This window comes from Musa acuminata, chromosome BXJ3-3, assembly GCF_036884655.1.
Source record: "Musa acuminata AAA Group cultivar baxijiao chromosome BXJ3-3, Cavendish_Baxijiao_AAA, whole genome shotgun sequence".
Taxonomy (NCBI): Eukaryota; Viridiplantae; Streptophyta; class Magnoliopsida; order Zingiberales; family Musaceae; genus Musa; species Musa acuminata.
In genome coordinates, this window is record NC_088351.1 from 11613296 (window position 1) to 11755109 (window position 141814).

The 141814-nt window shown below is 39.4% G+C and overlaps 13 protein-coding genes and 2 pseudogenes across 22 annotated transcripts; 10 read left to right on the top strand and 5 right to left on the bottom strand.

The window, feature by feature from the left end:
• The first annotated feature begins 2312 nt into the window (after positions 1 to 2312).
• LOC135633509 (protein NLP1-like) lies at positions 2313 to 8370 on the top strand. The gene is made up of 4 exons (XM_065143041.1): positions 2313 to 3989; positions 4253 to 4300; positions 4376 to 5402; positions 6702 to 8370. The coding sequence occupies exons 1-4, from the start codon at positions 3018 to 3020 to the stop codon at positions 7577 to 7579; spliced, it is 2925 nt and encodes a 974-aa protein (XP_064999113.1). The 5' UTR covers positions 2313 to 3017; the 3' UTR covers positions 7580 to 8370.
• A 7446-nt stretch (positions 8371 to 15816) lies between these two features.
• On the top strand, positions 15817 to 18150 carry LOC103978319 (probable flavin-containing monooxygenase 1). The gene is made up of 5 exons (XM_009394079.2): positions 15817 to 16263; positions 16373 to 16610; positions 16672 to 16850; positions 17288 to 17646; positions 17790 to 18150. Exons 1-5 carry the CDS (start codon positions 15817 to 15819, stop codon positions 18148 to 18150), a joined length of 1584 nt encoding a protein of 527 aa, XP_009392354.2.
• A 512-nt stretch (positions 18151 to 18662) lies between these two features.
• LOC103978306 (O-fucosyltransferase 16) lies at positions 18663 to 25407 on the top strand. 4 transcript variants are annotated; one of them, XM_009394062.3, is made up of 10 exons: positions 18663 to 19041; positions 19142 to 19213; positions 19329 to 19419; positions 19582 to 19658; positions 22137 to 22225; positions 22339 to 22525; positions 22990 to 23171; positions 24002 to 24104; positions 24186 to 24517; positions 24605 to 25407. In XM_009394062.3, the coding sequence occupies exons 1-10, from the start codon at positions 18841 to 18843 to the stop codon at positions 25059 to 25061; spliced, it is 1791 nt and encodes a 596-aa protein (XP_009392337.2). In that variant the 5' UTR covers positions 18663 to 18840; the 3' UTR covers positions 25062 to 25407. The 4 variants fall into 4 exon arrangements, with proteins under 4 accessions (XP_009392337.2, XP_018678386.2, XP_064996924.1 ...); XM_018822841.2 differs by having other exon boundaries at positions 19585 to 19658; positions 24605 to 25277; XM_065140852.1 differs by having other exon boundaries at positions 19142 to 19207; positions 19585 to 19658; positions 24605 to 25277.
• A 663-nt stretch (positions 25408 to 26070) lies between these two features.
• LOC135632492 (uncharacterized) lies at positions 26071 to 26685 on the bottom strand. The gene has a single exon (XM_065141100.1). The coding sequence runs from the start codon at positions 26683 to 26685 to the stop codon at positions 26071 to 26073; it is 615 nt and encodes a 204-aa protein (XP_064997172.1).
• Positions 26686 to 27750: 1065 nt separating this feature from the next.
• On the bottom strand, positions 27751 to 28781 carry LOC103978307 (uncharacterized). Its single transcript, XM_009394064.3, has one exon. It carries the CDS (start codon positions 28752 to 28754, stop codon positions 27876 to 27878), a length of 879 nt encoding a protein of 292 aa, XP_009392339.2. The 5' UTR covers positions 28755 to 28781; the 3' UTR covers positions 27751 to 27875.
• Positions 28782 to 36924: 8143 nt separating this feature from the next.
• Positions 36925 to 38370, top strand: LOC135632844 (NAC domain-containing protein 22-like). The gene is made up of 3 exons (XM_065141665.1): positions 36925 to 37140; positions 37236 to 37519; positions 37620 to 38370. Exons 1-3 carry the CDS (start codon positions 36972 to 36974, stop codon positions 38034 to 38036), a joined length of 870 nt encoding a protein of 289 aa, XP_064997737.1. The 5' UTR covers positions 36925 to 36971; the 3' UTR covers positions 38037 to 38370.
• A 748-nt stretch (positions 38371 to 39118) lies between these two features.
• On the bottom strand, positions 39119 to 45644 carry LOC135632493 (endochitinase-like; annotated as a pseudogene).
• Positions 45645 to 46113: 469 nt separating this feature from the next.
• On the bottom strand, positions 46114 to 52339 carry LOC135633996 (protein ALTERED PHOSPHATE STARVATION RESPONSE 1-like). Its single transcript, XM_065144097.1, has 4 exons — positions 50688 to 52339; positions 50419 to 50576; positions 48738 to 48961; positions 46114 to 47965 (listed from the first exon to the last, which is right to left on the bottom strand). The coding sequence occupies exons 1-4, from the start codon at positions 51955 to 51957 to the stop codon at positions 47233 to 47235; spliced, it is 2385 nt and encodes a 794-aa protein (XP_065000169.1). The 5' UTR covers positions 51958 to 52339; the 3' UTR covers positions 46114 to 47232.
• Positions 52340 to 59556: 7217 nt separating this feature from the next.
• Positions 59557 to 69256, bottom strand: LOC135634304 (protein S-acyltransferase 10-like). 5 transcript variants are annotated; one of them, XM_065144680.1, is made up of 11 exons: positions 69023 to 69255; positions 68811 to 68925; positions 66954 to 67028; positions 66802 to 66871; positions 66522 to 66631; positions 65380 to 65413; positions 64037 to 64146; positions 61687 to 61773; positions 61437 to 61520; positions 59997 to 60062; positions 59557 to 59894 (listed from the first exon to the last, which is right to left on the bottom strand). In XM_065144680.1, exons 1-11 carry the CDS (start codon positions 69117 to 69119, stop codon positions 59720 to 59722), a joined length of 1023 nt encoding a protein of 340 aa, XP_065000752.1. In that variant the 5' UTR covers positions 69120 to 69255; the 3' UTR covers positions 59557 to 59719. The 5 variants fall into 5 exon arrangements, with proteins under 5 accessions (XP_065000752.1, XP_065000753.1, XP_065000754.1 ...); XM_065144684.1 differs by having other exon boundaries at positions 59763 to 59894; positions 59970 to 60062; XM_065144681.1 differs by lacking the exon at positions 66954 to 67028 and having other exon boundaries at positions 69023 to 69256.
• A 2302-nt stretch (positions 69257 to 71558) lies between these two features.
• LOC108952365 (ribosomal protein L20 pseudogene) lies at positions 71559 to 74232 on the top strand (annotated as a pseudogene).
• Positions 74233 to 74320: 88 nt separating this feature from the next.
• LOC103978312 (uncharacterized) lies at positions 74321 to 75019 on the top strand. Its single transcript, XM_009394068.3, has one exon. The coding sequence runs from the start codon at positions 74369 to 74371 to the stop codon at positions 74705 to 74707; it is 339 nt and encodes a 112-aa protein (XP_009392343.1). The 5' UTR covers positions 74321 to 74368; the 3' UTR covers positions 74708 to 75019.
• A 2707-nt stretch (positions 75020 to 77726) lies between these two features.
• LOC135633617 (choline/ethanolaminephosphotransferase 1-like) lies at positions 77727 to 101113 on the top strand. Of its 2 annotated transcripts, XM_065143288.1 has the most exons (19): positions 77742 to 78128; positions 78587 to 78726; positions 79287 to 79302; positions 86569 to 86727; positions 90022 to 90099; positions 90473 to 90548; positions 90633 to 90655; positions 90738 to 90838; positions 92795 to 92889; positions 93032 to 93100; positions 96892 to 96961; positions 97728 to 97791; positions 97864 to 97904; positions 97995 to 98079; positions 99699 to 99761; positions 99960 to 100018; positions 100118 to 100170; positions 100537 to 100609; positions 100702 to 101113. In XM_065143288.1, exons 2-19 carry the CDS (start codon positions 78590 to 78592, stop codon positions 100721 to 100723), a joined length of 1284 nt encoding a protein of 427 aa, XP_064999360.1. In that variant the 5' UTR covers positions 77742 to 78128; positions 78587 to 78589; the 3' UTR covers positions 100724 to 101113. The 2 variants fall into 2 exon arrangements, with proteins under 2 accessions (XP_064999359.1, XP_064999360.1); XM_065143287.1 differs by having other exon boundaries at positions 77727 to 78128; positions 97728 to 97904.
• Positions 101114 to 102655: 1542 nt separating this feature from the next.
• On the top strand, positions 102656 to 108436 carry LOC135634358 (rop guanine nucleotide exchange factor 1-like). The gene is made up of 5 exons (XM_065144768.1): positions 102656 to 103285; positions 103402 to 103518; positions 103601 to 104136; positions 107258 to 107608; positions 107801 to 108436. The coding sequence occupies exons 1-5, from the start codon at positions 103021 to 103023 to the stop codon at positions 108224 to 108226; spliced, it is 1695 nt and encodes a 564-aa protein (XP_065000840.1). The 5' UTR covers positions 102656 to 103020; the 3' UTR covers positions 108227 to 108436.
• Positions 108437 to 110246: 1810 nt separating this feature from the next.
• LOC103978315 (cytochrome P450 71A1) lies at positions 110247 to 111998 on the top strand. The gene is made up of 2 exons (XM_009394073.3): positions 110247 to 111226; positions 111311 to 111998. The coding sequence occupies exons 1-2, from the start codon at positions 110300 to 110302 to the stop codon at positions 111920 to 111922; spliced, it is 1539 nt and encodes a 512-aa protein (XP_009392348.2). The 5' UTR covers positions 110247 to 110299; the 3' UTR covers positions 111923 to 111998.
• A 17539-nt stretch (positions 111999 to 129537) lies between these two features.
• Positions 129538 to 134350, top strand: LOC103978316 (two-component response regulator ORR26). 2 transcript variants are annotated; one of them, XM_009394075.3, is made up of 5 exons: positions 129538 to 129816; positions 131944 to 132096; positions 132185 to 132577; positions 132709 to 132785; positions 133064 to 134350. In XM_009394075.3, the coding sequence occupies exons 1-5, from the start codon at positions 129690 to 129692 to the stop codon at positions 134090 to 134092; spliced, it is 1779 nt and encodes a 592-aa protein (XP_009392350.2). In that variant the 5' UTR covers positions 129538 to 129689; the 3' UTR covers positions 134093 to 134350. The 2 variants fall into 2 exon arrangements, with proteins under 2 accessions (XP_009392350.2, XP_009392349.2); XM_009394074.3 differs by having other exon boundaries at positions 133061 to 134348.
• Positions 134351 to 141814: the final 7464 nt, after the last annotated feature.

Below are 141814 nucleotides of genomic sequence, written 5' to 3' on the forward strand. Positions count from 1 at the left end.
TTTACGAAAGACTTACATGTCATTAAGGTGATTATAACAATTTTATGATGTCATCAAGGTAATTAAAATCATCTAACTAAATTAAGCTGGATGAGTTAACAATCAAATAGTAACAAAATAATCATATTAGATTCAGGTCTTCTTGCACTATAACAATGAACCTCCTATATCCCAAACATTAACCCCATGTTTATAGGGTTTGTATATGTGAATAAGCATTTTCGACCGTGTGATTATAGTTTTATTCTTAATTATTAATAGGATAATGACGAATAGTCTTATAGTAAATTTAGAGGCATATGGCTTATAATGTGTATGTATTGATATGGTCATTATTTTCAATAAATCAGTATTGTAAAATTCAATGACATGTCACAATGAACTTTGGAGATGAAAAATATAAATGATATATTCTCTTGTTAAGCGGATGATTATAAGAATAATATTTTATAAAGCGATCTTCTAAAATATAATTTCGTTCAAGATTTACTAAACAAATATTTACGAGTCTTTGATGTCTACATATACATGCTAACTTGATGAAAAAAAATGGTTTTACTCAATAAATCATGATGTTATCCTTTATATGAAGCAAGATATGAACATCTTCTATCCTTGAGCCGAAGTAAAGTATTGGACATAGACTTTTAAACGCATACTAACTTAAACGGGCATGCGATATATATTTTCTTCACTTTCAAAATAATAACTACCCTATCTGAATTTCGAATATTCAACAATCTCCTTTTTTTTTCTTCTGGATGTGATAGTACTCAAGTGCTGAGCTAGTTTATACATTAGAATAAGCATATTACTATCAATGTCCATCTATAGCCACATCAGATCGAATCGTAATAGAGTAGAGTAGAGTAGTCCAGCTCAACAATGTTCATGTTTCGTATATCATCCACCTCATTTATTCATGTGTGATCCAACTCCATACATTCAAGAGTTGAAATATAGTAGTTTATGGTCCATCCTATACAAGAGAAATTGGAATTTAACTCTATGCTAGGTGGCTGTTGTGATTTCTAGCCATCCTTGGGCACATCAATTGGGATCGGTTGCAGAGCAACTATCCTCCTATCCTGAATTTGCTCATAATTTTCATGAACAACATTTCGTTTCTTGAAGCATCCAAAGAGTCGATAATCGCATGCAATTAATAGATGATAAATGGTGTCAGTCCCTTTTAAAATCATCAGATCTCAGATGCATTTGGATGTGGGTATGAATCAGACATCATAATATACTTCTGCTAGCTGCATCTGAAGTCATAATATTGGGAAACCATTGGCTCGGAGCCACAGTCATGCTAGTGAGCTCCAAAAGGCTGTTCACAGTTGGTGATGACTACCGGACAAGCCTCGGATAGTGCTCAGCATGATGCTCTCCCCTTTCCGCTCTCTGGAATCTGGTCTCCGTTTAATAAGCCGTAGCCGACGTTTGGATCAAGTGACAGTGGAGCTGTAGCAGGATATGTAATCCGTACTGTGGGTTTCAGATTTAGATCCTGAATCCCTGAGACGAACGGTTCCAACTTAGCGTAGGGGGGGGGAGTATGAACACCGAGGAACAGACAAGAAATGTTACACAGAATCACATACAGCTCAGTATTCTTCAAATTGCATTTTAATTCCCAGGTCAAATAGTTCCATGCAAGCAGTGGTGTTTGTATTGGAGGGTAGGTAGGTTCGTGGTTGATGGAAAGACAGGGAGGCTCCAAAGTGAGTGCCTGTGGATGAACAAAGATGTCGTGAAGGAATTCTCTTCCTTTTGGTTTTCTTCTCATTCATGCAGATGTCAACTATGTATTTTGGTTGATTCAATTAAATAGGAGGCGGAAGAAAAGGTTTGCCGTACCAATCTATCAGCTTACGTGTGCTGTGGTGTGATGCTTTCGATACGGGTCGTACGTCCGACGCTGCATCAGATTCTGGCGAATGCAATCGCAGCGCGTGAATCTCGAGATGCGAGCAGCCGCTCAACAAATCCATCCGTGTACGCTTCACCCGCGTCGGTCGAAGGTGAAATGGAGAGGGGTTCCATGGCAGATTGACTCCGCGTCTTCGACCGAATCAGAGCCTTGGGATGTGGGGAGGAAGCCACATGCCCTGGACGCAGGAATCACCTTCCTGGTCCACAGCATTTGGCTGCCCGTCACCGTCTCGATGACAGCATGCATCTCAGGTTCCTCGTCTGCACGCCCCCCATATCGCTTGCCAGTTTCAAACCCTCCCCCCCCCCCTTGCAAGCCCACAAGCTTATGTCAACTTTGCTTGGGTTTATTTTATGGAGAGTTGCTGATGGTTGGAGAGCCCAATGGTGGTGGGGACCAATATGGAAAGATTCCAAGAGCACAGAGCCAAGCTTGATGACAACAAAACTTGTGTCAATCATGCATTCATCCATCGGGATTCACTTGAGATCCTTTGGGGAGAATCAGGGCATGGAAGGGGAGGTCAGGGCCTGTGTGCAAGGTGATCTGGGGTTTGTGGCAGGGAAGAGGAGGAGTTCATGGTGAGCCCTTCTTCTTGAACCACATCAACCGGGCTTCCGAGCAGAAAGCCCCTCTTGGATTTATCTGAACGGGAAAAGGTGCGTCTTTTTCTTCTCTTGGGGGGATGTGTGGCTCAGAGGGGAAAGGAAACCCCTTGTTGGAATAAGTCCCCTAAAGATTAGCTTTTGCTCCACCAGCTGCTCTCTTTTCTCCAAGGTGTGCTTGCATCTGTAGTTAGTGGTTTTTATTCTTTCCTTGGATTCTTGCGTTGAGCTTGAGGGGAGGGGGGGGATTGATATCTGCTTTTCCACAACGAGAATCTCTTGTTGTGCCTGCAATCTTGACCAGCACAGTGAGTGAAATGCTCGTCGTTCATGTGCCAGTTTGCAGTTAGGAAGTCATTGAGTGTTGATTGTTTCTGCTTGGCTGGAATTTCTGGTATCTCTTGATGACGATGATGATGATGCAGTTCTTGGGGTATGGTTTTAGTAGGTTCATGTGGTGAGAGATTTCAGTGATGGAAGCTGTTCCTCAGCCTGATAATTCGCGTCTGGTTGGTATTGAAGAGATCTCGGTGATGGAAGCTGTTCCTCAGGCTGATACTTCGCTGGGGCGCAATCTCGCAGATGGTGCTGCTGATTTGGATTTGCTGGATCAGCTGCTCTCAGGAGATGGCTGGATGGAATTTCCTGATTGCCCTGATGCCTTGCAAGCTGGTACTCCTGACTCCATGAGCCCCTTCAATTCTTTGAGCTTTTCGCCTCTCTTTGAGGTCAGCAATAGTAGTCCCAATCCAGATCGACTGGATGGTTGGAACCAGGATGATATAGGAAGGTCAGTTGTATCTACATGTCCTCCTCCGGATGAAACCCGGGCTGAAAACATCGACAAAAAGCAATCCCTCAATCCAAGTTCTGTTAGACGGATCGTGCTTTCAGTCGACTCTGGTGATCTATGTTCAACAAGCCCGAGCTCTGCACCAGGAACAAGCTGGTGGATTCAACCAAGGGAGTCTAATTTTTCTGTAAAAGAGAAATTCATGCAGGCACTTAATTACATCAAGGAGAATCAAAGGGAAGGCGATGCCCTAGTTCAGTTATGGGTGCCTGTTAAGAGAGGAGACCAATTGATTCTTACAACCTACAGTCAACCTTTCTTACTAAACCGAAAATGTGAGAAACTCGTGAATTATCGAGAGGTCTCCGTAAACTACCAGTTCTCAACTGAGGAGAACTCTGGCAAGGCATTAGGCTTGCCTGGCCGGGTGTTTCTAGGAGGATTGCCGGAATGGACCCCGGATGTTCGGTTATTTAGCAGCTATGAGTATCCACGTGTAGATTATGCCCAGCGGCTTGATATTCGTGGCAGTATAGCACTTCCTGTGTTTGATCAGGGTAATCGATCTTGCTTGGGTGTTGTGGAGGTTGTCATGACGACACAAAAGATAAATTACACTTATGAACTCCAGAATATTTGCAGTGCTCTTCAGGTTAGGTTTTTTTTCTCCTCTCTATATCATTCTTAAGCTTCTATATATGAACTTTCCCTACTGACTCTATTTTTTACTCCGAGCTTCTATTTTCTTGATATAAATTTTATTTAAGCACTAGAGTACAGCTATGTAAGGTATTTGTGATCCATTTCCTTTAGGAAGCCCTTGAGCTATTTGTGGTAGATATGACGAAATGACAATTTAAGAGCATCAGCTAGCTACTATTTCAAATTTTGCTAAAAGACACCTGGTATTTGCAGGCAGTTGATCTTAGGAGCTCGGAAGTTGCGAGTGTTCCACGCTTTAAGGTGAGCCAGTAGACTACCCTATAGTATTATTGTTGAAGTATCCTACTGATTGCAGCACATGATGCTCTTTTCCAGGTAAGTAGTGGTTCATACCAAGCTGCTTTACCTGAGATTCTAGAGGTTCTAAAAGCTGTTTGCAGGATGCACATGTTACCATTAGCTCAAACTTGGATTCCGTGCATTCAACAAGGTAAAAAGGGCATCCGCCATTCCGATGAAAACTATGGGTATTGTGTCTCCACTTGTGATGATGTTTGTTGTGTGAATGACCCTTCTATGACTGGATTTCATGAGGCCTGTTCTGAGCATCACTTGCTAAGGGGACAAGGTGTAGCTGGTAGAGCTTTCACTACCAATCAACCATGCTTTGTGTCAGATGTTACTGCTTCCAGTAAGACAGAGTATCCGCTTTCTCACTATGCCAAGATGTTTGGTTTAAGAGGTGCAGTTGCAATACGACTGCGAAGTATTCTAACTGGAAATGCTGACTTTGTATTGGAATTCTTTCTACCTGCTAATTGCATACTGATCGAAGAGCAGAAACGGATGCTAAATTCATTGTCAGGCACTATACAACAAGTTTGCCAAACTTTACGGGTTGTCACATCTAAGGAGCTGGCAGATGAGGCTATGTTACAAGTGAGTGAAACAATTCCTAATTTTTGGTTGGCAAAATCTTCTTCTGAAGCAGAACCAGGACAAAAATGTGACACTGACACTTCACTGGAAGCTCATAAGACGGGAGTGTATGAGAATACACCACCTTGGTTCACAAGTGCAATGGGAGACTCAAATAAGAAAATAAGCCATGTTTTTGAATTTAAGAAGCATGGAGTTGAACGATTTAGTATTATGACTGACAGAGATCACACTGAGGTGGTATTGCCTGCAGAAAAGATATCCTCAAAGCTTAGGCAGCATGAACAAGGCTTTGCAAAAGATATAAGTGATACTGAGAATTCTTTCAATTTTGATAGTAGCTGTTCTGAGGCTACAAGAACAACAGAAAAGAGGCGCAGAAAAACAGAGAAGACTGTCAGTTTGGAAGTTCTTCGTAAATATTTTGCTGGTAGCTTGAAAGATGCTGCAAAGGGCATTGGTGGTAAGATTCATTCTTTATTGGAAAAAAATCAACTTGCATCAGATAATTAATATTTTTTCCGTTTCATTTGTGCTATTGTTTTTCTCATTTCTTCTTTTTTTCTCAAAAGAAACTGCCTCCACCAAATGTAGAGATACTAACTTGTTCTTCATTTTGTTCTTGCAAAAGTTTTCCATGTTTTTGTTGTATGAGAAATCCTAGCTTCTAGAGCCCCCAATACAAACTTCCTTAAATTCGACTAGGATGAAATATTTTATATTAAATAAAAGCATGTAACAGAAAGAACCTTTTTTCTTGTTAAAGCCCGCCTCTTCTGATGCAAAGTGTTGTTTTATTATCGTTGGTTTAATGAAGTTTTATTATCTGCTTCTGGACGACAAGAGTAGAATTATCAAGCCTTCCACATATCAAAACACTAAATTGTATCAGGCACCTCTTTAGAATCTGATAATTACAAGCAGATATACGAGTTGAGTATGACACTTTCTTTTGATGTCCATATTAATATTCTGATGGGCTGCTATATTCAAGGGATGATTTGTATTCATGGATTCATCATGTCAGTTATTTGGAAAATTTTATCTTTAAAAATCTAAAAATTTCCATACATTGCCTAGATGTAAAAACCATGAATCAAATTCTAAATCTCATTAACTTAAACATCACCATTTTTTGTAAACAAATATAATGCTGCATATATTATAAAAATGACCAAATATTTGATAGATTATATGGCCGGATTAGGTCTTACTGAGATTAGCAAGTATAGTTAAACAATCAGATTATTGGACCAAAACCCTAGTCCATAGCTGGCTTAAGTTGGATTGGATCAAAATCGTAAGATTTTATTTGACTTGTTGACAAGCCTAATCTTTAACTAAGTCTTCCCGTTCTGTTAGGATTTTGTATGGGACCTGAGCAATATGGATCACAATTGATCAATCGTGTAAACGATGACTAGGAATCTTCATTAGTGTTATTCTTCTTGTTTGTTAAGTGGGGTAAGGAACAAGCTCTGGGCATCTTTGGTGGTTATGATGCAAGTTCTTTTACTTCTTAAGATGATAAAGATGCGAGTGAAATAAAGAACTCAAGCTAACTTTTCTATGCTAAATAGTAAATATGAAGTATGTGAACTTTGTTGCGAACTTGTTGGTATATTATGAACTTTGTAACTTCAATTGCCCACATGATTTAGATTTTCTTGTTTTGGCTGTAGTAGTGATAATGGATTATTAGTTTAATGTACAATCATATATGACTGATAATGCTGTCGTCTATCAACATTCCATGTTTCAGTGTGCCCTACTACTCTGAAAAGAATATGTAGGCAGCACGGGATAACTCGCTGGCCTTCACGAAAGATCAAAAAAGTGGACCACTCCTTGAGGAAACTGCAAGTGGTTATTGATTCAGTTCATGGTGCAGATAAAGCCATTCAACTCAGTTCCCTTTATAAGGATTTCACAACAGCACCTGTCTCAGATAAGAATTCATCAGGAGACTTCCCAGTTTCCAGACCAAATCAAAATGATCATCCAAATGCTGACCATCAAGACCTAGATGCTAAAATAATCCAACCCAATTTGTCATCTTCTCACTCATCATCATCATGCAGTCCAACATCCACCTCAAGTCTCTCTTCTTCAAGTGGCGAAAAACAGTGTAATCAGAGTGCTGAACCAAGAATGAAGCAAGAAGTTAACATGGAGGAAAAGATTATTGACATTCTTCATGGAACAAATGGTCAGATGGATTTGCATCTTCCAACTAAAAGCACACAGTTATCTCCTAATAGATTTCAACATCCAAAGTCACTCAGTGAGCATTGTTCTTCTGGAAGTTTGTCTCCTTCAGATAGTAATAGAAGCAGTTGGATCAGAGTAAAAGCCACATATGGTGCAGAAAAGGTTAGGATGCGGCTACATCCTGCTTGGGGCTTCGAAGACTTGAGACAAGAGATCTTAAAGCGGTTCAATATAGGCATTGAGCATTCAGTAAATCTCAGGTACTTCGATGATGAGTCAGAGTGGATTTTACTAGCATGTGATGCGGATCTTCAGGAATGCATCCATATCTACAGATTATCAGGTGCTCAGACAATAAATATTTCTGTCCATCCAGTCGCTAGTACTCTGATCAGAACATCGTCATGCGGCACAGGATTGAGTTCATGATTAAGAGCCTCTAATCTCAACCAAAATTGGTCTTTCAAAAATGGAATTTCAAAGTTAACATAATCTTTGCAATGATCTATGGCCAAAAAGAAGGAGCCTGGATTTTTCAGCAATTGACTGAGGAACATGCTAAAGCTGCACGGAGAGACACAAAAAAAATGTGTGATAGCCTGATTATCCGCCTTGAGTCCATAGTTTGACGGTACCAGAATTGCTTGAAATTGGTAGAAGTTGAGGACGGACTTGGGATTTGGGACTAAGTTTTTCTTTTGTTGCTCGAGTGTCTACTGAAGCTTGGAGGGTTCGGAGATCTGCAAGGGCTTGAAGATGTTATTTCGATGCATCGAGTATCAGCCCGACGGTGAGTGATTACCTAAAGGAACTTCGATCGTGAACAAAGTGAGCTACTTGTAAAATAGCCACTCAATGGCTCCTTTGAGTGATGGAATAAACATTTGATGTTCCTACTGGCAGCAGGCAAGTTAAAGAAATTGATGCCACAGAAGCTATACCATCAATCACAACAGTTATATCGGCCCCAAGAAGCCTAAAAACAGATTGACGAAAGCCCCTTGGAATCAGAACGGTTCCAGAGCTATAGAAATCCCAACCGTAAGGCAATTGGAGCAGTATTCTTTTGTGATCATTAGGTCTCATGTCATAGTTTGACCATTTCGACTTCATGTCTCCATCTTTAAGCCATATATTGATAGCATCATGACTTAAAGTCTTGAGATGTTTGACGTGGAATGCTTATATTACATTGGAATGCTTAGATTACATTCCATGCAGCTGTCTTTCAGTCTGTCCTCTCTCCTCATTTTGCTCATCTAGAATTGGTATTTGGTTTTACCAGTTGAGCTTAAGCTCTAAATTGTTTGGGGAATTAGCATTGCTTCATAGTGAGAAGAATCTGAATTAAATTATGTTTTATTCGGTATCATAAGCTTTTAGATGAAATGATAATGATAAAAAAAAAATGTAAGACTGTGTTGTCTGATCAATTCAAAACTCGCATATCGTTTGAAAACAATCACCTCGATAATTTATCTCATCCCAATATATCATTCCTAAAACTTTATTCTCAGTCATATCGTTGATCACACAGTTTGAAAATAGTCTTTATAATATTAAAGTTTCTTTGTTGGAGGGAATCACACAGTTTGAAAATAGTCACCCCAATGATTTTTCTTGTCCCAATATATCATCCCCGAAACTTTCTCCGAAGTCACAAACAAAGTGTGAGGTAGCTCAGTCCAATTTAAACATTTTAGCAAGCGATAAATCATCCTAAAAATTTTATATAGCAACAGGGTGAGCACATAGAGCTTGGCAAGCGACTAATATGTCTATGACGAAAGATAACAGTTTCAAAACAAATAAGGTACCAAATAAAATGTAGGGATACAAGAGTTCATAGATAGCCACTTATCGAATGCAGATTTACAATGTTATTTCGTTCGAAGCATGTTTTATTCATAACAATTGAGTAAAGATTAGTTGGAGTAAATCATTGACATAATGAGCATTTCGAGGCATATCAATAGCGTATAAAATATTACGGAGCATATTAATTGCATATGAAGCATTTCGGAGCATATCAAGGGCGTATGAAATGTTTCGGAACATATCAATGGCGAATGAAACATTTTGGAATATATCAATGATGGATGAAATATCTCGAAACATATCAATGGCGGATGAAACATTTAATAACATATCAATGGCGTATGAAATGTTTCGGAGCATATCAATAACAAATGAAATATTTTGGAGTATATCAATGACATAGGAAGTATTTCGGAGCATATCAAATAACAAATATGAAATAGAAATTCAAACATCGCATTTGATGTTGTATACATTTCATTCTTATCCAAAGTATATATAGAAACACACAACCAAAGCTCTGGATATCATATCAAACACATAGATGGAGAAGTAGGATTATAACATAATATAGTCCATCGAATGACCACCAAACATAATCTAGAGCGTCGCGAGCTCTAAGCACATACCTTTTATCATTTCTGTCAAAGGTCCAAATAATCTCTTTACCATTTCTGGCAAAGTTTCATATTATCCCACAAACACCAGAGTATAAAAGGGCATTGTGAACAATAAATTAAGACATATCGGAAACACATGCAGAACAACCAACTGCATGTGCCTATACGAAACATTACGATACAAACATGAACTTTATATAATAGATTCAGATAAATAAATAATTAAAGGACAAAAGTATGCAGGGACTCAAAGCAGTAATGTAAAGCTCAACTGAAGTAAGGATGTTAGCTTAAAACAATTTCCAAAGAAATGAAACAAGAATAGGCAGAAGGGGGGGGGGGGGAGGGGAGCAATTGAAGTTCAAGAGGGTGGCTTCTCTTTTTAGTTAGGGGGAGATTGAAGTTCCGGGGAGGGTAGGTCAAAACAACTACCTCAATAATTTTTGTCATCCCAATATGTCATCCCCAAAACTTCTCCTCTTTTTGGTATTATTCTCTTTTTGGTTTAGGGGGAAGGTTTCTTTTTTTAGTAGGGGGCAAGTTTCCATATTTAATATTAAAACATTGTTGTTGATTATATTATTTGAAAATAGCCATCTCATTGTCCCAATATATCATCTCAAAACTTTTTCTTGGTCATAAACAAGATATAAGATATCCACATTTAATATTAAAACCTTATCGTTGATCATATTGTTTGAAAAGAACCACTTTATAGTCCTAATATGTTATCCCAAAACTCTCTTCTGGGTCAAAAATAAGATATGAGATATTCTCTTTTTGATTTTAGGAGGGTTGAATTTCAAGGGGTGAGTTCTTTTTTTGGTAAGGGGTGGTTGAAGTCCGAGAGGTGTATGGGTCCCACTTCTAATATTAAAATTATGTCATCTATCATTTAATAATAGTCATCTAAAAAAACAAATTTGTTTTGGAGGGGAGGGGGGTGGGGGTCGGTGGGTTAGTCCTACTTAATATTAAAATCTTACCATTTAGGGAGAGGGGAGGGGAGGAGGTCCGTAGGTCAGTTCCACTTCTAATATTAAAATCTTATCATTGATCATATCATTTAAAAATAGTCACCCTAATAATTTTTCTTATATCAATATGTTATTCTTAAAACTTTCTTCTTATCACAAATAAGGTAGTAGAAGTGGGATCATCATGTCATTTAAAAATAGTAATCTCGATAATTTTTCTTGTCATCTTTAAAACTTTCTTTTCAGTCTCAAACAAGATGTGAAGTGTTCTTTTTTTTATTGTGTAATATCCCTAACTTTTAAAAATTATTAATAAATATTTAGTTATAAATCAGAGGACCTATATGTAAATATAAAAATTTCAAGGACTAAACTGTTAAGTTATAAAAAAAAAACCAAAAATTTCGGTTTTATCCCACCGCCTCCCACGCTCTCTATTTCTCGAGAAACAGAGAGAGGAGCGGTGGGGCATGGGGAGAAGAAGAGAGGAAGAAGAGGGAGAAGAGAAGAAAAGAAATGAAGATGAGAGGGAAGAAGGAGAGGAAAGAGAGATAGATGCTGCAGCTAGGGCTGCAACACCTCTGTTTCGTGTAGGAGGAAACAGAGGAGTTCATGTGTGGGGCGTCGGGGAGGAGAAGGGAAGAAGAAGAGAAGAAGAGAAGAAGAGAAGAAGAGAAGCATAAGAAGAAGAAGGAGAAAAGAGGAGGTGACTACGGAAAGGGCTGCAACGAGGAGCTGTGGGGCGTTGGGGAGGAGAAAGGAAGAAGAGGAGAAGAAGAAAAGAAGAAGAAGAGGAAAAAGAAGACGAGAAAAAGAAGGATGGCTGCAGCATGGGCTGCAGTGAGAAGGTGTGGGGTGTCGGGTAGAAGGGAAGAAGAGGAGGAGAAGAAGGAGAAGAAGGAGAAGAAGAAGAAGAGGAAGAGAAGAAGTAGAAGCGGGTGAAGTGGCGGCACCTTTGTTTTCTGTAGGAGGAAACAGAGGAGAGGAGGTGTTGTGCGTCGGGGAGAAGAAGGGGAGGAAGGAGAAGAAGAGAATAAGTAGAAAGGAAGGAGAAGGGAAAGAAGTAGCAGCGGCTGTGGTAGCTGCAGCTGTGGTAGGGAAAGAGGGAGAGGAAGGAAGAAGGGAAGGATAGAAAGAAGAGAAGGGGAAGAAGGGGCTGTGGCTGCGACGATGGCAGCTGCAGCTAGAAGAGAAGGAGAGGAAGATGAGCAGGGGAGGAAGAAGAGGTTGCGACCGTGGTTGAGGCCGCGACTGCAGTAGTGCAGCTAGGAAGGAAGAGAAGGAAAGGAAGAAGAAGAGAAAGGGAAAGGGAAGAAGAGAGGAAGAGGAGAAGGGGAGGCAGCAGTGGCAGTGGCAGCTTCAGCTGGAAGAGAAGGAGAGGAAACAATGCAGGGGAGGAAGAAGAGACTGCAACTATGGCTGCGGTAGCTGCGGTAGCGATTGTGGCTGCAGAAGCTGCTTTTGGGAAAGAGAAAAAAAAGGAAAGGGAAAAAAAAAAAGGGTTGTGGCCGTGATTGCGGCTGCAGTGGTGGTGGCTGCATCTGCGGCAACTGTGTTTGGGAAAGAAAAAGTAGGAACAAAAGAAGGAAGGAAGGAAGTAGTACAGTGGAAGGGGTTGCAGTTGTGACAGCAACTGCGATCGTGGCTACGACTATGGTAATGGCAGTGGCGATGGCTGCGACAACTGCGTTTGAAAAAGAAAATGAAGGAATAAGAGTAAGAGAGAGTAGGTGACTATGCCTCTATGTTCTGCATGAGCTGCAGTTGTGGAGGAAAAAGAGAAGACATATGTAGAACACGAAACAGGGAGAGGACACGGAGGAAAAGTAGAAGGATTTGGGCTGACACCTTCTTTGGATCTTTGGATCAAAATCTTTGAAAGGCAAGTGTTCTAAACCTTCCTATTGCAAGCTTTCTAATCTTTTCTCTTGCAAGTGTTCTGATCATTCCTATTGCAAGCTTTCTAATCTTTTCTATTGTAAGTGTCCTGATCTTTTCTTACTGCAATTTTATCTCTACATTTGCTTTGAATATGAGGAACTTCGAATTGTTCTAGCCTTGCATTTGATATATCTCCTGTTTAGACGTAACGATTCGAATCTGTACAATTTCTGAGATTATGATCTTTCTACCTTGTTATGGTTATAACTTCATGTATTGATCTCTGATTTGGACAAAACTTATTTGATCAAAATATAGACTCATAAACCTTTCTTTTGATAGCTTATTTGAAGAATTCAGAGTAAGTTTGTTTGCCCAAACTTCTGTTTCAAATGAGCCTATAGATTCTGTAAAATAGTAATTTTATTTTTGACCTTTGGTTACTAAATCAATGGTAACTCCTTGTTGGAAATCTTGATTCGTACGAAATTTCATCAGAAACTAGATTGAAATATCTTTTTAATGATATATTTTCTAAGTAAAATTGGAGCACGATTGATAGTTTGAATCATTTGTTCAATGTGCCTCTTGAATTCTGTCAGAAATTGAGCTTTGGTCGATTTCGCATATTCTGGTTTCATTCCTTTGGAAATTGATATCCTTTAGCTTTATTATTCAATTGAGCTTTATATTACTGCTTTAAATTCTTGTATGCTCTTGTCCTTAAAATTATTTGCATTCTTAAAAATTATTGTGTAACACTTATGCTATATCGTATTGACTCATATAGGTACATGTATATCCCATTGTTCCGCATTTGCTTTCGATATGCGCCAATTCTAGTTTCATTCCTTTGGACATTAAATTCATCTAACCTTCCTATTTGAATTGAGTTATATATGATTGCTTGGAATCCTTGAATGGTCTTGCTTTCATTTCCTTTCAAATCTGAATACAATTGTGAAAGATTATTGCTTACTTCGTATTGACTCGTAAAGGCACATATACGTTTTGTTGTTCCGCGTGTGCTTCTGAGATGTGCTATTCATTGTTCATACTATCCTTTTGTACTATGGTGTTTGTGAGATATTGTGAACCTTTACCAGAAATGGTGAAGGGAGTTATGCATAGAGCCTGTGATGCTCTGTCGGCCCTTATGACTTTACTCAGATGTAGGTGGATGGAGCTCCCAAACGTGGGAGACTTATGTTTGGTGGTTATTCAAAAATAGATGTACCATATTATGTTATAGTCCCACTTCACCTTCTGTATGTTTGATATGGTATCCAAAGCTTTGGTTATGTGTTTCTATACATGCTTTGGATAAGAATAAAATGAATGCAACGTCAATTTGATGTTTGAGCTTATGTTTCATATTTGTTCTTTGAAATGCTCCGAAATGATCCATATGCCATTGATATGTTCCGAAATGTTTCATTTATCATTGATATGCTCCGAAACATTTCATACACCTTTGATATGCTCCGAAATGTTTCATTTGCTATTGTTATGTATTCTATATATAGTTGATATGCTCCGAAACATTTCATACGTTATTGATATGCTCCAATTACTCTATGCTCCATCTGTTATGAACCTAATAGGTTTTGAATGACATGACACATGATTTTGTATCTAATGATATGATATCTTGAAAATTCTTGTATTTTGCCTTGCATTATGATATCTTACTTGTTTGAAATCATTCCTTTTGTTCTGAATATGCTTTGTCACTTGCTGAGCTGTTTTTAGCTCACTCTGTTGTTATATAAAATCTTTCAGGTCAAGTAGTCACTCTTTGAGATGTTTTGAATTGGGTTGAGGTAGTGAAGAGCTATTCAGAATTATGGGTCAGTCTTGTTGGTTATTATGTTATTGTTGTATAAGCATATTTTGTATGTAATGAAATGTTATTGATGAATCGAAATGGATATACTGTGTAAAAGTGTTAGAAGATTTCTCTTATTTGGAATTTCAGAATGTTAAGTCTAGTTTATGATGATATAAACTTGTGGTGAATAGTTGAAGTTCTGATTGTATAATTTATTTAGCTTGTGGATTTATAAATGTTGTTCATGTTTGTCAAGTTGGCTTGGGCTGTCAAAAATGTGAATTATCGAGTGACGTGATATACGATTATAAACTGCACAGGTTTTATAGATGTGAATTTGATAGAATGTTTTTTAGTGTCCTCAAATGTTAGTTTGAATCCTGGATTAGTTTGTGATGAAAATTTTAAAATCATCGATATTATTTGAGGGGCGTGACAGGTTGGGGGGTGGTTGAAGTCAAGGGAGGGCACGGTAGGTTAGTCTCACTTCTAATATTAAAATCTTATTATTTATTATATCGTTTAAAAATAGTCATCATAATATTTTTTTATCTTAATATGCGGGGAAGCCAGAGGATGGGTGAATCTCAATTTTAATATTAAAATTTTATCATTGATGGTGATGTTTGAAAATAATTTTTATGATAATTATATCCATATTTAATATTAGATGTGAAGTGTTCGCTTTTTGGTTGGGGGGTGGTTGAAGTCAGGGGAGAGCACGGTGGGTTAGTCTCACTTCTAATATAAAAATCTTATTGAATCTCAATTTTAATATTAAAATTTTATCATAGATAATGATGTTTGAAATTAATCTTTATGATAATTATATTCATATTTGATATTAAAACTTTATCGTTGATCACATCGTTTGAAAACAGTCATCTCATGGTCTAAATATATCATATCAAAACTTTATTTTTGATCAAAAATAAGATATGAGATATTCTCTTTTTAGTTTTAGGAGGGTCGAAATTGGAGGGGTGTGTTTTCTTTTTTTGTCGTGGGATGATTGAAATCCGAGGGAGTATCTGGATCCCACTTCTAATATTAGTTTTATCGGTGATGTTTGAAAATAGTCTTCATGATAATTATATTCATATTTAATATTAAAATTTTATCGTTGATCACATCATTTGAAAATAATCATCTGGTAGTCTTTCATCCCAAAACTTTCTTCTCAATCAAAAACAAAATATAAGATATTTAGGTGGATTGAAATTAGGGGGGGATGAGTTCTCTTTTTCATCATCGAAGGGTGGGTGATTGAAATGAGAGCGTGCGGGTCCCATTTCTAGTATTAAAATCATATTATCACGTGGTTTAAAAACAGTCGTCGATTATTATTATTATTTTTTTAATTTTAGAGAGGAAGGGGGGTTGAATTTTGAGATGTCAAAATATGGGATCATTTTCTAATATTAAAATCGTATCATTCAACCCGCCGTAAGCCTCGATCTTTCCCTGTTATATAGCGTGTCTTGGACACGAGCAAGTCCTCCAAATCCTTCCTTCCGTCCTCGAGATCGCGCGAGAGGGATGGAGAAGAAGCGGGTGGTTATCGTGGGGGCGGGCATCAGCGGCCTGGCGGCCTGCAAGCACGTGTTGGAGCGCGGCTTCTGCCCCGTCGTCTTCGAGGCCGAGGCTGGCGTCGGCGGCCTCTGGGCGCACACCCTGGCCTCCACCAGGCTCCAGTCCCCCACCTGGGAATACCGGTTCACCGACTTCCCGTGGCCGGCGGGCGTCACGGAGACGTGCCCCCGGCACGAGCAGGTGCTGGGGTACCTGGAGTCGTACGCGCGCCACTTCGATCTCCTCCGCTGGATCAAGTTCGAGTCCAGGGTGGTCGCGGTCGAGTACGTGGGCGCGTCCGAGGAGGAGATGGCGGCATGGGAGCTATGGGCCGGCAACGGCGCGGCCTTCGGTGGCGCCGCCAAAGGCGAGTGGCACGTCGCCGTGCAGCACAAGGGCCATGACTCCACCGAGGTAACCAACTCAGTATTCAGACCAAATTGTGCACTTCAAGTACATCGTAGCATCCATTGGAGTCCTCATATCACCACAATTCTAAGAGCATTCCTCGTATGTATGCTAGATTTATCGAGCGGATTTCCTGATCCTATGCATTGGGAGATTTAGCGGCGTCCCAAATTTCCCAAGTTTCCCACCAGACAAGGGACCTGAAGTGTTCGACGGAGAGGTCATGCACTCAATGGACTACTTCAACTTGGCGAACCCCACTGCTGCTGCTCTTATCAAGGGAAAGCGAATCATAGTCTTCGGTTCAGGGAAATCAGCATTTGACATCGCATCAGAGTGCGCAGATGCCAATGGTGAGAGGTTTAGAATTTCGACCACTGATATTATTTCGCTCACTCTGTTTCTTGTGTCCAGGCGTTGACATGCCATGCACGATGATGCTTCGAACCAAGCGTTGGATGGTTTATGAATCTGCTATCGAAAGGTTTCCTCTCTACGAATATTTCTACCGCAGTCGCTTCTCAGAACTTCTCCTTCACAAGCCCGGGGAAGGAGTTCTGCTGAGTCTCCTGGCCACCTTCTTGGCACCTCTGGTAACATTAATTTCCACTGGTTGACATTAATTAAGATCACTCTTTCTTTTGCATCAAACTGATGAAAAAGTGAAGAAGATGATTTAGCATGATTTTTTAGTCGCTATTAAAATCTATTTTTTTTTACACTGCAAAGTTCAGCTATTGGATGATGACATTGAGATTTACGTATATTATGCATTGATGTGATCAAAAAAGCAAAGAAGATAATGTTCTTGCATTGCTAATTGTTACACTGCATAGTTCAGCTGTCAGTGCATGCTTCTATTTCTTCTTTCTACTGCTGTGTGCGCTTTGCGGGCTATGGGAGGTTGGTTCTGAAAGTAACTCCCTTTGTTTGCTCTCTGAAAAGTACTATGGAGGTATATTATGAATTGCTTGTAGCGCAACAATTCGTTTGGAACTAAAATTCAACTCTGTTGATTCTCGTGCTTCAGAGATGGCTGTTCTCAAAAATCGCAGAAATGTACTTCAAATGGAAAATGCCATTGCAAAAACATGGAATGGTACCAGAACATAGCTTCTTCCAATCAGTCACTTCTTGTTTGATTACATTAATGCCTGAAAAGTTCTACGATAAAGTGGAAGAAGGGAGCATCGTTCTGAAGAGACCACAGACTTTTAGCTTCTGTAAGAATGGGTTATCCATAGACGGCGAAGGTGAACTAGTGGAGTCGGACTTGGCGATATTTGCTACTGGATTCAAAGGAGACCAGAAGCTCAGAGACATCTTCACATCCAAATGGTTTCAACAGATTGTGGCAGGCTCATCAAACACCACTATTCCTCTCTACAGGTCTGTCTCTCCTTTCTTCGCCTTCCATTACTTATATCACGATTGCTAAGCAAAAAGATGCATTTTTTGTAAGCATATGAACTCGACAAGTGTTTTCGGCGATTTGGACGACCGATAATTCTTGGAATCTTATTTTGTGACAGAGAATGCATCCATCCGCGAATTCCCCAACTAGCAATTATCGGGTACTCGGAGAGTTTGGCAAATCTTCATGCTTCGGATATGAGAAGTAAATGGATAAGCCATTTCCTGGATGGTCGTTTCAGGCTCCCAAGCATACGATGCATGGAGAAGAACGTGCTGGAGTGGGAGAAGTACATGAAACGATACAATCACAAGCATTTTAGAGGATCATGCATCGGCGGCATTAACATCTGGTATAATGATCTGCTTTGTCGAGACATGGGATTTAACCCGAGGAGGAAGAAGAAGAAGTTTATAGCTGAATGGTTTCTTCCTCATGTGCCTGTTGATTATGCTGACCTTGATTGTAGCGACAAGTGAAACATGTTGCCAAGCTCAACTACAGTGGTTGCGTAAATCAACCCGAAAACCAAAAGATTTGTGTTTTGAAGACAGACAGACATGTTCTTTTTCTTCTCCTCTGTTACTTGCAGCTGTCATACTTGTTTTCAGCGGGTAGGGTAGGGTAGGGGTAGGGGAGAAGAAATTGTTGACCACGTTTGACTTAGTGGGTTCCACATGCCTTTATGTTCTGGCTTGTCACGTGAGCCGAAACGCCGAGGAGATAACTAATTTTGATGTTCTGGGTCTAGCCCATGGGCTTATTAATCTAGGCTGGTAAATGACCAAGAAATAATAATTTGATATCGGATTTATTTTTATTATTATTATTATTATTATTATTATTATTATTATTATAAAATATTTTTATTTTTTTCTCTTACCAAAAGCCACCGACAACATAATGACCGAAAGAAGAATAAAATAAATTAAAAAAGAGAAAGGAAAAGAAAAAAGAAAGGGTAAAAAGAAGGATAAGCCACAGACACTCCGGTCATTTAACTACTACCGCTTCCGGCCGATGCATCCGCCCGCCGTGTCTCCGAATGCTGTCCTCCACACTCGCGATTTCGACACAGGGACCTGGCGATAGATAGATAGATAGATAGATAGATTAGAGGAGGTCGCAAGCACGGGAGGAGAAGGGAGCAACGAAGTCGGCGGCGGGCGATGCGTCTCCCGCGGCGGCGCCACCACCCCCTCCGATGCCCGATCCCGGCGGCCTCTGCCGTCTCCTTCCTCTCCACCGCCGTTGCGGTCCTCCTCCTCGCTCTCGCCCTCCTCTCCTACCTCGCCCCTCCGCCCTTCCTCGACCACCCTTCCGTCTCCGGCCACCGACTACGCCACTCGGATCCCTCCCCGGTTCGCAAGGTTTACCTGCAACCCTCCCCTTCCTCTTCCCTTTTGACATTTTATTAGGATCAAAATCTCTTCCTCTAACTCCGTCCTCTCCGATTTTTCCCAATCGTAGCCCAAGATTTCTCGTGATGCAGCAGTACGGAGGGATGCTACCACCGGCGAATCCTTTCGTGTTCCGGTTCGTGTAGGTTTACGTTTCCTCATTTGCATGGAAATTTGTTAACTGGAAAGAATATTTGACAACCCATATGATATTTCTGTCTTCCTTTCTTTCTTTGTCTCTCATTCGGTTCGTTAAGCATGGCGGAGGGAGCTCTAAGAACGATCTCTGGGGTTCGAAGCTGTCCAAGAACTACGTCGGATGTAGCAACGCCAGCATTAAGTTTCCAGGTGTGCAAACTATATGTACCTAGCGTTGTTCCATATACGTAAATAGTAATAGGACAAATTCTATCTTGTCAAGAAAATTTTATGTTGTTGTGATGCCTTTATGAATGTTGCAAGCTAAACAAAGTTCCAAGTTATGTAGAATTTTCTCCTTGGATCTTGCAGCAGCTGAAGCTGTCATTCGTCGAGATAGGTATTTGATGATTGGAACTAGTGGAGGCTTAAATCAACAGAGAACAGGGGTGAGTTGTTTGCCCTATTTTTCACTACAATTTTTTTTTCAGAGGCAGCAAATTTTGTTTGCATATAGGGTTTCATTTTTGGTATGAAATAGAAACTGTCCAGGTCTGAGAAAGTTCTACATGTGGTTGTCATACTTGAAACTAAATGAATTCTGACTTATCAGTTAAGGAATCATAGGAAGGACATTCTCTTGGTAAGTGAATTTTTTATTCATCAAAAGCAATTTTGGTGTATCGTTTTCTCTCAACAATTCTTTTTGGCATCACCTTTTCTGTAGACTAATATCACCTGGTATTAGTTGTTGCAATTTCAGTCCCTACTGTTATGTGATGATTTTTAATTTGAAAACTTAGTTCAGTTCTAATGGTCGATCTTAGAATAACCAGAAATTTGTCTTAGATCTGTTCGAGCTAATTTGAGCAAGCCATTGATCCAAAAAAAGAGCATTTAAGGGAGTCTTGGTTCAAATGTCAGCTTCAATTTTGTCTAGCATGACAGCTTGCTTGTTGGCAATAGAGTGCCTAGCAACAAAAGAAAATAACCCATGGACTTATACATAGCACAATTTGCTTGTTTATGAGCTAACATGATTGTTTTCTTGTTTAAACTGTTAAGTCTGGTCATCATGAGTTATTAAAGGAATGCTATTTGTATACTTATCCCAAAATAATAATCACAATAGCATCACTAGATTTCGTGAACTTGAAAAGGATAGAAGTCCCAAGTCTTTCTGTTGCTTTAGTTATATTTTTTTCTGAAACAAAATCAAATAATTTCCACAATTTCGAGACAAGTTATGGTAGATACCATATTTCTTTCCTAGTGTGCTCCTTTTCGTGAATTCCAAAGGCAGTAGTGCTGTTTAATTATCTATCTGATGTTTCTAATTTACTAGCATGTGATGTATGAAATATCTGTTCATCATAGGAAAAATTTACAAAGCTGAAGTGGAGAACTAATATGTTGCATTAGACAGATTGATTATTATGCTTATGTATTGTTTTTGAATATTCTGACTTCAAGATGGGTCAATACAGGCACTAAAGTAACCTGCTAGTTCCTGAATGATGCAAATGCTTTTGGAAGTAAAAATATGTTGATATTTGGCATGTATAGGGTATTTTGTTTATATTTCCCTGATGATTTATTCTGTTTCCGTTTTAGATAGGGCAGATGTGTTAGGAATTGCATCAGTGAAAAGACCGAAGTTCACAGTGCCTTTATTTGTATCATCATATGCAAAGCACTGGATAACTCATTACCAGGAGTAGCATTTCTAATGATAAATCAGGTTCCCCTTTTAGATAGAGCAGATGTGTTAGGAATTGCATCAGTGAAATGACCAAAGTTCACAGTGCCTTTATTTGTATCATCGTATGCAAAGCATTGGATAGCTCATACCAGGAGTAGCATTTCTAATGTTGCTAGGGTGGGAGCTTAAGACTGTTTCAAATTTGACATTAACTAAATGAGCATGCTTAATGTTCAAATCTGCAAACACAAAACTTAGTATATGGACATCGATGATATGGCTAAAAAAAAGCAAAAAGCTTGAACGAGAGCTATTTGATGAATATCTGGAGAAGTTTGGCTTTGATTTGGCATATATCTTGCACTTTTTGAGTGATAAAACAGCATTCATGAAAGACTTACCTTAAGCAAACAAATTTAACGGACAAACTGGAAATTTTGCAACACAATTTTAGATCTTGGCTCTGATGTCTCTCTTATAAATATGAGATGAGCAGGGTAAAGGGATCTTTTATTTCTCTTTTCAGAACATAATTGGAAATTATGTTTGTTTGGCTCTTTGGCTTAATTTATTTATTGAGAAGATTATGTATTATGTTCCATATATGATCGTAAACTAACATGTTGTTTATGTTTATTTCCCTTGTCAACAAATAGCAATATCTTCCTTTTCTTTTTTTACTTTAGTTTTGTTTTTCATTGTCTGTTACTTTGAAGGCTTGTAATAGTTGCCTATAGATGATTCTGCTGCAAGTGATGGTCATGACTTGGCACCCGACAATTTCTCATTTTTCTCCCTTCTTATAACAGAAATTGCAGTAGGTATTTTAACACAGGATGTGCTATTTTGGGAAGTTATTGGATTGGGCAGTCGCAAAGAATCTTTTGAGTGACAACAGTAATTAAATGCCCAAATAGCAAGATTCATTTTGCAGCTATTTGAAAAACCTCGATTGTCTTATTATGGTTTCTTCCTTGATTTATAATACTTCTAGAAATGTTTTCACTGCAGAGCGGTAATTTTGTATTGGAGATTTTAATGAATGCAAAACTGCAAATGCTACTTGTATAAACAACTTGTTTTGCTTTTCTGCTGTTATCAAGGTGCAGATCAGCTTGATTAAAATGATGACTTGGAATAACTTGTGGCACATTTAGCAGCATGCTGCTTTAATTAATTAGGCTGTAACACTAGATCATTGATGGAAAACTGTGACTCGTTCCAGATAACAGATGCTGTGGTTGCAGCTAGGATTCTTAATGCCACCCTTGTTGTTCCGAAGCTGGACCAGAGATCTTTCTGGAAGGATGCCAGGTTCTCTTCAAAACCCTAGGTTGAATTTTCAAGAGAATTTTAGTTAATGTAATATTGTCTTGCTAACTTAAATGGAAAAATATTGTGATTGTTTGTGATGCTACATCCAACAGCAATTTCGGCGACATTTTTGATGTTAACTGGTTCATCTCATTTCTATCAAAAGATGTTAAAATTATAAAAGAACTCCCAAAAAAGGGAGGGAAGCCTTTCAGGGGTCCATACACTATGCGTGTTCCGCGGAAGTGTACTCCAAGATGTTACCAAAACCGGGTCTTACCTGTTCTTCTGAAGAAGCATGTAAGTCACGAGCATTGATATTGGCTTACTCTATTAATGATAGCTTCTCAAGGTAGCAGCTGACTCCATTGGTCAACTATTTAGATTGTGATATCTATAACTTCAAGATTGACACAGTAAAAAAAATTCTATTTTAAGAAACTATCATACATTATCCATAGAAAATCTTACCTTGTCACACAAGCACTCGAGCAATTATTGCTTGACTAATGTCATATATTTAAATAAAAGCCTCAAGTTTTTATTAGTTTTATTCTTCTGCTTATAGGAAAAGATGCAGAATTACACCTGGGGAGCTCTATACATTATGAATACTAACATTAAATTTTCAAATTAACTCAATGCAGAAAACATGGAAATGAGCTATTATAGACACAAGTAGGCAATTTTGTAGGTATTGAGATGGCAAATAGCATGGATGTTTATTGCAATCCTGAAGTGAAATTATTGTCCATGATATGCAGGTTGTTCAGCTGACAAAGTTCGATTACAGGCTTGCCAACAAGTTGGAAACTGATTTGCAGAAGCTGAGATGTAGAGTTAATTATCATGCTCTGAAATTTACTCACCCAATACAAGACATGGGTGACAAGTTGATTCATCGAATGAAGGAAAAAGGCAAGCATTTCATTGCCCTCCATCTAAGGTAAAGCTTGAACTTGATCATGTTTATTTTGGTCATACGTTTAGCTTAGAGAAAAATTGTTTCTTGTCTTTGTGCATGGTGCTTTGTTAGAATGATAATTGTATGCCACAATCACTTTGAGCAAGTTGTATCAACAAGCATCCACAATTTGATGCTATCTATGTTGATTAATGAAGTTGGTGTGGTATATTACCGAGCTCAATTTATATTAATCAATGCTGTGGAGAAAGTTTGGATTTGTGGATTTTTTTTATTTTTTATTAATTACATTTTGAGGTTATTACTACAAGTGGCATTGTTACTATATATATGGTTTCAAGGCCTCAATGCTGTGGAGACAAGTTTGGATTTGTGGATTTTTTTAAAAAAATTTATTAATTATATTTTGAGGTTATTACTACAAATATAATTGTTACTATACCATTGCTTAATATATGGTTTCAAGGCCTCAAAAGATATGGATGGGAATGATGATTTGAACCTATCAGGTGAACTTGGTTCAAAATGGACCTGTGTTGTTGGGTCTGTAAGTTGGGTCTATCTTTAGAGGTCTTGGCCTGCTGGGAGGTTGGGTTGGTTTTATGTCAAATATACATTTCCTTTAGGGTACAGTTCAACCCAACCTGAATTCCCCGAACCAACTTTCTTTTTTGCTATAAGATAACATAAAACATGTCTTGTCCTGCCATCCCAACCTAGCATGTTTTGACCCAACCCAACCTTTTTTTCCCCAGTTGAAGATTTGTCTGTTGTACATTGTTGCATGAATGAAGGCTTGTGGGGTGCTGGAAGTTGAGACAGTGACTCGTATCTCTGTTGGTTTATTGCAGATATGAACCAGATATGCTTGCCTTCTCAGGATGCTATTACGGTGGAGGGGAGAAGGAAAGGAAAGAACTTGGTGCAATACGCAAGAGGTGGAAAACTTTACATGTAAGTGAAACAATAATTCCTGATCTTTTAAAAACATGGCTGCCCTTTTGGTGCCTGAGTGTCATTCTAAACCATGAGTAGATAAGTAACCCTGACAAGGCACGGAGGCAAGGAAGATGCCCACTAACACCTGAAGAGGTAGGACTCATGCTGAGGGCATTGGGCTATGGAAGTGATGTTCACATATATGTTGCGTCTGGTGAAATATATGGTGGTGATGAATCATTGGCACCTCTGAAAGCACTCTTTCCCAATTTTCATTCCAAAGAGACGTTAGCCAGCAAGGAGGAATTGGAACCATTCTCCTTATTCTCATCACGCATGGCTGCTCTTGATTTTATTGTATGTGATGGAAGTGATGCATTTGTGGCAAACAACAATGGTAACATGGCTCGCATGCTGACTGGTCGAAGGTAAGCTTTGCTTCTATATGATTGACTAATTTTTGTTGTATTGTATATTCAGAGTATTTCCGTTTCTTTTGCCGGTATGTTCACCAGGAGATACTTTGGGCACAAGCGGACCCTAAGACCAAATGCTAAGAAGCTGTACTCATTGTTTCTAAACCGTGCAAACATGACTTGGGAGCAATTTTCTTTGAAGGTGTACAGTTATCAGAGAGGATTTCTGGGGGAGCCAAAAGAGGTTAGACCAGGTAGAGGTGAATTTCATGAAAATCCATCAGCTTGCATATGTGAGACCACTAAGGCAATGAGAGGTAAACATTCCGGTTCACTAAGTCAGACCAATGGTGATGATCAACATCGAAAAAGCAATAGAGGCCACAGTATCAGCGAGCCTACATACGATCACACTGATGAGGAGCCGGACTGGTCTGACATGGACTATGGAGAGTATACACCATTTAGTAAAAGTTTGTCTAATAGTACGGACATGGACTATAATCCATTCACAAGGCCAGAGGATTCAGAGCTTGAGGATTTTCTCTCAGATTAAGAAGATGATCTGATTTTCTGTCCACTGAGCAGTTTATAATGCTTAACCAATTCTTTCATCAAATTCTTTTATTTGGGCCATTGAATCGGGTTTCCTATGAGAGAACTTGTAACTTGTTCTCTGTTGCACCTTGTGTATACTCTTCTATGATGGGACGATGGTGTCTTCCTTTTCTAGTATATTCTGGTAAACCATGTTGATAGGGTCTTTTGTTTCTTTGCAAGTACGATCCACCTTGCCGAATTATAGTTTTCGTATTTCATCATGCGGCAACCTGTTGTCGACTTCGAAATTTTGTTGTAAGGTATATATTGTGATTATTCCCCTTGTTAAAGTTTTTCCCGTCTATTAGATTTCTATAACAAATTTGGCATCAAGAATTGTTTAAAGGTGAGACACCTCATGGCACAGTTTTGTTTTAAGATTTTTAATGATCTGACATGACAGGGAAGTTTAGGTTACATTTTTACTAATAATCTTTTTTATTACTGACATGCTCGATGATAACACCTGCAGTTTAGTTAGATGGAAAGACACCGAGAATCTTGGCAACAGACGCGAGGGCAATATAGATGATGGTTTGCCATGTGATTCTTGCATTGGTACGCATGACACAGCAGGTCAGCCATCATTTCCTACTACTATTACTGCTTCAGGTGAAATCAGTTTCACTTCCAGCATTTCCATTGTTTCAGCCTTATGATTGAAGTGGAACTCATTGCCAAAACCGTACTAGAAATCTTTGCATTCAGATGAGTTAATTATAACTGTGTTTTTCGTGTGTAATCCGTATACAAAAATTGGATTTACATTGGACTGCAGGGCACGAGATAGGATGAGTTCTTCATGAGCTAAGCATGTTGAGCAGAGAGACTCGACTTTGGATCGGCTGCCTGAAGAGGCATTCCAATCCGCTCTCAAACCCCTCGATGCTGACTTCCAACCTCTGCAGTTGACTTTGCGCCCGCCCTTGCCCTCTCACCATCAACATCCTTGCAGCAAATGCAATCTAGACTTCCTTCCTCTTGGTCAACGCCTTGGAGACAAACGACCACCTGCTTGACCTTGGCCGCCTTGTCTGCATCGACAAGAAAGACGACACCAGCCGGAGGAGAGCAATGGTGATCACCTTCGCTTCCATCAAGACCCTAATCGCCGTCGGCAGGTGGTCATGTTCATCCATCCGTTTGTCCTCCGTGCGCTTCAATGACCTGACCTGAAGCAATTCCACAACTCCTGCTCCGCGTTCCTCCCGCACGATCGCTGCCTCGTCCTTCTTTCTAAGAGCCAGCTGAAGATCTCGGATGTGCTCTCTCATGGCAGTCAAGCGATCCTTCACTGCGCTGCACACGTCCAACAATCTGATACACCCATCCGTTTCTCCTTCCGCCCATCTCCTTTGCGGTGGATGGATGAGGATCTGCCGGTTGACGGACTCGTACACGCCTTCGAGCCTCCTCAACCCGTCACACATCTTCTCCGGCGTCGAAGAGGGTGAAGCCATAGAAGATGTTAACTTGTGCAGCTCTTCTTCTACCCTGAGTGCAGCAGGGTGAGATCTCGAGGGCAAGCTGATGGAGCGGGTATGGCAAGGCTGGTTTGCTGCTGAAGCGGATTCAGCCATTGTTTCTCTTGAGTTCCGAGAAGATCATTCGATTGTGTGGCAACTGATGAAGAGGGATGGAAGGATAACAGGTTTGGTGTCAACCTTTGGTTCACAGGAGACACCAAGAATCCAAGCTACCATCCCCAGCTTGTCATGTTTCAGTAGCTAACAGCAAATTACTTGTGCGGGAGAATCTTACCACGACACTCGAGAGCGTATGCCTGCTCGTCTCCTATCAGCACACACCAAACTCCAACATCATCTTTACCAACCCGGTTGATGTCGGTGATCTCTAAATCAAACTTGGATCCGCATGTGTAAGTAAGCCTCCATGATCGAACGAGAAGCTCGAGTGTTCGTTTGGTGGTCTACCTGCATGAAAAGCGACATCAAGTGTGGTTTTCGATAGAGATTTCTTCGACGCTCTAGTTAATTAAAAAAATAAAAATAAAAATTTTAAATAGATAACTAACCTCGATTATAGTGACATGGTGGGCTTAACACGAAAGAAAGAAAGAAAAAAATTCTATAATATGGACAAAATATTAAACTAATAAATATGTGGATAAATTGTTGATCGAGATCCGGTTTTACTTGTTGATTGGGATTGCTATGTGTTAGCCATGATTGGTGATTTGGGCCTGTCGGCAAGCAACAAATCGAAGCAGCAAACGCTGCATCACCAAAGGAAAATAAATTGCAACCCCAACAAAGCAACGGTTACCAAAAGCATGCGCGGTGTTGTGATGGTGTGAGAAGCAGCGTTCATGTGTCTCTACTGTAGCCAGCATGTATAAATGATGCCATGTGCTGCGAGAAGCAATGTATCATTCTCAGTAATACCGAGAGTTAGAACAGAAGATGATGAGGAGACACTAAGGAATCGAATCGTCGCTACCTAAACTGAGCCCCCATGTGATGTGGAATGTGGATCTTTGGTGGAACTTTGATGCTTGTATTGGCATTCATCATGGATATTCTCAATACGAAGTAGATGGATGACATTTCGTCGTGTCTCAGCATATAATTAGTTGTCATTGTTTCAGTAGCCAATCAGATTTTGGATGCCATGGAAGAAGGAGATTGATCTGAACTGTAATTGTATTTTACTCGTGTGTAAATCTTGTACAATTGCTGGGTTTACGTTCACCAGCAGATCGCCTAAAATGTGGATGCTGCTTACAGGGTACAGAGTTTGATGCGAATGTTCATGAGCTGAGTATGTTGAGCAGAGAAACTCTGCTTTGGATCAGTTGCCTGAAGAGGCATTCCAATCCACTCTCGATCCCTTCAATGCTGACTTCTAATGTCTGCAGTTGGCTTTGCGCCTGCAATAGCCTGTCATCGTCACCACCCTTGCAGGGATTGCAATCACAAGAAGCATGCCATGAGAAGATGCGTAGACTTTCCACTCCATGTTCTTCCTCCTCGGATGCTGCCACCTTCCGCTTGCTCAATGCCTTGGAAACGAAAGACCACCTCCTTGACTTGGGTCTTCTCGTTTGCGTCGACAAGAAAGACGAGACCAGTCGGAGGAGAGAGACGGTGGCCACCTTCGCTTCCATCAAAAGCCTAATCGGCAGTTCGTCATCGTCATCGATGCGTTTGTCCTCCATGTGCTTCAACGATCTGAAGCAACTCTTCATATCCTTCTCTGCCTTCCTCCCAAAGCGAACGTAATCACTCACTTTGCTGACGATTGCTGCGTCTTCTCTCTTTCTGAGAGCCAGCTGAAGACCATGGATGCGCTCCTTCATTGCAGCCAAGCTCGAGATCACTGCGCTGCACAGGTCCAACAATCTGATAGACCCATCCAACTCTTCCTCCACCCACTTCTTCTGCAGTGGATGATTGAGGGTCTGCTGGTTGCTCGTTAAGCGAATAAGCTCCTCCATGGAATCGTACAGCCCGCCGAGTCCTCTCAGTCCGTCGCACAACGCCTGTGGTGCTGTGGAGGATGAAGCCAGGGAAGACCTCAGCTGGTTCAGCTCTTCCTCAACCCTGAGTGCAGCAGGGTGAGATCTCGACGGCAAGCTGACGGACCGGACATGGCATGGCTGGCTTGGTGCAGAAGCTGATGCAGCCATCTTTGTTTCGAGTTGGTATGACAGCGAAGGAAGAAGGCACATTGGACTTCCGTGTTTGGCTCCCTCTCCTTATAAACCACCACCCAACGCCATGATTGGAAACACCAAGCATCTCAGCTACCTAAACTAATCATCTCTCTCTCTCTCTCTCTCTCTCTCCATGTGATGCCAAATTGGATCTCGAGTTCCTTCAGAACAAGATCAGAAGAAAAGAAATAGCAGATCTTGGATCCCGAGCTACAGAGTGATTCATGATCTGGTCGTGTCGTTCTTTAAGGGCTTTCCACAGCGTGTCATGTGTCCATAACCAACAGCAGGTCTGTAATTATGACTCCTAATAATAGTATTTAATGTAACACACGAGTGGCTTATGTTTCATTGCCTCCCCAGCAACCTCTATCACTTCACCGACAAGTCTCCTGCGATGATCCGATCACTCTGTTTCCTCACAGCTTAACACAGGAATAGCTTGTGGAAGCAGCATCCCATGTTAGGAGCCCGGCAACAAGCATCTTTGCGTTGATCTTGAGGCTGCATCACTGGGCATAGAACGCATGATTGGGAAGCTGTGGGAGACAGTTGCCTTGGGCAACATCGTAGTCATTTTGCTTGAGGTGAGCCTCAGGTGGACAGCGTACTAATGATAGGAAGTCTTCTACGAATGAGCATAATGGATCAGTGAAATGTTGAATCCGTCAAATACGAAAGGGAATCGAAATGATGGAATGAGAAAACTGGCATTCGAATTGCTCATTGACAGTCTTGATCATGACCATATTGACTGATTCCAAAGGGAATGTCACGGTTTCTAAAGGCATCACGTGGACTGTTCATAGTCAGTCAAGAAGGCTATTTGTATCGAGGAGTTGCAGCAAATGGGAGCTCCACGCCATGGAAGTAAAGGACCGAGCCAAAACCGCGTGATCACAGAGTCCTCCCCTGCTCCTCCGTTTCTTTGCCTCTCGCCAGCCTCTTAGAGCCGAACTGCTGCCCTGTGAAAACAGGAACTCATTAAGCCTCCGACACCGGGAATGTTACGATTAGTTTGGAACTCAAATCATTGTTTTCTTATTGTAACTATAAATAAGGGTCTGGACTTTAAAGTTAGACGTATCACAACAAAAACCTAATTGTTTGCTATGGACTTTTTTTGTTTAGGAATATTTTCTTAAAGTATTTGTAATTGTCCTTTTTATAGTAGTGATTTGCTCCTCCTTTGTTCGTGATGTAGGTCAATTGATCGAACCATATAAATCTGGAGTCCTTGTCTCTTTTATTTTTCTGCTTTATTATCTTTATTGGGTTACCAAATTACCTTTTGATAAATTTTCTGGGTCAATTTTAACAAACTGATATCAAAGCCTGGTTTCGGGATCTTTTGGCAATGATGATAATAACAAAAATCGTTGTTGAGAAATTCGACAGAAATGTCAACTTCGACATGTGGCAGCTCAAGATGGAGACCATTCTAGCTCAAGATAGAGACCATTTTAGTTCAAGACGAAGTTGATTTGGCACTACAAGGAGTTGAGAACATTTCAGATGATACATTAAAGGAAGATCTTACGATTATGGATAAGAAGGCACGATCAAGCATTATTCTAAATCTCTCTGACGATGTTTTACGGGAGGTAGCTACGGAGACTACGGCTAAGAGCATGTGAAACAAGCTTAAAGCCTTGTATATAAAGAAGATAGTGGAGAATCGTCTCTACTTGAAGCAGAGTTTATATATGCTTCGGATGATTGAAGGTACATCTATACTCTCACATATTGATTAATTTGATTCCTTAGTTATGGATTTGGAGAATATAGATGCGAAAATTGATGATAAGGATAAAGCTCTGTTACTTTACTTTTGTGTTCTCTTCTCCAATCCTTTAAATATTTCCGTGATACTATGATTTATGGAAAAGAAACAATTTCGTATCAGGAAACTAAATCTGCACTAAAATCTAAGAAGCAAATAGACAAGGATATCACTAGGGAAAGTAGAGGGAATCAGGTTGAGGGTCTGGTTGTTAGGGGTAGAACGGATAAAAGGGAATTTGACAGTAGTAGATCTAAATCTAGATCTAAATTCAAACATAGAAATTTAGAGTACAGATATTGTTATAAAATAAGGCACATTAAGGCTGATTGCTTTAAATTGAAAAATAAATTAAAGCAAAAAGGAAAAATTATTGAGAAAACTACTAAGTTCGTTAAAGCTAGTGTAGCAGCCGATGAAAATATTGGAAATATTTTCTTTGCTACTGATGATAGGATGAGGTCTAAAAATGAATGGATTTTAGATTCAGATTGTTTTTATCACATGTGTCCCAATAGAGATTTGTTTTTTACATATGAATCTTGTAATTGTGAAATTATTTTGATGGGCAATAATGCCGCGTGTGATGTTATTGGTAGAGGCACAATCCGAATTAAAATGCATGATAGTATTATGAGGACGTTCACTAATGTTAGACATGTTCCTGATTTTAAAAAAAATCTCATCTCTTTAGGCACCCTAGAGGCTCTTGGGTGTAAATACGTAATTGAAGGTGGAGTTATGAAAGTTTCTAGAAGTGTCCTTATTGTTATGAAAGCTTGTAGGTCTGGTAGCTTATATATTTTGCAAGAAACTACTGTCACAGGCTTAGTTGCAGTCTCGTCATCATCATTGTCTGATTCTGACATCACCAAATTATGGCATATGCGTTTGGGTCATATGAGCGAAAAAGATTTGAGCATATAGAGCAAAAGGGATCTTCTTTACGGATAGAGTACTGGGCCATTGGATTTCTATGAATACTATATTTTTGGAAAGCAAAAAAGAGTCAACTTCAATTCTCCAATAGTTCACAAAAAGAAAGGTACTCTTGACTATATTCATTCAGACCTTTGGGGTCCAGCTCGTGTTCAGTCTAAGGGTGGTGCCAAGTATATGTTGACTTTCATTGATGATTATTCTAGGAAAGTTTGGGTTTATTTTCTGAAGCATAAAAATGATATTTTTCTAACCTTTAAATAATAGAAGGCTTTGATTGAGAAGCAAACAAGTAAACAAATTAAGCGGCTTCGAACAGATAATGGCATGGAATTTTGTGAAGGTGACTTTAATTGTAGGAATTGTTCGACATTGCACTGTTAGGATGACGCCTCAGCAAAATAGTATGGCCGAACGCATGAACAAAACACTCTTGGAGAGAGCAAGGTGTTTGATCTCAAGGTTGACAAAAGACTTTTGGGCAGAGGCGATTAATATGTCCTATTACGTTGTCAATCGTGCTCCTTCTGCAATACTTAATTCCTGCTGATTATTCTGATTTAAAATTTTTTGGGTATCCAGCATACATGCATGTAAATGAAGGAAAATTATAGCCTCGAGCTAAAATGTGCATTTTCCTTGGGTATGCTTCTGGGGTGAAAGGATACATATTATGATGTTCTGATCACAAATCCCCAAAATTTGTAATTAATAGAGATGTTAGTTTTGATGAATTATCTATGTTATCTTCCAAAGAGGAATCTACTAGTTGTACAAATGATAGTGCGCAGAAGCAGGTGGAGCTTGAGATTGATAGTTCTGATTCTTTTCAGTCGAACTCTTATACTCAAAGAATGCTAGTAGATGGTCCCGAGTCTACTGATGAAGATGATCCAGAGGAAGAACAATATTCCATAGCCAAGGATAGACCACGGAGAGATATTCAACCACACAAAGATATGTAAATTTGGTTGCATATGCTTTATTTGTTGCAGAAGAAACAAGTGAAGTTGGTGAGCCTACTACCTACTCAGATGCAATTTCTTATGATAATTCCGCTAAGTGGTTGATTGCAATGAATGAAGAAATTAAATCTCTCCATCATAATAGAACTTGGGATCTTGTGAAGCCGCCTTCAGGTAAGAAAATTGTTGGATGCAAATGAGTCTTCAAAAGGAAGGAAGGTATTCCAAGGGTTGAAGATGAAAGGTACAAAGTACGATTAGTTGCAAAGGGCTATAGTCAGGTATATGGTGTTAATTTTAATGACGTATTTTCACATATTGTTAAACATAGCTCTATTCGTGTTTTGCTTGCTTTAGTTGCCATGTATGATTTGGAATTGGAGCAACTTGATGTCAAGACAGCTTTCTTATATGGTGAACTTGAAGAACAAATTTATATAAAGCAACCTCATGGATTTGAAGTTGACGGTAAGGAAGACCATGTTTGCTTGTTAAAGAAATCATTGTACGGATTGAAGTAGTCTCTAAGACAGTGGTATAAGATGTTTGATTTTTTTTATGTTGGGTCATTGTTACATGAGGAGTATGTATGATAGTTGTGTCTACTTTCGGAAGTTAACTGATGGCTCTTTTATGTATTTGTTGCTTTATGTTGATGATATGCTAATTATAACTAAGAATTTGTCAGAAATTCACACTTTGAAAATATAGCTGAGTAGTGAATTTGAAATGAAAGATTTGGAAGCAACTAAGAAAATTCTTGGCATGGAGATCAAAAGAGAATGAGGAGTTGAAAAATTATTTCTGTTCCAGAAAAATTACATCGAGAAAGTCTTAGAGAGGTTTGGCATGAAAATTGCTAAGCCAATGAGTACTCCTCTTGATAGCCATTTTTGGCTATCTATTGCTTAGTCACCATAATCAGTTGAAGAGGAAGAATATATGGTGCAAGTTCCATATTCCAGTGTCATCGATAGCATTATGTATGCAATGGTTTGTACTCGTCCAAATATTTCACAAGCAGTCAATGTGGTTAGCAAATATATGTCTAACCCGGGTAAAACACATTAGCAGGCTGTGAAGTAGATTTTCATATACTTGCAAGGGACTTCAGATGCTTATTTGGAGTTTGAAAAAAATCGTGACACTTTGGTTGGTTTTGTCGACTTTGATTATGCTACGGATCTTGATAAATGAAGATCTTTGACAAGCTATATTTTTTGCGTTGATAGTTATGCAGTTAGTTGGAAAGCTTCCTTACACCTATCGTGGTTTTATCTACTACAAAGGTAGAATATATGGCAGTGACAGAGGCAATTAAAAAAGTTTTATGGTTAAGAGATTTGTTCGGTGAATTATGTCTGCATCAAGGTATTATTATAATTTACTATGATAGTTAAAGTGCTATTCATTTGACTAAAGACCAGATGTATCATGAGAGGACGAAACACATCGATGTGAAGTTTCATTTTATTCGGGATGTCATTACTAAGGGAAATGTCCTTGTTCAGAAAATTCATACGAAGGACAATCCGGTTGATATACTTACGAAGCCTCTTCTAGTTTATAAGTTCAAGCAGTGCTTGGACTTGGTTGGTGTTCATTGTTGGTGATTGTCCGTTGGGGCTTTTGTGAAGAAAGTGGAACAAGTTTTGTTAATTATTAATGTTGGGACATGCCAAGGTGAAGATTTGTTAGTTTGACAAGTCCAACATCGGAAAAATCAAGCTTGTTATCTCCTATTGCAACTATAAATAAGGGTCTGAGCTTTGAATTCAGATGCATCATAAGAAAACATAATTGTTTACTTTGGGCTTTTCTTGTTTAGTAGTTTTATGTATTTTATGGCTTAGGAATATTTTCTTAAGACATTTATAATTGTCCATTTTATAGTAGTGATTTGCTCTTCTTTCGTCCGTGGATGTAGGTCAATTGATCGAACCACGTAAATCTGGTGTCTTTGTCTCTTTTATTTATTTTTTTTATTGTCTTACAAATTATATTAATGAAACTGGAACGATTGATCTTGATCACTATCATCAATCTCGTTATTAACTAATCGACAATATAAGCACTCGCAGATGCCATAGACGGGTGTTGAGAGAGAATAAGGAAGAATAGACTAGTGTTGAGAGAGAAGAAAGAAGAAGAAGAAGCTCGGTATAGATCAAGAGAAGAATGCGCCATAGACGGGTGTTGAGAGAGAATAAGGAAGAATAGACTGGTGTTGAGAGAGAAGGAAGAAGAAGAAGAAGAAGAAGAAGAAGAAGAAGCTCGGTATAGATCAAGAGAAGAATGCAGCTCAACCTCCCTGCCTTCAGATTCCATCCTACGGAGGAGGAGCTTCTTGACTTCTACCTCAAGCGCATGATCCAGGGCAAGAAGCTTCAGTTCGAAGTCATCACCAGCATTAACATTTATCGCCATGACCCGTGGGAGCTCCCAGGTACTGTACTGTCTGTTACTCTCTCTCTCTCTCTCTCTTCCCGAGTTGGAGGTTCGGAGGTACGAGGGGTTGGAGTGGCTGCAGTACCCGTTCTCGTCTCGGCTGAGGAGGCCATGGATGGTGGATCTCTGGTCTCCTTTGATCCCAGCATACTCTAACTTGTGAGCTTTGACATCAACAACGACAATGAAGAAGAAGAAGAAGAAGAAGAAGAAGAAGAAGAAGAAGAAGAAGAAGAAGAAAGAATAAAACTGAGGAATCGGTGATGCACACCAATCGGTGGAACACTGATTCAAATGCCCAAAGTCAAGAATTGCTGATTTCTACTAGCTGAAGTCAACGAGAAGAGCGAGCGGCGGAGTAAAAGCGGCCTCACAACTGTGAATAAATAGACAGATCGTCCGCATGTGTAATAGTGTATCTCTATGTACGATGACTCCATCAACTGTAAAAAAAGAAATTTATCTTATATGGGATCGGCACTCACTGCCCCTCTTTGTTTGTTATTGACATTTGTCCTTTAATACATGTAAACAAATAGTGTGGATAACAAAATAAAATAGTATTATTGAATTGCTTATGATTTATTGTTCGATGTGTACAGTAAACTACCCAATTATTACATGTTTAATTGGCTCACTTTGATCCCAAACGACGAAGATATCTTTCTCCAGCCATTAATGGCTTGCTTGACTTGCAATAAATAGACGGAGGAGCACAGAATTGGTCGGGTGTTTGTTGTCGAACCCACAACAGTGTGATCCGACCAATGATGATGGAGTTATTTATTATCGTATGAAGCTTAAAAATTGGCGACAAGGAGAGGGAGGAATAGGTTGTCAACTCTGGACTTGTTGACCAATTCAATAGATCCATCTCGTTCAATTCCTGTACCACATTTCACTTGGTCAACCAGTGATCGTTATCAAATTGAGTTCTATGTGCAGCGATGATGGATCACAAGTGTCAATGTCAACGAGTCCACATGGGGCTGCTATAGGATAAATTTCTTAAAAAATCTCTTATTTTTATTTCTTCCCTATTAGTGTCTTTTCTTATTTATTTATTTAATTTCTGTATAGCATCTTTTATTTTCTAAGGGACCAAATTACGTGAGACAATTCCTCCTCGTCGCTTGGTTACCTTTGCCTTGTTCATTATCTTTGCCTTGTTGTGAGGTCTTATTGCTTCGTCTCATCTCCTTTTTTTCTTCTAACCTCTTCTTTGTTATCATCCCTCTTTATTGTCTTTGCTCCGTCATCCTTTCACTTTTCTTCCTCTCATTTTCCTCTATAGCCTTTGTCTCCCCTTTGGTTGCCGAGGCCATATCGAGGGCATCGATAAAACTCAACTTACATGTTAACTATATATTAGTCGATGTGATTGAATGAATAACTACCTTTCATCGACATCTTAAAGATCATGTAAAGATGAGAGAAGTGGCAAAGAGCGATGGAGTCTCCTGATGGACGAGAGGTAGCAAGGAAGTTAAGGGATAATTTCATCTTTTTATGAAATAAAAAATATTTACATGAATAAATAAAAAAAGTTTTTTTTTAAAAAAAATTGCCCTTAATTATGTGGGGGCCACCCCTCCCACTTAGGTAGCGTGGAACTGATCAAATCGCAGATTGTGAGCGTGACCGGATCTGAATCCTCATACTGACCGGTTCAAATCGCATGAATCACACAACACATTTTAAGTCCATCCACGCAAGTAAAATGGTCAAAGCTAGCATGTCAGGCCAAAACTTAGTCAACCAACCCTGATGAAGCCACAAAAAGTCAGCGTCATCGGTAGCTGAGAGAACACTAATACTTTAATCAAACCAGGTAGTAATTAGTTTAGGGATGTTGATTAGTTGAGACGAAAAGGACTTAAGCTTAGTCAACGCATTCCATTCATTCCACATGCTTTGCCAGTCGTGGGCGGTGGAAGTCAGCCGTTCCATCGACCATTTAAGCACTCGCGTGTTCCCCCCCCCTCTCCCCCTCCTCCTCTTCAACAGCAGCAAGGCCGGTGAAACAGTGGCGCCATAACCACAAGGAAGACACGCATGGAGATCAGAAGCACCTTGGAGATGTATCTCCCCGGGTTCAGGTTCCATCCCACTGAGGAGGAGCTTCTCGACTTCTACCTCAGGCGCAAGGTCCAGGGAAAGAGTCTACAGCTTGAAATCATTGCTACAGTCAATCTCTATCGCCATGATCCCTGGGAGCTTCCAGGTATTGTCAATGTTAGATCTGATTTCTAGTCCGAGAGGAAGTCGAGCAGAGATTGCAGACGTTGACAAGACTGCGTGTTATTATGATTTGCGCAGGGTTGGCCAAGATGGGGGAGACGGAGTGGTACTTCTACGTGCCGAGGGACCGGAGACAAACCAGCGGCGGGCGGCCGAGCAGGACCACGGAGCGGGGTTTCTGGAAGGCCACCGGTTGCGACCGGCCGGTGCGCAGCGCGGCCGACCCCAAGCGGCTCATCGGCCTCAAGAAGACGCTGGTCTTCTACGAGGGCCGCGCGCCTCGGGGCACCAAGACCGACTGGGTCATGAACGAGTACCGCCTCCCCGACCCGTCCGCCACCTCCTCCGACGGTCCACCAAAGGTATCTATCACCCACTTGCACCACCAAGCACCAGTGATAGTAGCAGCATGATCTCAGCTTCAGAAGATTGATGTGGCCCTTGGATTTATTCTGTGCTCAGGAGGAGAGCATGGTGTTGTGCAAGATACACCGGAAGGCGACCTCGATGAAGGTGCTGGAGCAGCGGGCGGCGGCCATGGAAGAGGATACGACGATGTCACAGAATTCTAGCTCGACCGCGGAGTCCGCGTCAGGCTACGATCAGGAGAGCTTCTTGAAATCCATGGTCAAGGAGGATGTTGTAATCGTCATCGAGGATGCAACGGAGGAGGAGGTGACGACCGTGGTGGTGGTGGAGGAGGAGAAAGAGGAAGCGGATGTTGCCGCCGTGTCGACTCGGCAAAGGCCGAGTCTGCCCGAGTTGGAGGTCCCGAAGAAGGAGGGGTTAGAATGGCTACAGGACCCGTTCTGGACTCAGCTACGAAGCCCATGGATGGATCTCTGGTCTCCATATTTGGCCACCATGCTCAACTGCTAAACCTCATCATTATTTCTTCCGCGTGTTTGTTTGTGTATATCTTTTAAGTTCCGGACCGCCGGCGATGGCGATGGCGACGATGGGTGATGTACCAAATCCAGTTACGAAAGGTCAAGCTCGATAGAAAAAGTCCAAGAATCATCATTTATGATTTGCAAAAAGAAAAAAAAGCGTTTCGGATTTTAAGCTCCATGACATTGGAAACTTCATCAAGTAGCTTCGGCTTGTCTTTTTTTTTTTTTCCTTTAATCTTAATCTTAATCTTATTTTGAAGATTTCCATGATCGAATTTGAACTTAAACAAGTCAAAGCCATGAAAGCCAAGACTGATGATCGTCTTCTTGTGATAAAAATATTAGGCGCGTGAATTGCTTGCTCCACTACAAGAAATCAACCTGATGCAAAAGTCTTTGTTGCTGAAGCGGGTTTGACTTTGCTTTCCTTGAGTTTGAGCAATTAGGGATCAGAATCTAACTGACTTCCTCGATATAAGTTTCATGATTCTCGGTCAAACTTTCATCTGTCACACTATATTGTCTTGCAATATCACATCTTATCGAGGAATCTCAGAATAAACTATAAACATATTCATATCGATAACTCTTTTTGCTATTTATAATTTTATTTAAATATTTTCATATTCCTAAGATTATTTTTTCTATAAATGAATGTAAATATCCTTTCCCTTTTTTTATTATTTTTCATCAGTGAAACAATATTGAGTGATATTCTTATTTGAGTCACTGAGGGGTATTCATCAAGCGACATCCAACGATATAAGAAGACACAGTGACATCTAGTAATGTTGGATCATCTTCGTTAAGCGATGTCGAGTGTGGAGTAACGAGTTATAGCATTATCGAGCGATGTTCGAGATGAACGGTAACTTCTATTCTAACAATGAAGTCTAAGGCGTCAAGCGACATCGATGTAGTTGAGACTCCGACAAATAAAATAATGGGTTGTGAAAAAAAAAGAAGTGATTATTGAAGGATTATGAATAATAAAATTATATATATATATATATATATATATATATATATATATATATATATATATATATATATATATATATATCATCATCACCGATAGCAATAGAGATGATCTCCATAGCTCACGCCGAGTATGTCGCAATACCTCTTGTAGAACCTAATCCTATCTGTGCCATTGGCATCGGACCCCTTCCCGCACTCCACCCCTCCGTTGATGATGTTGGTGATGGTCCCGTATCTCGGAACCCGTCCCGCCAACCGATCGGCATCCGATGGCGTCCTCTTCCCGATAATGACCTCATGGCACGATGGCTTGGGGGACTGAGGCATCATCCAGAACCATATGGCTGTCTTAAACGAGATGACTCCGTCGGTGGTCACGAGCTCCGGGATGCTTAGTAGGTCCATGCCAATGGCTTCTCCGACACTCCCGTAGTTGTAGTTACTATAAGAATTCACATCAAGCTATAGCTAGAATTGCTGAAATTGATAGCAGACTCTTCGTTCTCAGTGTTAGGGAGAGCTTCCTAGATCTAGAAAGGCCCTCGACCATAGTACTTCTTGCCGGCGACGCATGGGTACTAAGTGATAGCAAATAAGATTTCCCTAACTGTACGAGGAAATCTCTTACTCTGTCGAGGAAAATCCTCCCTCTTAACCTGTATAAATAGAAGGGAAACAACTTCAATGTAAAACATCTTCTTTAATAATTATTCATGTCTTTTATCTTTTCCAACATGGTATCAGAGGATTGCTTTTGATTTCCTACTCGGCGACAGCACCAGCTCTACTGTATCTCTGTGTTGGCCAAGCGACCGTAGCAGCACGCTACTTCAAGTGGAGCCATTGAAGAAGCTTCTCGGGACACAATGACGAATGACGCATCGGGATGCGGATTCGAAGCCAGCGCTAACGAGCATCGTCTTAGCTCTGCTCATCCACTTCTTCTCTTCAGTGCCGGCCTATTGCTTGCTCTCCTACTTTGCTGCCTACAATAGACACTCTCTGCCATCGTTACGCAAGGAGAGAAATATTCTCCCATTGCCTCCTCAATGGTGGTGTCTTCCTCCTCAACGGCGGTGTCCTCTCCATCGGTGAATAGTGGATGTAACGACGGTGTCTTCCTCGCTTAACTGCGGCTGCTGCGTCTTCCTCCTTCGCTTACGCAGCCTCTAAAATCCTAAGGATGCTGCAACATCTTCCGCAGCTACTTCCCGACCTGCAATAGTTGCTTCCCTCTGTAACAATAGTAGCAGCTGCTTCCCTTTGCCGCAGCCGCTTCCCTCTACCGTAGCCATAACATCTTGCTTCCTCATCTACCGCAGCCGCAGCCGCTTCTCTCTGCATTGAGGCTGATGGAGCTCTTCCTCTTTATGCCTAATCACTGTAGATTTCTCACAGGTTTCTCCCGCTACAGCTTCCTTGAGCATTACTGTAGATTTTCCCACCTAATCATTGCATATTTCTTTAGCATCGCTATAGCTTCCTCATCTGCTGCAGCTTCCGTAGCAGCCGCAACCACAACATCGCTACAGCTTCCTCATCTGCTGTAGCCTCCTTATCTGCTGTAGTTTCCTCAACTGCTGCCGCGACAGCAGCGATCTGCTCTTGCTCTTCTCATAAGCTCTTATTTCCTCAAATCCCACTGCTCTCCAAACCCTCAACTTCTCTTCACTGTGATACCGCCACTACTCTTCAGCAAAAAAAAACAAGAGAATGTTTGGGATGTCTTCATTATCTTCTTCTGATATTCTAGTTACTATATCTGTGGGACTCCTAGTCCTTCTCCTATAGGGCTTATCCCCATCAATGCTACCACGCTAATCCCTTTCAAGTTATCAAAGGGTGGCAACTATACATCCTGGCGGGCTCAATTTTTTAATCTCTTATTTGGTTACGACTTGCTAGGCTATGTTGACGGCTCCTTTAGTTATCCGCCAGCCATGATCCACATCCTCAGCGAACCCAGCCCAGTACCAAATCTAACTCACAAACTGTGATTGCGTCAAGATCGTCTCATCCTCCAAGCTATTCAAGCCTCAGTTACTGGTTCCATTGCTCCACTAATATCTTCTTACGGGACTGCTATTAAAGCATGGTCTAAACTGCAAACAACCTTGGTGAATCATTCGCGTACTCGCAAGCTCAGTCTTCTATCCAAGCTGATGGTGACCAAACAAGAGGGAAGTACTATCACTGATTATCTACAAAATATCAAAGTTATCATCGATAATTTAGCTTTGATAGGTCATTCCCTATGTGACGAAGAGATCATCATTTATACCCTTAATGGTCTCGGAGATGATTACAAGGAGTTGGCAGCTGCAATTCGGGCACGCGACACACTAGTATCATTTGAAGACCTTTATGACAAGTTGACTGATTATGAGACGTATTTGAAGCGTGAGGACAAGCTACTCGAACCAACTATCATAGCTCAAGTCAATCACAAGTCTAAGTGGAATGACACTTGGTACCCTCCGAACATCTCCAAAGGTTTGACTCAGACACATCTTGATCCTATGGATCCCATGCGAAACCCCCCTTATCCTCTTAATCATAACTTATTATAAACTGGCAACTCCAATAATCGTCCATCTTGGCGTCCTGCCCCAGCAAGCTAACAAAGTCGGACACTCAGCTAAAGTTTGTCGGTCTCAACCCCACCTCCTTGCTCTATCACACTGGCCTCAAATAAATCTTCTAACTACTCCGACGACTAGTTAGCCCAACTGGATTGTCGACTCTGGCATCTTACATCACATTACCACTGATCTTCAGAATTTGTCTCATCACAACACCTATAGTGGCGATGAAGATATCATCATCGGTGACAGTAAAGGACTTCCTATAACTCATACTAGTTCCACGATGCTTACTTATGATAATATTATATTTACACTTGATGATGATTTATGTGCCCCTCGTATTAAACGCAACCACATTTTTGTTTCTCAATTTTGCAAACATAACAATACTTCAATTGAATTCTTTCCTGATTCCTTTCTTGTTAAGGAGTTGAGCACGGGGGCATCCTTGGTTTAAGGCCCGAATTGAGGCAACATTTACGAATGATCGTCAACTCCACAAATAACCCAACCCACTGTTCATTCTTCTGTTGCGACTCTAGTTGATGTATGGCATCGTCGTCTTGGTCATCCCTCGTCCTTTATTCAGCAAAAATTACTTTCTCGTTACTCTCTTCCTATTTTTAAATCATATAGTTCTATAATGCATTGTGATGCATGTCTTAGTAATAAAAGTCATCGACAGCCCTTTGTTTCATCTTTCATTTCCTCCTCTAAACCATTTGTAATTATTTATGCAGATATTTGGGCCCTAATCCAATCTTGTCTTTTGATAAATTCAGATTTTATGTTATTTTTGTAGATTATTTTACTAAGTACATATAGTTATATCCTCTTCACCATAAATCTAACATGTCTACCATCTTTCCCACCTTTCGAAAGTTGGTTGAAAACCACTTTCAGTCTACAATCAAAACGGTTTACTCTGATGGTGGCGGCGAATATCAAGCCCTGACATCTTATCTCTCCGCTTGTGGTATTCAACACCTCAAATCTCCCCCGCATACTCCTCAAATTGTTGGCTCCGCCGAATGCAAACATCGACATATAGTAGAAACTAGGCTTACACTTCTACATCAGGCCTCTGTGCCTTTCAACTTTTGGACATCAGCCTTTCAAACTGTCGTCTATCTTATTAATAGGATGCTTATGTTAGTCCTACATTACTAGTCCCCCTTTGACACACTATTTCACAAACCCCCAAACCTTCGTAAACTCAGAGTATTCGGTTGTCTATATTATCCATGGTTACGTCTCTATGCCTCTCATAAGTTAACATTATGATCTAATCCTTGCGTTTTTATAGGTTACTCTCTTGAACATAATGCTTTCTGTTGCTATAATCTCCACACTCACAAAGTCTTTATATCACATCACATTATTTTTGTTGAGTTAGTCTTTCCTTTCCAAAACCATACCTTTTCTACCATGCAGACCACTTCATTAACCATTCCTCACTGGAATATACCTCCGATCCAATCGGACGAGCCTCCCGTGACATCATCACATTCCTCCCCTCATGATCCTCACTATATCACTCATCCAATTCAGCAATTGTCCATTCTCTCCATTTCTACTCTACCTCTTTTTTCTCCGAATGTTAGGGTAATTAGTTATAAAACACACCCATTTTCTTTATCTCCTTATCGGTTAGATGACACTGACGTACCTACACCTGACCCGGCCTGTGTTAGTGACTCTCAACCACTTATTCCACCAACACAACCTTACGATCCCGTAGTCCCAAACCATCCTATGACCATATGCTCTAAGAGTGGTATTTTCAAACCATGTCAAGTCCTTGACCTCCATGCTATCATGGATTCATCATCTACCACAATTGAACCTACCACCTTCACTCAAGTCCAAAAATCTCTACATTGGCGTATCGCCATGTGTAAGGAATATAATGCCCTCATCCATAACTCAACATGGGATCTAGTATCCTCTCATCATACATAAAACATCATCAGGTGTAAGTGGGCCTTTCGAATTAAGCGTAACTCAAATGACTCCGTTGCCCGATATAAGGCACTCCTCGTCGCTAAAGGGTTTCATCAAAGACCTGGAGTTGATTTCACTGAGACATTTAGTCCCGTTGTTAAGCCGACTACAATCCAACTTATCCTGAGTTTGGCCACTATTAAGGGCTAGCAATTACGATAATTGGATATTAATAATGCCTTTTTACATGGGACTCTAACCGAAGCTATTTTTATGCAACAACCTCCTGGTTTCACTCATCCTCAATATCCAAGGCATGTTTGCAAACTGCGAAAAGCTATTTATGGACTTCGTCAGACTCCAAGAGCTTAGTACATAGAACTTGGCTCTTTTCTGACTTTAGTTGGCTTTCTCAACTCCAAATCTGATACCTCGTTATTTCTCCGACAACATCATGGTGACGTAATATATATTTTAGTATATGTGGATGACATTATTGTCACAGGCAATAACCCTATAGAAATCCAAGCATTCATCAAATAGTTGGCAGATCGGTTTTTGCTTAAAGATCTAGGACCCTTGAACTACTTTATGGGCGTAGAAGCTATATTCACATCTTCCGGTCTCTTTCTCTCACAAAGAAAGTACTTTCAAGATTTATTATAAAAAATAAAAATGCAGGACGCAAATGCAATTACAACTCCTCTCTCTACTAGTGGCTCTCTCAAATTGTCTGATGGCAGTCCTGTTATGGAGCCCACTCGATACCAACAAGTCATTGGCTCCGTACAGTACTTAGCACTCACCCGTCTAGACATCTCCTTTGCAGTCAACAAATTATCACAGTTTATGCAGAGGCCATCTACTATGCACTAGTCTACGGTCAAACGAATCCTACGATATCATAAGGGGACCCTCAATCATAGTCTATTTCTTCATAAACACTCTCCACTTCATCTTCATGCCTTTGCTTATGCTGATTGGGCATGAAACGTTGATGATCGAACGTCCACATCATGGTACATTGTGTTTCTTGGCGCTAATTCAATCAGTTGGAGTTCTAAGAAGTAAAAGACAATCGCACGGTCTACAACTGAAGCTAAATATCGTATCATCGCCACTGCCACTACTACTGAAGAACTCAATTTGGTTACAAATATACTCAAGGAACTCAACATCAGTTCCTCTCCTACAATATATTGTGATAATGTCGGAGCTACCTATCTGTGCGCTAATCCGGTGTTCACTCTCGCATGAAACATATTACTATCAACTTCTACTTTGTGCGAGATCAAGTTGTCTGTCGTCAACTTCGTATTTTTCATGTACATATAACTGATCAATTAGCCGACTCATTAACCTCTCACTCATAAACTGTTTGTATTACATCGATCCTTAGTATCCTTGACGGGAGCAATCCCTCTTAACTATAAATAAGAGAAAGATAGTAATCGCTTGGATCGCCTTGTTCTTTGAGATAACAGTAGCCCCAGGCGAACGGACCATCGGGTGCTGTCGCCCACCCACCTGTGCAGAACAACACCGGCGTCAAACGGCTGCTGCTGTCATAGCCAACCAAACCTAAACACAGACCAGTGGTTTCGTGGGAGGTCTGTGCCAGGAAAGCGGCGACCTCCCGCTTGCGAGTGTCGGCGTCGCCCGTGGTGGCGAACCCGCGAAACGCGGCCGCCGCGGCTACGAAGGCGTCGTAGGTGTAGAATCCTTTGGCGGGGCAGGCCGCGTCGTCCCGATGCTTCAGCATCCGGTCGAAGAGCGAGGAGGTGATGAGGGATGCCAGGCTGCCGTTGCCGGGGACGAAACCACCGTCTCGGAGGGTTCCGCATCGCTGGTCGAGCGTGCCCGACAAGGAGGTCACGATGGACAAGCACAAGACGGCCTCCATTGCTGCGGTCCCTTTGCTTGGTCCGGTGTACAGGGAAGAGATATTGTCATTCGATGGGAGGTGGCGAAAAGGATTGCCATTGACGCATCTGCAGGAAGTTTCCTTTGAGCCATCGCCGCTGATCGACTGGAAAACGCAAATTAGACCATTCGGTGGAAAGTCGTCGACATTGTGAGCCTATTGAAATCGCCCTTCTAAGCTTACTAACCACCCAAATCGAGAGAATTGCATTATAAAGATTTCGTCGGTGTAAAATTGTTATCTTATTTAATTAAAAAATAATAATTAATATAATTTTTAAGTAATATAATTCAGATCAATAAATTAATAATCTAATTCATGATCGAACATATATATATATATATATATATATATATATATATATATATATATATATAAAAGCTGATCCTCGATACCATATTTCATCACAAATCTTTTTAAAATTAATTTGAGCATCATACTAATCTTTTTTCATCACAAATCTTTTTAAAGTTAATTAGAACCAGAACTCGACCCAATCTCAGGCTTACCGTCAATGGCCTTTTTAAGTTCGGATCGAACCAGTACGATCCCACACCATACGGAATTTAGAAACAAATAACAATAGGGTCGCACATGATAAATCTCAAATGTTGGATGCACGCATAAAATGCCATAAGACACTTAGAAGACGAACCATATAAAAGATTTCAAGAAGTTACAGCTGTGGCGTTCGTAGTGAAGCCGGCAAATCATAACCAGACTGCCTTGACCGTATCAACATAAGAACATTAGATAACTAGGTTAAAAAGACAGCGAGGTGTCATGTAGAGGCACATTCCATGCAACCTTGGCAACCCTGTTTCAGATGCTACCCAGTGAAGCCAAGTGGAACAAGCAAGTCTGAGGTATGCCACAGCACGATCAGCACAGAATCACAAATGGTATGGATGGATACACTGTTCTCTATGCATATAACATCTATACAGCAAAAATAATGAAATCATCATCACCTGTCCAGATTCCTCTGCAAATGCTCATTGTTCGCAATTGCTTTATGCTTACCATGATAGGAACGAGAACGCAGCTCAGGGGTGGAGTGGAGTGGTGGGGCGACAATGATAGCAAATGCCCATATGCACTTACTGCTTCAATTTTACAGTAATACTCCATGGTGGTTACTAGTTTCCACCTCGGACGTAGACATGGAGCAGCATTTTCCATGAAGACTGAGAACATGAAGATCTTCAGGCATCGACTTTGAACCATTTTGTTGTGTCGAAATCGACATCGTGTGTCTTGTTGACATAATAAAATGCCAACACAAAAAACAAAACTAAGCGCCACGTAGTACCATCTCAACTTCATCTTCCACATTTTCCATTGAATGGAGACTTCGTAAGTGTTTCCCCGCTCAGTTCAGTCTACCTTCCGTAGCAACAGCACAGTGCACAAGATTGAGGCCATGCTTCTCAGATCTTGCTAGGGATAAAGCCGAGCGATTTAGATCCCACTTACAACTACAAATGACACTTCTTTCAACCTCAGAAGCTCATTTCCAGACTTTCTTAAGAGATCACTGAATGGTTGTTCCAGGCTCTCCATAAATGCTTTTAGCCAAATTGATGAGAGCCAATTTCTTCCACTGGAGACAGACATATCGACGGGGATGCCTCTTTAGCTCAACTCAATGAAGACGATGATAAATAGCTAGCCACTTCCCAAGCATCAGGTGTAATATGTTCTCACATGAATGCATGAGTCTCAGCAAAGTCTAATCCATGTAAATCCTATGAAACTCCTGCTTTCTCTCTCAACCGCCTCTGTTTCTCTTCTTCAGAACGTGTGTGGAGTACCTCGTATGACTTCATGAAATTAGCACTAAAGTTTTCCATAGCTTCAAAGATCTGTTTTAGACTTAACTGCAAACTGTTGACAGTGGATCCCTGATGCTCCACAGGTTCAGATATCGATATCCTGTTCTCACTGGAAACTAACATCAATTTCTTTCTCTGCTTGAGCATTAGTTGTTCATCCCTTTCCATTAACTTTAGCTTGCTATCCATATTTCTGTTTGCCAACAACCTCTGCTGCTGCTCAAAGTTTTGCTTTTGCCAGATGTTAAAAACATTTTCAGCAAAAGCCTGGAGAGCATCAACAACATCCCTTTCGGATATCAGATCCATACTATGAGACCAGTAATTACAAATGACAAATACAGGAGGTGCACCTAATCTCCCAGGAGAAAAGGGAACAACTCCATCATCTGTAATTTCAGGCACATAATGTATAGATTTCATAAGCCAACCGTTCAAGCATTTGACGTAGCTCCTTTGAGCAGCCACCCAAGCAGAAAAATTACTGATCCAATCCACCAACTTGAATTCTAACTGCTTTACTGCATCCATGTAAGCATCACTAAGCTTTACTCCAGATAAAATAGAATCTAGATTTTTAGCCTCAGATATTGCTTGACACTGAATATGATGGCATTCTGACATTACACGCCACATCCCCATAAATCTGCAATGTATCATTGATCACATAAAACCCATCATATTCTAGAACAGAGATTAAAGAAAACGGAATAAGCTTGGTTTAAACAACAACATCCTAAGGTATTCAATTAAGGAGGGAAAAGGTTAGCACTACAGATTAGAGTTTCAAACCTATGGCAAATCAACTAAGACAAAGTTGACCACAATATAAGTATCAAATTATAATTCAATGTAGTCATAAAGATCAGCTATCAGTGTAGACAGCAGGTGGCAGCTATCTACTTATTTTATATGTCATGTTAATGGTTTAACTGTTATCAGCTCAATTCAAGAAAAAGACATACAACAATGTACAAATTTGACAACATCACACAAAAGCTTTTCTAGATTAACTTAGAGTAAAAACCATGATGAAAATCATTTTACAATTATTTATCTTGTCTTATTAAAAATGGAGAGCCAAATCTTATTTTATACTTAGAATTTGATTTTTCATATAAGGAAAAAAGACTACAAATATACATACGAGTATATAACAATTTTGCTGTTAGGACAATGCTTTTAAATTACCAAGAGTACTCTACCAATGAGAAGAAAAGAATAATTGAGAAACCAGCTTATGAAATGAATGCTGAAGTTCTCTTTTTTATACTTAGAAAGCTGCCAATATATTGGGTCATGTCGTATCCGAGGTCAAATCCAGGTGTTATGCTGCTACTTTATTTTCAGGAGTACATGTGCAAACCCAGACACTACAACACGATTAAAACAAAGAAATACCACAAGCAGTTACATACCCATGGATAAGTTCATTAACTTGTGGCCATAACTCTTCATCCCTCAGCTGACTGATTTTACTAGAAATTGTGCCCACAACCTGAATGGCTATTCTTATCTTCGTAGATAACTTCCTGATAAAAATTTCCACTGCCTCAATTTTTTCTGCCTCTGCACCCCTCTCGCTCAAGTGCCTCAGGTGCTCATGTTTTCTTTCGTATAATACCCTCATCTTTTCCTCAGCCTACATAAGTAGAATTTAAATATGTAAGCTAAACAATCACACATGTCTTTACTACTTGAGTTCTAGCAGTTGTGCAATGCATAATTTTCTCAATCAATTAGTCAGAAATCCTATATCTGAGGGAAAAAAAGATAAAAATTATGATACTAAAGAAACCTTCGCGGTTGCTCATAATAATGTCTTTTAGAAGAGAATATGTGCACAGTCAAGGTACCACAGCATACGCAGTATGTGGGACATGTGTTCCATATCAAGATGTTCAATGAAATATAATCAAGTAGAAGTTATATATATATATATATATATTCAGAAAATAAGTAGATAATGTATTCTGTGACCAAATTAGACCTTTGGAAAGATATACTCATCTGTTATCAGAAATCTGTAACAGTCATTAGAGTTACGTTATCAATTGACCACACTTTATAGTAACAGAACTATAATGTGGTAAAAAACATAACAAGGAAACCTAAACATATGCAAAGGGTGTATCACATTTAAGCAGCTGCACAAGTATATGTGGTTGCATATGTGGCAGCTTTTTCACGTACTTGCAGAACATGGAAGTGGCTACATTGATGAATGCAGCGGCATATGTGACACATATGCTTCATGCAATGTGACCATATGACCACATATGCAAATGTGGCCACAGTAAATGCTTTTTAGAATATTGGCTCTTTATCAAGCATTTCATTTGAAAACTTGAAGCAAAAATAAGAACTTGATTAGTAGGATTAATTGAATCATATATGTACGTATAACAATGAGCAATGAGGAATACATATACATATATATGTATTAAGAAATAACTGGATTGTGTTCACTGAAGATTCCTAATGGATTCTTAAGATCATTTAAGTTTAAAGATGATTCCTGTGTCAGGCTATGGACCAAATAATAATAAATACTAAGATTATTTTTCTAAATGAAAAAGATCCTGTGAATTTAAGATGAGAAGACAAAAGTGTATAAAGTCAAGCAAGGCAGCGTCAACTACCTGAAATAGATTTGGATCAAAAAAATAGAATGCCTACCATATTTTCTTGCTCAGACTTGATGGAAGACAAGCCTTCGAGAAAGAAAATAAATTTTAAAAAGATTCACACAAATGATGTTAGATCATCGTAGAATGTTTTATGGAAGAAATATGATTTATTAGTATGCCACCTCATTTTAGGAAGGAAATGTTCAAAGAAACATGTCCATATATGAATTATCAATACACTTTAGGAAGGAAATGTTTGAAGAAAAGTCCTCCGATTTCTATCTACCATACTTTCTTTTTTAGGATTTAGCCACAGGCTCAACACTGTAAATTTGTACAAATCAATAGCTGCCCTAATCTACTTATTTTATTTCCTTGTGCTCACCTCTCCCAGAAATACAATACTCATGTCAAAACAACATCAAAATGAGATAACTATAAACTTAGAAAAGATAATTGTTGCACCAACCATGACTTCCTCAAGAAGCTTTTTTTCCCAATTGTACAGCTTCTGCAATGTCGACGAAAGATTACCGCAGTCCATCGCTTTATCTTCCTCAAATACCAAAAGATCTTCATTTTTAGAGCTCGAAAGTGGAGGTAACCCACATATCATCCTGACAGAAACTGCTTAGAGAAAACAACGTGCAGGAAAAACGAAAAATAATCAGATTTTGCTCCATATGTTCTTCCAAATACAAAAGCCCAGAGAAGAAATTGCAAGACTCGGTTCTTTACCTTTATATACAGAATTCTTCTGGTGATATAAAAGCTTTCCGACTTCCAGCATCTTGGACACCTGATTAGCCGACTCAGACGCCCTATCGAACTGAGTCCTTATCTCCTGCACAACCTCAGAAATATCCTGATAACTCCGAGAGAATGTATATCCCACGGCACTCCGTCGCTCTGCTGGCTCAGTCACTACGCTTTTCTCCACCACACGAACCTCATGCTCCAAGCTACTTCCTGCTTCCACTGACCTCGACTTTCGATTGGGATCCTCCCCAGCACTGCCTGTCACACCCTCTTTCGACCCCGTGGCAACCTTACCAGCATACTCTCCATTCGCAGCAGCCGACGTAGAGGCCATGAACTTTGGGTCGCCATAGGCTTCCTTGACGACCTCCTGGTCTTCATCCTCCAGATCAGGGATCCCTTCCTCCTCTCTTAGCTCCTTTGAGCTTCGGCTTGGCGTATATGGAGCATAATAATTATCGTACGCTTCGAAAGGATTTAGAAAGTCCCACGCCGAAGCCTTAGGAGAAGGCGGTGGTGGGGGCTCCCGAGAAGTAGAACTTTCAGCTGCCACGGCTGGCGGTGGAATGTTTGTAGGCGGCGAAGACGAGCCGAAGAAGCCGCCGCTGCCACCGCCGTAGCTCGCATACGGGTAAGAAGGATAAGGGTCAAAGTTCGAACTTTGAGGGGAATACGGGTAGCCGTAGTAAGGGTAAGACACGGGAGCCGGTTCGTCGACGGAGCCGACGCGTATCGACTCAGAATTAGGCGGTTGCTGCTGATAGGCGACTGAGGGCTCCGCCGGGCGGCTCCGGGCGTAGTTAAGGTTGACATAGGTCGGCCCAACGGGGGCGTCATCCGCGTGGAGATGGTGAATCGGAGACGCTCCGTCCGAGTGAAGGGGGGAATCTTCGTCGGAGTCGGAATCAGTCGGGTGAAATTGAATGTGTGAACCGGAGTGGGAGTGGGAGTGGCCGCCGGAAGCGGACGGGACGGAGACGGCGGCCGCCACCGCGGCAGTGGGGGGAAGCGGGTCGCCCTTCCTCTGGGCGGGGAGGGGGAGGACAGGTGAACCCGGCTGCGGCAGCGCGGTGGCGCCGTGGAGTAACCCCTGGAGGGCGTCACCGACGGAGCGGAGGGACCGTGCGTAGGCATCGTGCGTGTCGGCGAGGGCGTAGCGGTAGCGGATGGCGTCGGCGAGGAGCTGCGAACGGTCTCGGCAGAGCCGCACCGCGCCCTCCTCCTCCATCTTCGATCCGCCGCAGCCCATTCCAAAGCAGCAACAAGAACCCCCCGAAAAACAGAGGGAGGGAGGGAGGGAGGGATATATGAAGGGAACCCTAGGCGCAGGAGATCACATCACTAGGGTTTCCTCGGGGGTGTACGAGTCGGATCGGGAACGGATCGGAGAGCATAGGGTTCGGGAAACGGGGAGATGGGAAAGGGAAAGGGAACGGGCGAGGGCGGCGTCGGGAGCCAGAGGAGGACGCGGTGGGAGTACGCGACGGAAGTAGGGGATACGATATCATCGACGGCGGAGCGGAGTCCGGAACGGGAAGTCGCAACAAAAGCGAAGACGGCTTTTGAGGGAGGGCGGTCCGAATCGCTTAGCTCGGACAAAGATAAAAGGCCACAGAGCAACGAAAGACAATAGCGACTTGGGATACGGCAACACCGAGACGTACATTTGACGTTTGTCTCCGCCGTGTGCGCTTTTTGTTTATTATTATACTTAGTTATTTATAATGAAGTGACCAAAATACCCTCGAAGGGCCGCGATCGTTCCTAGTCGCCTGTCGGATCGGCGCGGTCCGCGACTCGTTCCTCGTGCGATCGGTTAGGAAAGAGGAGGAGGACCGAGTTCGAGCGGGCACAGGGAAGGAAGGAGGAAAACGACTCACCATATATTAAGACTGCTACAGGATTATAACACGTTGACGGTTTGACGAGGCATGCACGAGTCGGAGACTAAGAGAGACGTAAACCGATGGAAGTCTTCCGAATCAAAGCGATTTAAGGTGGACGAGTCAAAACGAAGTCAAACCTTCCGCGGAATTGGCAATGCTTATTTTAGCAGTATTATTATTGTTACTTGTGGCGATGGGTTAGAAGATCGGAGCAGATGAAACCTAATGGCAAGTATTCCTCCGATCCCTCGTCGATAATGATGGCTGCGCTGCGTAAAAGAATTTATATGTTATTGGGTGGTGTGGAGATTAATTTTGACTTTTGTGAGGAGGTGTTGGAATCTTCGTAGCTGCAGGACTTGGACCGTATGGAAAAAATGAATTGTGATGGTCAAACATTGGAATTGGAATTGGAATTGGAGATTAGTGATCGCACGCTGATTTGGAGGGATTAATATTTCAATAGTCCATGGGAAATATAACTGGTCAGCATCTTTTCTTAGGTTGAATCACTTTTACGATGAGAATTTCTAATGGTTTGTGGTCGCCACTCATAATACAAATGCACATTTGTGTTACATGCGATGAAGTAATTATGATCAGAAATAACCCAACTGAGACACTTTTAATCTCGTGTGTGCCAATGAGTGGATGGCTATGTGGGATCCATCTACGAGAACCTTTTGTACAAGACAATCGGCGATCGAGGTTTCTTGTGGTTGTTTGCTCGTGTTCGATGAAGCGGGATTAATCTAGTCAGATTATATACTCATAGTAGTAAATAAAGAATCATACTTTTAATATCATGTTATTTTTTATATTGATGCCACCGATGTCAATAATGATCGGATTAGTCTAATTTGATTCGAGCTTATAGCTGTGTGTAGACAGATTTGAGAAGGAAAGAGAGGAACAAATGCTTGCTCGATGGTCGAGAGATGTTTGGAAATCAAGATCGAATGAGTTTTTCAAGATGATGCTCAGGTTAGTGACGTAACGAAAAGAGATAAAATTTTAATACACCGATTAATATGTATAATTGAAAAATATTTTACAATACGTATGGAATATATTAGGATTTATAAATACTTTAAGATTCATTAAATCAATATCAATATTTTAATATAAAAAAGAGACATCGAAGAGGAGGAATGAGGAATCCTCGTACGAGAATGAAATATCACGAAGGAAGGAAACCGTTTCAATTATGATTTGATTTTTCTATAAATATCATATATATATATATATATATATATATATATATATATATATATATATATATATATATATATTTGATATTCTTAATTTCTATCTCTAGAGTATATACTCTCTGTATACTACGGATAGTTTGGCAAGTCCCATAGTCCCACATCGGGAAAACCAGACTTTTATCTCCTATTGGAACTATAAATAAGGGTTTGAGCTTTGAAGTTAGATGCACCACAAGTGACACCACAAGTGGCACCACAAGTGGCACCACAAGAAAACCTAAGTGTTTATTTTGGGTTTAAGTCCACACTTAGTTAAATAGTTTGGGCTTATAGTTAGGTTTTTCTTGTTTAGTATTTTTGGGTGTTTTATGGCCTAAGAACATCTTGGATTTGGCACTTCAGAAAAATGAATGGATTTTAGATTCGGGTTGTTCTTATCACATGTGTCCCAATAGGGATTTGTTTTCCACATATGAATCTTGTAATGGTGGAATTATTTTGATGGGTAATAATGTCGCATGTGATGTTGTTGGTAGAGGCACAATCCGAATTAAAATGCATGATGGTATTGTGAGGATGCTCACTAATGTTAGACATGTTCCTGATTTAAAAAATAATCTCATCTCTTTAGGCACCCTAGAGGCCCTTGGGTGTAAATACACAGTTGGAGGTGGAGTTATGAAAGTTTCTAGAAGTGCTCTTGTTGTTATGAAAGCTTGTAGGTCTGGTAGCTTATATATTCTGCAGGGAACTACTATCATAGGTTCGGTTGTAGTTTCGTCATCATCATTGTCTGATTCTAACATCACCAAATTATGGCATATGCGTTTGGGTCATATGAGCGAAAAATGTTTGAGCATATTGAGCAAAAGAGGTCTACTTTGTGGACAGAGTACTGGGCCACTGGACTTTTGTGAACACTGCATTTTTGGAAAGCAGAAAAGAGTTAGCTTCACTTCTCCGACAGTTCACAAAATGAAAGGTACTCTTGACTATATTCATTCAGACCTTTGGGGTCCAGCTCATATTCAGTCTAAAGGTGGTGCTAGGTATATGTTGACTTTCATTGATGATTATTCTAGAAAAGTTTGGGTTTATTTTTTGAAGCATAAAAATGATATTTTTCTAACCTTTAAACAATGGAAGACTTTAATTGAGAAGCAAACAGGTAAAAAGATTAAGCTGCTTCGAACAGATAATGGCATGGAATTTTGTGAAGGTGACTTTGAAGAATTCTGCAAAAATGAAGGAATCGTTCGACATCGCACTGTTAGGATGACGCCTCAACAAAATGGTGTGGCCGAACGTATGAACAGAACACTCTTGGAGAGAGCAAGGTGTATGATCTCAAATACAGGGTTGACAAAGGACTTTTGGGCAGAGGCGATTAATATGGCCTGTTACGTTGTCAACCGCGCTCCTTCTGCAGCACTTAACTTTAAAACTCCGGAGGAAGTTTGGTCAGGTACTCCTGCTGATTACTCTGATTTAAAATTTTTTGGGTGTCCAGCATACATGCATGTAAATGAAGGAAAATTAGAGCCTCGAGCTAAAAAGTGCATTTTCCTTGGGTATGTTTCTGGGGTGAAAGGATACAGATTATGGTGTTCTGATCCCAAATCCCCAAAAATTGTAATCAGTAGATATGTTACTTTTAATGAATTGTTTATGTTATCTTCTAAAGAGGATTCTACTAGTTGTATAAATGATAGTGTGCAGAAGCAGGTGGAGCTTAAGATTGGTAGTTCAGATTCTTTTAAGTCGAACTCTTCTACTCAAAGAATGCTAGTAGGTGGTCCCGAGTCTACTGACGCAGATGATCCAGAGGAAGAGCAATATTCCATAGCCAAGGATAGACCACGGAGAGATATTCGACCACCACAAAGATATGCAAATTTGGTTGCATATGCTTTGTCTGTTGCAGAAGAGACAAGTGAAGTTGGTGAGCCTACTTCCTATTCAGATACAGTTTCTTGTGATAATTCTGCTAAGTGGTTGATTGCGATGAATGAAGAAATAGAATCTCTCTATCAGAATAGAACTTGGGATCTTATGAAGCCGCCTTCGGGTAAGAAAATTATTGGATGCAAATGGGATACCATTGCCGAGGGAAAGGTCCTTGTTCAGAAAATTCGTACGAAGGACAATCTAGTTGATATGCTTACGAAGCCTTTTCCGGTTTACAAGTTCAAGCAGTGCTTAGACTTGGTTGGTGTTCATTGTTGGTGATTGCCCGTTGGGGCTGTTATGATGAAGGTAAAGTAAGTTTTGTTGGGACATGCCAAGATGAAGATTTGTTAGTTTGGCAAGTTCTATAATCCCACATCGGGAAAACCAGACTTGTTATCTCCTATTGAAACTATAAATAAGGACATGAGCTTTGAAGTCAGATGCACCATAAGTGGCACTACAAGTGGCACCACAAGAATACCTAAGTGTTTACTTTATGTTTAAGTCCACACTCAATTAAATAGTTTGGGCTTATAGTTAAGGTTTTTTTTGTTTAGTATTTTTGGGTGTTTTATTGGGCTTATAGTTGAGGTTTTTCTTGTTTAGTATTTTCGGGTGTTTTATTACCTAGAAACATCTTCCTAAGGCATTTGTAATTGTCCGTTTTCATAGTAGTGATTTGCTTCTCTTTCGTTAGGTCAAAGTCAATTGACCGAACCATGTAAATACGGTGTTCTTGTTGCTTTTGCTTTAAGAATTGATATACGATGGAGGTTTACTTGGTTACGATGCAAATGACACTACCCTACTTTCTTATCCTCAGGCAGTCACATACGATCGAGCGATCATGCTTCGTATGAAACCATGAAGACGGTTTTCCTTGCAACAAGGACGCTAATTGTACTATTTGCATGACTAGAAAATACAGCAGCTGAGAGAGAGAGAAGGCGGGAATCAAGTTAATGATTGACGCCAGGGCGAGAGGGACCGTAGCGAGCAGATCGCATGTGCTCGCTCAACACATGATCGATCCTCAATAGGGCTGCTGACCCAGCCCTGCTTGCTCCAACTTTTTTCCTTCGTTCGGTGGTGGTGATGTGGAGAGGAAGAGATTCCCATTTCATCGAGCACCTTTCATGCATTCCACCGACTTCCAAATGGCTCTCGACGGGAGTCACGGAGGAGGAGGGAAAAATGAATACCGGTGATAAACGAAGGAAGAGAGCTACGAGTCTCGGAAGACTGGCGTTGCATGGTTGCTGGAGCAAGATTGCAGGCACCACACGCGATGCTTTCCGGTGGATTTGGTGAGACTTCCGACCCCTTGTGTCAGAGGTAGCCAACGCAGGACACACATGGCGGTCACTTTTGTCTTTCTCTTTCAGCACCACACCACAGAATTGAGTTGTTCTGTCATTGGTTGGAGTGGTTAAATTACTCCCCATCAAAATGGACGCAAATTTGCCTCAAAAGAAGATACCAACGCAAGGGAGATATAACAAAAAAAAAAAAAAAGGGATGGTGAGTCACCCTCCCCCACTGAAAAGTAATCATGGCAGGAAGAGGGAAACCTCCTCTCCCTCCATTGGCTCTCTGCAGAGAATGCAGGCTCCGAAGCTTTTTGTGGTTTGGTGGTTCAGCTGCCACTCTCGTTTCCACGAGGGATTGCTTGTGACATGCATTTTTCTTTACGGTAGAATGGACAGCCCAGCCATTATTTCTTGGTTTCCTCATTCCCTTGTAGTACCATTGTTGAGAGGACGATTCCCCAAATCATTCATTCACTGGTCTTTAAGATCGGCAGAAGAAGTTGAAGCCAAACCATTTAGGTTTGACTGGTACGATAACAGGATGTAACGAAGCTGCAGAAACAAGATGAATCTGGAACAAGTGAGTACAAAACAAGGAGGAATTGGAGACTCACAGACATCAGGTCATGGGGCCAATGCTATCTGGATTGCTCTCTTGGTGTAACTGTACCACCACTCAACGCTGGGGGAGAGAGAGAGAGAGAGAGAGAAGCTGCTGACGGTTCCACACACACGCATTGTTGCACATCATCCTGACGGAAACTGCGCCGAGTGAAGTCGGTCTTCATCTTAATACATCATTTCGATCCTGACAAGACTATATATATATATATATATATATATATACACACACAATGGGTAATCTTTAGTCTCTCATGCGTTACAGATGTCAAACCAATTCATCACGCCTCCAAAATCCTCTTCCCCTTGCACCCAACACCAGAGCTGAGCTCTCGCGATCCCTGTGGGACACTGCAGCAACAGCTCTTCCGTTCCGGAGAGTAGAACGAGGAGAAAGGTGAAGGGGAAGAAGGAAACAAGCGTACAAGCTTAATTAGCTAGCTGTGTGAGGCCAGTGGAGCACATGAGACCCGACAGCATATGGGACGCCATTGCTGCCCACCTTAACTTCTTCTTGCTTCTCTCCCAGTTGCGTCACATGGCCTCCGATACGTACCCTCTTCAGTGGTGTACGCAGTGCCGTCCGACTCTCGCACTAAACTGGCCTTTTGGAAACGCCTCTTCGATCGTCGTCGATCAAGAGAGATAAATAAAGAACATGATCTCTAAAACATCAACGGGAACAAGATCACGTGGCATCATTCTCTGCTTCCGCTCATCCGTACTGCTCGACCACTGTCATCAAGCGTGGTCAGATAAATCTTCACGAAGGTGGTAATTGACTTCCTACTATTTTTATTTGATGTACTAATTCACGACGTTTGAGATCGACAAGCGAGCGACGGGGTACCTGAATTGATTGAACGCGGATGAATTCCACAGGCACTGTTGGACATGAATTGATTGTTGCATGGAACGGTCAACTCACCGTGGTGTAGGTAGGTAGGTAGGTAGGTAGGCTGTCCGGGACAACATGGATTTGCTTTCGTTGCCGTCTAAAGAGCAGACCGATGTATCACAATGCTGGGTAACCAATAGGATGAAGATTTCTTGATCCTTGATGGATAATTTCATAAGGGAATAAATTACGAGAGAATTAGATGAACAAAACTATACATTATTAGCTCTAATATATAAATTCTAGAAATATATAAAATTAGATCTAATAAATCGGGGTTAAAACTTTAATATGGAGAACGCATTCATTCCCCTTAATTACAAACGTGCGGTTGACAAAGTTAAGTTAGATTCAGAATTGTCAACTCATAGGAGCGCAATTTTTTTTTTTTTCTTTTGTCTTGTTGAAAATTCGTGTCTATTGCCCTTCATCAACAACTACCGTCGATGGTTTCGCTCTTTCAAACTTTTGACTCGATATTTTTTTGTGCTGCTTCTACGCCTGAAACATCAATCCATGCCACCCGTAAAAAAGAAATTGTATGACCTCAAGATTTATTTAAGTGCGTCCAGCGTAATATGTGCCCATGTAGATTTTTTTGAGTAGTCCATAAAAACCAGGAGGTGAAAAATTAAAAAGAATAGAAATCTAAAAAACAACAAATTGTTATTATTATTTCTTATTCTTTTTTTTAGCGTAGATGATTGGGCATCAAAAAGACATTACTGTAGGGCAAATATTGGATCCCTATAATAGGAATATTATATCATAATCCGATCTAATAGGATAACTGACCCGTAAACTTTTAAAACTCCTTCCTGGTATGTAATTCCGGAAACAAATGCACTTGTGCTCTGCTGCATGAATGATCCTGTAATTACAATAAAATGGGGGATTCAAAAGCATACCACGCGTGGATGTTTCAGTGAATCTAAAATATGGAGAAGTGAACTCAACCCTGATGATCACACATGAGAAATTGTTTTGCATTTTATATGGCTGGAAACCTAGACATGAATTCTAATTGGGAGGATGACAGAAACCGATGCAAGATAGTTGACTAGTGAGATAGCGGTGCACACAAAAATCTACAACCTCCTGGCACAGAAAAAAAATAGACAAATAAGTCGAGATATCAACAGCATCGACAAGAAATAACATCAATGCATGTGTATGGCTGTGCTCTGGCTTCAATATCTCCAACCGGCGGAACTGCTTCCAGTGTATGCTTATCGTCACAGGAGCAGCAGAACGCAATCAAGTTCCTATAAATGCCTTTACTAAATGGATGAACCTTGCTTGGGAATCCCCTGGACATCACAAGATTGACATGATTAGCATGTAACTCACAGTGGGACATCAGCACGGATGTAGCAGTACTCAACATGAACTAGTTCCTTTAGTTCTTCTACCTCAAGTACAGTATCCGTCGCCTCCTCATGATTTCATGTGTAGTTTGATTTGTTAATGCAAGATAACTACAGAAGAACCACACAGATTAGCTCACAAATATGCATTCTAGTTCGTATAAGCAGCTAACTTGTAAAGAGTAATACAAATTCCAAAAGAAAACTATTATGTAAACAAAAATGGTGAAAGAAACGACACAATTCAGTCAGCATATGAATAACTCAATCGTCCGTATATGTTATACAACTCATTAAGAACAAAGTGTGTTGTGAAAGTGAAATAATAGGAGATATCCTGCAGGAATGATGGAGCTAACAAAGCACCATATGATAATTGATATCCACTGTCTGCTTCATGATGGAACATCATATTCTGTTTGCAAATAAGCTATTCTTATTTAACTTCATCATGTAACCTATATGAAATAATCTGGAGTATGTTACTTTTGTTTCTTTAAGCTATTCTTATTTAACTTCATCATGTAAGCTATTCTTATTTTTCCTTTTCCTTTTCTTTAAGTGCTTCTTTTGTTTCCCCTTTAACCTTCATTTCTGTGTTGTCTAGTTACTTGCTATCTGACACTACTAGCCCTATGGATTAATTGGAGAACTGGATTGAGTGTTTGCATGTCATTCATCGATGACTTGATCACTAATATTCATCCATCATGATTAAGTGTATGTGAAATCAATAAAGTCACCATCAACTAGTATAAAAAGTTTATCCTCATTGTCTAAACATGCCAAAAAGCATCCAGAACATGAGAGCAAAGTTTCCTTAATGCATCCACAGAATATTTTATTAACTGCTTATACTTAAGCTCGTTCTATAATTCCTGATGGCTAACCACTATGAACTAAGTCTATAAACTGTGTCTACTTTTTATGCCATGTGGATAGCTTGTAATCCCACACACAGATTATAATGATTAGGACTTTGTTCAGAATATACACAGAAAAGGGTGGCCCACTGCATGAATATTTTGGGAGTTTCAAATGCATGTAGCTATATCCCTAGATGCAAAGAGGTTATTTTCATGACCAGAACCCTTACCTTCCAATTCATAATGGAGCAACCTCACCATGGTGCCAATGTTCCCTATATAAAATTTTGAATTGTGCGCATTTGTTTCTTAGACCTTAACTCATAGAAGAATGAGCTTGTATTAGTTTGAAATTTTCCATCAAGATGGAGTATCAACTTTGACAACCTAAACACAAAGTGAAACATAATTTACTCACCCCCTAGTTTAAAGTGGTATCATGTAAACAGCATATAGCCAAGACAAGTCGTTTTATATTGTGATGACATTTAGTCAAGTCACACACAATTCAAGCAGTAGAGAAGAAAAAATTATCTCATGCAAACACTTGGGTATATCTCAAATGAGAAAAGAATCTTATAAGAGGTAAGCATTGTATACAATGTAGAACATCTCTTACCTGTGAAAAAGTAGCAGCAAAATTAGAAAGATGAAACAAAAAACCAATATCACGATTAATATTATTGCAATGAGATCCTTCCACCTGATAACGTATACAACACAAGTATTTGGTTCAGTTACACTTGCATATAAGGAACAGACACTAGAATTGTTAAAACATTCCAATATATCTTGATTTTAGCATTAAGATAAACAGTGCCTTTTCACAATTTCAAGGTATAACTGATTGCAGAGGAAAGATTCTATACCAAGCTTTCATGGCTTTTGACACTAAGAGATCAATGTACAATGTGCCAGTCCAGATGCAGAGCATTGTTTCTTCAAAAATATACCACCTATGACAAATTTCAGAGACGAACATATTAGAAACAATGCAAAATGAATAAATGAAAAAATTGTGATGTTCCAGTGTTAGTGCAACGTAGGACTTCCAGACCACAAATAACAAATGATTTAAAGGGATGATATAGCTAAGTAATAAGCTTCTCACAACTAGGTATGTAGTACCAGGTTCAGTAAGTGTACGACACCAAAAAAAAAATTTGAAGCTTTAGACTAATTTCTTAGTTCGACTACAAGTAATACAATTCATAGTCAAGAGGTAACCAATAATCTTCAATCTGATCAGAGCAAAATCAGAAACACTTGATGGAAGGATAACAAATCCCCATGAAGAATCTGACATCACTGGAACTGTCTGTCATAGCAACCCTCGATTAACATGAATCATTAAAAATAATGTGCCTTTAACTGCCTCGTAGTTTAGTAATTATAAATTCCAGAATATGTTTCCAGATCAGCTATTTGCATGGTTCAGATTGTATCGCTAAGCACTTAGGAAATAAGCAAGCTACACAGAATTACAAAATGCTTGGTAATGATCACGAATTACATGATCTTTCTTGAAGAAAGATGTACTTGCATGGAGTATCATCATAATTTAAGAAGAAGCTTATATATTATAATTAATACTCATTTGCCAACAGATAACCATTGGAAGGTCTGTACAAATATCCAATAAATCATTCTTCTAATATTAAGGGCGTATATTAGTGCTGTTGAACCTTACAGAAGCTGAACATATGTATGCCATTTGTGAAAGACATATTTCATAGATGTCAAGACTGAATATATTATGGCTAGAAACAAAATTATGTGGTGCACAGGAAATAACTAAAAACAATGTCATAGTTTTAAACATGCTGTTAGTAAAAGAATTGATTAATCAATTGGTTTTCATAATCAATTAATATTTATGTTCTCCAAATCAATTAATACAATCTTGATTGAAAAATTAACTAATTATTGGCTTTAATTTTAGATCAAATAATCATTTTTAAACCTTCTAATTAATGCTTTAGATTTAATAAAATATCATTGTTTAATTTATAGCAGGGTTTGCCTTTTCGGGTATCAGACCTGTTTTGACAATCTATTGGAATGGTACGTGCCGGTCTATACTAGTGTACTGACACAATATGCCGGTGCATACTGGTGATTCGACAAGGAAGAAAAAAAAGAGAGAAGTAGAAAGGGTGGTGGAGGAACAGAGGAAGGAGAAAGGAAGAAAGAGGGAAGAAGAGAAAGAAGTGGAGGACGAAGAAGGAAGAAGAAGAAAGATGAGGAAAGGAGCAGTGGCGATGGTGAGGCAGCAGCATCTTGCCGGAGAAGAGGGCTCGCAAATCTCTTTTTTTTAATGTTGATTTGGATAGGGGCCCCACCATTTCTTTGATTTTTTTATTAATTTAACTGGATCGCCCAAAACAGAGTGGTCCACGTATCAGCCCACACCCGGACTGGTACATACTGCCTGTACCATACCGTTTTAGGCGGTGCAGCAAATGTTGATTTATAGCACAATCCACTATTAATGATTTACAACGAAGTTCGTGTACACATACGATGCATGTTCAACCTTGCTCAAGGTAACTGCATCATCAAAATACAAAATCAAGACTGATATATTTGAATCGAGGTGAAGTGCACTTTTCTTTCGATTGTCGATTTTAATCTTTAAGTCATTAAAACAATATTATAATAAATGCCCAACTATTCTAACTTTACCAAAAAGGAAAAAAAACAATATAAGCTCTCTGAAGGTAATGCATTCGAGCTATTTCTTGTTAAATCATCTTGAGAATAAAATGTATACTAGGATCATATGATTAGATAATGTTCTTGTAAATTTTATAACCAACATATTCTGATTCAACGGATGGCTGTGACTGCTTTCTTCCTGTCTTGATCCAAGATATTAGCCTTTAACTAAGGTCAGCTTGCAGCTGAGCTTATTAAGTTGAAACATGAAAAGATAATTGCAGGAGCAAAAATAGAATACAGCAGAATAAAAATAAGATGAGAAAGTTAGAACAAGAAAAGAAGCCAAGAATAAGTTGAAGAAAGGGAAATATGAGGCCAGCAGCAATTTTTTTTAACTGCAGAGATATGACCAATATCAGGGTCAATGGTAGATCTATGTTATCAACTATTTAACTCACACTATAACAAACTAATGAATAAAAAAAAATCAGAAATAGTATTTTAGATTTGACCAAATAACAATCTATGAATCATCCAATAAATACTCGATCCACTCACCAAAATCGGCAGTGGTTCCTTTTTCCAATGCAGGTTCCTAGCCATGCACAATGATGATCAAATTGGAGGACACACTTGTCACAATCATGGCAATGCTTCGAACGTGGAGGCTGCAAGAGTAGAAAACAATTACAACTTAAACATAGTTCATCCATATGTACTCTTGAAAATTAATATTTGCTGAACATTTAATTAGCATCTGAACAAAAGGCCTCTTTTACAAAGAAATGCATGTGGGACTAAGGAAATTCAGATTTCAATCATACAGCAAATTACAGAAAACTATCTTTTCAGGATTTCATTAGTGTCCTTCATAATACAGTTCAGATAAGAAAATGAAGCTTCATGTAATAATTAACCTAAGCAGGCCATCTGGTTGGCAGTTGTTAATTGTCCAACTAACAAAAACAGATACTAAAAAGCAACTGACATGGAAGATTTGGCTAATTTTCTGTTTCTATTTAATTACATTTAAATAGCCAACTGTTTAGACCCTTTTGAGGTAATGGACCCAGCAAGACAATGATCTAACATAATTAAAATCAATGCCATCACAAGAACAGAATAAATTGCAAAATGCAAAATGTTATATGCAACAACTTCAATGAAATGAATGGTGGGTCACACCTTCTCTTCCCTTAGAAAAAAGCTCTAGTGTAGCCTGGCAAATGAAGTGAAAGATACACTTCCCTTTGTTCTTCAAGCATACATCTTATTTACCAAATGATAAGCAGTGTAGTTCTAGAAGTGGCTACAGAATGATGCTGAGAGATCTTGGCTTTCTGCAATAAATATCATCTTGTTACTGCCAGCTGTAACATGGCAGACTAGGGAAAGGATTATTCCACAAAGCAACTCAGCAGAAAATGACTCATGATTATCTGATAAGAACAAGCACGATAAAATGTTCAGCAGAATGTTCGCTGCTAAACCTAATTTAATCAAACTCCATTTTCAAATTGAATCTCACATATTAACCATAATTCGTTTACGTCCAATAAATTTATTACCAATGGATAACCTAGCATGCAAAGTGATTGTCTACTGGACCAATCTATAAAGCCCAATGTTCAGTTGCACGGTTGTAGAAACCAATCATTTACTTAAAAGTACAACTATCCAAACACACAAAAATTAGAAAATAATTATAGATATCTGCCCATTAAGAACATCTAAAACATAAAATAGCATATACGAATTTTGGCTCCAAAAAGTAAACTGCAAAAAATATATAACAACAAATATTTCGGCATCAAAAGTCACCTATGTAGCTTCAACCTCAGATTAACAAAATATAGAGCTTGATACAAGCATACACTTAAATTAGGTCAGATAGATATTACCTGAATAATGTGGCAATAACTGCACGTCCAAGTCCTACAACAATAGAAAGAAAAAACAGGTAATAAAATTGGAGTGAGACAATTGACTGTAGATACTATTATTGTTAAGTAAGCAGATGCATAGAGAACATGCAAAACAAAAATTCCAGTATGTCAGTTGCTAATCTAAGGTACACGATATGAATTTTCTGTACCTAAAACCCTTATTACAATTTTCTTTCCTGATTTGAAGACAAAATATTTGGTCTTTTATGGTGGAGACAGTTGCAAGCTTGGACTCTTCAACTATGTTGACAACCATTATCCTGAAGGTTTGCAGAATCAGAGAGGAATAAGACTCACTCAACCTAGCACAACAACCTACACCTTACCTCTGAACATTAGCCCCACATATTTCCTGCTTTGTGACACTGTTAACTTAAACTGCCATTTTCCCCAAAGGCCCGAACCTTCATAGATTTTCTCTTTGTTCATCTCGGTAATGCAACTACTACCATGAGAAGACAAGACGACTTATGAAACAGAAACACACTTCATATCCATACCAAGTACACGACGGACATAATACTGGTATAGTGCCTGTTGGTTATATGCTGGATAATTCCTCAAATTATCTATTTTTTCACATAATTATCAAAATGATCAGGTAGTCATAGCTTTTATGATCCTTAAGTGATACTACGTGAATACTTACTGGAAAACTTCCTCTTGAATATAGATGAACAAAATAGCTATATAACTGAACAGATTATTTATATGCTATTTGTATGGTACATCAGACTACAATTAATGCATTAAATAATCTTCATTTATCATATGTTCATGTTTCCTTCTGTACATTATTAGAGAATAATATTATTAGGAATATTTACTTTTTATGATGAAGAGGTAGTTTGATGCTAGCATGTTATTGTTCACCATGATATATGGCTAGAATTTTAATACATCAAAGGATGTCAAGTTTATCATATATACGTAAGATATTTCTAATTGCCATACCCATGCCATATCAAATCCTTCTTTCAAAATTGCATCAAGATGCCATGTCATATCCATGCTTCAAAGTAGACAAGGTATTATTACACCATCATGGGTTGATAATTGATTCTTTCTTATAAATTGTATGGAATGCTAAAGCTTACCTGCTGGAAAATCCAGGAGGGTAGAGATCCATCACTTGCCTCAACCATACTGAAGAAACGATTTGAGTGGACGGACTTGGGTTCTTGTTTCTTGTAGTAATTTGCCTTTGCTTGATCATGACATTATTGTACATATTAGTCAGATAAGCAAAGCATTGTTTAGATTGTTGTGTTCATTCACTATATATATATATATATATATATATATATATATATATATATATATATATATATATATATATATATATATATTCATTGTAAAACTAAAAAATTGCCTTACATCGAAGCTTGACAAGTTTGCAAAGGTAGCATGTGTTCCACTTCCAGCCATCATTACATCAATAACATACCTAAGGGGACACTGTTAGCACACAAACTGGCACCAAAATACCACAAAGACCCACACTGTCAGTCATGAAAAAAGAGTGTTACCCTGGAGATGAATAAGAAGTGAAGAAATACTGAACCAAAGTAGCCAAATATAGAACCAAGTATATTGCTGTATACCTGAAATTTTGGGTGGGAAACATAGTTAAACATGGAAAAAAATGGTAGTTATAAGCTGCCTAGAGCCAGTAGACTTTTGTTTCTTGATGAAATATAGAACAACAAAGAAACTAAACACCATCACTATACTTAACAGTAAAACACTAGGAAAAGCCCATATACGACGAATATTTTTTGTTGCTGTCGGAATCAGTAGAAGTCCAAATCCTATTGACACAGTAACTGGAAGTGGAAGAAAAGGTATTATCCATGCATATTGATATGTATGTTCCATAAGAAAACAAAATGAAATCTTTAATCATTCTACTATTCTAGTCTAGTCTTAGTAGAATATTCTATTCTAGTAATTTATAGCCATATTATATAGTATAATAAGAAAAAAGAGTTATACCAAAAGGAGTACTTGATTCTAATATAGATACTATGATCCGTATTTAATTTAATTAAAGATCCATATTTAATTTAAATAAAAGGACCTAGTTATCCTATTTGTTCATTTTTTTATAGTAATTCCCTAACTCCCTCTGTAACTCCTTCTGAAACTGATTGATTGGATTCCAATACAATAAGGAAAACTTATGTTCATCGGAAGATACTCCTTACTTCGTATAGAACTGAAATAAAGATGACTGAGGTCATCTTTATTGGGTAATGAAATATCTTGTTTAACAGATTAACTACTAGTTTGAATTGTAATTTAAATGACAAACATAGCACTCTGCGCTTAATCAATTAATAGAAAAAACTCTTTTATTTACTGTGCAAATCATAACATAATAATTCATCTAATCTTGTGAAGAGATAGCAGAAGCTGTCCAACCAAAGATCAAGCTGAGGGAACCAGTTTCCCTCTTGAATTCTTTAAAAATCGTGATGAATGGGCTTCTAACACCACCTAAACATTCCTGGTGGTCTAGCAAGCCCTGACAACTGGATTCAATGGGTGGGTTTGTGATAGCAAATAAAGAAAAGTCCACATTGAAATCTCTATATATCCCCAAAAAGTAACTTCTGTTGCACTCGTATATAGGGAAAGATCCATGTGGTTTTGATCCTTTGCTGTGATGAATCTGATAATGACAACTAGATACCAAAAAATAAAAATAAAAAAATGGAAAATGAACAACACATTAATAAACTCATCCCAACGCTTGCATAAGGTTTTATGCAGAAGTGATACCAGCAATCAACAAGAATTATCTACCACAGAGTACCTTGGATCATCATTCAAAAGAAGTTCCATATAGTTACCACTAAAGAGTTCCAAAGGCATATTCTCCCCTTGAAAAAAACAACGCACCACAAAGTAGGGTGAAAAAAATTATCAAAGCACACAATTAAATAACTGTATTTTTTTTTTAGCAGCTTTCAGCCATTAGCATTTTCCTATCCATTATGTAAGTACTAGAATTCGGTGCCAAAGGAAGCCAAAAGCTTCATTTTGACTTAGGAGCATGATAAAGGCAACATGGAGACGGGGAGAATGTTAACGAACGATCGGCAGCGCAACAGTATGCATTTAGAAGCTACCAAAAGGGCAGTTACTTGGAAGTAGATATCCAAATCAAAGAGAGACCTCAATAGAAAGCACAGGATGCGGAACATCAGTAGCGTATCCATCATTTTCTATCTCAACTTATAAATTCAAGAATCCGAACTATAACAAATTTTACCCCTTCCTAGGAACGTTTAAAGTGATACAGTACGTAAAGCAATACAATTATTAGCCTTTATCCAAACACGAAGCTAAATTCAAGGATAAATCACAAAAGAAAAGCGTACCAAGGATGCTCTCGAGTTCTCCGCCTCAGTTCGGTGTCCAAAATGAACAGTGCTCCTCCGAAGATTACGTGAAGGAGCACCAAAATCAATTTCAAACACAACGCAGATCTCGTCGCTGGAATAGCAAAACAAGGAGAATACAGAAACTGCCAAAAGAATCCACCAAAAACCGACTAAACGACAGATCGGATCTGAGATGGAAGGGCGACTACCGCGGTCGTCGAGGCAGGGGAAGCGGCCTAGCCATCGGCCGGAGGGCCGTCCGGAGGACTCTCGGACGGCGATGGAGGAGCCGACGACGCTGGTCATCGGAGACGCATCGGATTGGCCCGAACTACCAACAAGAGGCAAGGCGCACGAAAGCCGAGGCGCGGCTGCGGGGTTAACGGAGAGAGAGAGAGGGTCACCGGTGATGCATTTGATCGCCTCGACACGATATCTGAAACAATGATTGCCAGTTTGAGTTGGTATAGGTAACACATTAATGCTACGTGTACTGCAATGAATCGCGGGTAACGCTCATGATCAAGATCAACGATCTACATTGTGCCATTTTATCACGTAAGACGAACGCGTATGAAATACCCGTGGTAATATAGCAGTTGACCCACTGCCGATTTCTCATTATTCATAAAATAATATTTTATATCTCTTTTATTTTATTTTATTTTATTTTCCTTCCTCACAGCTCCGCTCCGCCTACAAATAATACTGTCGGTGGCTCTCCCGACTGAGCACGTACGAAGTTTTCTGACTTAATACAATTGATCAGAAGATAATGTCTTATAGTTTATCATAGAATATACATAATTTTATAAACGTTAAGTTATTATAATAAAAATCAAAAAATATTTTTCACCTTCTCCTCTTCAATCTTCCATTCATCTCATTTTATTCTTTATTTTTTATTATTTTATATGATTAAGAAGAAAAGAGGAGCAAAAGGAGAAAAAAATCGAAAAAAAAGGAGAAAGTCACATGTAAGAAGTAAAAATAAAATAAAATTATATTATAGGATTATAAATAATAAGAATAGTGTTATAAATAGTAATATCTTGTAGCAGAAAAATGAATTCGTTTTGGGGACTTATGTTACATTGCTGATATAGGGAGTTAGCTACTTTTATTGTGTTGGTTCATATATTTTTTAAAAGTTATATTGAAATCTCTATAATTATGAAAATAAAAACATCTATGTTCATTTATCATAATGACATCAGTTTTATCGATAAAAATATGAAAATAAATTATAAAAAGATAATTTTAATATTCAGTGGCAAACGACGTCAGTGGTGACGAATGATGGCACCGTTGGTGTCGACACCGACGTATTTAACGGGTCGCCTTTAACACCAATAAGGTTCACGCTCACTGTGATGCCACCCGCCTTTGGAGCATGATTTTAACCTCATCGTTACTCACCCTACGTCACTCTACATATGCATTAACATTGACACAATTACTACTCGAAAATTATGTCGGTGTTGACACATATGATGGTGGCTGATATGCATCCTCCCGCCCCTCCATCATCCCATTCTCCTAGGAGCAATGCCCTAAAATCCCTATCCCTCTCCCACCCTGCCGTAGTTGAGGACACCTCTACCCAACCCCTCCTTCCCCCCCCACCACCATCGCCCCCGCCCCACCCTCCCTCGATCCACTCCCACCCAGAACTCTCCACCACATACAAGAAGTGCTATGCCACCTTCCTCGACCCATTCGTAACTATGCTTGCTCTTTGCTCCAATAGCATCCCACACAATGAAGATGATGTGGACAAGCTTTGGTTAGTGTTTAACGCCATATCATAAAGGGCGATGTCCTTCACTGACCGCTTCCGCTCTTCGACTTATACAACTCCTACATGGTAGTGCGCTCCGTCATGGACACCACAGTTTGTCTCTCTCGGACCGAGTCGTTGGGTTTCCTCCATTGCTAACCCGACCTAAACAACATATGATGCATCTATGTCGGTGTCGATGTAGTTGTTGAGTATTGTTGCTCATTGATGTTGATGTAGTTGCAAGAGAACCTTTTGCCGCTCGGTAAGAGATGGTGTCGAAATTGATGTGTAGTGGGAGGAGCGATAGGAGCTCCAGTGACCTTAGCTTTGGGTCAAGGCTAGGATCCGCCCAATGAGTCAGTGGCGAGGAAACCATCATCTTCGCTATAGATGTTACGGTGAGCACCCCCATCTTCATAGTAAGACACTCACTAATTGTGTCAGCATCGATGCAGATGTAGAGCGACGATGAGGTTGGTGACACACTCCTCATGGAGGCAGATGGTGTCATGGTAAGAATGTACCTTAGAGGTGGCTAAGCAATTACGTTGGCGTCATGCCTGTAATGCCATCGTTCGTCACCACCGATGTCGTCCACCAATAAACTTTAAATTTATTTTTTAACCATTTATTTTCATATTTTTATTGATAAAACTAATGTCACTAGAGTAAATAGACCTAGATATTTCACTTTCGTAATTATATGATGTCAATTTAATTTTTTAAAGTGCACAGATTGAAACAGTAAAGGTAGCTAACTATACAAGGTAATCCGTAATTAATCTATTGGTAGGGCACATCTTGTCCATCTTAAGATCCAATCCACTCATCGAATGTTTGCACAAATCTTAAAGATAACTAATAGACCGATGTGGTATGTTGGAGGATCCGAATAATCTGAACCCGATCCATTAAGGATACTATCCCCTCTTCACATTTTACCTCTTCCACTAGGTCGTCTCAAATAGACTCCAAACTGCACCTCTCGCTGTTGCCTACGCCGATGCTGCTGTGGCATCCACAGTTCTTGTATGTTCTCATCAAAATTTGATCTTTCATGTCTATAATCATTTCCTTCTTGTCCTTCATCTTTCAGAAAGATGAATTGTCTTCGATTTTGTCTTATATGTTGAATTATTGACCGTTTCCTTATTTTTCTTTAGGGTTCAAAGATGTTGATGATTCTGCAAACAGATGATTAGATTGATTGAATGCATCTTGTTATTCGGGAGGAGTGTGCTTGAGGAAGTGACTTGAGTGTTTGTGTTGATTACAGAGCTAGGGAGGAAGAGGAAGGCAGAAAGGGGGGGCTCGATGAACAAGGATAAGATATTTAAACTGGCAAAGGGATTCAGGGGGAGGGCTAAGAACTGCATCAGGATTACTCGGGAGAGGGTGGAGAAGGCGTTGTAGTACTCCTATAGGGATCATCGCAACAAGAAGAGGGGCATGCGGTCCCTTTGGATCGAGCGCATCAATGCTGGCACACAACTGCATGGGGTATGTTATAGTCCTTGCTTTCTGATAAAAAAAATCATTAGGGTGATTGCCCTTTTTATTTAAAGTAGTCAGCTTATACAAGGTATATAGTATTTTGGATTTATGTTATTTGATGCACTCTCTTGTCATACTCGTATAATTGGTGATCCATGATATGAAATTTTGTATTTTGATCTTCAGTAAGATTTTCAAAATTTCATTTAAGTTTTATCAAGAATGAAGCTTCTACAACAGGTTACAGTAAATTAGTATTAGCACTTCATGTCATGGATAACTATCGATTTTTCACATCATGGGCATATGAAGCTCAGATTTTCACTTTTAGCTTTTTAAATTTTGAGTATATTGAGCTCAAGAGAAGTTTCTTTGTCGAAGTACTATATTGTTTTTAATGTAAATTCAATTAAGAGGATATTATTGTAATTGTATTTTTAGTTAGAAAGGTAAGAGTAAAGAAGATGATAAAAGTCAGAAAGGAAAAGATAAAATGATAAAATAATTAAGAGTTAAAGACATCCCCTTGGCACTAATATAGTAGATTGTGAGATTTGTCGAATAGTGCCCATTAGCATTTGGAAAGTAAAATGTGTGTTACAAATATGAATGATAATATAATAGCATAACTATTGACAATAAAAAATTAAAACAAAAAAAATGTTGAAATGTGCAACCGTCATGGTCACATCTTATATGTATGGACTTGGTCGAGTTGACAAGGAGGGTCCATCTTGTTCAATTTTATTTACTGAATCTTTTTATCAAGTACTGGTACTACTACTTACGATTTCTAGATAGTCAACCTGATCCCAACTCCCAACTTCTGTCAACAGTGTTTGTTTCCCACACTGTTAGAGCATCCTTTTTCTGTTGTGTGTATATGTTGCTATTTGACCACATGACACATGCCACAGGTCCTAGCTACAAAATTCCATTTCCAATTGTATTCTCTCAACCACAATTTCCCATTAATATGTCCTTGGTCGCTGATGGAATCAATCTAGAGGAATGTTACACTTAGGCCCTTCTTATTGCATTCTGTTAATATTATACAGATATCAGAATACAGTGTTTGAAGAAGAGTGTCAAGCATTGAATGAACCAAAATACCTGTCTTATTTACATTCTTTGAACTGCAAATAGACTTGAGATGCCAGGCAGAGTTTCTTTACCCATGTCTCACATCTTTGCATGCCAGTTCTCCGAGAACTCAGAATAGGTGATTGATGAAACCTTTTTCAATTGGGATAAAACTGTTCGGATACATCGATCGTCTAAAATAAATAAATTTTCATGAATATATGGGTCACGGTCAACCAAATGATCCCTTATCAATAAATTAAATTAAGAACTTTTAATTGGATTTGTAAAAAACACATTTAAACTAAATTAAAAATAGATCAAATTCACACCTTTGCAAACTGAAGTTCTTCCGAGCTACAAACAAACTTCAACCTTTTTGATTGTGGATCTTGACTTGCTGCATCACTGAGCAGCCTAGGTTGTGTCGTTGACCTCTCATCTTCTCCGATCAAAGAACTAATTCTGATTACTTCTCCATGGATTCGACTAATTAATGGTGTACTTATCTAGTTTTTGGTTTTCTGTGCATCTGCTAGGTGAATTATGGTAATTTTATGCATGGGTTGATGAAGGAGAATATACATCTGAACAGGGAAGTACTGTCAGAGCTGTCAGTCCATGAGCCTTATAGCTTCAACACTGTTGTTGACATTTCACGCAATGCATTTCCAGGAAACAAGCTCCCTGTTGTTAAGGATAGTTCATCAATTGCTGTATGTCTTGCTTGCTATTTTGTTCAGCTGAACATCTGTACACGTGCTTTCTACATACATGAATGGAACTGAGAATAAGATTTCTTTGGTACATCGTCTCTGTATTATTAGCTGACTACTAACTCGACATTGTTCATCTGAAACATAAACTGAACAATCAACGTTGAGCCACTGCCATTCATCATTAGTAACATATATGCAGTTTACCTTAGTATCTTTTGATTGATAATGGATCGAGAGGAATCTCAATTTTTCCGGAAGTGTTTCTAAGCACCGAGCCAGTTGATCGGATCAGAACAGCATCGACAAAAGTCTTGATAACTCAGGTTCAGCTTATGTTCCTTGGGTCGATTGAGTTCAACCGACGCCCAAGCCGAGGGTTCGATCAAACCACCCGTTTGCGCGTGCGTACTACTGATCCCTTAACCCTTGCGGTGGTCTTCGCATCCCCATAGGGTCGAAATAGAGCGCTCCCATCGATGGCGTCTGCTGCTCCTTCCTCGTCGTCATCGGATGGGCGCGCGACGACGGGGCGGAGGCCGCTGGGGCTGGTGGCGAACGCGATAAAGCGGAAGCATGGCTTCCTCCATCTCTTTGTCATGACGGGCATCCTCATGCTCAGCATGCGCTCGCTGGGGCAGAAGTACCGGATCCGCGACCTCTCCCGCGACAACGATCTCCTCCGCGAGGAGCACGATGCCCTATGCCGCCGCACCGCTGCCGTCAAGGACGACCTTCTCCACGAAGCCTCCCTTGACTCCTCCGGCCTCCTCGCCGACCACCTCCGCCGCCTCTTCCGCGAGGACACCGACCACTAGCCCCTCTTTCTTCTCCTTGGTGCCGCTCTCTCCCCTCAGGTCGACCTCGATTGTTGTCTCTGTTTGGGTTCCTTCTTATTTCTTGCGGTTATCTTTTAGGTTTATAGTGGTCAAACGACAGCTTTTAATTTGATCGGAGGCCCATCACTCTTTATGGTTTGTGATCTTGCAAAGAGAAACTAATATCTGTTGAAATTACTTTGCTTACCCACTGCTATATTGGGACGATAAGGTACTCTTTGATATTTAAGTGTGCTATGTTACGCTTGTTTGAATTTTCTCTTGAGAGAAATAAAACAATGCTGATAGCTAGTCTGTTTGTTGCCCTTAAAGAAATGTTTTCTATAACTGAATGTTTCCTTTATATACTCCTCTACGTTATTAGTTCGGTCGCAGAAACTGAGAATGCAGTTTGGTAAACTGGTGGAGAAGTGTTTGCTTGATGCGCACTAGGTGTCTGGAATGGTCTGACTAATGAAATGTTAAATGTTCAAAAATTGAAGTCATCTTCTGTAACATTGTTTCAGGTTGTCTGATGCGTCGTCAGTACACATCTAGAGCGTCGTCAGTACACATCTAGAGCCAACCAGGTTCTAGATTGAGTCAGAGGCATACCTGACAAGGCCCCTTCAGTACTCAAGTTAGAACAATGGTCGAGTCTCCTAGAGGATAGCCAATGTCATATGCCTTTAGCAAGCATACGTGGGGTCGTTTCATAGGTGATTTAAGGAATATATCATAGTGGTAGTTTTGCTGAATCGTTGGACATACCAGGATAATAGAAGCTGCCCGAACTGTCATGTGTGATAGACGGCTTTATGTGCTGGCAATGCGCTTTGGTCAGATGATACAGGGTTGAGGGGATCATTGAATAGGTATCGAGCCGATGACGTTTGGGAACCCATGTTTCATTTTTTCTGTATTAGAATGAAATCATCTTCTAATACAGTATTAGTTACAGCATGAACAAGGGATTTGTCACAGCACATATTTGAATATTTTCTAAAGCAGAGATATTAGAAACATGGTTGATATATTTTGAAGGAAATGTTTGTAAATGGGTAGTTTGGTTCACTTACAATTGTTGCAAAAAGAACATCGAAGCGCATTAGATGTGTTTAGAATATTTATTTAGTTATATCATGATATGTTTTTTTCCATCTTCCGATTTAGATAAGTTGGTTGTTTGGGCATTCTGCTCTTGATAAATGAGGATAGTGACCATATTGTTAAATGAGGATAGGTACAAATAGCAGCTATGTCATGCCATATTATTAGGAAGCAGTAAGCCAGAGAAAATGAATGAAGGCTATCAGAAAATTGTCATAATCATCTTAACAATTATAATAAATGATTATTGAAAAAACTTCTTTAGCCATTTCTGTCTTGGTTGTGATAGTTGTCGTTTGACAACCGTATCTAATTTCTGGCCAATGGTATATTAATGATCATGAAAGTAGTATCTTTTATGGAAATTCATCTTGAAAGATTTCTAATAACTCAGATAAGAGTTGTGGAATCAACCGCAAAGTTAGTGACTGAAAATGTGAAAAACTTTAAATTCCTTTGCTAACAAGCATTAATGTAATATGAAAGTAATCAACAACAAACTAACTTTTGCTAACTCAGTCTTGGAACTGAGTTTTCAGTTTCTATGGTTTGTGGGAAATTTCTTTATGTTTAATTGAGCTCGAATTATATATACTGTGATTAAGAAAGTCCAATTTTGTGTGACATTTCTCATTTGTTGGTGCTTACAACCATTGGGTTGTGTTTTTTGCTGTCTTATTACTCCACATAGCTGGTTCAGTTTTTATTTTAATTTATTTATATTGCAGAAGTGCTACTTGAATTAGGTTCATGGATTGTGTTACACATGTAGCCTTTTATGTAGAGGTCTATTTTAAAATAGCAAATCTTTCAATAAAAGTTATGTTGCATTCTAGGTTTAATTTACTGTCACTCGTTTCTGAAAGTTTTTAGATATGATAATGGGGTAGATTTAGTTAGGTTAACGTAATCAACCATTTTCTTGATCAAGTATATTTCCTGACGATTCTTCCTCACGATCATATCTTGGTCGTCTTGAAGTTTCATTATCTCTCTTGAAACAACCTACTCTTTGTGTTGGATAAGAAAATTCCTGGAGTGCTACAAAGTGTCAGTGGGATGTAGAACAACAATTAACAAGGACGGCTAATGTTTATTGAATTAACTGCCTTTTTCAGATGGTGTTTTTTTCTCATTGAGTATAGAAAAGATTAGCTTCAAACTTGAGCCTAAGCATTTTCTATTTAATTCATTTGGTTAACTTTAAAATTAGTTTTCTGGAATCAACTTATTTCCTCTTTCTTGCTACAGCTTTTTAATTTCGTACACATGTGCAGACGCTTTAGTTGTTGTTCATTGTTTGAACTTTGAACTAAAGTTTCAGCACCAGCTGGACCAACACTTACCAACCAGTATTCATTCTATCCAAGGTACTAGAATCGGACCATAGGTCTTTGTATTGCTCATCATTTAGTTAATTCATTACTGTTCGATGACACTGGAGGGTAGAAGATCAAGATTTGTATTAACTGGATTTGAACTTTGCTTGATAACTAGTTTTTTCTCCATAGCTTATTGCTTATTGGTGATCTCAGTCTTCAGTTCATGTGGTCCTACTTGACCCATTATTAGGTTTTCGTTTTTATTATTTATCATGATTATTGATTGATAGTCCAAAATGCTCAAGTTCATGATAGTAATTTCGTTTAGGTTCCTCTCACGTTTAGGTAAATTGGGTTTTTACAACAAGAGCCTCAGTCGAGTTAGTTTTGGACTCGAGTCACCTTTCTATTCTATTTCTCCAGCATCCCATCGGAATCTACTGTTTTTTATGAGAATAAAAAGTATAGAGTCCAGCTAAAAAGGCCCGACTACGTCTTGATAACAACGAATCAACCGTGTGACTGCATTTATAAAGGTCGGCGCTCCTTTTCCACCTATGACAAACGAGTAAGCATCAACGGAAACGGTGCACATTTTGTAAAGGTTGGACAAGAACAAACCTCGGCTGGCCAAATGGTTCTTCCTGACCCGTCTATTGGCCGATTTCTGCTGAACCGCGTCGGACCGTCGTGAAAGCGAACATCGTCTTGCGTGTCGAACCGGACTGATTGACCTCCCCAGGTGCTCGATTGTACTGATCCACGCTTAGGCCGCGGATTTGCCGTCGCTGAACCGTGCCCGCCCGTGTAACTCGTTCCGCGAATAGGCCGACTGGTGAACCTTGTAACGACGAGCCAAAAGAATTTGGCCGTTTGATTCGCCCCATTACCAACCCACATCGATCTTTCCTTGTCTAGGGTGCCGCGCCAACGAAGCGAGCTGCCCTCTCCTCCCTCCTCTGCACACACTCGCCCTGCCAAACCCAAAGGTATGGAACCCTCCACCCGATTCCCCTCTAGATCTGCTCTTGGATTTGTTTTTCTTGATCGCGATCTGTCCGTGATTCGATCTATTTTCTTGCTTTGTTTATGGTGGGAGCTATTGCTTCCGGTTTCTTGGGGCTCGGTTTTCTTGATGTCGATTGAATCTAGCTATTGCTTCCGGCTTCTGGGGTCTCGGTTCTATTGATGTGGATCGCATCTAGTTATTGCTTCCGGTGTCTTGGGTCTTGGTCTCTTGATGTGGATTGAATCTAGCTTTTGCTTCCGGTTTCTTAGGTCTTGGTTTCTTGATGTGGATTGAATCTAGCTTTTGCTTCCGGTTTCTTGGGTCTTGGCTTTGTTGATGTAGATTGAATCTTTTTGTTAGGTGGTGATTTGGTAAAATAACCAAAAGAAAAGAAAAAAAAGGAAATTAATGAACTGCTCCTTTGTTCTGGTTGGGCAGGAGATGGGATACATTGGACACCATGGGGTAGCGACGCTTCACAAATACAAGTATAGTGGTGTGGACAAATCGCTTCTTGCTAAGTATGTCTTGCAGCCGTTTTGGAGTCGCTGCGTTGCCCTTTTCCCTCTTTGGATGCCGTAAGTTCTCTCGGTGGTATATGGAAGTATTTTTTTTTCTGGGTTTTCTATCAGTCTTTTTTTATCATCAATATTTTTTTGATCGACTGATGTACCTACTTGGTTATTAGCCAGGCTGTGAATATTGCACTATTATTTATGTTATTTTGCATGATATACATGCTTTCGGAGAAAACTAACTTAGAGTACTTCAATACGGCACCTGAATCTTGAAGTTTGACATACGTTCATTGCATGGAATTTATTATCACTGTTGTCGATAGTGTTACTTGGACAGGGTGTCGGGTACCAGACATTCAAAAGAATCCCATATGAGAGCTTATGAAATAAAGAGACACTGAGACATGTCTACACACACACACATTAAAGTAAGTAGTTGTTTGTTAGGTAATATGACTTGTGGTTGGGATGGTCTAATGGCTTTGGGGAATCCTGATGTGTGAAATCTTTTCTTTGAAATAATATGTCAATTAGTAACCTATTTTCCTTTTCTGATGTCTTATATGTGAAATCTTTTCTTTTAACTAATATGTTAATTATTAACCTATTTTCTTTTTCAGATGTCTTATGTGGAAGGTTTTTGGGGGAAATTAGTGCTAAATTTTCATCTGATCTGTAGAGTATCCTTTGTTTACCCTGCAGAAACATCTATTTAGTTTCTGCTTAGTTGATGAAATTTATCTATTGTGAAATGTAGTGGTTGGATCTCGTAATGCCTTATAAAGTAGGTTGATACTTGGGTTGGCTTATGTAGAGCATGTAAGGGTAAACCAATTTAACTGAATTTGATTGCTAACTCCTGTACCCTTCTGCTTTTCCCTTGTAATCTCTGATATGATTTGGCATGCTTTATGAACACTGGAAAGTATGTCAACTGAGAGATTAAAATGTGATATCAGCATGGGGCTAGTTCTAGGTCATCCAATTTTAGTTTTTCATTTAGCTGCATGCATCAACTACAGTGAATAAGTTACCTAACAAGAGTTCAAGATATCAAGTTCACTTAGGGTGATGACATTGGTCTCTATTCAGGTTAGATCATGATTTGCAATATCGTACCATACCTCTCGGTACGGGTGGTACGTGCTGGTCTGATAGACCGGTATGGGTAGTACATCGGTACACCTTAGTGTTGTATTGTGTGTCAGTACGCTCGGTATAGCTTGGCACATATTATACCGACAGCTGATCGATACACCGGTATGGTACTGTCACGAACTTAGCTGGTTTTGCCTGAGTCGTGCGGCACCCTTGCGTGTCCGTCTGCAAAGGTCAGCCTCCCCGAAACCTTCTATGGTCCCTTAGCCCTTAGGATCTACAAAAGAGAAAACGAGTTAGAGAAAGCGACTTACTCGGGATCCGCAAGCAATCATTTTAGGAAACACTTATTAACTAATGCAAATTACAAATAGACTTCATAAGCTCTGAACGGTCACACAACAAAGGATCCAAAATGGTCCACTACAGATCGAAAGAAAATGAGGCTGCTAAGTCTATTGTTAGCCCTTTACATGCTGTGCAAAGCATGAACAAACCAAAAGACACAGACATACATAAGCATTACGTCGAACACCCCATTTACAATTTTGTTCGTGACATTCTCCCCCTTATTCCTTCGACGTTGCAACTCCTTGCCTTTGCTAAGTCTTCAATCTTCTGCTCCAACTGCAATGCGCCTCTTGGCTCCCAGTTGCTCTCCGCTGCTGTTTTTGAGTAGTCGAACTTTTAATCCGCCATGCTTCTTCAACTCGCCAATGACTCTGACTCTATTGTGGGGTTGGCTAAGTTGGGTTGATCCCTGTTGGTTCTTGTGGATCCTTCATATGAAGGAAAAGACCATCCTTAGTATGCGCTAGTCTCTCAAATGCCTCATGCCGCTTGAACTGGGTGGATGCCTGTTGGAGCTTTAACGAGCATTGCCTCGCAAATTTTTGAAGCTTTTGGGTCCTTCTTCCATAAAATTTGCCCATCGACTCTTCTTTCACTTAGTTATCATTTCCAAGTAGGTTCGCATCACTTCCGCTCTCGATTGATATTCTGTTAGGAAATGAAGCGGATAATCTACTCTCAGTAGCATTGATCACCATTGGTGAGGATTTAACAACTATTGTCTTCCATTTGGTTTTTTCGAAGTGTCTTTGAACATATGGAGAGCTCCTCTGCTGGATAGATAAGAGAATTAGGGTACTCGATTTTGCCCATTCTCTTAAGAGTTGAGAAGACAAAGGTTATTTGACTTCGCTTGCCTCCTCGAGGGTTGTACTCCATGCATCGAGCTGGTTACTAGCCTTCGCTCGCTCTTTGCTCACACTTTTGGAGCACTCGAAGTGTTTGCACTCCTTGCGTTGAGTTAGCTACTGTGATTCACCTTCTCAATGCCATCGAACTTCTGGAATGCAGGAAGTTTTCACCCCAACTTGGAGTAAGTCTCTAATAGTGTTGGTCGTCTTTGGGATTATATCGTCTTCTCCATCAACCCAGCCGCCTACTCCGTTGAGTAGCAAAGGTACAGAATCGTGTACTGCCTGCTTCGTTCCTTGATCATGCACTCTCGCATCGACCTGAAGTCCTCCAATTTCAGCTATCTTGATGAGAAGCTCGTTGACACCGGTCTTACAAAGTTCCTTGGCCTCTACCCTTCAGCCTTGTCTCGGTACTTGGAGTTTGCCTCTGCATGCTCCACCTCCTCGGCCCCTTTCATGACCAAGCGCTCTCCCTCCATGAGAGCAAGGGATCAATGACTTTTACGGAAGTCCCGCCTCTGCGGTACCATGGCGCTGCCATGCCCATGGCACTACTCTCCGTCGCCTCGCATCTACATCCCTTTTCTTCCCAATCAGTAGATATGCCTCTGTGGCACTCCTCCGAGTCCACCTCGATTCTAACTGATGCTTGATTTTGGGTAGCTAAGTCCCTCTGGACTCGTCGTCGCTTCCTCGCCCCTTTCGACCCCCTGTGTTCTCCAAGTAGCTCCCTCTGGTCGATGGAAAGACAGACTGCAACTCCCATGCATGGCCTCTGCCATCGCATTATAGGATTTGCATCGATTCTGTTCTCCTTAGCTTCCTTGGTAGCAACGTTCACTTACTCGACCTTGTCCTCTGACTTGTCGGGCTCTCTTAAGCGAATATGAGCTCTGGAGCAGTCCAACTCTCCAGTTGCTTCGATCATACCTCTGTATGATCACGCCCCTCCTATGGGACTCACTGGTACTTGCATTCGAACTTTTTCCTTTGGTGGAACCCAGCCCCCATATGCTGATGACCAAGGTTTTCATCCGATGCAAAATTTGATGCACGCACGGAAGACCCGCCTCTACGGTACCATGGCCTTCACTCCTTGAATCCATAGCCCTTCTTGCCGTCGTGTTGTTCCCCGAAGTGGAGCTTCCAGTAGCTCCCGATCATACCTCCGTATGATCTAGTCCCTCACGGGATTATGTCGTGTGTATCGCATTGCCATGAACTGTTCCACCACGATCCGTTGCACCATGTCGCCTCCTGGTGACATCTCTATTGCATTCTGATCCTTGTGGGATGAACTCGAATTGTGAACCTTTCATGTGTGGCCTCTGCCAATACATCGTAGGGTCTCTTCCACCTTCGATTTTGTTCACTCCTTTGGCAATCGACCTTTATCCACCCACTCTTGGGTCACACCTAGATGAAGCACCACTCTAGGACAGTCCGTCGCCTAGTAGCTCCCGAAGTCCCCCGACTTCGCTGCAATTAGTGCCCCATTGTCTGGATCTTGGACCTCTGCTCCTACCAGCACAATCTCCGCTGCGCACCGCTTCTTGCCCAGCAACTTGATTTGCAACACTATGGTATATTCTTCAAGAGTACCCGCCTCTGCGTCCTCTTGCCTCGTGCTAAGGCCTTCTGAACCCAACTTCGCCTCCGTAAATTGAGTCGCCTTAGTTCCTCCATCAAATGCTTTTCCGAGATAAGGTGCATGTGCCTAGAAGCTCCCTTCATCTTTGGCATCATGCAAGATGAGTCAACTCCGTTAGAATGAAGGACCCATGGAACAACATGATCCTACTCTTGCCTCTGCAAGAGTTTATGTCCTTGACCTCTGTCTAAGGAAAGCACTGTGCCTCTGCTCCATGTTCCAACTTTTATGCTGGCTCCTTTCATGCGGCTTGGGTACTTCATCAAGTTACACCCAAGTTGCTCCGCTCCTCGTTTTTGCATTGAGTCGATGGTGGCCCTCGCGCCCACTATTCCACGGGTCAGCCCTCCCTTGAGTTCGATCTCCATATCGACTCCAAGTGTGCCTTCATTTGAGTTGCTTTGGGTCGCTCCCTCACTTGATCTCGCAATGCATCCATCAATGCATTCTCTCGAGCGAGATCATACGACGACTCCTCGCCGCTTGCTCAGTCCATTGAGCTTCGTGGAATTATTGTTTGTTGATGTACTCCTCAACATGTGAGGTCCGTCCCACATGATTCTCCCTCTGGAGAGCCAGGACTTATCCATCCTGGATAGCTGTCCCGTTGGAGTAACATCTCTCTTCGTTTCGGAGACCACCATTCCCTTGGACTACTCCGATCTGCTGAACAAACTATGCATTGTTCTGCCTCCTGCAAACGCACTTGCTAGATTGCGACTCCACGTCAATACAGCCCCCGCTGCACCCCTCAAGGCCTAGCAACATGCTGAACTAGTTGCACCCTTCAGCCTCCTATGGACGTATCCTTCATATGCCGAAGAGAAAGTTTCAATGCTCCATGGCGCCGAGTTTCGGTCGCCATGGGATGGCCGCGAACATTCCATCGTCCGTATACAAGCCCATGCATGAGTACCGAATTCTTTGAGTTAGCAATTCCCCTCATCTCTGTGAACTTTGCACAACTCTTTTGGTCACTGAACAACTCATCCCACCTTGCATGGTCTCATCCTTTACCAAGCGCTTCGCTTGTCTTGAGCACCATCAAGTATAGTTGTCAACGTTGAGCCGTAGCTCAAACTCAGCCATCCCAACCTTTGTGCGCTTCGCATTCTTCCAAGCTTGCCTGTTCTCGTGGTGCCTCTTGCACAAAGGGTTGGCTATTCCTCTGAATGCCAATGTTAGATGCCCGCTCCTCCGAGCGACTCCTTTTCCCTACATCTCCATGCTCGTTTTCCCCCAAACGGTCGCGCGTGTGTTGACTGCCCTCAACGCAGCCCTGCTAGGTCCCCCACGTTTGCATGCTAAGTGTTTCTATGAGTGCTTGTCCCGCTATGATACCATATGTCACGGACTTAGCTGGTTTTGCCTAAGTCGTGCGGCATCCTTGCGTGTCCGTCCGCAAAGGTCATTCTCCTTGAAGCCTCCCATTGTCCCTTAGGACCAACAAAAGAGAGAACGAGTTAGAGAGAACGCCTCAATCGGGATCCACAAGCAAACATACGAAAGCGGCCACCAACCTAATTAAAATGGGACTATTAAGCCTTCCGCCGTCCCTCTACATGCTGTACAAAGCATGAACATACCAAAAGACACGGACATACATTAGCATTACATCAATCATCCTGTTTAGAAGTTTGTCCGTGACACTCTGGAGAGCCGGGACTTATCCCTCCTGGATATGTGTCTTGTTGGAGTAACATGTACGATCCGTTGCATATGGTTCCAAGGTCTGCAATTTCGTATCGTACCGGAGTTTCGACGTTCGCTCGGTACGGTACGAAACTGTATACCGAGCGATATACCGAACGGTATATATATATATATATATATATATATATATATATATATATATATATATATATATATATATAAAATTTAAAAGGCGACGTCGCTGAAAAAGGCAATGTCGCATCGCCTCGGCGACGTTGCCTTTTTCTAATATATATATATATATATATATATAATTTTATTATTATTATTTTGTTCCACCCGATAGCGGGCGATCCGCGTACCGGTATGTCGTTGGACCGGTACGTACCGCCCGTACCGGGCGGTATCATTCGGTATTGCCTACCTTGCATGGTTCTCTCTTTGGAGAGCTGGGACTTATCCCTCCTGGATATGTCCCGTTGGAGCAACATGTGCGGTCCGTTGCACATGGTTCTCCCTTTAGAGAGCTGAGACTTATCCCTCTTGGATATTTGTCCCGTTGGCTGGAGAGCCGGGACGTATCCCTCCTGGATATTTGTCCCGTTGGAGCAACTTCTTTCTTCGCTTCCTTCTCTCTGAAAGTTTCGGAGACCACCATCCCCTTGGACTACTCCGCCTTGTTGAACAAACTGTGCATTGTTCTGCCTCCCACAAACGTACTTGCTAGATTATGACTCCATGTCAATATAGCCTCCGCTGCACCCCTCAAGGCCTAGCAAAATGCTGAACTTGCTGCACACTTTAGCCTCCTATGGACGTATCATTCTCATGTTGAAGAGAAAGTTTCAAAGCTCCAGGGCGTCGAGTTTCGGTCGTCTTGGGATGGCCACGAAGACTCCATCGTTCGCTTACAATCGTTTGCATGAGTACTGAATTCTTCGAGTTAGCAATTCCCCTTACCTCTGTGAGCTTTGCACAACTCTTTCGGTCGCTGAACAACCCATTCCACCTTACATGATCTCATCCTTTACCAAGCGTCTCGCTTGCCTTTAGCCGTAGCTCATACGCTGAGCACCATCAAGCATGGTTGCCAACGTTGAGCCGTAGCTCAAACTCAGCTATCCCAACCTTTGTGCACTACGCATTCTTTCCAGCTTGCTTGTCCTCGTGGTGCCTCTTGCGCGAAGGGTTGGCCATTCCTCTGAATGCCAATATCAGATGTCCGCTTCTCTCAGCGACTTCTTTTCCCTACATCTCCATGTCCGTTTTCTCCCAAACGGTCATGCGTGCTGATTGCCCCCAACGCAGCCCCGCTAGGTCCCCCACGTTTGCATGCCAAGTGTTTCTATGAGTGCTTGTCCCGCTCTGATATCATCTGTCACGGACTTAGGTGGTTTTTCCTAAGTCGTGCGGCACCCTTGCATGTCCGTTCGTAAAGGTCAACCTTCTCGAACCTCCTATGGTCTCTTAGGACCTACAAAAGAGAAAACGGGTTAGAGTAAGCGCTTCACTCGGGATCCACAAGCAATCATTTCAGGAAACACTTCATAACCAATGCAAATTACAAACGGACTTCACAAGCTCTGAACGATCATACAATAAAGGATCCAAAATGGTCTACTATAGACTGAAAGAAAATGGGGCTGCTAAGCCTATTGCCAGCCCTTTACATACTGTGCAAAGCATGAACAAATCAAAAGACACGAACATACATAAGTATTACGTCGAACACCCCATTTACAATTTTGTCCGTGACAGTACGATATTTAGAACCTTGGGTTAGATTGTGAGTAATGGTGACATTCGACAAGCGTAGTTCAAGATATCACAGTTGAGTATTCTTCCCTTACCAAAGATAAGAAAGTAGAACACACTTGTTTACATCAAACAGGACTTTGGTCAAAATTTCTGCACTAGCTCATAGTATAATCAAACAGTAAATGTTTTTGGTGCAGGTGTAGTTTTGAAGTCAAGCAATAAGAATTTGATCTATATTGGGGTTTGCCATAGATATATAACCTTTGTTTTCCCCATCTGGTACTTATGGCTGAAGTGATTTTTGTATGTCTTCTAATTTGTGAGCTTGTCTTCTAATATTTCATTTTATTTTGTTCCATCTGTAAATCCTCATATGTATACACTTCAATGTGTGTGTGTTTACATATAAACACATCCATATAGTAATAGTGTAAAAGTTCTTCTATCTTTGGTTGCAAGTTGTACTCTACATCGGATCTCTATTGATGTTTTCTACTTCTCTACTTCTTCATCCTCACATGTGAGATGCTTTTGCAGGCCAAACTTGGTAAGAACCCCACCAGTGTTGCTTCTTTTTTCTGCACTTCTTCTATAGCCAAATCATCTTTGCTGAAGGAGCAGTCATCTCATTTATGTGATTTCCAGATTACACTTATGGGGCTTATGTTCTTAGTTACATCTGCAGTTCTTGGCTATGTAAGTAGTTCCAACAACCCTTCTATCTGATTATTTTTGTGTGTAACCATCTCTTCTTCTATATATGTGCTTAAGTTATAGATTAAGGAAGCCATATTTTGTATGCTTAATCTTAGTTGTGCTGTCATTTTCTTAGGTATGTGTTTAATGGTCCTCTGACGTTGGTCCTTCCTAAACACACCTTGGAGATAGTGTACTGGGCTAAACTTGTTATCACTCTTAGATAAGGTTTGATTTGTAAGGGCTATAATTGAGATTCTTTTGGCTCAATTGTGTCAAAAGTTTTGATATAAACTGCTATATCCCTACCTTTCAGGGATAGGGTTCCAGAGGCAATGGTGAGGGCATGTTTTTGTAATAGCATGCTGTCTGCTGCCTTAATTGCTTGTTTGATTGATCATCATGTCTAGGGTTTAACTAGGCAATGGGATGGATGGATAAAAGCCATGGAAGGAACAATAACTAAAAGGAGAAGGAAAGAGATTAAGTTTGAGCGAGTTCAACCTTCAGATATGAAGTTACTGTTCATTTGAAAATTTGATACATCATTTTATCTGAACCACAATGATAGGCTGGAGTGGGACTCAACTGAGTGGAAAAGATACTTATTTGAAGATAGACTCTTACCTTTCTCACTAAAACCATATCCACGTGAGGTGGCTGCATATTACTGTAGCCTTCCAGCTGCATGATTTTCACTTTATAGCATTGGAAATATATTTTGTTTGTGTTACTGTCAATTTGAAACTAGCTAATAAATGTTCTTAAAAAGTCCTGTTAGGAAAAAAGAAAACATTAATTTAATTACATATTTTTCTTTACAAACTGTGGGGAATTACCACATTGACAAAGAAAATATTTTGATGGCATGGATTTATATCTGAGTGGAAGTTGTGAATAATGACCAACCAGGCCTTGGCCTATTGGTTGTCTCTTCTTCTTGAAGAGTTTTTAGATTTAATCATTTTGGAGGATGGGCTCAAACATTCAACCATGGTAATTCTGTAGGTGGGGGATCAGTTCCCTCAGAGAGAGTATATAATTTTTGAATTAAATGAGTAATAGCTTAACTCTTAGAAGCCAATTTTCTCCTTTAGCTATAATCAAAAGATATGAGAGAAAGGACAAATAATCTTTGAATTAAATGAGTGACAACTTTACTCTTGGAAGCCAATTTTCTCTTTTAGCTATACTCAATATGTGAAAAGATATGTAGTTAATGCTTCTTTGTATCACTAGATGGAAGGTATTGAAGAGGCAATTAATTAAGTTGAGCTTAAACACAACTTGTATGAAAGGTATATTCCAATCAAAATTGCAATAACAAAGAAAAAAGATTGTGGTCCTGCAGATCTGCCCATTCATCGAGGCACATTCGTTGATGTGGACTTACTGGTCTGCAACTAACTCTGTGCCATAAATAAGAAAAGTGGCATGTAATAGTGTGTTCTTGGGAGAGTTGGGACAATATTTAACAAGGCTGGATTGGCTTTCCTCAAGTCTTCATGCAAAGTATAAGGTGTATGTGCATAGAACTGGCAAAATTTCTCTTATGTAATTTGGTATATATTTCATGCAATTACTATTGGTCTCTCTCAGTGGATATTCTCTCAATCACCTCAAGTCTTTTGACATTTCAGGATTTTGTTTCTTCTCTCTCCCTTGTGGCTTTGTAATTATTTAAGTGTTATTGTGTTAGGTTGCTATTTTCATTGACACAGTCACAGCTTTTGTTGTCTGGCAAAATTTAGTTATAACAGTGTTATATGTATTGCGATAACTGATGCACTGATTCCATCTTAAATGAGTCACATGGTGGACAGTCTTTTGCTACCATGGATTGCCTTGGGTAATGCTCAAGAATTACCATGCTATGTTCTGGTTACCAGCCTACTTGTGAGGATCCTGCAAAATATGTCAATTCTCTTCTGCCATTCAACCATGCGGCAAGCATAAACTATCCAATATGCACTTATGCTTCTGTATTGGCACACACCGATGTGTCTGGTGAACTGTTTCATAGCTATGTATCCGACCAGCATAACCAGCATTACAACTTAAGTATGAGAAAATGATTTTACTCAAGGTTTTTAATTTCGTTTCATACCGGCATACTAAGCGGTACGCCCTTCTTTTAAGAAGAAACCATCCTCACCCGCTCCGCATGCGAGATGGTTTCTTCTTAAAAGAGAAAGAAACCATCCTCGCCCGTGCCGCATGCAAGATGGTTTCTTCTTAAAAGAAGAAGAAACCATCCGGCGGAGTGGGCAAGGATGGTTTCTTCTTATAAGAAGAAGAAACCATCATCCCCTTTCCATCTCGAGAGACGGAAAGAGGGTGATGGCGGAGCGGGCAAGGATGCAACAAGTTGCCTCTGTCCACAGCTCAAAGTCATCCCCTGCAAGGCACTTCATAATGCTCCCGTGGCAGCCGTATTTGGCGGGGATTCAGCCCAGGGCGAGCTCATCTCCCGCTCCCCCGCCGCTACCGCCCTTAGTGAATGTGAGGAACAAGACCAAGATGACGGCGAGAGCGAGAAGGGGAAGCAGCAGTCCAACTTGGGCCAGAATCCCTTCCTTCGTCGTCGACCGTGACCTCCCCGACCACAGCATCCACGATCCCTTCACCCCGTACCACGTTTCGCTCGATGGAGCAAGGACCCACCCCCTACAGTGTACTGCCCGACGAAGCGAGGACCCTCCCCCTATCGTGTTCTGCCCGACGGAGCGCTTCTTCGTGTCCCATCACCTCCAACTCTCTTCTCCATCATGCCTTCTCCATCCAACGAGCGTTGCAGCCTCGTCTTCCTTGTCGTCCTCATCCTATCCACCAGCTGACACTGCTTGGTTGTGGGTGGTCTGTATGCCGGTCAGCTGGCAGACTGGTACGTACCACCCATCCTAGGCGGTACGATTCGAGATTCAAATCCTTGATTTTACTTACCTAGTTTCTTGCCTCCAATGTTATGAGAAATTATTTAATCTTTGGAATGGTTTTGGACAATGCAACTGAAGACTAGCTCAAACCTTTCTTTTTGAAAATTTTTTTGTGCGCTTAACCTTGAGCAGCATCTAACAAAGACTGTTTTTTTTTAGTTGCTTTCTTTTATGATGAAGAAAGCTACCAATGACTATCTCATGCCTACCTCAACTAGCCACTTGTCTTGTATAAAAGATGCCTCTTTGTTGTTTTAATGAATGTTAATATGCATTTAACTGCAAGATGCATTTACTTTGTCATATTTTAATTTTCATATTCGATAACTACAGTCTGACTTGGCCTATTCTTTCACAGATATATTCACCCCATTTGGACACTGCCCCACCAAGATGGGTTCACCTTGCACATGGATTGCTTCTCTTCTTATATCAGGTTTGTTCAAAGACCTAGTAGATTTAGAAAATAATCCATTGCTATGTAAAAGAAAGAAATGGAACAGGGATGAAAAGAAAATGATCATGCAGATGAATCTTGAATTATGTTTTTGTCCTTAGGAGGAGGGGGGAAATGAAGAAGAAAGAAGAGGAGAGGGGGGGGGGGGGGGGGCGTGTGGTGTGTGGGAAGGGATTGTTTTTGGGGTTTGAGGGAGAGAGAGAGAGAGATGTAAAATTGAAAACCTGGCATGTCGTTAGCTTTGATTAAAAACTAACTTGTATTGCAAAATATGTTTGATGGTGCAGCTTTTGTTAAGTAGGATCTATTTCCAATTTACTAATACTAAATGTTTTAATGTTGTCATGCCCAGACTTTTGATGCAGTGGATGGTAAACAAGCAAGGCGGACCAATTCCTCTAGTCCATTGGGAGAACTTTTTGATCATGGTAAATCTCTTCCCATTAGTAGTTACCTTACCATCTGATGTTATATCGCTATATCTTGATCTCTTAAATTTTTTATCGTTGCAGGTTGTGATGCTCTGACATGTGCTGTATGTCATTTTTCTTGTCTTCTCCTGTTGATTAATGTTTTGGATGTTTCACTTATGACCTTGTCTCTCTTTCTCATATCAGTTTGAAGCCTTAGCTTTTGGGAGCACTGGCATGTGTGGAAGAGCTACTTTCTGGTTCTGGGTAATTGCAGCTGTCCCATTTTATTTTGCAACATGGGAACAGTATGTTCTTCTCCTTAAACAACATTATACTACATTCATTCTGATAGATGAAACTTTACTGTTGTTTATTGTTCATTTTGCTCTGTAATTTTTTCATTTGATTTGGCCGATGTGTTTAACATAATGTGCTACCATTCATCGTTGGCTATATCTAATCTGTCATCTTGTACTATGTGGTCATTTTTCGACCTACTTTGATCTTTGCTTAGGTAATGCTTGGCAACTTTGGTTATTGCATGCATTATCTCTTATTTGATGAATGGAAATATGATAATGTTTCATAAATTGCAACGTGGCACAATATCCATACCCAGATGGTTAGTAGGACAACATGGTGCAATTGAATAGAAGAGTGCCCATCTGTTAGTCAATAGCTTAGGCCTACGACGCCTAATGCTTGTGGTATATGTAAATTTCTTTATGTCAGTACAATTGCATTTGGATGCTTTTCTTTTTTTGCTAATAAACTGGATTCTGTGCAGTGCCTATTACAAGAGGCATTTACAATGACTATGATCTTCTGCAGTTCCTAGAATTGGCATAATCATACACAAGCTTTTTATTAGTTCCATTACGAGCTGTTAGAAATGTATGATTTAGCATGCTGTTTGTGCACATTTTTAGGAAAAAAGGGAAAATAAAAAGAAGAATCGTAATTTCGTACTGTATCGGAGTTTCGAGCGTAGCTTGGTATGATACGGTACACTAGGTTGTACCGCTCAATATTTATGTGTATATATATATATATATATATATATATCTAGGTTTTTCTGCCCGCATGGGGAGAAGAAATCTAGGTTTCCTTCTCTTCGCGCAAAAAAGGGTGACGAGGCGACGTAGCCACCTCGTTGCCTTGGTTCTTCTCCCCGCGATGTCGTTGAGGCTTCTTCTCCTCGCGCGGATGAGGAGAAGTCACCGACGACGCCGAGGCCTCGTCGCCTCAGACGAGGAGGAGGCGACATCTCATCTGCAGTGTCCGACGAGGGAGGGCGGTGATGGATCGGGATCGTCGAGAGAGAGCAGCGTCGGATCTCCAAGTTCTCCCTTCTCTTCTCCCTCTACTTTCTTCTCCCTTGGCTCTCCCTCAGCTAATACCACCCGGTAGTGGGCGGCAATGGTCGCCGATCGATTTAGGGTGGTGACGGGGTGGAAGTAGCCCCAATCGACGGTACTGTCTGATAGCGGGTGGTCCACGTACTGGCCTGCTGGTGGACTGGTACGTATCACCCGGTACGGGTTGTATTATTCGAAATTAAAATCTTTGCTTATTACAATTACAACTGTTGGTGGGTCTCAGCTGGATAGTTTTAAGAAGGATTGAGAAGGTGTAGATATAGGCCTTTGTGTACATGTGATGTGATGAAGGAAAAGATGCCACAAACCTTTCTTTGCTCTCAGCTTCCTCTTGCTCCCTCATCTTCCTTTCTTTTTGTATATATTTCCTGTTAATCTTTGAAACAGGGTTTACTGTTATGCTGCTGTAATTGATGCTGGAAACAACCTAGGAGCATCATTCTTTAGTTCTTAGATCTGATCGATATCATTCTGTAGAATGGTATTATTTGATTGGTTGGAGGTTATAGAGGTTTTAGGAGTCTGAAAAAATTGAAGGGCTATATCCACAATTCATGACTTTGAAAGTGCATAGACACTACAATCGAAACTTGCATGTCTCTATAAAGGCCCAATATGTAAGGAGTTACAGACAACTTTTTTTGGTTTCCTTTTCACCTAAGGATGAGGTTGTCTCGTGCCAGACAAATCACAATGGTAAGTAATTGTCTGTTGATACTGTTGACCTTAGGTCTGATATTCAGTATTATGGTGGCATTTTCTTCTCTTTGTTCTTTATTGGCGAACTAGTTGGCGAACTAGTTGTTGCCTTGAGTTCTGTATGTGATCCTTCTTCTTAGAGTTCTATTTGCATATAATGAAACACATTTGTCTTTGATACAGCTTCTTTACAAATACACTTATTCTTCCAATAATTAATGGACCTACAGAGGGACTCATGTTGATATACGTTGCCCATTGGCTTACCTTCTTTTGGGGTATGTGGATTTAAAGCTTATTTTGTACTGTAATTTAAACTGAAGAATTAATTTGTCCTCCATTTTTTTGGTTTTTGTGTGATGGCCAACTACTATTTAAGAAATCGGATCTCCATGTTTCTAAAATGTTTTCTTCTTTTAGGTGCTGAGTGGTGGGCACAGGACTTCAGGAAATCAATCCCTCTCGTGGGTTGGATGCCAGTTGCTCATGGTAAGTTTTGAATAAGTTATTGATATCATCTTTTGGGTTTTAGTAAAATACCTTGTGATTAACCATTGGTCGGGGTGGTTGGATCACTTTCATAACTCCATTACATCACTTTTTTTTTCATCAGTTGTGATTAAATGGTAATATTATTTCATCCATGGACTTCATTTGCTTAGTGACTAATCATTCTTCATAAATCTGCTGTTCTCTTAAGTATTTCTTGTGACTATTGTTAGCCAAACATTGGATAACTCTTTTATGTTATATTACTTATGTTTCTGTATCCTTGTATTGAATCTACAATGAATTCCTAGTATACCATTTTTTTGTAGCCACTGTTTCATAAAAGTATTAAAATAGAATTCCTATTATGTGTCATTGATGATCATTTCCTTGGAAAAAATTCTAATCCTTGGTACATTATAAGTAGGTGATAAGTTTATTTTCCCTATGTGCTTAGTGTTGTTGTAGAGCATATATGAGAGAGAGTATGAATTTAGGATATTAGTACAAAGGACAACTATCATTGAGACAAGCAAAATTTCATGTTAGCAAAGAGTTGATTGGATTAGAATGTACCAATGACATGTTGATTGTATCATCAAAGTATCATTGAGACATGTTGACAGATAAAGAGTTGATTGTATCATTGAGAGTTGATTGAGACAAGCAAAATTTCCTTGTCTCAATGATAGTTGTCTCAATGACATGTTGATTATAATACATTGTTATATTTATCTGGGAAGCCACATGTCAACATGTACAATCCTTAAAGGATATTTGACTGTGAACTCTATCAGGTTTATAAAAGATTGGATTAGTTTTTTGAACTACAGATTAATGAGAGACTTGCATACAATTATGTTTAAATATCTTTAAAGTTAAAACATTTGACGTGGATATTATCTTTAAGGTGCCTTGATGAGCAGGTACCTAGAAACGGTACAAGCATAAAAATGATACTTTGATGAAGCTTTTAGATCTTGACAGTGCGACAGAAACATGAATGTGAATTTTATACACTTATGACTTTGTTTGAACTTTGGAATTTAAGTTTAGTTCGTCACACATGATTTATGGACTTCAACTTGTTATGGACAACATGAAAAGTGGTACATTGTTTATTGCGATTGCCACTTCAGAAAAAAGTTTCGGCTTATGAACTGTATATGCACGTGAAATGTGTCTTTGTGTTGTAGAATATACCTTCTATTTCAAATTGAAGAAACCCTCTTGAATAGGGACTAAAGAACATGAGCATTTAGAGAGGTTGTACAAACTGGATCCGGAAGAACTGTTAGGAATGGTTCCTTTTACTAACACTCTTTCTAGTTCAAGGAAGAGAAGAAACCTTCAAAGTTATGAACTAACAAGTAACAATTAAGTTCTACTAATTGAACTAAATTTTTTCATAAAAGAGGAGAAGACAATCCAGTAGCATGCCCTCTTGGTGCTATGTGACACATATATGGACTGCCATTTACTAGTGGAGCTAAGTTGTATCTATGGGCTGCCCCACCTTTTTTTTTTTTTTCTGTTTAGGAATCCTTTTCAGAGCCAAATACCAATCTTCTCCCTTCCAAATCCATTGTCATTACTGCCTGAACTATCTATAAGCTGTAAACATGCATCGTGAAGTATCCAATCCCATTTCAGGCCTTATACAGGACAAGTCCAGCCTGTAAGGTAACAGCTGAACTACTGTGGCAGCCCAATGAGAGCCAAAAGATCTTGGCTGGTCTGGTCTAGGCTTGAGTTGGATTGAGGTTGAGCCCTGTCCACTCCATAATAAACTGTATGGTTGGGTACTCAGATTTTGTTCCATTTAATTTTCTGGCCGCTCTTAGTTAGATATGAGCTTGTATTGTAGGAAATGGGAGACTCATATCGAGGAGCTTTTCAGGTGATATTTGATGTAAAATAAGTTCTGGATCCAGAGTTGTACTGTGATGATTTGGTTTTCAGTTGAACTGAAGGTCAGCTTGCAATACTATCATACTGTATATGGATGCAACAATCAGATTGCAGGATTTAAGTTTGACTTGGATAAAAAGACAGGAGTTCCTTAGGCGACATTTCAACTGGTGTTTCCTATGATCTCTACAACAACCTTTGAAAATAATATGATGTATAGTAAAAAATGGATCTCCTAGCAACATGGAGAATTGTTGCAATCCATATTCCAGCTATTGGCCATCAATGTTATCCTACTTATTATCCTTATCTCACTAGAATTGTAAGAGCCCCTCAATTAGAACAATAAAGACTTCAGAGATGTCTTTTAGTACTAATTGATTTTTTATCAGAAGCAAAGAACATTGTCTCCATATCTTCAGCAATTGTTGTATCATGAAGCCTAAGAACAATTTTATATAGCTTTGTTTTCTCAATTTGATTTTCCAATGCCCAAGGATTTATTTTTATTTATTGGTTTCTTATTGATCATTAGAGAAACTAGTACGGCGCCTCAATCCAGTTTGGCAATATTGTGGTATACGGAAAAAGCAATGCAACCAAAGCTAAGAAAAAAGGGAAAGAAAAGATTTGGATTGAGGTTGAGCCCTGTCCACTCCATAATAAAAACTGTATTGTTGGGTACTCAGATTTTGTTCCATTTAATTTGCTGGCCGCTCTTAGTTAGATATGAGCTTGTATGGTAGGAAATGGGAGACTCATATCGAGGAGCTTTTCGGGTGATATTTGATGTAAAATAAGTTCTGGATCCAGAGTTGTACTGTGATGATTTGGTTTTCAGTTGAACTGAAGGTCAGCTTGCAGTACTATCATACTGTACGCAGATGCAACAATCAGATTGCAGGATTTAAGTTTGACTTGGATAAAAAGACAGGAGTTCCTTAGGCGACTTTTCAACTGGTGTTTCCTATGATCTCTACAACAACCATTGAAAATAATATGATGTATAGTAAAAAATGGATCTCCAAGTGACATGGAGAATTGTTGCAATCCATATTCCAGATATTGGCTTTCAATGTTATCCTACTTATTATCCTTATCTCACTAGAATTGTAAGAGCCCCTCAATTAGAACAATAAAGACTTCAGAGATGTCTTTTAGTACTAATTGATTTTTTATCAGAAGCGAAGAGCATTATGTCTCCATATCTTCAGCAATTGTTGTATCATGAAGCCCAAGAAAAATTTTATATAGCTTTTTTTTCTCAATTTGATTTTCCAATGCCCAAGGATTTACTTTTATTTATTGGTTCCTTATTGATCATTAGAGTGACTAGTACGGCGCCTCAATCCAGTTTGGCAATATTGTGGTATACGGAAAAAGCCATGCAACCAAAGCTAAGAAAAAAGGGAAAGAAAAGAAATGTCTCAATTGTCTCTGCTAAGATACGAGTGTCTAGTCAGATATCTAGTGTTTGGCCAAAGCATTTATATTTTAACTGACAGATGTGTCCTTGTCTGGGCTTGGACTTGGTAATATCCAGCATCATTGAAATTCCATGAAATATAATTCCTTTTCATTTTCTGATCTAAATATATTGGGAAGTTTCTTTTTCTGTATGTATCTTCACTGCACTGCAACTAATAGTGCTTGGACCAAATCATTTCGAAGAGGGTATGCTTTGCACACAACTTTAGGGACATGTATATTGTATTTATCTTTTTTATTTTGATGGTCCTCCAGTACTTGGATAACTACATATCTTTTCTCACTTATTACTTAACATTTTAACTGGTTCTTTTTCAGTTCATTGATGATGAATTGCTCATATCTTCATATCCTTATCTATAAATGAACCTTTTTCCTGATTTTTTTTTCAGAGATTCCAACCTATGGAGTTGTGCTGTTTATTTTGATTGTTTTTGGTGTATTCCCAACTATCAGCTCCAAGTAAGCTTCTTTATCATGATTTATGATAATTTTCCAGAAACACATTTTTGGTACTTTTAGTTGTGATTATACTAATTAGTTCTAACCAAAAACAAATGTGCTTTCTCATAACTTATGCTTTCTCAATCTTGCTGTTAAATTTACCATTAAGATAGTTATTGCTCAGTAATTTCTATTAAATTAATAAATTTATGCTTGAAATTTAATTTAGCAGTTTCTTGAGCTCACAAAAGTCCTTGTTGGATCATAGTGAGCAACAGATGCGTAGCTTTCCTGTTGTTAAGGAGTGAAGCAAAATTAAGGAGCATTGGTTGACGAAAATCATTTTTTGCAGATACGTGACATGTCAAGTCAATGCCTGTTGATGGATATGCATGCTTGATTGAGCTTATAAAGATTTTCTCTAATTATCTAGCAAGAGTTAATAATAGTAATTACATCTGATTTTGTTTCTGTCAAATCAGAAAATTATGTTATATTTTTGTTAATTACCCACTAACCCTTTCTTTGATGTTGATGTCCCAAGTTGGGATCATTTAACTTATTCACACCGCATATTCTGGCTTGAATGTAATGTAAGATTCTTAATTGGTTTTAAAGAGATTCTTGAGTATACACTGGTGATATATCGATTATGTAGCATATCCATTTTAAATATATAGTTACTGAAAAAAAATTCAGCCAACCTATCAGCAAATTGTATGGTGGGGCAAGTTGCAGTCTCTTTTGGTAATGGTTGAAATTTTATTGTATGTTATTTCTGCAGCATTAGCAATGTCCGCAAGGTTGTCCAAGCAAGAAAAGGAAGCATGTTGCTCGCGCTAGCAATGGTAATTTCTATTTACAAATTCCACCATCTCACATTATCAAGATTTTTTGATGAACTAATTTGTTCTTGCCAGATATTTCCTTTCGTTGTGCTGATGACTGGAGTTCTTATCTGGTTTGAATACAATGAAACTAACTATTTGGATACTGTTCCACGAGCTGTAATTTTGTAAAATGTTGTTAAGAGAGATCTTTGTCTGTGCAGGTCATACTTATCTCCTTCAGATGTTATGTGCAACCATCCACATTTGCTTATAGTTGGAACAGGATTTGCATTTGGTTTTCTTGTGGTAAGATTGCTAACCACTGAACTTGCTAACTGTTGAGCGATCAATCTACTTTAAGAATTTGTGTGTTTGTGCTTGGTGTACTATTTGGTAGCGCTATTGTGAAGCTCAAATCTTAGACATGGTTGGAACCTAGACTGCCTAAGGTTTCATGGCACAGACAAAGGAAACAGCATTTACCTTTGATATATTTCTGGTTCCTTAGTTCAACAGTGGGCAGTAGATAGATATGTGCCTGGAATCTGATGGAACTTGTGGATCTTAGTTATTTGCTTAATTGTTTTCAAGACAAGCTATTTTATACCACAAAGCTACAATTTCTTTGGATCTTGCTTTTGTAATTAAGTTGAATTCTTCTTTTTATGATGATGGTACTACTGTTTGTCAAACCATTCTCCCCCCTTCAACTTGTCTCTTCATTTCCCATTTTGTTATATATAGCATGGGTGGTTATTTTAGTACCACTAGGCTGCTTTGGGCTGAGGGGCATGTGAATACAACATCAAGTTTGCAAGAGCATGTTGCTCGCAGAACGTTGTGCCACCAAACTGAATTCTATCAGACCTAAATATGGACTTGCAACCTATGTAGCAATTATTGTTCGATGGTCAAGAAAGGTTGATTGGAGCAGGGAAATTTATTCCAAAATGATTGTGCTATTTATATGTGAGGCAGACTGTCGATGTAGATGGTAGTTATCTTATTTGTGGGCATTTATTCTCCTGGAAGATCTAGTTCTTTTGATGGGTAGTCGGTCAGAAGTATCAGTCAAAAGTGAGCTAAGATGATATAAGGTAGAAACAGGAAATTTGAGCTTATTTTAGCAAGCTGAAGAAAGTAGTGATTAAGACCTCTTTAGACGAGTGTGCTATCTGTGTGGTAGTTATCTACCAGAAATATATGAAGGCATTGTCTGAGACTTTTTAATAACCATCATATTCATGGGAAGAGTTGGAGCTGAGCATCAGCTCCTGCCCTGCCTCTTGCAAACGGAAAGAACATATCTGTGGACCAAAACCAGTCCATGCCAATTGATTTACTTCAAATGCTTATTATATCGATACAAATCATCTTTTGAATATACAACATGGACCTGTCATTTACAGTATGATGTGCATTTATTATTGTGCAACCATTTATGTTAATCTTTCATTCATCACAGAATTTGGTGACACTTACTAGGAGATTCTGTTGTATTCATTTTCACAATGGACGACATGTTTTATAATCAAACATCATGACAATGACAGAAATTGGTAATGATAACTATACAATTATAGCATATTAAGGGAGTTGTGATCATGGAGTTGCAATAGTTGAGTTTATGAGTAAGACCATTGTGTCATGCAGCATTAACATAATTACCTTTATGGATCTTTAGGGTACTACAGATCCTTGTAATAGAAGAATTTGGCTTCTGTAGGCATTGAATGTTCATTGTGTCACTTTTATTTTGTGTTTTATGTTTGGAAAATCTCATTTGTGTAAATGGCTAGTTGCCTATATGTGCCATGTCCATAAATAAGTTTGTGATAATCTATTTTACAATTTTTACCTCTTTTTCTTCTAGAAATATGATAGTGTGCTTCCTCTCTTTACTAGAATTATGAAATTATTGACAGGGGAGGATGATTCTTGCTCACCTATGCGATGAACCCAAGGGTTTGAAGACAGGGATGTGCATGGTACCCACCTCTCTCTGAAGCTGTGGTTCTGTGCATCTTGTGGTTCTTGTTCTCAATTTTTCTATTAAGTACATCATCAATCACATTTCACTCTTAGGATTTCTAAAACCTGAGTGGATAGGATGTTGCCAATACTTATTTGCTTACTCTTATTGATGTGTCATTTGAACATATTCACTGAGAAATCTTTGTTAACAGTCACTACTGTTTCTTCCTCTTGCCATTGCAAATGCTCTCACCGCTAGGCTCAATGATGGGTACGTTTTGCCTTTACATAAAAAACATGTCTGCGGAAAAAAAAAAAAAAAATCTGCAGTTCAATTCATTTACTTATCGGTTTTTCTCTTTTTCTACAGAGCTCCTCTCATTGATGAATATATCATTCTTGTTGTGTATTGCTTGTTCACAGGTAATTTGTTTTTTCCATCTTGAGATTATCTGCTATGAAGTGACTTTTCTATGTTACTCCTGAAAGCTTGTTTCAACAAATAAAAAACTAAAAATGCCTCTGATTTCGGGTAGTAAAAAAATGTTAGTCTCTTTTTCTTAATCCAGCATAATAAAAGAAGGCTTGATATTTCCTTCACATGCTAAAGATCGACTAGCATATAATTGGAATGTTCTTAGTATTAAGTTATGCCCTTCCATAAGAGCAAGATTGGCTCAAACATTATGAGATTTGTGTTCAACTCTTACTTCTGAACCCCTTTTTCATATTGGTCTTTTTTTTTGTCCCCTGGTGCTTTTCATCACGAATCTATTTTATTCAAAACAGTGGGGCTTTACTTGCATTTTGCTACATCTGTCATCCATGAGATAACAACTGCTCTGGGCATTTACTGCTTCAGGTTAGGAAACTTTCCTGCTGTTAATGTGCTGACATTTTGTGACTCAACTGCAAGATTTGAATGTGGTGTGCTGTTTTTGGTTTGACCTACAGGATAACCAGGAAAGAAGCTTGAGAAAGACTTTGACGTGCTGTTCGTAGTGCACGTCTTTATTGTTGATTAATTTTTTACTGAAAGCAGGGCTACCTGACATTCAATCTGTGTGCCATATAAGATGGGTTCCCCACTCTATTAAATCAGTGCTTGTGGGGAATGCTGTGTAGAAGATAAGCCACGTTAGTTAGATAAGATGAGAAATTGTTGTCATTATTTTGGTCCTCTGTAGGAATCGACTGTAGCTGATCGGTTGTTGTATCACTATCAATTTATCCAATTGTGAGAATGCATGTTATACATGAAGGACCACTACAAAAGTTGGAAAGAGGATAATTGACGTATAAATTCCAAAGAAAATGTTTTGGTTGTGAAAAAACTTTTATTGAATAAAACCTTCCTATTTCTCTATTTTCTTCCTTGGATCTGCTCACTTTCATATTATCTGGCATGTATAAACGAGCAAACCCAATTGATTTCCTGCCACCCTTATTGCTCAGCCATGTCCCTCATTGTTGATTGATTTGATCAGCTCCCTGCATCGAGTAAGCCAGGACTAACAAGTCCGGCTTCGGATAACCATTATCGCCCTCGAACTCTTGATATGTTTTACTAGGACAGCCATCGCATCCTTCATCTCCTCGAGAACCCCATTTGCGAAATAAGAAAAAGATGATGATGCTTTTAGATAAATATCGCGGACCTCCAATGCGGATCTTCTTCATGAGCAACATCGGTTCGGTCTTCTCGGATGGTTACGTGTATGAGATGATGATGTATTGCAAAAAGCTATGTTCAAATTGTTTTGAAAACTAGGATGCTTTCGTTTGGAGGGGAAGTCAGGGGCTGTGTAGTGATCAATGCAAGAGGGCAGGGGGTTCTGAGTGACATCATAACTTGTTTCTTTTCCCTCCTTTCCACAAAAAAAAAAAAAGGAAAAAGAAAATGCCATCACAACTTTGCCCAAAGCGACACTCTTTCAACTTTGAACGCTCTCTTCTATACATATATATATATATATATATCCAATGAATAAACTTCGTCCCAATTCACACTCTCCACTGTGCGAGGAAGCCGTCAAAATTCGTCAAAGGTAAACCTCGAACAAGCCCACTGGGCCCCGCCACAGCTCCAAACCAGAAACTCGCGGGACCCAATTAGATCCAAACAAAGATCCCACGTTTCATCTCCTCCCGAACAGACGCCCGTGAAAGCCAGGGTGAGTCGGCAAGACTTACGTGGCCGGACACAAGCGACCGGGCTTTCGCTCGTCATGAACTCGTCCCGATGCGGTGCCAACCGGGAAAAGGGGCAGCAAAAAAGAAGAGCGTTCCACAATTGTTACTGTAGCCCCCCCCCCCCCCCCACATCTCGCATACGCCCAGAAACCACAAGCCCATGCGCTTGCTTCACGCTTCACGCTTCACGCTTCACGGCACCCGGAAATATTTTGTTCTCCTCGCGTACTCACTCCTCCTCCTTCACGTGAACGCAGGTGATTACCCCCTCGCTCATCTCGCACTGCACATTACGACTAATCATCATAACGCCGGCCGCCCCCCCTTTCACACATCCCAATCCCCCGCCCTCGACAACATTACGTTAACGTTCGTTCCATCGCCGAATGAGTGTGTAATCCCAGCAGAGTAGCGGTAGAAGTAGCAAAAGAGCCACCGGGGAGAAGTCCAAATTGTGAGTAATCCCCCCCCTTCCCCCACCCCACGTTGGTCCCCCTTCGTCATGGCTATAATAGTTTTCCTTCCAGTCGGAGCTTGTTGTTGAGTACGATGAAATGTATATATACTGGCACAAGTACTCGGGAGTCTTCACGGTATGCTTTGGATCCAAAGTATAGCTGGGTAATAATAACTGAGAGCAGCGGCCGTAGCAGGGAAACACCCATGTGGATACTGTGAGACTCGTTATAAAGCAAAAGGGAACCAGAAAAGTAAAAGGCCGAGTAAAAGATGTGTCTGTGTGTGAGAGTGAGAGATAGAGAGAGAGAGAGAGAGAGAGGGAGAGAGAGCTGTCGGGTGTTTTCTATGGAAAAAAGACCAACTGTGACTGCCGTTTCCCCCTTTTACTTTTTCCCCTCCCCTGCTTCGTTGCTGCATCCAGAGAGAGACAGAGAGAGAGTGTGCGCGCGCGTCATATATAGAGCTCTTTAGCTCGCCTGCCTTCTTCTTCTTCTTCTTCTTCCATCTCTCTCGCTCGCTCTCTGCTTTTGGTGGCAGGCGGAGTAGTTGGGGCGCTCCCAACGAACCAAGGCAGAATCAAGAGACGCGACTGGGAGGTTTTGGCTTCGCTGGCGCCGCACGATGGTGAGCCTGCCGTCCGACGAGGGGGAAGAGGAGGAGGAGTACGCCTCCGACATACAGAGCGAGCGATGTGAGAGCTATAGCCCCAGCGCTGACGTCAGCGAGTCCGAGTCCTCGGGTCGCGTCGGGCGCGCCGCCGCCGGGGCCTCCAGCTCTTTCTCCTCCTCCCCGCCGCTGGCCCCTGCCAGAGCGGCGCTGTTGCCTGGGGTGCCTCATTTGGTGTTCTGGGAGTCGAAGTTGGAGAAGAGGGAGGCCGATTTCTCTGGTTCGTAACCTATCTCCTCATCCCCAGCAAATCTGCTTAGCTTCGAGATCTGAGAGAAGCTCCCCTAACAGCTCCTCTTGATCAAGATCGATTAACCACATAACCACTTATTTCAGAAGTGGAGATGATGAAGGAAAGATTTGCCAAGCTTCTGCTCGGCGAAGACATGTCCGGCGGCGGCAAAGGGGTCTGCACGGCGCTTGCCATCTCGAATGCGATAACGAATCTTTCCGGTGAGATCCATTTGTGTCATTCGATCTGCAGGTGTTCGTGTGCTATCTCGTTCGATTGCTACAAAACCACTACTGTCTTCAGCTACTGTGTTCGGAGAGCTTTGGAGATTGGAGCCCCTTGCGCCGCAGAAGAAGGCAATGTGGCGCCGGGAGATGGATTGGTTGCTCTGTGTGAGTGATTCCATCGTGGAGCTCATCCCTTCCATCCAAGAGTTCCCTGGCGGCGGGACCTTCGAGGTGATGGTCTCTCGCCCCCGGGCTGACCTCCACATGAACCTCCCCGCTCTCAAGAAGCTGGACACCATGCTTATCGGAATGCTGGATGGGTTCCAAGACACCGAGTTCTGGTATGTGGATCGGGGGATATTGGTCGCCGATGAGGATGGAAGTGGGTCTTGCCCATCTTCCTCATTTGGTAGGCCGTCATTGCGCCAGGAAGAAAAATGGTGGCTACCATGCCCAAGGGTTCCGCCCAAAGGCCTGTCCGAGGATTCAAGGAAGAGGTTGCAGCAATGTAGGGATTGTGTGAATCAGATACTCAAGGCGTCCATGGCAATCAATAGTGGAGTGCTTGCCGAGATGGAGATCCCTGATGCCTATATTGAAACCTTGCCCAAGGTAAAACTCATGATGATTTAGCTTACTGATTGATCTAATAATACACTGAATTTGAATGTGTATAGGATAAAGGACATGAGTAATTCTATATTCTTTAGATGTTGCCAATGACCTATTTCTTCATTATTTTTAGGTCTCATAAAGTATTCATGAACATCTAAAGCTTATAAGTAAATGCTCCTCACTAAGATGGTCTTTTAATTTGCACTAATTAATTCTAAATTTTCGTCACTAGATTTAAGTTGAACTCAGTTCATACTAACTTTTTCTAGGCAGTATTCATATGCTTAATCGAATCTCTGCTTTTTTTTTTTTTTTTTTTAAGGACAATATGAACTTAAGCTGACATTATAAAGAGCTTTGGGTGGTAGAATATTTTGCCATAAAATATTTCTTGGATTCTCTTATGACAAGTTGTCTTAGCCATTTTTACACTACTGGTTATATCCAGATATAGGTCTACCTTTGGGGGCAAATAGGTGTCAAACGTCACAAGCATCGATGGATAATAGTTCGTATTGAATGTTGTCAATCAACCTGATACATAGGTCATAAACATTTACTTGTTAAAGGATTGGAGTCAATTAAGTAAGCACATATTCGTATGTGTCATGTTTGTGGTTGCCAGAGCTAATCACAAGTGCCATAGGATTGGATTCAAAAGTAGATGAAGAGCAAGATGGGATCTGAATTGGTATCATTTAGCTGCCCTGTTGGTGTAAACAAATTGTCACTGTCCAAGGAATAATAAAGTGTAAAGTAGAGAGTCGTGGGGAAAGGGATACTGTCAAATGGTATAGTTGTTGAGAATGGCATGGAAGGTTTTTCCTTGGAGAACGATAAGTGTAAGTGAAGGTTTGCTCCATATAGAAGATGTTTTAAGCTATCTATATTATGCAATTTGTGGCATCATTATTGCTACGTCTCTTGCTGAAATGTGAATCATGAAAAGAAGCACATCATAGTGACTTTAGTCATTAAATGGAAGAAAAGACAACTCATGTGGAATGAAAGAAATGTAGTTGGAAATAATAAATTGTGAGTATTATTGTTGAAGAAAAGATTATGTGGAAGCTGCATACTTGATTAAATCATGATCTTTGAATAAGGGGTCGAATAAAGAGATTACGAGCAGATAGGAAATTTTGATGTTGCTGATAACGATTCAGCCACCCGTTAGGAAATACGAGGCAGAAAACTTGAAATTAGCTTTGCAGAAAGAACCTGATTAAGGAAAGAACAAGAATGACTGCAGTATTCAATCACATGAAGAGGGGAAGAGAGAGAAAGAGGGATCTTGAACTAGGAAAATGAAAAGAAACATATAGAGCAGAAGAAGCACACAAGTTGTATTGATGGCAAACGTGCATGGCATAACCTGTACTTTTGGAAGTAAAAAACTATTGGCAAGTTAGATGCGGCCGATGTCATGTATCTCTTATTGAAATCTTGTTTATAGGAAGTAGACGAATTTTAACTTGTGAGACAAATGTATACATGAAATCTCTTATTGAAATCTCAAGTATTAAATGCCAATACCTAATGTAAAATGTGAAATCAGAAATTATAACGTTAAGTGTGAAAGCTATGGCTATAAAGCCTTACAGATCTTAAATAGTAAGTACAGAAGAATAATGGAAGGCTGCATTAAGGAAAAATGAATGCATAGTGAACTAGTCCTCCATGACATTTTTTTTGATATCCAGAGGGAAACAGAAGCACTACAAAGAATCTGGAAGCAAGGATGGAGAATCTATTGTACTGCTGTTTGTGCAAATAGCTGCCCACTTTATTGCAGAGTGTCTTCTCATAAGCTTCTTATCTGAAAGACAGCACATGCTTCTCATGGATCAATAAGAAGCCTTCTAATCCCTTATGGTCACCTTATTCGTTAGATAGCATGTTGTCTGACAGAAGTGAAGCTAGTAGGAGTGCTCAGTGATTTTAGTTGTCAGATGTGTGAAGCTCTATGCGGTAGGTTGTTGAATACTTTGGTTCTTGTAACTCAAGATATAATCGAGCTCTCTATCATGTGGTCAAAAGAAAGCGAAGTAACACAAGCTTGTGATTTTATTTTCCAACAATTTCAACAGGTAGCCATTTATGGCCCTGTGATCAGGTGTATTCATATGTTATTGAGCCCTTGCCTTAACAGTTGGTATATCTGGTGCATCCAGAGAAAGGACCTGGTTTTAGATTAACGAAAATCAACAGGACTTGAGGAATCCTTTTTAGGCTTGTCCAAATTCAATGACCTGATCAAGGAATTAGATTATGACTGAATTACCTGAGTTGGAGACTTCATATTATTGCCTTCCTTTGCTACTCAAATTTCATTGTGGCTCAAAATTATTGTACAAAATAATTCTAGAGAATTCAATAAACAGAAAATAAATTAACCGAGAAGCTGATTTGAAAGATAGCAAACAGAAAGATAAATTAATAGTTGGGCCAATTACTTTTGTGCTGCGGTTAGTCAGAGGCTTGTTGACAATTGGATGTGTGGCTATAAGTATGTAAGGGTTTAGGGAATGGATCCATATGCATGCCTTTTTTACTTGAAGCCATCTGTAATTGGATAGTGTTCTTGTTGAAAAGAATGATGATATTAAAGGACAGCAAGCACTATGATATTAGTGCTACCGTATCATGCCTTACTTGATATCAGGTTAACTATCCAGCTGTTTGTCAGAGTTACAAGTTATGAAGCAGTACTTGTAGTCCTTTTTGTCGACTCGAAGCGCTTGATGAAAAAAGGTCTGCCACTTCACAGTTGTTCTTCAGCTGGTGATGGGTGATGGGTGCTTTATTTAGCAGCTATTTCAATTTGAGATCAACAAACCATAGTCACCCTGTTCTTGTTGTAAACTTGTGGATACTCTTCTGTTCAGCATGCTGACATAATTCTTTTGTTTGATTTGTGTGAGCAGTAGTGTTTGTTGCTTTATTCACATGGTGCTTTGCTGAAGGCATCCTAAGATTGACATTTTTATTGCATTGGTAAAATAGGATTCTGCACTGTTTTCTTCCTGTAGTTTATTAAAATGCACCCATCCTAAAAACATTTGTTGGTCTAAATATTTTGCAAGTGTAACTTTGCTCCTATTGTTACTTTTTGCAGAGTGGAAAATCATGCTTGGGTGAGATAATTTACAACTATATAACAGCTGAACAATTCTCACCAGATTGCCTTTTGGATTGCTTGGACCTGTCATCCGAGCATCACACACTAGAAATAGCAAATAGGATTGAGGCAGCAATTCACGTTTGGAGACTGAAAGGCCAAAGAAGACATTCTCAAGTTAAGGCGAAAACGGCATCTTGGAAAGGAAAAGTGAAGGGTTTTGTTGCTGACACCGAAAGGAGTCAATTTCTAGCAGAACGAGCAGAGGGTTTGTTCCAGAGCTTGAGAATTCGTTTTCCTGGACTCCCCCAGACAGTTGTAGATATGAACAAGATTCAGTACAACAAGGTATTCATTAGTGACCACTTAGAAAGTGATGGCAATAATAATTACAGAGTCATGATGTTTTTGGTTGACCCCTCATTTTGGATGCTTCATTCACAGATTTTATCGGGAGGATGACAATGTTTTTGTTTATTCTGCACTGCAACATTCTTTGAACAATAAGAGCCAAACATTACACTGAATTCTCTTTTGTAGGATGTGGGGCAGTCAATTCTTGAGAGCTATTCCAGAGTTATGGAAAGTTTGGCATTCAATATCATGGCAAGGATCGATGATTTGATCTTTGTGGATGACGCAACAAAAAAATGTGCAGTCGCTGAAGCTGTTTCGATATTCAACCGGGGAGGATCAGGAGGACTTCCAGTTCAGAAAAGGATCTCACCCAGTCCCTTCTCAATTCAGAACACACCTTATGCCTCACCATTTGCAACACCCACCTTTTGCTCTTCAACCCCGGTGATCGGAAGCCCTCGAAGACTGCAAACTTTGGTAAGTAAAAAGAGCACCCAGTGTCCACCACAAGAGGGGAAGATCATCTCTGGTGATCTGGAGAAGGTATGGTCATACACTGGCAACCTGAGCGCCAGAAGAGATGCAGGAGACGCCCCCGAAAGGGACTAACTTCAAAAACAAAAGTCGGACGCCTGAGGAATCTACGGCATTGAAAGCAAAGAGAAACAAGGCATGAGACTTTTGTTGCCCGGTTGGTGGGTTGAGTTATGTACAGAGATGCAATTGCAGATATCAGGTTTTGTCCCTCTTTTAGTCTTAGCTGAATCTTCTTAGTTTGTAGACTTGTTACTAGTGAAAACTGATGGCTCTTTGGCAAAACATGTGTGCGATTTGGTAGGTAGGTAATGAAATCATGCTCAGACAAATCTACCATTAGCAGAAAAGTTTGACTTTGGTCGACCTGGTATGTGAATTAAAATCAGCTGTTCTCATAAGTAGTAGTACTTGATGAATTCAACCATAACTCGCTCTTATTTTAGATAAGATGTGGTATGTGAATTAAAAACTAAATTTTTTGGACTATGATTAGTACTTACTAAGCAGTGATTTACTCATATTATTATCTTTTAATCTTTTTAAAAATATACAGTAAAATATGATGAATTAATTATTGATTAATTAAAAATTAAATTATATACTAATTATTTCGTGAAAATTATTTGTTTTTGATTTTGACTTTACATATTTATAGAAAAATCCATAACATTACGACATTATGCTTTCAAATTTTCACTGGGCTGCATGCAAGCGTTACAAAACGAATCGATAGATAATTAGGAAGAATTAGATTAAATATTTATCTCTTCAAATGATCAAACCGTTAAATAAAAAGAATAGATTTTTCAGATGGAAACAGGTAATCTCTCTCCCCCAAGTCTACCTTCTCTCGGATTCGTTTCAGAAAGAATCGGGTGAAACTGAAGTCTCATGCTTTCGAAATTTATGGTCCACAAAGTTGATTTGTGGTGTGGATTTTACTCCGATGTTAACATCCATGTATTTTTCTGGACGCCAATCACATTTCAAAGGACCGATGGATGGAGAGGCATGCATCTACGTGTTTCACATTTTGTTTCCCTATTAGTTTTAATGGCCATGTCAACAAGTCAGCACTCACTGACACTGCTTTCTCTGAAGCGTCTGTTGTTCTCTAACACACAAAATGAAGCAGCAACACGTGAAACACCGTTCGTGTCCACATCACGGCCTTCTTCTCTCCGCCGCAGATGATTGAGAATATGAGCGAGAGGAGGAGGTTCGCGCCAGGCTTATATAACCTAAAGAGCTCTGAACAAGTTGGCCGGGAGTTGAGGAGTAGAAGAAGAGGCTGCAACAAATGGAGACTGTGGCCACGCACTCCCTGCTGCACCTGCATCTGCATCTGCATCTGCATCTGCACCTGCACCTCACTAACCCCTACTTCCTCCTCCTCCTCCTCCTCCTCCTCTATCTGCTCTTACGTGTCATCGTCATCAACGTGTTTCACATTTATTTCCCTATCAGTTTTAATGATCATGTCAAGTCAGCACTCAATAAGCGTCCATTGACAGTGCATTCTTTGAAGCGTCTGTCGTTCTCTAACACAGAAAATGAAGCAGCAACACGTGAAACACCGTTCATGTCCACATCACGGCCTTGTTCTCTCCGCCGCAGATGATTGAGAATATGAGCGAGAGGAGGAGGTTCGCGCCAGGCTTATATAACCTAAAGAGCTCTGAACAAGTTGGCCGGGAGTTGAGGAGTAGAAGAAGAGGCTGCAACAAATGGAGACTGTGGCCACGCACTCCCTGCTGCACCTGCATCTGCATCTGCACCTGCATCTGCATCTGCACCTGCACCTCACTAACCCCTACTTCCTCCTCCTCTCTCTGCTCTTACGTGTCATCGTCATCAACGTGTTTCACATTTATTTCCCCATCAGTTTTAATGATCATGTCAAGTCAGCACTCAATAAGCGTCCATTGACAGTGCATTCTTTGAAGCGTCTGTCGTTCTCTAACACACAAAATGAAGCAGCAACACGTGAAACACCGTTCATGTCCACATCACGGCCTTGTTCTCTCCGCCGCAGATGATTGAGAATATGAGCGAGAGGAGGAGGTTCGCCCCAGGCTTATATAACCTAAAGAGCTCCGAACAAGTTGGCCGGGAGTTTAGGAGTAGAAGAAGAGACTACAACAAATGGAGACTCTGGCCACGCACTCCCTGCTGCACCTGCACCTCACTAACCCTTTCCTCCTCCTCCTCTCTCTGCTCTTACCTGTCCTCCTCTTGTTCCTGCGACGTCAAAGAACAGCAGCGTCCTCGACGAAGCTCCCATTGCCACCTTCCCCCTCCAGGATTCCCATCCTCGGCAACCTGCACCAGCTGGGTTCCCTTCCTCACCGCACTCTCCGAGCCATGGCGGCCAGGCATGGTCCTATCATGCTCCTCCAGCTGGGGCAAGTCCCCGCGCTGGTGGTGTCCTCCGTCGACATGGCGCGGGAGGTCATGAAGGAGCAAGACCATATCTTCGCCAGCAGGCCTTCTCTGAAGGTGCCCAACATGCTCCTCCGCGACGGCCGGGACGTGGCCTTTGCGCCCTACGGGAACTATTGGAGGCAGGTAAAGAAGGTGAGCCTCCTCCACCTGCTCAGCGCCAAGATGGTCCGGTCGTTCCGGACTGTGAGACGGGAGGAGGTGGCCCGCATGACCGACGAGATATCTCGGTCGAGCTCTTCCGGCCCCGTCGACGTGACAGGGGCCCTGAAATCTCTCGCGAATCGTATCATCAGTAGAATTACCTTGGGAAGCTCCTCAAAGCAAGAAACATGGGATAGACACATCGTAGACTTGCTGGGAGAAGCCTCCACGTTGACGGGAGCCTTCCATGCGGGGGACTATTTTCCTTCGCTTCCATGGCTGAGCAGACTCAGCGGTTTGGAGGAGAGGGTGAAGAGAGTGTTGGGCGTCATCGACCCAATTCTCGATGAGATCATCGAGAAGCATAGCAGGCGGTCGAGGGAAGACGAACGTGAGACGGACTTCGTCGATATTTTGCTCTCTCTGCAGGAGGACCCCGAGATGAAGCGCTTCATCAGCAACGAGACCATCAAAGCGATAGTCACGGTAATCTTCTCGCCATTAACAGCTGTCGTGTTACACAGTCAACAACAGCATCGATAGTGTCCATGGTTCGCCTGATATCAACAGGACATGTACGCTGCTGGAACGGACTCCACGCACATCGTCATCGAATGGGCCGTGGCAGAGCTGATCCGGAACCCAGGAACCATGAAGAAGCTGCAAGATGAGGTGAGATCGGTGGCAGGATCTAAGCACACGCTGGAGGAGGACGACTTGGTCAATGGAATGGACTACCTGAGGGCTGTGATAAAGGAATCCATGCGACTCCACCCGCCCGGGACCTTGTTGGTTCCGAGAGAGCTGATAGAGGAGACGACGATCGCAGGCTACAGAATCCCCAAGGGGACAAGAACCTTCGTCAACGTCTGGGCCATCGGAAGGGACCCCAGCATATGGGAAGCTCCCGATGACTTCCGCCCCGAGAGGTTCCTCGGGAGCTCCGTGGATTACAGAGGCCAGCATTTCGAGCTTGCTCCGTTTGGCGCGGGGCGGAGGATGTGTCCGGGAATTGGGTTCTCGGTCACGATCATCGAGCTCGCCCTTGCAAATCTCATGCTGCAGTTCGATTGGAAGTTGCCTGACGGCATGAAGGAAGAAGACATGGACATGATCGAAGCTTTTGGGGTCACCACACGTATAAAGAGCGGCCTGCGACTTGTTGCGACACCTCGATTCTGATAGGAGTCGATCGAAGACAAAATATGGCTTCAATATGTTGGAATAAAGATAATAAAAAGAAAACTTTGTGTTGTAACATGTAGTCAAATTAAATTAAATCATAATAAAATAAAATATCAAGATTTACGTGAAAAATCTCTATATAAGGATAAAAATAATGAGATAAATTAGTAAAAATTTACTATAAGAATAATGAATATATAAATCTCAGAATCTTTTATCCAAAACCCAAATAATAATCACAAGAGAACAACTGATATACAAGAATTATGTCACTGTACATAATATCCAAAATCTTTCCAAATAATCATAATAAGAATTTACTATAGAACTGATCTAACCTAAGATAAAAACACTATCTAGATAATTGAGAATAGTTTCTCTGTATTTCTTTGTCTTCTTCCCTTTTATTCTCTTATTTTTTTTTATCATTTTTTTCCTTTTTGAATCATGTTGCTATTGTAGTTTTCTACCCCTAGTAGTTTTTTTTGTCTCTTTTTCATAGCCACCACACCCACCTTATTAGATCTAGGTTGATAATAAAGAAAGTGGGCTATGGGCTATTAAAGCCCACTATGGGCTAAACTCTATCTGCCCAACAAGTTTTCCCATCAGCCCATAAGGTGTTAAGATCAAAGTCGACACTATGAGGAGGGGGGGGGGAATTAGTGCTTTCGATAAAAACGACATTAATTCAAAGATTCATTCGATAAAATTTATATCTAAAAAAATATTTAAACATGAACGTAAGTGATTGAGAACAGTGAGCAAATAAATCAGTGAGTGATGAGAATAAAAATCATAAAAGAAATGACACAGAAAGAAAGGATACTGGATTTATAGTGGTTCGGTAATCGTGACCTGTATCTACTTTTGATTCCACCTTCGTTAAGGCCATCAATATTCACTAATGTTCTTACTTCAATGAGCAAAGACCAAACACCCTCTTACAATACTTTCTCCTTTTTATAGGTTTAGGAGATAATCTTTTACAAGCCTCACACATCTCTTAGATTGATCACAAGACTAAAGAAGGAAGAGGAGGACACTTAGCACTTTTTCAACACTTTTACAACCAAACTCTCAAGATTTTTGTTCATACTTTTCATACTTTTTCATGCAAGAAAAAGTGGGGCATCTAAAAATGGAGTCAAAAAGTATTTCGTCTCGGGTTTTCGGGGTATTAGCGATACCACCACTATTATTGGGTGGTACCACTACTTGTAGACTGACATTAGGTGGTACCACCACCTAGTCCGGGCAGTATGATGGTCTGATAGAGCCTCGGAGATCGGGCTCTAGCGGTACCACCTCTTGGCAGCGTTAACTACTAATGGTACTACTGCCCAAACCACTTGGGAGGCTGAGCCTTAAGTAGTACCACCGCCCAGTCTAGGTAGTGCCACCGCCTGACGTGGCTCCAAGTGGCTGAATGGGCCATCGAACTAGCCCAATTCAGCCATGTTTTGGGCTCAATTGGCCTCTAATTGAGTTAGTAAGATTTCTCCTAAAACTAACTCAAATTAAAGTCCTAACTATGATAGTTAAGGCTAAAACAATTATGATACATGTAATCTAAGTTGTCTGGTGCTTCAATTGTTCAAATGAACTCTCAGTGAATTTTCGACGAATTTTTGACGATCTTTCGGTGTGCTTTCGGTGAACTCCTGACGAACTTCCGGTGAGCTTTCGGTGAACTCTTGGTAAACTTCTAGTGAGTTTTCACAGCATCATCTGATCCTTCGATGTATCCCCTGATTCATCGAGCCCGATGCCCAATCATTGACTTCGACCTAGCTTCAATTTTTCTATAATCATTTTGTTTTTCTGTAGTTAGTCCTATATCACTTATCTCAACATATGGATTAGATCATTAATTCACCAATTGGTTTCATCATCAAAATTCGATATTCAATAATTTCACCATTTTTGATAATGACAACCAATTTATGACCGAGTTAACCTTAACTCCCCTATCTATATGCTATATTAAGATAAAGAAAACTTGAATTAAAAAAGAATCATAACCTTTGAACTCATGTGAAATAATTTCGATTATAGTGATCAAATGTAATATATGAAAATTTCTTACATTGTACATCATCATAGTTTTAAGTCATCAAAGTATAAGTACATAATTTTATCACTTCATGATAATAAATTACTTTGGGCATAACCTATATGATACTAAAGTATTCATCACTTTATGTATGATATCAAATTTAATATACATGATACTAAAGTATTTTTTAACCATTTATCACTTTATGATACCACATTCAACATCATTTTGGCATGATTCCAAATATTCATCATTTCTCTCCCTTTGTTATTAACAAAAGGGAGAATCATTCAACAATTTATATAACTATTTTAAATTATTCAAGTAATTTTTACACCAATTTATGCAAGCTAGCAAATTTGTGAAATGAGAAGTTAAGCAAAAACTTTGCATGATAACTACTTTTGCTTTTTGAAATGGGCAAGCTAGCATTTTTTCTTGAGATGTGTAATTATTTTTCTTCCTTTTGTCATAACAATAAAAAGAAGATGATGAAGAAGAAGAAGGGAGGAATTCATTCATCACAATAAAAATCAAGTTATAAGAACCAAATCTATGAAAAGATTTGAACCAAATCAAATATATGAAAAAATAAGTTTCATTGAATCAAGCTTCTACTTTCGTAAAGAGAAAGGATTCATCATAAAAGATCAAAATGTGCATACTAGAAATTTATGAATCAAATCCCTATTCTTGTAAATAGAAGGAAGAAGGATTCACGCATAAAAGATCAAGTATATCAAAAGTCTATGAATAAAAAGCTCTTCTTTAATAAATTACAAGAAGAAGGAATGAAGGAAACAATCTAGATTTAAAAAGAAATCTCAAGTTACGAAAAACTGAGAAATCCGAAAAATATATAAAGGAATTCATGCATTCGGAAGATTTAACATGCCTAATTCACTTCTAATAAAATCAAATTATTCCTCATTTAAAGTTTTTATGAAAATATAAGCTAATTGATGTTTTGTATCAATAAATTCGAAAGATATATCATGATTATTAATATGATCTCTAATAAAATGATGCCTAATGTCAATATATTTAGTTCTAGAGTGTTGAGTGAACTTTTTTGTTAAATATATCGTACTAGTATTATCACATTTTATAGGTATATTTATTCAAGTGAATTCCATAATCTTCTAAAGTATTTTTTATCCATATAACTTATACACAATATGCACCTGCTGCTATATACTCAGCATCGGTTATAGATAATGCAACTAAGTTTTGTTTCTTGTAAAACCAAGAGACAAGTGCATTACCTAATAGTTAACATGTTCCAGATGTGCTTTTTCTATTTATTTAATAACTAACAAAATCAGTATCGACATAAGTAATCAATTCGAGATTTTTAATTTTTGGATGTCATAATCCTAGATTTAGAGTTCCTTTTAGGTATTTAAAAATTTATTTAATAGCTTTTAAGTGAGATTGCTTAGGCTTTGATTGAAATTTAGCATATAGTCCAACACTAAACATAATATCATGTCTAGTTACTATGAGATATAATAAACTACCTATCATAATCTTATAAGTCTTTTGATCAAAACATTCTCCATTAATATTCATATCTAATTTTGTAGAAGTGCTCATTAGTGTATTTATAGCCTTAACACTATCTATATTAAATCATTTTAATAGATCTAATATATACTTAATTTAACTAACAAAAGTTTCATTACTAAGTTGTTTGATTTGTAAACCTAGGAAGATGGTTAATTTCCCTGTTAAACTTACTTTGAATTTATGACTTATACTATTGGCAAAAGATTCACATAAAGACTTATTTGAAGATCTAAAAATGATATCATCAACATAAATTTGAATAATGAGAAAATTATTTTTAAAATATTTAATAAATAATATAGTATCGGCCTTGCCTTTCATAAAATTATTCTTAATTAGAAAGGAATTAAGTCTCTTATACCAAGGCTCTTAGGGCTTGTTTCAAACTATAGAAAGCCTTAGACAACTTAAAAACATGATTAAAAAAAAATGGTATTCTCAAATCCGGATGGTTGTTCAACATAAACTTCTTCAGAAATAAATCCATTAAGAAAAGTACTTTTAACATCCATTTGAAATAACTTAAAATTATTATAACTATCATAGGCAAGGAGAATCGTTATGGCTTCAAGTCTAGTCATATGAGTAAAGGTTTCTTCATAATCGATACTTTTTTCTTGGTTAAAACCTTAGGCCACTAATCTAACCTTATTTCTAACCATGATACCAAGTTTATCTTACTTGTTTCTAAAGACTCATTTAGTACCAATCACTAAATGACTACTAGGTAGAGGAATAATCTTTCATATCTCATTTCTCTCAAATTTATTTAATTATTCATGCATTTGCAAAGACCCATGAATCATCTTTCAGGGTTTCGTTAATGCATTTTAGTTCAATTTGAGACAAGAAGGCTGTATTAGCACAAAAATTCTTAAATGAAGAGCGAGTTTGAATACCTTTTGATGTATCTCTAATGATTAACTCCTTAGGACGAGCATATATATACTTCTAATCATTAGATAAGGATTCTTCGGAAGAAGATGCATCCAAGTTGCTTAGGAGAGGAGAGTTTTATTCAAATTTAAAACATCAAAATTAAGATCATCATCAAAATAAATTTTCTTAAATTTGGGAAACTCATTAAACACAACATGAATATATTCCTCTATAACTAAAGTTATTTTATTAAAGACAAAAAATACTTTAGACATAGAGGAATAATCAAGAAAAATACATTCATCGGATTTTGCATCAAATTTTCCTAAGGTATCTTTTTCATTTAAAACAAAACATTTAAAATTAAAAACTTTAAAATACTCTATATTGGGTCTTTTGTTGTTCCACAATTCATAGGGAGTTTTGAAAAGTAAAGATCTTATAAGAACCCTATTCATGACATAGCATGCTGTATTAATGACTTCGACCCAAAAATACTAAAGTAAGCTATGTTGAATATCGTATTTTGATGATGAAACCAATTGATAATTGTATTTATGTTTTAATCTACGTTTTGAGTGACGTAGGATGCTTCGATCAGGATGAGACAATTAAAGTAGAATAAATCACGTTGGGCCGGAGGAATATGTCAGAAGATTAGACTTCGGGCCGGTGGATCGGTCAACGTATTGACAGAAGGCTTCGGGCCATGGACTCGGGCATCGGGCCAAGAAGAGCGGGTATTGCGCCAAGGATATCGGAGTTGCGGAGTCAATTGGCCAATTGGGCAAAAGGCCGCAAGAGAGGACGCTACGTCAAAAAATCGAACGAAGCGTCGAGGGACCAATGACATGCTGGACAACTTGATTAAAACTTAGTATTAATTGTCTAGATCGAAGTTTGTTTTACATGTGCAAGATTAACTACGATGGAAGTAAGACATGCAGCAGGAGTTGCGCCGGAGTCAAAACTATGATCACATTGGGGGTTCGAGAGTTCGACGGAAGTCCGGACGATCATCGGAGTTTCTACGGGAACAAATCTGAGAAGTCCAAGAGCTTGCCAAAGAAGCTCATCAGAACTTGCCAAGTAGATCGTCACAAGTCTAGGAGTTTGCCAGAAGTCCGCCGGAGCATCGCCGAAGGTTCATCAGATGTTCGCTGGAAGTTCGCCGGAAGCTCGCCGGAAGAAGCGATTGACGTAGTAGAGCAAGTTGTAGTAAATGTCTTAAGAAATATCGTAGTAAGCATGTAGATTAAATTAGGAATGGGAGGTGATCCCATTAACTTAATCTGGAGGCAATTGGGCCCTTAACAGACTCAAATTGGGTCGAATGGATCAGCTCATTCGGACCCAAATTTTTGGCCGACGGTGGCACCACCCAGGAGCTCAGGAAAGCTGGGCGGTGCAACTGCCCAGGTCAGGCAGTGGTACTGCTTGGGCTCAGTCTCCGAGCGAGATTGGGCGATGGTACTACCCTTATCAGGTGGTGGTACTATTAGGATATGAGCGGTACTAAGAGGGGGGGGGGGGTGAATTAGTGCAGCGATAAAGTACGATAAACTTTTGATGATTTAAATACTTTTGAAAACTTCGTACAATAAAATCAATGTTTCGTTTGAAACTGTTTCGATTGCGTTTTAACTTGAAGAGATACATAAGGAGACAAAGAAGTAGAGCATTAAAGTGCAAATAGTTTGTAGTAATATAAATGACAATAAGTAAATGCAAACCAGAGATCATGCCGATTTTAAAGTGATTCGGTCAAATGACCTACATCCACTTGCGAGGCCCCTCTTCGATGAGGCTCCCATCTTCCACTAGCAAATCTCTTGAAGGGGAAGGGTAAATACCCCTCTTACAACTTTTTACAAGCGGTTCACTCTCTTACAGATTTTCAGCAAGAAAGAAGGAGGTGAACACTAGCAAATTGAAAACAAGACTAGCTAAGACTTTTCTAAGACCTTTCTCTCGATCAATTGCTTCTCAAAAAGTTATAATTTCAGCTGAGATTTGAGGGGTATTTATAGGTGTCAATAGGATTCAAATTTGGGCTCCAAAATTTGAATCTTCTTTGGTTCCCGATGCTGGCGGTGCCACCGCCTGTCAGTTTCTGACACTAACAGTGGACTGGCGGTGCCACCGCCAGACCCTTCGGTTCATTGGTTGAGCTTCAAATTTAGTCCAAACCAAGTCTAATTTTGGGCCCAGTTGGCCCCTAACCAGGATATAGGATTATATCTTAGTCCTAATCCTAATTACAAGTGAACTACATAACAAAAAAAACATCCTAAGCAAGTTTTCAACCGTGAACGTCGAGTCTTGTTCCGGTGAGCTTTCCGACGAACTTCTTCCAACGGATTCCCAGCAAGCTCCCGATCTTGTGATGACTTTAATGAGTAGCCGAGCCTTCTCGGTGATCTCTGTGAACCTTCGACGATCTCTTCTCGGTTGGTTCCGGCAGCATCTCCAATGATTCTTCGGACTCTTAAATGTCCATCGAACTTGACTCCGGTATTCTTGCTTTGTGTTTTCTGGTTATCGTAGTTAATCCTGCACACTTAACTCAATAATATGGATTAGATCAATTAACCCATCAATTGATTTTATCATCAAAATCCGAGATTCAACAATCTCTCCCTTTTTGATGATGACAATCAATTATGACGGAGTTAAACATAACTCCCTCTATCTATATGCCATATTATGAGAAGATGAAAACACTTGAATTTCATCCATTGAATTCAAGCATAAACCGATAAGTTCTGACCGTAGATCTTATCGTTATTCTCATTAAGCAATAGTAAATACAAAACTTCGATGAAAATCATTTTCAAGTCGAATGATAAGAGACAATTTTTACTACGGCAGGAGATAAAGATTTTCAACATGAATTTCATGATATAAATGTAAGGCATGCTTTTAATATGATCAATCAATCTTATGATATTCTCAAAGATTTTGTAAGGCATATAAGACATTCATATCACTCAAGCTTTTGTAATTCATATAAGTTATGTTAACGATGCGCATAAGACATTTTCATTAAGTCATGCTATCGAAATGGTATAAGTCATCATTTAGTCATCACTTCTCCCCCTTTGTCATCAACAAAAAAGGGAATGAGACTTGAAGCATATAACTTGTGATTATAACATCAGGAATTCAGCATTGATCATACAAAGATTTTATCATCCAAAATTAAGTATGCTAAAATATTTACGCAGAGTTCATCAAGGAAAATTCAACATTCATCCATTTTATCAAATCTCTTCTTTCTATAAATAACAAAAATTGTAGGTGTACAAGGAAGAGATTATGATTAAAAAAAATTTCAAGTAGTAACTCCAATATGTCAAGATCATAATTCGAATACAAACTCATTCAAATTCAAATTGTCAACTTGAAACTCATAATCAGGCCATCAAAATCAATTTCGAGGTTCACAAAATATCATAAAATCATTAATCTTGATCAGATGGGAGCGGTGTTTGACTCAAGATAGGATAAGATAATTTAACATGTCATTTAGAATCGAAAGAGACGGATTAGATTCACGAGGAATGGAGAGAGGATGAAAAACTTTACGAAAAATCCATTCAAACAAGTTTATTCTTATGGACAATTGAACATACTTAATTCCCTTCTTATGAATTCAAATTGGTCTTCATTCAAAGCTTTCATAAATATATCTGCTAATTGATGCTTTGTGTCAATGAATTCTAGAACAACATCATTGTTAAGGACATGATCGCGTATGAAATGATGCCTAACGTCGATGTGCTTAGTTCTAGAATGCTGAATTGGATTTTTAGTAAGACATATGACACTAGTATTATCACATTTTATGGGAATATTTTTAAAGTGAATTCCATAGTCTTCTAATGTATTTTTCATCCAAACAACTTGTGCATAGCATGCACTTGCAGCAATGTACTTGGCTTCTGTCGTAGATAGTACAACTGAATTTTGTTTCTTGTAAGTCCAAGAAACAAGTGCATGTCCTAAAAATTGACATGTTCCGGATGTACTTTTTCTATCTATCCTGCATCCGCCAAAATCGGCATCTACATAAACTATTAAATCAAAAATTTCAGATTTTGGATAACACAGTCCTACATTTGGAGTTCCTTTAAGATACCTAAATATTCTTTTAACACTTTTAAGATGAGATAATTTAGGATTTGATTGAAACTTAGCGCAAAGTTCTACACTAAACATAATATCCGGTTTAGTCGCGGTGAGGTAGAGTAGACTACCTATCATTCCCCTATATGTTTTTTGATCAAAATTTTTACTATTTTCATCCATATCTAACTTAGTCGCAGTACTCATAGGGGTGTTTATTGCTTTTGAATTATCTATGTTAAATCGTTTTAATAATTCTAATGTATATTTAGATTGGTTAAGAAATATACCATCCCTAAGTTGTTTGATTTGTAATCCTAAAAAGAAAGTTAATTCACTCATTAAACTCATTTCAAATTCATGACTCATATATTTGGCAAATGATTCACATAGTGATTCATCCGAAGAGCCAAAAATAATATCGTCAACATAAATTTACACAATAAGAAAATTATTTTTAAAATATTTAATAAACAATGTAGTATCAACCTTGTCTTTGGTAAAATTATTTAAAATAAGAAATGAACTAAGCCTTTTATACCAAGCTCTAGGAGCTTGTTTCAAGCCATAGAGAGCCTTAGTCAATTTGAATACATGATTAGGAAGAAGAGAATTTTCAAATCCGGGAGGTTGTTCGACATATACTTCTTCGGAAATAAAACCATTCAAAAAAACACTTTTGACATCCATTTGAAATAGTTTAAAATTATTACTACTAGCATAGGCAAGGAGCATCCTTATGGCTTCTAATTGAGCCATGGGAGCGAAGGTTTCTTCGTAATCGATACCTTCTTCTTAGTTGAAACCTTTGGCTACTAATCTAGCCTTATTTCTAACCATGATACCATTTTCGTCTTGCTTGTTTCTAAAGACCCATTTAGTACCAATGACTAAATGGTCACTAGGTCTAGGAACAAGCTTCCATACCTTATTCCTCTCAAATTGATTCAATTCCTCTTGCATTGCAACCCAAAAATCATCTTTTATGGCCTCGTCAATGCATTTAGGTTCGATTTGAGAAAGGAAGGCGGCGTTAGCACAAAAATTCTTGAAAGAGGAACGAGTTTGAATCCCTTTTGATGTATCTCCTATAATTAGCTCCTTCGGATGAGCATCTATATACTTTTATTCCTTGGGTAAGAAAATTTCGGAAGAAGGTGCATCCAAGTTACTATTTTGAGGAGGGGGTCATTTAAATTCAAATTATCAAAACCAAGATCATCATCAAATTCATTTTTCTTTAAATTAGAAATTTTATTAAAAACTACACTATTCTATTACTAAGGTTCTTTTGTTAAAAACCCGAAAAGTCTTAGAAACGGAAGAGTTACCAAAAAAGATGCCTTCATCGGATTTAGCATCAAATTTTTTTAAGAAATCCCTTTCATTCAAAATAAAGCATTTACAGTAGAAAACTTTATTATAGAAGCTCAGTATTGATGCATCGGATAACATGAAACAGAGGGAGGTTCTGGTTTAATCCTCGGAACAGTAATGCTATCTTTTTGTTTACAGGTATAGTGTATCGGTCGATAGTATATAATGAAACGATTGCATACAATCGAGGGTTTGTGTGTTGCTAGTAGACATGAGGTGTGGAAGATTTTGGTAGAATTGGATTTTTTTTTTACTCCCATCGCTCAGAGCCTTCATGGTAGTTAAGGAATATTGTTAGAAATATCTTGGGATTGTTTGGCTTTGTTTGAGTTCGAATTGATTCATGTATTTAGATAGGAAACTATCCAACAAATTAGCTACCAAACTATGTTAGGATTCATAGGGTGAATGACTCTTGGAAAGAGTACCATTCTCCCTATTTAGCTAACAAATGGTTATGATCATTTCCTAAATTAATATAGCTTCTATCTTCCTTTGGAAAAAAGGTGGGTGTGGTCATTAATAAAGATTTATCAAGTCATCGAACAAAAAATTCTTCAGGAATTTGGTTCCACAAAAGAAAAGTTTAAACAGTTCGTCAAACATCTATACTGAAACCACATACATGTGTTTCTGATAATGAATGCACTTGTAATTTGTGATATGCAGTATGTCCTAGTATTTATTCTTTTGCAAGGTCCTCTCCCATCTTGTATCAAGTACTGAGCATAGTTCAATTCGTACTCTTTCACCGATAAGGTCAGTTAACTATAAATTTTTTTTAATCATTGACTGCTTCCTTATTTTAATGGTTGAACAGCAAGAGAAAAAAAATTCATGATTGATAAGAGTCATGCAATTCCATGTTGAGGCAATTAAAGCTAAATGAGTTTATTGATTTCTTTAAATATCACTTTGTTGGCTTGCTTAGCAAGATTGGTAGGGTTTTCAACTTTGAATAATGTCTATGCAAGTTATTTATTACATATTGCGCATTTATTCTTTATTCTTTGCCTATGGCGAGAATGTTTTTGTTCTATCCCACACATGGTACAGGATAATTGCTGCTTCTAATCTTATTATTAGGACTCATACTTATCTACGGAAAGCATGAGAATAGACCTGCAGAGAGTCAAGCCTGAGTCGATCTTGCTTTTAATTAGATTACTCTGCTGCTACTAATAAGTTTGGTGTTTGACCTTGTAATGAAGTTTGTCCATGTGCTGTTCTCTACTTGAAAGCACCAAGTCTGTAGTAGTTGGGAGGATCTTTTAAGAAGAGAAGCATGTCATTTTAATCTTTGCAGCTGATGCATCTGAAGCGACATAACAAGTATTTGGGAAGATGTTCTTAAGATTTTTGACCTCATATATACTTGTTAGCATTCATGGTCTTTGTAAAATGAACTGCTTATGGCGATTAGAACTTTCCAAATGAATGTACCGAGTCAGGTTTTCTCTGTTCTCTAGATCTTGTAATTGATGGCTTAGTGAACTGGTGTCCCTCATAAGCTTCTGAAAATGGGATTAAGGAAGGTTACATACATAATTTTCTTCTTTTTCCTAAGCAGATTCAATTTTGGCGGAGTCACGAAGTAAGGTTAAATATAATTGATGTCTCTTCTTTGCCCAACTTTGTTGAGGATATTCTGCTCGAGTTCAATTTCTTTTAGCAGTCTTAAGCCAGAATGGTAGGCGCTAATAATCTTGAGATAAAGCTTGCCACAGATTGCAGCATTTGATAACAGAAGTTCTGAAAAGAGACAGCCGGCTACTTGAATGGATCAACTGAAGCCAAATGATCATTATAATGCATCGATCTTTAATCCTGACAATGATTTAAGTGAATATAGTACAAACCATTGGTTTAAAAAACAACCTCTCAGGTCTTGACTTGTTCTGCAATCATAAGAAGCACTCAGCAGTTTGTTCTCCAAACATGTCTTTTAATGTTATAATAGTAGTTCGAGGAAGAAATGTGTGCGCATGATTGATTTTATCAATAACCATGGAAAGCAGCTGCAATTATGTTCCTGAAAAGCTATAACTGTTGGCAGTTGTCGGGCGGAAGTCCATTGGATCATGTTTTATTTCCTTCTACCGATGGAGTTTAGACTTGGCAATCGATCCTCCAACTAAACTAAAATATCCTTGCAAACTATTCTTGGCTTTCCGACGAGGAGTGGTAGAAGACCTACATCACATCTGCGTCTAGCAGTACAGCTGACCTCCATTATGTTACCAGAACTCACAGGGCATGCATGCCTATAGTGCTCGCTCATGTTCAAGAAAGGGCATAAAACTACTTCACCACTTACAAAAGTTGGGCATTGCCACGTGGAGGGACCAAATGAGCAAAGAAGTATTCTAGCTTTTGGTTATTTAAAATCAACTATACCTTGGCGATAAGCAGCATGTCTTCTTTCTTCTTCTCGGTCGCTTCCCCTCCTCCAGCCAAGCCAAGCCATGCCAACCTATCTTTTATGAGCCAGCGTTTATTTTAATCAAAGCATATGATAGTGGGCATTTCCTTTCTACTCCCACATCCAAAAGGAAACAACTTTGGCTCTGTCATCTTGTCACTCAGAAGACCCTCGAGGATTAAGCCCATCATGTTTGAACCTTTTTAGCTATTGAACACCAGGCTAGGCTAGTCATGGAGCATATCCACTGAGCTTCTCTCACTGTCTTTGGCAACAAAGCCACGGAGGATGAAGGTTACAAAGGAACGGTGGCTAAGTTTCCATGTTTGACAGGACTCCACAGATGAGCAGAAGAAAAGAAATCCACAAGGTTAAGAGTGGCCCAGAGAGATGTATCTTGCATGATGTAGATTGGTAAAGAGAAGATAAAGAGGAATCTGCTAAATTTCATTGGCTGGAAAGCTTTCTGGGGCTTCTACTCCTTGTAGTCCATATAGGGTCTTTGCATAAACAATGGGTTAGAAGCTATTCCCTCGTAAGTTCATCAATCAAATGCTTTGAATTAGAGAATCCACCAAGTGATGGTTTGAAGTGCTGATTTAACTAATGAACATTCCTTCTCCCCACTTGGAAGATTTATTTTATGGGTGTCCAGCAGACTCCTTTCAAGTGGGTTCTCATTGCTTGGTCACGCTCCAAATTCTCCAGTAACCTTTTTCTGGTCTTTGGAAATCCTAACTATGAAACAAGGGTATCTAAGGTACAAGGAGCACTTAATCATTGTTTCGATGCTTCTATCCATTCATTGTGAGAAAATTTCTAATTCTTTTACCATTTTTTCTTATAAAACAAAAATAAATAAATAAAAAAGGCAGAAAAATTATTTCGAATTATAATCCATTTTCTACCTTCTGAACTATCATCTGTAAGATACTTTTCAGAAACAGTTACTAAAAAACAAGAGTGATCAGGCAAAAACTAATTTACTTTTCTGAACCATTATACCTCAGTTTAGTGAATTCCAATCTAATCTCTTAATTATTTTATTAATTATAAAAGATAGATAGATAAAAAAATAATATAAATAGTCCAACACCAAATGGTGTTTCTATAGATAGTGATGACTCTAATACTTATAAAATCATATTTTGTCACTCCTTACTCAATGTAAAAATAAAATGTACTCATCAAAACTCGTCAAAACCTTTAAAATTATATCTACGATGGTTTTCACCTTTATCATATGAGTGAGAAAAAAAAAATAAAGGAATAACTCTCTTTTTAAAATATAATATTTTTTTACTCCTAGTAAAATTGGTGGCTTATGTGTAACCCTCTTACCTTCCTTGAAACATAGATTACTAAAACATCAAGGAAAAAAAATAATAATAATCAAAACTCAAAACTTGAATGTCCTTAATTGCGTTCAATGATCGCATGAGATGGAACATTTTTCTTATCCAAAATATTCACCAAAAGAATAGAGTCCTCGGTATGCAAATTAGGAAACACCCTCCGGCAAAGCCTTGTATAATCCTTCTCATTGGAGCTGCTTCACAGCATAAGATACTGATCTATAAGAACTCAGTCACTGCTAGGCTATTTGCATCAAAAGAGAATAATCTATTTCTATTTTCTTTTTTCCCCTGGACACATTGATCAAATCTAAATAAGAATAACCGGTTTGTCATAATTAAATCCTTTCCTCGAATGACTCAAAGGCCAGCGAGAAAGGTTGAATGCAAAATGGCAATTCGAGTAGAATCCCAAAACAGGTACGAATCAGAAGTACTACAATTCCTTTACCAGAAGTAATAGATTCATGAGAGCAGGTTGGAATTATTAAATAGGATAGCTTAGAATTGTTTGGAACCTTCTCGAGGCAGCCAAGAACAGAAGCCGAAGAGAACCCTTTAATGGCAACCTTTGCATCGTGGAAACATGATGATTGAGAAAGCTACAGAGTCCCACCCAAATTGCACCAAACTGAGTGCCAAGAGGTCCGAGTGACACATGGAATGGCCATCGACAATGTCGAATCTCACAGAATCATGTCACACCATAAACACAGCACCTCCTTTGCAAGAAGATAAAAGACAACCTAAAAAATATCTTTAAGAGATCATAACATAAACAGTAGTAGGAGTTTGGCGACATATATATTTTTTAAACTCATGTCAAAACAAATATAATGTTTTAATTAAAAATTATTATTATTTTGGGTATCGGACTTGTATCAATGATCTATCAGATTAATACATACCAATCAATCGATACTGATATATTGATATTTTGGTTAAAACAAATAATGGGGAATAAAGGATGAAGGAGGAAAAAAAAAATGATGAAAAAAAGAAGAAGGAAGAATAAAAAAAGTAGATGAAAAACAATAATGGCAACCCCCATAATGTCGAAGTGGTAGCAATGAAGTTAGAGAAACAGTGATAGCGACGAGATGACAGAGAACACCCCATTTGTGAGACCTTATTTATTTTTTATGTTAAGTTGGATAGGATTTTATTATTATTTTAATTAGACTATCCAAAACGAGGTGATATTGTAATCTATATATCAATTAATGTTCCAATCAATACATTACTATTTGTATCATATCAATTCGATATTAAAAGATATTAATAATTATATATCTTCTCTCATAAAGAGGAATACTATAGTCAACGCCTACGGGATTCTAATGATCCATAAACCAACGAAATCTAACCTTTAATCTTAAATTCATTATATATTATCTAATCTTTATCATTTGTCCTATAGCTTTGTTAGAATTCCAAACAATGGCAAAATATACGAACAAAATATTTCAAATCTTAAAGTCAGCGATGTCTTCTCTCCGGATATCTCCAAACTCAGTTCCAGTACTGGAAAGCACTAGAAAATATATAGTCCTGTTTATTGCAAGAGGCTTCAGCATGTGAGATTTTTGGATTTTAAACTGGTTAATATAGCGGGATCTTCCTTCTACATGTAAAGAACATCAAAAAAATTCCTGTGTACATATTTAATCTTAGACTCTATTAGTGATTATTTATGGGTGATTCCGTAGGAAAAGTATCTTGCCTCTTTCCCGGAGCTCATCATTTGTAAAATGCTTAAGAAGAATCTTTACTTTTTTAAAATGATACAAGTATTCTCATTAATGATTTTGATTTTTGAGTTTCCATCAAAATCCGATTAGACTAGTCAAAATCAATTTGATGTCAAACTGAATCGATTATTATTATTATTTTTTTAAAATGTTTATAATATTTTTGACTTAACCGAATTGATTATAATATTTTTGAATAGATTTATAGTATTTTTTTAACCATAATATTATTTAAAAAATATTATCACTCGATCTTAATTAATTCAAATTCTTATAAATATTAATTATTAATCTTATTATATCTATTAAATATCTATAATTTTTTTTTATTTAATAGTTGTTAAATATTTTAAATAAAAATCAAAATATTTTGATGTATTATAAAATAAATAATATAATATTTGTTTTATTACCTTTTTACCCTTTATAAAATAAAATAAAATTTATTTTGATACTTTAAACATTAGTATAATGATGGTATATTAGACTCAGTGACTAAAGGTTGAAGATTTAAATTCTTATCAAATATGTTCCGAATATGTTTGGTATCTTAGTTCCCAAAGACTTTGTTAGATCATGCTAAAGTCCTATAATCAAATTTCATCTTTATCACACATCATTTATAAAAAAAATATTTATTTTATTTATTAAAAAGAATGATAATAAAAAATAATCATGAATATTTTTTAATTGAGTTATAATATATTATCGTTAATTATTATGAGAATTTAAACGAATTTGTTAGAAAATTATGAAGGCCTTGCCATATTTCAAAAAATGGTGATAAAAATTTAATTTACTTCACTATCTTAAAATTTTAAAAATACATAATATTTATCATTATTTATTATAAAGAAATGATAGTAAACAAGAATGAGGAATTATTATCTGATTATAGTGTTTTTGATTCAGTAATTAAAAATACTACAACTCTATTCAAAAATATTATAAATCAAAAACACTATAACTCTACTTAAAGAACACTGTAATACTGAATTAATTTAGCTAAGCTGGATTTTGATAGGTATGGTGATTTGTTTTTACAAAGAGAATAAGTGGTCTTTGTGAACTCTAGAAATGAGGGACATGATTTGATAATATAAAAAACACAAAACCTGGTGCTTTCTAGGAAATCATTATGTATAGGACTATATTTTTCTCGTTAGAATAAAAAGCAACACAAAAAAAGTCAACGAGTATAAAGTTTATACTATAAACAATAGGTTTTTTTTTTTATTCTTTTTAACTTTCTGAATACGTGGATGTGGATGCTTTCTATAAGTTCATAAATATACATATCCTCGAAAACAAAGTCCATAGAATTTTATGACCGTACCAAATCGATCTTTCTTCGTGGAAATCGCACTTACTGGTACGATCGAGAAATAATTGCAAGTCATTTTATATAAATAATAAACATTATAAAAAAATATAATCATTTCTTAGTGACGGAGAACAAGAGAAAAAACATAATCTTTCTTCGTGGAAATCGCACTTACTGGTACGATCGAGAAATAATTGCAAATCATTTTATATAAATAATAAACATTATAAAAAAAACATAATCATTTCTTAGTGACGGAGAACAAGAGAAAATGAACCTCAAACATCAATAATAAATAATTTACCGTATATATTCCTGGAATTTTAAAATAATAATATTATTAAAATTCTTATTGGCACTAATACCCTTTCAAAAAAAAAACCTTGAGAAACATGAGGGGTTAAACAATAGGTAAAAATAATAAAGTTCATTTTAACATTGATATATAAAAGATTGAAATATTTGGAGGGATATAGATATGTTATTTTCATACTCGTACGAGATAGACAACTAAATGGAAACATGCGTTTTAGTGTTGGCATCATCCTGACCGATGGTAATTGCACACTGACATAGTGGGTTCTATTTAGAGGTGCCCACCTAGAAAGCCTATATGATGATTGCAAAATGGCAAAAAAAAAAAAAAGGTAGTGGCCATTGTATGTGCCAACACTTGCAACGGAAGTCTTAAACCAAAGGGGGGAGGCATAGGGGACTGGTAACGAACTGGCGCCATTATTCGGTACAAAAGGCTCTCCACTTTGGACCCTCCCTTTTTCTATCAGAGTGATCCAAGTGTGCCACAGGAAGACTCCCACTCTCCTTTTCCTCCTCCCTCAACCAAACACATCCCCAAAAGTCCAAGCCCTTCTTCCTCGCGGAGAACTGCCGTAGGAATCGATGGAACGTCCACTGTTGTCCGCTCGAGCTGAAGCTTTCCCGGCTGGCCTTCGGGTGCTGGTTGTTGATGACGATCCCACCTGGTTAAAAATTCTTGAGAAGATGCTCAGGAAGTGCTCCTATGAAGGTAGTTTCGTCCCATCTTTCAAGCTTCTTCTTATGCATTTCTCTCTCTCTCTCTCTCTCGCTTGATAAAAAGTGCGTTTATGATTGGCTTTAAATGTGAGTTTTCTTTGCTATTAGCGGTGTTTGCAGTGGTGAAAGCCTGCTCCTTTTTTTTATGTATATATGTGACTATTTCTATGATATATATATATTTTTTTATATTTTAGTGATTTCTAGGTTCACTTTTCCTGTTCTTGAATTTGTGCACGGTAAGGGTATGAGTTGATAGTGGCTTCTAACTTCCTCTAGCTGATATAACAAGTGTGATTGGATGTCAACTTGTTCCAAACATAGTTTCTCTCGTCTTGATAAGATCCTAATTTGGGAACCCAAAGAGGCTGCTAGAAAACTGCACTTGTGGTTGTTCTATTCCTGATTTTTGTATGCAGAAAAGATGATGCTTTTTTCAGTCCCAGAGCATTATCATTGCTTTATTACCAAAGCATTTCTCTGTAATTTTCATTATAATAACTTGTTTCTAATAAACCTAACAACTAGAAAGATTTTTTTATTATTTTTTTTTGTCACGATATGCTACTTTTTGTGATTACCTGTGCAGGTTCATGCTTGACTAAAATTTTGGATCCCTAACAAAACAATAAATATGCTATAATCTTGTGATCGATCGGAACATGAAATACTCTCAAGTGACAAGAATTAGATATCATGAAATGATCTCCATGTCATATGCCTCTTCACTTAGAGTAGCTCAAGTTTCTTCAATAGCTTCGGTTCTCAAAATCACTTCATAGCAACTGTGTGATTGAGGTCTGCCAAACAGCATTATGAATCATGACAGTTCACCAACAAGGAAGAAAATATTTTTGTTTTTCTTCTTCCACATTCTCAGCAAAGGCTTTGGTCATGAATGACTGAAGCTGCTGATCAGATTCAATTCCTTTACCACCAGTTTGTGTCTCCTCGACAAGGTTAGTCTTTTGAGGAAGCTGACATGATTAAAGGTATTGGGGAAAACTAGGCACTTAAAAAAAGTTGCTTTGATACGTATGACTGGTGATTTGTTGTAATTAATGCTTGAAGGTCTTTTAATTTCTGAATCATGAGAATTTTTCGAGCAAGCTATAATAATTTTTGCCAACGTATATGCATCTATCTAAGATAAATTCATTTTGCAAAGCCACCAAACCAGGATCCGATAGTTGCTGCTGCTGTTATCACCGTAGTCGGAGGAACAGAAATTTATTTAAAGAGGACCTTTAAATAATTATTTAAAGAGTAACAGCAATTTATTCAGTCTTTTCTTGCCTATTATGGATTTGCAGATTTACTATATCACATATAATTATTTAGCTAGAATCCTCTTTTAGGGCACTGTATTCATACTTGGGGTAGGAAAATAGTACCCAAGATAGTTTCTTCAAATTGACTGTGGCTCCTGGAAAGAAAGTTGTACTTGCAGTGGAACATCCTTACCCCATTGAATAAGCTAGCAGAAAACTAGATAAATTTTGCATTAGTGTTGAACGAGAAAGAAATACATACAGTTCTAAAATATGCTGATAATTTTGGAACGCAATTATGAGCTTCCATGGACAGACAGATGTTCTTATGATATATAGGCAAATTAAGAGTTTGAACATCCGATACTGTAAAAAATGCATTACATTGCATCAAAATTAACATATAGGAAGTTTAAGAATTCTTGCCAGAAAACAGACTTGTTGGCTGTACATTCCAGCAGAAAGCCTTTAGTTTTTATTGCTTTTTGACTCCATTTTGCCGAATTTTTTATTTTTTATTTTTTTAACTCAGATATTTGATTTTACTGCAAATCATTGGTATTCATCATAAGATACACTCTTAGAGAAGCTTTTTGGTCCAATTTCCTTTGGTCATGTTAGTCCTCATCGGGAACAGGATGATTATGCATCTTCCTCTGATGTAGTTTTTCTATATTGGAATCATGTTTTTGATTTATAACATGATTTGTACCTTGTTTTCATCAATATGTTTCAGTACATCATTCTCATTTGTTTAAAAATAGTGTATTACTATGTATAATGGTGGAAATGTTAATTACTAACGTTACAGGTTTTCCAAATATTTTTTTTATTCTTGTGCAAAGCAGTTACTACATGCAGTTTAGCAACTGATGCTCTGAGCATGCTTCGTGAACGAAAAGTTAAATTTGACATTGTAATCAGTGATGTCAATATGCCTGACATGGATGGCTTCAAGCTTCTCGAGCATGTTGGACTTGAAATGGATTTGCCTGTGATAAGTTAGTTATTCATATCCACAGCCTCTATTTTCCACTTTTATAAGCCATAATGGGAGCTCAGAGTGTATTATTCCATAAACCCTTGCAGTGATGTCTATTGATGGGGAGACAAGTAGGGTGATGAAAGGTGTTCAACATGGCGCTTGTGACTATCTTCTTAAGCCCGTCAGAATGAAGGAGCTAAAGAATATATGGCAACATGTTTACAGGAAGAAAATGCATGAGTTGAAAGAAATACAAACTCATTACAACAATGAGGATATCAACATTCTAAGATACGGATCTGAAGATCTCGATGACAGAAATTTGACAGATGGAATAACCAACATCAGCTCTGCGAGGAAAAGGAAGGATGTAGACTATAAAGAATTTGGTGATCAAGAGTTCGGTGATTCTTCTAGGCTTAAGAAAGCAAGAGTTGTTTGGTCTGTGGATCTTCATCAGAAATTTGTGAATGCTGTAAACCAGATTGGACTTGACAGTGAGTATGAGCTAATAGCTTCATGCATTTTCTGTGTCTTATCACTATTTTCATAGCACCTATTCTTCTCATGATTCCTTTTAGGTTCTTTCTGCTGTATGACACTTGACTTGATGATTGTGTTCTGGCAGAGGTTGGGCCAAAGAAGATACTCGACTTGATGAATGTCCCTGGGCTAACAAGAGAAAATGTTGCCAGCCATCTTCAGGTAGCTTGTTTCACCATGAGTTTTCCTAGATTAACAGGAGTGTAGTCTGGTTAACTGCATTAGATAGCAGAGTTCCTTTTCATACCTGTTTTCCTTTTCCTCACTTCATGTATAGGATCTCTGATAAGATCTTGCGTCAATGTCTTGTTGACTAGCATAAGTATCTTCATTGTTTACCCTCAATTTCAAATTCTTCCGGTCTCAACACGTCAGAAATACATGTATCCTTGCACCACAACAGGTGTGGAGATTCTAAAGTGACATCCTTTATGCAGAAGTATCGACTTTATTTGAGTAGACTACAAAAGCAGAGCGAAGATAGCACTTCAGGTGGAAATATGCCTTCTGATCTCGTAAACAATGACAATGTGGCAAATTTTGAGCTCACAAGCTCAACAAACATGCAACGATGTAGCGAACACACTAAATTTGTAGGGACAAGTGAGAATTTGGTTCAAGGGATTATTGATGATGCTCATATCGGTGATATAAAGAAAATAGTGCCTGTGCAAGCGATTGAAAGTGAGAAAGGTCTGATCAGTGATATTCCCAGCTCGCAGAATGTCAACAGTGTCCCTCTGTTAAGTGCATTGTTTTCTTTCGAAGGCATGACACCAGGTGTTGAGGAAAAGGCACGCGAACCTGCAACACCAAAGCACCAGACTTTGCATGATGGAGCTCCAAGGATGCAATTCATGCACTACCCAGGCCAAGGAAACTGCACCATGTTGGATGACTACTCGTATTTGTCCAGTTCTGATCAAGATCATCAGGTTTCTTTTAGTCTTTCTTCATCCTCCCCGGTCATCTCAACCACTGTCACTAACGAGAAGGATGTGAAAGATGCGAGTGAAATGAAACCAGTCCCAACAGATCAAAGAAATGCCCACTTTGCTGTCATACCTCCAGTAGCATGCATGACTGGTTCAGTATCTCTTCAGATCAAGCATGGAATGGTACACTCTCAAGATGCTGGAGCAATTTGCAAATTAGATGGATCACCAAACACAAAAGGCTTTTCCACTGAACAGATAGACAACCAAGAATGTTTACCTCTAACACGCGAGTTCAGTCCTAAAAGTGAAGCAGAATTAGACTCATTGCCTGGTGATTTGCATCTATGTTCTATCCAAAAGTTTGGCTGCTTTGAGGATGTGGGTTTTGGTGGCGCAGAGAATTATCAAGACATCATTTCAACACCAGATACTCGAGTTCAAAATGATTGGTACATCGGTTCCGAACTCAGCAGTGACTACTTGTATGAGACAGTGGATTATCCATTAATTGATGAATGCTTATTTGCCTAGTCACTCTACAAACATTTTCTTTAGAAGATGCATGCTACTCTTATATCCAATATTTAGTGTCGATGCTGGAGCATATGCAATATGGCAACAGATTCTGATGGAGCACTTTGGAAGCTGATGTGACTTAAATATTTGTGGTTAGGATGTACTTTGAAAGGAATCATAATAAATGTATGTCTGAGAATTATGTAAAGGATGTTAAGAAACATGCTGCTGCACTAATGTTTTCCTTTTGCACAAACAGTGAATGTTACTTTTGCTCTGTCGGTACACACGAAAAAGCCTTTAAACAAGTTAAATATTTATTACTATGAGGCTTGTTACTCGATTATTGATCTAAACAGCAGAAATCAGTAAGTTTGGGATACTAAATCTGTGTATGAAGAAGAAAAATAATAATAAGGAACCATGCGGGTAAATTGTTAACGAGTCTTTCCACAAGTCTGCATCATTCACCTTACAGCATGTGTAGGATGAGATTTAGACGAGGAAAATATGATGATCAGTGCCCACATGTTTCCGGGAAAATATGATGATCCAAATGAACTGCAAGAGCATTGTGCTAGCAGGTATACTGCAGTTGATGCAAATCACATCTTTAAAGTGCAAAAACAAATTAAAGTCGGATTATCTGCCAAATGGAAATAAGAACAACAATCAAACGTACATGTGTATCATGATACAAACATGTGGTTGCCAACTTGTTTAAATGTGTAACATTTTCTGCAATTGTTCATGGCATTTTAAGTTACAGAGATTTGTGCATGTTGTGATGCTAGCGTGCTAGAAACTCCACTATCCAACGAACTCCACTGACAGTGTCGAGAAACTGAAACAAAGAATATGTTGCTTCTTGGGAAGAATTCTTAAGCAATATGAAGCAAAAGCAAACTATGTTAATCTCTCCTAATAGATTTTGGAAGCCAGTTGCTCTTTTCATATAATAATTGAAACGTGTAATATAATTAAACAGCTTTTAGATGGCTCTACGTAGCTGATCCCTATTAAAGATCATGAAGAGGCCGGCTAAAGATAGGATTAGTTTGGAGGTTGTTTCTTAAAGAAGCATTATGAGTTGGTTAGATGTAGGAGTCTTGAGTATGAGCCCTATTTGTTAGAGGTTTGCCTAAAAGAATCGGTATATAATGGTTATGCCGATGGAGAGGAGGTAGATTGTGCGGTTTATCAAATATATTTGATAATTCAACAAGCAAAGGAAGTAGGTTTGGATCTTCAAATTCCGTTGGTTCTCCCTTAGTTTGCTGCTCAAGTTGTACCAAAAAGTCGTTGCATGTTTTGTGCAAAACCTTCTCCATTCATTGTGTGCAAATTGTCGTTACGTCGCCTCCACATTTCCCGTGTAGTATCACCTGTTTCCCCTTATTGTAAAAATTCATAATTAGTTTCATAAAATTTTAAAAAACATCACCTAATATCATCAGCCATTCGATGCCAAGCACGACCTCATAATCATCAAGAGGGAGGAGGAAGAAATCTGCAATTATCTCTTGGTCCTGTAGTAATAGTTTCACCCGCGAGCACCTATGATCACACTTCAAAATTCATCTATTGGTGACCTTAATATCAAACCTGCTGTAATTCTTGATAGGTAAGGCCATCTGGATAGCAACCTTGTTGTTCATAAAATTATGAGTGCTCCTGGTGTCAATAAGAACAGTGATAGGTTGTTGCTTCAGAAGTCCTCCCATTTTCATCGTTTGCGAGTTCGCGTAACCAGCAAGCGCATTCATTATAATATCAACCGACTACTATTCTTCATCCAAAACCTCCTCCTCATTCTCCTAGATCTCCTCCTCCATGTCTTTAAGAGGTTCAATCAGTAGGAGGCGGCCCCTTTTGCATGATCGCAGTTCCACGGCTCGTCGTAATGCCAACAAAGACCCTTTGTTGATCGATCACGTAGTTCTTCTCTTATCAAATTTTTTGGCAGCAAAGGATGGCTGGGAGCAGAAGGAGGTTTATATGCCACAGGCCTAGGAGAGATTCTCATCCTCCAAGCATCTTGGTTGAGTCGTTCTTCTTGTATTCAGGTGAAAGAAATCATAATTGTCACGATACGGGGCTACCATGCCTTAACCTCCCCTTTTATCTCTGGCTTGAGTCCTTCGATGAATGTTCCTAACAATTGATAGTCAATCCTCTTAGGATCAAGAGCACTAAGAGGGGGGGGTTTGAATTAGTGTAGCAGAAAACTTTCGTTGATTTAAAATGACGTTCGTACAATAAAAATACTTTCGATGAAAAACTATTTCAGAAAGTTCTTCAACTTAAGATTAAGCGAAGTACAGTTGAAGAAAAGAAATGAAGGCAGTTTGCAGTTAAGATAACGAGCAGAATGTAAATGCAAACCGAGATTTAGAGTGGTTTGGCCAATCTTGAACTATATCCACTTTTGGCTTCCTCCTCTAACGAGGTCACCAGCGTCCATTAGAGGCCTTCCTTCAATAGGCGAAGGCCAACCATCCTTTTACAGCTTTACTCCTTTGGATGGGCTTAGGAGGCAACCCTTACAGATTTCCACTCCTCTCTTGAATGATCAAAACTTAGAAGGAAAGATTGAGAAGAACTTCTAGCCTTTTACAACACTTTTAAGCTCTCAAATTCTCAGAATAAATGCAAGCTTTCGGTCCCCTTTCATACAGGAAAGGATGGGGTTTATATAGGCTCCAAACTGGTTTGAATTTGGAGCTCAAAAGTGTCATTTCCATGATTTTCGGGGTTCTGGCGGTACCACTGCCAAAACTAGGCGGTACTACCACTTGACACTGCTCGGAGACCGAGCTCAGGCGGTACCACCGCCTAGCATTCCTGGGAGACTGAGCTCCTAGGCAGTACCACCGCCGGTCAGGAATTCTGGGTCCGAATGGACTAATCCATTTGACCCAATTTTGGTTTGTCAAGAGCCCAATTGCCCCCAGATTAAGTTACTGGGATCACCTCCCATTCCTAACTTAATTTACATGCTAACTACAATATTTCTTAAAACATTTACTGCAACTTGCTCCGGTGTGTCAATAGCTTCTTTCGGCGAGCTTCCAGTGAACTTCCGGCGAACATCCGACGAACCCTCGGCGATGCTCTTGCGGACTTCCGGCAAACTCCTGGACTTGCGACAATCCACTTGGTGAGTTTCGATGAGCTTCTTTGGCAATCTCCTGGACTTCTCGGATTTGTTCCCGTAGAACCTCCGACGACCGTCCAGACTTCCGTCGAACTCTCGAACCCCCAACGTGATTATGGTCTTGACTCTGGCGTAACTCTTGCTGCATGTCTTACTGCCATCATAGTTAATCCTGCACATGTAAAATAAACTTCGATCTAGACAATTAATACTAAGCATTAATCAAGTTTTCTGATATGTCATTGGTCCCTCAACGCTTCGTCCGATATTTTGGTGCATCGTCCTCTCCTACGACCTATTGCCCAATCGGCCAGTTGACTCCGCAACTCTGATATCCTTGGTGTAATGTATGCTCTTCTTGGCCCGATGCCCGAATCTATGGCCTGAAGCCTTCTATCGATATGTCGATCGATCCACCGGCCCGACGTCCAATCTTCTAGCATGTTCCTCCGGCCCAACATGATTTTTCCTGCTTTAATTGTCTCATCCTGATTGAAGCATCCTATGTCACTCAAAATGCAGATTAAAACATAAACATAATTATCAATTAGTTTCATCATCAAAATACGAGATTCAACAATCTCTCCATTTTTTATGATGACAACCAATTGATGACAGAGTTAAACTTAACTCTCGAAGGTTAAACAAACTCCCCCTATCAATATGGCTTATTGATAGAAACTCTTGGATTCAAAAATCCAAGTAACATGCCATGGTCAAATCATGCATATCATCAACATACTTCCCCTTTGTCATCAACAAAAAGGAGAAGTTTCAACTCTTATGTGTTTGTGATATTAATTGTGCTAGTCATAGGTGCCCAGCAAGCAAATCACGTGAGTGATGACATGTGTGACTTGATACAGAATCTTTTTTGCTTATTATATTTTGGCATATATCACTTTATAACTATTGCATATATATATATATATATATATATATATATATATATATATATATATATATATATATATATATATATATATTATGATGTCATTGGATTTGTGCAATGAGAATCGGATCGTGATGAGATCATGAAAATGAGATCGATTCACCTTTAAACACATATCCTAAATAATCCTGGTCATAGGTTACTCAAGAGAGACATCGTGATAACCAGACAGACTGGTGTGCTGTATACCCGTCCATATGATGGATGCAGCGGGCCTCATAGTTGCTCGTGTAGGGACACTAGGGATACAGTACAGGTGCTCATTGGAGAATGAGTTCACTGATTGATCTGTTACGGAATGCTGGATGGTTGATGATGCCTTATTGTCAGATAGCGATTCCGTGGTCCTAATGGTATATCTGGTCCTTAGACTTGAAACACCAAGGATGTCCTGTATGAGTGCTCCACTCTTTGATACCAGACTTATAGGTTTGGCTATCCCAGATCTAGTGTTAGGATCGAGAGCACTAAGAGGGGGGGGGTGAATTAGTGCAGCGGAAATCTTACAGCGATTAAAAACCAAAAGCTGCGTTCGTTCAAAAACTATTATGATGCAAAAGCTAATTCTCAGTTTGTATCTAAGTGCAGTTTGCGTCTAAGCGCAGATTGCGTCTAAGCGCAGTTTTGCGTCTAAGCGCAGTTTACGTCTAAACTCAGATTTACGTCTAAACGCAGTTTTACGTCTAAACGCAGATTTACGTCTAAACGTAGATTTACGTCTAAACGCAGTTTTACGTCTAAACGCAGATTTACGTCTAAACTCAGATTTACGTCTAAACTCAGATTTACGTCTAAACGCAGATTTACGTCTAAACGCAGTTTTACGTCTAGACGCAGATTTACGTCTAAACTTTGAAACTCGTTTGTATACTCGCAGAAGGCAGTATGCAGTTGAAATCAAGACGTAAACGTGAACTGAGATCTGATGATTGTGCGAGGAAAGCCGATTTACGTCTGAATGCAGTTTTACGTCTAAATGTAGAAACTCGTTCGTAAAATTGTAGAGAACAGTTTGCAGTTATCAATAGGATCAAAATGTAAGTGTAAACTGCAAAGAAGCTCGTTCGTAAAAGCACGAAAGACAGTTCTGCAGAATCAAACGTAAACGTAAACTGTAATGTATGAAAATACGAATTTACGTCTGAATGCAGATTCGGAAGAACAGCACTTAGAACTTGTTCGTGAAAGCGCAGAGAGCAGTAGTAATGAAGGAGGTTTGCAGTAATGATAAAGTGCTCGAGAATAAACGCAAACCAGAGATTTAGAGTGGTTCGGTCAGCCTTGACCTACTCCACTTTTGGCTTCCTCCACCGACGAGGTTGCCGACGTCAACTAGGGGCCTTCCTTCAATAGGCGAAGGCCAAACTGCCCTTTTACAATTTCTCTCCTTTTGACAGGCTCAGGAGACAACCTTTACAGACCTTTCTCTCCTCACTTTACAACTGAAAACTTGAAGAACAGAAGGAGGAGACTTAAAGGCTTTACAACACTTTTGAGCTCTTAGAATCACAGAAAAGATCAAGATTTCGGTGTAGGTCTGTATCTTTTCAGTGCTGAATGGGTGGGGTATTTATAGGCCCCAACCCAATTCAAAATTCGAGCTCAAAACCATCAAATCCCGGAATTCCGGGATCAGGCGGTTGCACCTCTTGACCGGAGAGGTTGCACCGCCTGGCAGAGCTCGAAGACTGAGCTCAGGCGGATGCACCTCTCTGTCAGGGGTGGTTGCACCTTTCTGCCAGAGCTCGAAGACCGAGCTCAGGCGATGCATCACCTGTCCAAAGAGGTTGCACCTCTCTGCCAGAGCTCGAAGACCGAGCTCGGTGGTTGCACCTCTCGGCAGAGCTCGGAACTTGAGCTCTGGCGGTGCTACCTCTTGACAGAGGAGGTTGCACCGCCCAGTCTCGCTTGGAGACTGAGCCCTGGGCGGTTGCACCGCCTGGCTGGAGCGGTTGCACCGCCCAGTCTCGCTGGGAGACTTAGCCTGGGCGGTTGCACCTCCCACAGCTACTTGGGTTCGAATGGGTTGAACCATTCGACCCAACTTGAGTTCTTCAGGGGCCCAATTGCCCCAGGATTAAGCTAATGGGATCACCTCCCATTTCTAACTTAATCACCGTGCTAACTACGATTAAATCTAAGACAATTTCTGCAGCTTTGCTTCGGTACGTCAATCGCTTCTTCCGGCGAGTTTCCGGCGAACTTCCGTCGATCATCCGATGAACCCTCGGTGATGCTCCTGCGGACTTCCGGCAAACTCCTGGACTTTGCGACGATCCACTTGGCGAGTTCCGACGAGCTTCGCTTGGCAAGCTTCTGGACTTCTCGGATCTGTTCTCGCTGAACCTCCGACGACCGTCCGAACTTCTGTCGAACTCTCGAACTCCCAACGTGATCATGATCTTGACTCCGGCGCAACACCTGCTGCTTGTCTTTCTTTCATCGTAGTTAATCCTGCACAACAAAACAAAACTTCGATCGAGACAATTAATCCTAAGCAATTAACCAAGTTGTCCGACATGTCATTGGTCCCTCGACGCTTCGTCCGATTCTTCGGCGCATCGTCCTCTTCTGCAGCTTATTGCCCAATCGGCCAGTCGACTCCGCAACTCCGATATCCTTGGCACAATACCTGCTGTTCTTGGCCCGATGCCCGAGTCCACGGCCCGAAGCCTTCTGTCGATATGTCGACCGATCCACCGGCCCGACGTCCAATCTTCTGACATGTTCCTTCGGCACAACATGATTTTCCTGCTTTAATTGTCTCATCCTGATCGAAGCATCCTGCGTCACTCAAAACGCAGATTAAATCATAAACATATATCAAGTAGTTTCATCATCAAAATACGAGATTCAACAATCTCCCCCTTTTTGATGATGACAACCACTTGATGACGGAGTTAAACTTAACTCTCGGAGTTTAAACAAACTCCCCCTATCAATATGCCATATTGATAGAACCTTGAATTCAAACTGAATTCAAGTCATTGCAATATTCATCATGAATACTTGCAACTCGTCAACATGAACTTATGCATAAACTTATGCATCACATGTCATGTCATCAACATACTTCTCCCCCTTTGTCATCAACAAAAAGGAGAAGTACTACAATCAAGTGTGTGTGATATTGGTTCAACTCATTGCATGAAAATCATAATATCAAGTTTTATCATCATGCAAGTTTGCTAATATCAAATACCAACATGAAAAATTGCGATGTAAGCTTTTGATATCATAATGCAAACATTTCAAGTGTTTATCAATTATAGCATTTCATCACATGGTATAATACAAGTTTGGCAATCATAGCATCAATTCATATATCTCTTAATGATGCAAGCATTGCAAATATGGTAATCATATCAATTCATATATCTCTTGATGATGCAAGCATAGCATCAGTGTTCATAGCATCAATTCATATATTTCTCATCATGGCAGTGTTTATCAATTCATATATATATCTCCCCCTTTGTCATCAACAAAAAGCATAGTAACTATGATACCAGAAAATAATAATAGCAAGCTTATAGAGGAATTTTACATAGATTGCTTTAAATACTTCTTCCCCTTTGTGTTATAATCCATTGTAAAGATTTTGCAAGATGGAATACATACACATGAA

Coding starts and splice junctions, on each gene's coding strand:
- LOC135633509 (XM_065143041.1), top strand. CDS start 3,018: ATGGAAGCTGTTCCTCAGCCTGATAATTCGCGTCTGGTTGGTATTGAA. Junction 3,990..4,252: donor ATATTTGCAGTGCTCTTCAG/GTTAGGTTTTTT, acceptor TGGTATTTGCAG/GCAGTTGATCTTAGGAGCTC. Junction 4,301..4,375: donor CGAGTGTTCCACGCTTTAAG/GTGAGCCAGTAG, acceptor GCTCTTTTCCAG/GTAAGTAGTGGTTCATACCA.
- LOC103978319 (XM_009394079.2), top strand. CDS start 15,817: ATGGAGAAGAAGCGGGTGGTTATCGTGGGGGCGGGCATCAGCGGCCTG. Junction 16,264..16,372: donor AGGGCCATGACTCCACCGAG/GTAACCAACTCA, acceptor TATGTATGCTAG/ATTTATCGAGCGGATTTCCT. Junction 17,647..17,789: donor ACCACTATTCCTCTCTACAG/GTCTGTCTCTCC, acceptor ATTTTGTGACAG/AGAATGCATCCATCCGCGAA.
- LOC103978306 (XM_009394062.3), top strand. CDS start 18,841: ATGCGTCTCCCGCGGCGGCGCCACCACCCCCTCCGATGCCCGATCCCG. Junction 24,105..24,185: donor AGAGGTGGAAAACTTTACAT/GTAAGTGAAACA, acceptor AACCATGAGTAG/ATAAGTAACCCTGACAAGGC. Junction 24,518..24,604: donor CGCATGCTGACTGGTCGAAG/GTAAGCTTTGCT, acceptor TATGTTCACCAG/GAGATACTTTGGGCACAAGC.
- LOC135632492 (XM_065141100.1), bottom strand. CDS start 26,685: ATGGCTGAATCCGCTTCAGCAGCAAACCAGCCTTGCCATACCCGCTCC.
- LOC103978307 (XM_009394064.3), bottom strand. CDS start 28,754: ATGGCTGCATCAGCTTCTGCACCAAGCCAGCCATGCCATGTCCGGTCC.
- LOC135632844 (XM_065141665.1), top strand. CDS start 36,972: ATGGAGATCAGAAGCACCTTGGAGATGTATCTCCCCGGGTTCAGGTTC. Junction 37,141..37,235: donor TGATCCCTGGGAGCTTCCAG/GTATTGTCAATG, acceptor TGATTTGCGCAG/GGTTGGCCAAGATGGGGGAG. Junction 37,520..37,619: donor CCTCCGACGGTCCACCAAAG/GTATCTATCACC, acceptor TTCTGTGCTCAG/GAGGAGAGCATGGTGTTGTG.
- LOC135633996 (XM_065144097.1), bottom strand. CDS start 51,957: ATGGGCTGCGGCGGATCGAAGATGGAGGAGGAGGGCGCGGTGCGGCTC. Junction 50,577..50,687: donor GAAGAATTCTGTATATAAAG/GTAAAGAACCGA, acceptor TTCTCTAAGCAG/TTTCTGTCAGGATGATATGT. Junction 48,962..50,418: donor AGCTTCTTGAGGAAGTCATG/GTTGGTGCAACA, acceptor CTACTTATGTAG/GCTGAGGAAAAGATGAGGGT.
- LOC135634304 (XM_065144680.1), bottom strand. CDS start 69,119: ATGACCAGCGTCGTCGGCTCCTCCATCGCCGTCCGAGAGTCCTCCGGA. Junction 60,063..61,436: donor TTGCTGCTACTTTTTCACAG/GTAAGAGATGTT, acceptor GTTCTTCTGTAG/TTATCTTGCATTAACAAATC. Junction 59,895..59,996: donor CGACGGATACTGTACTTGAG/GTAGAAGAACTA, acceptor TGTGATGTCCAG/GGGATTCCCAAGCAAGGTTC.
- LOC103978312 (XM_009394068.3), top strand. CDS start 74,369: ATGGCGTCTGCTGCTCCTTCCTCGTCGTCATCGGATGGGCGCGCGACG.
- LOC135633617 (XM_065143287.1), top strand. CDS start 78,590: ATGGGATACATTGGACACCATGGGGTAGCGACGCTTCACAAATACAAG. Junction 97,905..97,994: donor ATGACTGGAGTTCTTATCTG/GTTTGAATACAA, acceptor TTGTCTGTGCAG/GTCATACTTATCTCCTTCAG. Junction 100,019..100,117: donor ACCGCTAGGCTCAATGATGG/GTACGTTTTGCC, acceptor CTTTTTCTACAG/AGCTCCTCTCATTGATGAAT.
- LOC135634358 (XM_065144768.1), top strand. CDS start 103,021: ATGGTGAGCCTGCCGTCCGACGAGGGGGAAGAGGAGGAGGAGTACGCC. Junction 103,286..103,401: donor GAGGGAGGCCGATTTCTCTG/GTTCGTAACCTA, acceptor CACTTATTTCAG/AAGTGGAGATGATGAAGGAA. Junction 103,519..103,600: donor TGCGATAACGAATCTTTCCG/GTGAGATCCATT, acceptor TACTGTCTTCAG/CTACTGTGTTCGGAGAGCTT.
- LOC103978315 (XM_009394073.3), top strand. CDS start 110,300: ATGGAGACTCTGGCCACGCACTCCCTGCTGCACCTGCACCTCACTAAC. Junction 111,227..111,310: donor CCATCAAAGCGATAGTCACG/GTAATCTTCTCG, acceptor TGATATCAACAG/GACATGTACGCTGCTGGAAC.
- LOC103978316 (XM_009394074.3), top strand. CDS start 129,690: ATGGAACGTCCACTGTTGTCCGCTCGAGCTGAAGCTTTCCCGGCTGGC. Junction 132,097..132,184: donor AATGGATTTGCCTGTGATAA/GTTAGTTATTCA, acceptor AAACCCTTGCAG/TGATGTCTATTGATGGGGAG. Junction 132,786..133,060: donor ATGTTGCCAGCCATCTTCAG/GTAGCTTGTTTC, acceptor TCCTTTATGCAG/AAGTATCGACTTTATTTGAG.